At 38.3% G+C, this 117,857-nt stretch overlaps 3 protein-coding genes and 1 non-coding gene across 14 annotated transcripts; 3 read left to right on the top strand and 1 right to left on the bottom strand.

Annotated features, from left to right (window-relative positions):
• Nucleotides 1-6,409: 6,409 nt before the first annotated feature.
• Nucleotides 6,410-72,399, bottom strand: KNTC1 (kinetochore associated 1). The gene is made up of 63 exons (XM_061169124.1): nucleotides 72,271-72,399; nucleotides 67,653-67,773; nucleotides 65,521-65,636; nucleotides 64,553-64,631; nucleotides 63,888-63,965; nucleotides 62,966-63,000; nucleotides 62,611-62,721; nucleotides 61,706-61,799; nucleotides 61,300-61,352; nucleotides 60,971-61,086; nucleotides 60,566-60,620; nucleotides 59,937-60,035; nucleotides 58,123-58,166; nucleotides 57,961-58,026; nucleotides 57,477-57,552; nucleotides 53,281-53,406; nucleotides 53,101-53,190; nucleotides 52,637-52,690; nucleotides 51,133-51,194; nucleotides 49,009-49,120; nucleotides 47,774-47,921; nucleotides 47,537-47,589; nucleotides 47,342-47,443; nucleotides 45,753-45,869; nucleotides 45,517-45,660; nucleotides 44,986-45,084; nucleotides 44,251-44,354; nucleotides 43,998-44,097; nucleotides 43,416-43,550; nucleotides 42,748-42,867; nucleotides 41,293-41,365; nucleotides 40,382-40,449; nucleotides 37,517-37,797; nucleotides 36,581-36,753; nucleotides 36,035-36,132; nucleotides 35,330-35,468; nucleotides 34,799-34,855; nucleotides 34,129-34,292; nucleotides 32,481-32,585; nucleotides 31,975-32,103; nucleotides 31,236-31,352; nucleotides 30,300-30,409; nucleotides 28,034-28,241; nucleotides 25,853-25,942; nucleotides 24,647-24,818; nucleotides 24,502-24,560; nucleotides 24,144-24,360; nucleotides 23,269-23,342; nucleotides 22,219-22,429; nucleotides 21,990-22,099; nucleotides 19,192-19,238; nucleotides 17,739-17,817; nucleotides 16,395-16,513; nucleotides 15,541-15,676; nucleotides 14,788-14,883; nucleotides 14,364-14,420; nucleotides 11,589-11,643; nucleotides 11,436-11,499; nucleotides 10,738-10,867; nucleotides 9,289-9,378; nucleotides 8,677-8,822; nucleotides 7,774-7,864; nucleotides 6,410-6,495 (listed from the first exon to the last, which is right to left on the bottom strand). The coding sequence occupies exons 1-63, from the start codon at nucleotides 72,397-72,399 to the stop codon at nucleotides 6,475-6,477; spliced, it is 6,624 nt and encodes a 2,207-aa protein (XP_061025107.1). The 3' UTR covers nucleotides 6,410-6,474.
• Nucleotides 72,400-74,901: 2,502 nt separating this feature from the next.
• On the top strand, nucleotides 74,902-91,856 carry RSRC2 (arginine and serine rich coiled-coil 2). 5 transcript variants are annotated; one of them, XM_061169126.1, is made up of 10 exons: nucleotides 74,902-75,066; nucleotides 79,189-79,345; nucleotides 80,479-80,522; nucleotides 82,993-83,183; nucleotides 83,746-83,949; nucleotides 85,102-85,224; nucleotides 87,576-87,655; nucleotides 88,598-88,827; nucleotides 89,218-89,307; nucleotides 91,207-91,856. In XM_061169126.1, exons 1-10 carry the CDS (start codon nucleotides 75,061-75,063, stop codon nucleotides 91,384-91,386), a joined length of 1,305 nt encoding a protein of 434 aa, XP_061025109.1. In that variant the 5' UTR covers nucleotides 74,902-75,060; the 3' UTR covers nucleotides 91,387-91,856. The 5 variants fall into 5 exon arrangements, with proteins under 5 accessions (XP_061025109.1, XP_061025110.1, XP_061025111.1 ...); XM_061169127.1 differs by having other exon boundaries at nucleotides 82,971-83,183; nucleotides 88,595-88,827; XM_061169125.1 differs by having other exon boundaries at nucleotides 74,903-75,066; nucleotides 88,595-88,827.
• Nucleotides 91,857-95,245: 3,389 nt separating this feature from the next.
• ZCCHC8 (zinc finger CCHC-type containing 8) lies at nucleotides 95,246-117,596 on the top strand. Of its 7 annotated transcripts, XM_061168898.1 has the most exons (14): nucleotides 95,246-95,573; nucleotides 96,758-96,798; nucleotides 99,097-99,171; nucleotides 100,744-100,849; nucleotides 102,069-102,143; nucleotides 104,402-104,505; nucleotides 104,625-104,690; nucleotides 105,266-105,326; nucleotides 105,803-105,945; nucleotides 106,235-106,377; nucleotides 109,057-109,178; nucleotides 110,501-110,587; nucleotides 110,856-110,973; nucleotides 116,099-117,596. In XM_061168898.1, the coding sequence occupies exons 1-14, from the start codon at nucleotides 95,373-95,375 to the stop codon at nucleotides 116,875-116,877; spliced, it is 2,121 nt and encodes a 706-aa protein (XP_061024881.1). In that variant the 5' UTR covers nucleotides 95,246-95,372; the 3' UTR covers nucleotides 116,878-117,596. The 7 variants fall into 7 exon arrangements, with proteins under 7 accessions (XP_061024881.1, XP_061024882.1, XP_061024885.1 ...); XM_061168899.1 differs by lacking the exon at nucleotides 95,246-95,573 and having other exon boundaries at nucleotides 96,766-96,798; nucleotides 99,143-99,171; XM_061168901.1 differs by lacking the exons at nucleotides 95,246-95,573; nucleotides 100,744-100,849 and having other exon boundaries at nucleotides 96,784-96,798; nucleotides 99,143-99,171.
• On the top strand, nucleotides 99,635-99,769 carry LOC133076078 (small nucleolar RNA SNORA9). The gene has a single exon (XR_009697486.1). It is a non-coding gene; the product is annotated as a small nucleolar RNA SNORA9 (small nucleolar RNA).
• Nucleotides 117,597-117,857: the final 261 nt, after the last annotated feature.

The following is a 117,857-nucleotide window of genomic DNA, read 5'->3' as shown; positions in this document are numbered from 1 at the left end:
GCCTTTTTCGGGTAGATGTACCAAGAGGAGAACACTTTTATAGAAAATCTTCCTAGAGAGTGTTGACAAAAAAAATTAATCAATAGTCAATCTAAAAAAGAAATGAAAAACTTTACTTGAGCCAACCTGAGGATTATAAGTTGGGAGAGTGTCTCAGAGAGCTCTGAGGACTGCTCCCAAGAGGTAAGGGGGGAAGTGAGTATAGATGTGATTTTGGTGAAGGGGTACGTGCAATCAAGCACACATCTTGATAGAAGGTTGCTGCTAGTCACCAGGGAGAGACAGCTTAGTGGTTTTAGTGCTTTTCTAAACATGGGAAGATGCAAGAAACTGAGTTCACAAAATCCTCTCCTGAAAATATCTATTTGGGGACCAGTTCTGCCAGTTTTCCCAGAGCACAAGGTGACTCATCCCCATCCTTTCAGGGGGTATTGTAGGTCAGTGACTACAGCAGCTAATGACTAGATTCCCGTAGAACCAGATGGTGGGCACCATTCTTTATTTTACAACCCCTTCCTTTCAGTCTTAATTGCAACCAAGGTTTGGGAGGCATTTCGTGACCAATTTGCTTCATGGCACTAGGAATGTGCATTCCCAGGTCAGGTGGGGATTTTGTTGATGGGCCACTCAGTGTGCTATTACTGGACTAGGCCCCTGTTAACAGTAACCAAAGGCCTCTGGACCACCTGTCTTACTGGTCTGCTATGGTCCAGGAAATGGTTCCTTCTTGTTGCTTCTTCCCATATCTAGAGCTACACTATTACAATCATTGATCTTATAGAAGTATATTTTTTATCATTTCAAGTCATCTAGTCATTAATTTTTTTATAATTTAATTATTTTTTATTTATTTTTGGCACGTTGGGTCTTCGTTGCTGTGTGCAGGCTTCTCATTGTGGTGGCTTCTCTTGTTGCGGAACACGGGCTCTAGGCGCGCGAGCTTCAGTAGTTGTGGCATGTGGGTTTCAGTATTTGTGGCTCTCGGGCTCCAGAGCGCAGGCTCAGTAGTTGTGGCACACGGGCTTAGTTGCTCCCTGGCGTGTGGGGTCTTCCCGGACCAGGGCTCGAACCCGTGTCCCCGGCATTGGCAGGCAGATTCTTAACCACTGTGCCACCAGGGAAGCCCTGGTCATCATTAATTTTATCTGAGGCCCAGTCACATATTTGGTAATGCAAGAAACAATAATCTTGTAAAATAGGCAGAATACAAGAAATATAGCTAGGGCTTCCCTGGTGGCGCAGTGGTTAAGAACCCGCCTGCCAATGCAGGGGACACGGGTTCGAGCCCTGGTCTGGGAAGATCCCCCATGCTGCGGAGCAACTAAGCCCGTGTGCCACAACTACTGAGCCTGTGCTCTAGAGTCCGTGAGCCACAACTACTGAGCCCATGTGCCGCAACTACTGCGCCCACGTGCCGCAACTACTGAAGCCCGTGCGCCTAGAGCCTGTGCTCTGCAACAAGAGAAGCCACCACAATGAGAAGCCCTCGCACCGCAATGAAGAGCAGACCCCACTCGCCACAACTAGAGAAAGCCCACGCACAGCAATGAAGACCCAGCACAGCCAATCAATCAATCAATCAATAAAAGATTAAGGGAAAAAAAAGAAAGAAATATAGCTAGTAACGTTAGTAGTCATAAGTATTTAAGCTAAGAACTTTCATTACGTGCAGCCCAGTATCTCCCCAGGTTGTCTGACCAGTCTGTTCTGCACCAACCTTTTTTTTTTCTTTTTAAAAAATATTTAATTTATTTATTTGGCTGCATCAAGTCTTAGTTGCAGCACGAGGGATCTCTAGTTGCAGCACACAAGGCCTGAGGCATGTGGAATTTTAGTTCCCCTACCAGGGATCAAACCCGTGTCCCCTGCATCGGAAGGTAGATTCTTAACCACTGGACCACCAGGGAAGTCCCTGCACCAATATTTATAAGGGAACCAATATATTGGTATTTTACATAGTGCTCACCAAAGATGTCTGCACATGCAAGGCGAGTGGTAGGTCATTGTGACCCATGATAGGATTGCGAAAGGAATGGCATCTTCTAAGGCAGAGGTCCCCAACCTTTGTGACACCAAGGACCGGTTTTGTGGAAGACAATTTTTCTATGGACGGGGGAGGGGATGGTTCAGGCGGTAATGCGAGCGATGGGGGAGCCGCAGATGAAGCTTCACTCGCTCGCCTGCCACTCACCTCCTGCTGTGCGGCCCGGCTCCTAACAGGCTGTGGACCGCTATTGGTCCACGGCCCAGGGGTTGGGGACCCCGGTTCTAAAGAGTTACATGGCTGGTGCTAGAAGAAGAAAAATTGAGCTTTATGGTTGAGCAGGTATTTCTGCCATAGGGGAGGTCTGGTTATGCATAATGCAGATGCACAATGCACACTAGAGAGGAGGCCAAAACAAGTAGAGAAAAAGTTTTAAGTTTTTCTTGTCTTAAAATGCGAAATTGTCGGGCTTCCCTGGTGGCGCAGTGGTTGAGAATCTGCCTGCCAATGCAGGGGACATGGGTTCGAGCCCTGGTCTGGGAAGATCCCACATGCCGCGGAGCAACTAGGCCCATGCGCCACAACTACTGAGCCTGCGCGTCTGGAGCCTGTGCTCCGCAACAAGAGAGGCCGAGATAGTGAGAGGCCCGCGCATCGCGATGAAGAGTGGCCCCCACTTGCTGCAACTAGAGAAAGCCCTCGCACAGAAACGAAGACCCAACACGCCATAAATAAATAAATAAATAAAATAAATTTTAAAAATCTCTTTAAAAAAAAAAATGCGAAATTTTCTTTTTTTTGGCCATGCCACGCTGCATGCGGGATCTTAGTTCCCCAACCAGGAATCGAACCTGCGCCCCATGCAGTGGAAGCGCAGAGTCTTAAGCACTGGACTGCCAGGGAAGTCCCATAATGTGAATTTTTATTTCATCAAGATCTTTGTTTCTAATTTAAGCAAAGGTGCCAGTGTGCCTCAGTTGGCGACTTGGATTTTATGTTAAGTGACAATGGTGAGCCAGTAAAAAGTGTGAAGCAGGACAAGATGAGATCGGGCTTATGTTTTAAGAATATACTTAGGGAAGGGGACGGAGAATGGCTGTATGGAGACAAGAGTGGAAAGATAAAAACGATCATGGCTGGGCTTCTCTGGTGGCGCAGTGGTTGAGAATCCGCCTGCCAATGCAGGGGACACGGGTTTGAGCCCTCATCCGGGAAGATCCCACATGCCGTGGAGCAACTAAGCCCGTGCACCACAGCTACAGAGCCTGTGCTCTAGAGCCCGTGAGTCACATCTACTGAGCCCACGTGCTGCAACTACTGAAGCCCACGCACCTAGAGCCCGTGCTCTGCAACAAGAGAAGCCATTGCAATGAGAAGCCCGCGCACTCCAACGAAGAGTAAGCCCCCGCTCATCGCAACTAGAAAAAGCCCACGCGCAGCAACGAAGACCCAACACAGCCAAAAATAAATAAATAAAATAAATAAATTTAAAAAAAAACCGATCATGGCTAATAAAAATATAATAAATATAACAACAAAAAGTATCCTGGCTAATTATGTATTTGAACTTAAATTCAAATATATTTATACTCCATAAAGCTACTTCTTTGGCGTATCAAAAGCTAACCCATTACCTATCAGAACTGTGCATGTCTGTTAATCTTCCGCCAATTTATTTGATAAATTTTCCTAATCTAAAATTATTTTATTTTGAGGGATAATTGACATATAACATTAGTTTCAGGTGTACCACATAATCAGTCAATATTTGTATATACAATGAAATGATCACCACAATAAATCTACTTAACATCCAGAGTTTTATTCTGAACAATGAAACCAGTGTTAAGACTGGGAAAGAACTCCTTTTTCAGCGCAGCTTGAGTCCATGAAGCCAGAACGTTCATTTCCATTTGTTACGTTCTAGTGCCACCACTTGACCCTTTCATTCCTTGCACATTTATGCCCAAGAATACAATCACAGGCTCTACTTGTGATCTCAGGCTTATAATTACAGTTTTCTTAAGGTTCAATAACATAGATATTAAAGAAATACAAATGTAAATACTGAGACACTATTTTCACCTATCAAATTAGCAAAAAGTTTTAAAAAGTATGATTGCCAGGACTTCCCTGGTGATGCAGTGGTTAAGAAGAATCCACCTGCCAATGCAGGGGACACGGGTTCGATCCCTGGTCCGGGAAGATCCCACGTGCCGCGGAGCAACTAAGCCCATGTGCCACAACTGCTGAAGCCCGTGTGCCTAGAGCCTGTGCTCTGCAACAAGAGAAACCACCGCAATGCGAAGCCCGTGCACCGCAACGAAGAGTAGCCCCTGCTCGCTGCAACTAGAGAAAGCCTGCGCGCAGCAACGAAGACCCAATGCAGCCAAAAGTAAATAAATTAAATTAATTAAAAAAAAAAAGTATGATCACCCAACGTTGGGGAGGATACAGTAAAGCAGACGTTCATGTTTCTGGTAGGAATAGGCTTTTGTGAAGAAGACCTTTTGAAATGCATGCAGTTTGGCAATTTGCATCCAGTCTTTAAAATGTCCTTCTGAGAGTTCTCTGGCAGTCCAGTGGTTAGGGCTCTGAGCTTCCACTGCAAGGGGCACGGGTTCAATCACAGGTTAGGGAACTAAGAGCCCACAAGCCACTCGGCATGGTCAAAAAAAAAAGAAAAAACCTTTATTCCCTTTGATCTGGTGAATCTGTTCCTGGGAATGTATCTTAAGGAAATAACTCCAAATAAGGAAAAAGCTTTGTGGAAAATATTGGTGTAAATTTCCAGAAGAGAGCAAGCAGATGACCATCTAAACCTCCTGCAAGTAGGAGGTTTACAAACAAGGGGATTAAGGCTTTGAGACGTTATATAACTTGTCCAGGATCACACAGCTAGTAGGTGATAGAGCCAGAGGTCAAACCCAGACTTGTTTTTTATCCAAAACCCATGTTTTTAGTCATATTACGTTGTTTCCTGTACAGAAATAATATTTTTCTCAACAGGCAAAGCAAAGGCAAACAAATTCTAGTATTATCAAATTCAGTTTATTCACAAGTAGAGCAAAAGACTACACAGGCAGGATAGAGGTGTGAGTGACATTTCTGTGTGCTGGGTCCTGGCTGCAGGCTCTCAACTCCACGCCGCCCTTGCAGGCCAGCTTCCATCCTGCCCTGTCCTGCCAGGGGCTTACAGCCTGCAGACTGCGTCTCCCAGACCCCTTGCCAGATGGCTTCTGTTCATTCCTGCTATTTCTTGGCACTGGCATGAGAATCAGGAGGCTGGAGAAAGCAAAACGCTGCCTCTTTTCCCTTCTGCAGGTGGCAGCACTAGCCGAGGGTGACCAAGCGCCGCGTGGGCAGCAGTGCCGGGGGGAGGAGGTTCAGCCTCTGGAACAGCAGCGCCCGAGCTCCGAGGCAAAGCAGCTTCCTTTTCTCTTTTTTAAATCAATTAATTGTTTATTTAATTTTATTTTTATTTTTGGCCGTGTTGGGTCTTAGTTGCGGCACACAGGATCTTTGTTGAGGCATGCAGGATCTTTTCGTTGCGGTGCACTGGCTCTTTGCTGCAGCTCGCGGGCTTCTAATTGTGGCGTGCGGGTTTTCTCTTCTCTAGTTGTGTCGTGCAGGCTCTAGGGCACATGGGCTCTCTAGTTGTGGCACGCAGACTTCTCTCTAGTTGTGGCGTGCAGGTTTTCTCTTCTCTAGTTGTGGCACACAGGCTCCAGGGCACGTGGGCTCTGTAGTTGTGGCACTCAGGCTCTCTAGTTGAGGCACACAAGCTCAGTAGTTGCGGCACGCAGCCTTAGTTGCCCTGCGGCATGTGGGATCTTAGTCCCCTGACCAGGGATTGAACCTGTGTCCCCTGCATTGGAAGGCGGATTCTTTACCACTGAACCACCAGGGAAGTCTCAAAGCAGCTTCTGATGTTAAGCGAACAGCCCCTTCCCTTTAGTTTCTCCAGCGCCCCCTCTTCATCTCCCTTTTGCCTTTCAGTCCTCTTGACAGCTTTGTAACCAATTCCTGACACTCAGTCCTTCTCTGCTTCAACTAGCTAGAGTGGTTTCTGTATTTCTGGCTGGCCACTAACGGATACGCTCTGCAGTAAAGATTATATACATATTTACTAGAATGACGTTAAAAAGACTGATATTCTTATTTATATAGATGGAAGAAACAGGATATAAGTAGTTGCTTTTCTTATGGGGGGAGCAAAAAACTTTCCTTCATACAGAGTGCAAAAAAACTAATAGTCTTTACAAGTTATACATGTAACTGGCAAAGAAAACATTTATTAATTTGTGACATGAGTTCTTTATGAGACAGTTATGCTATTATTAAGCACCTTAGTTATTACTTCTCGAGGAACATCTGACAATAGCTACTGTACACAGATTGCACAATTTAAAAACTGTAATAAATAGGGTCAGTTGATAACAGATTCCAAACATCCTCTTATTCTTCTTGAAAAAAGTTTTGATGATCTACTATGATCCATTAAGAAACACCTAAATGGGAAGAAACACAGAAGCATTTTTATGAGTGTCACTTAGTTTTTTAAATAGAAAATGGTTTGATAAACTATAGAACTTAAGCCCTTAACTATATTGCTAAAAATCTACATATGAGATTATTTTGCATTTTAGACAGATATGATTGGAGAAAAACAGATACATTTTAAGGGCCACAAATCTGTCTCCTGAATCAATATTCTCCCTTTTTGAAAAAAGTAATCTTAAGCCATTGAGCACAACAGACTGGAAATGGAGAAGAGAAGTTATTAATGGATGTTAACAAAATGCAGGCTTATTTTAATGTGACTGATCTGGACCAAGGGAAGAAAAAAACCACTAATAACTTAATTACGTCCACTAAAACTACCAAAACGTGATCAAAATTAAAAATTTTACCTTATATTTAAGTTCAGAACAGGAATAAAAGTGATTTACATGCATATTTTATACACAAAAACATTTGGAAGAATGTAAACCAAATTGTTAACAATGATCTTCTCTCTGGTTTCTGAGATTCAAAGTTATCAGTTTTCTTGTTATTATTACTTTTGCTCTTCCAGATTTCTTTTTTAAAAAGAATTATCTATCTATCTATTTATTTATTTGGCTGCATTGGGCCTTAGTTGTGGCATGCAGGATCTTTCGTCATGGCGCACAGGCTTCTCTCTAGTTGTGGCACGCGAGCTGCGGAGCACACGGGCTCCGTAGCTGTGGTGTGGCCTTAGTTGCCCCGCGGCATGTGGGATCTTAGTTCCCCGACCAGGGATCCAACTGGCGTCCCCTGCATTGGAAGGCGGATTCTCAACCGCTGGACCACCAGGGAAGTTCTGCTCTTCCAGATTTCCTTTTGTTTTTCTATAGTGAACGTATATGTCTTAGCTAATTAAAGAAGAAGTAATAAAAGCAATGGATACTCCAGCACAACATTAATCAATGCCCTTTAAAATTTAGTTTGTCGGGGAGCCCCTGGCGGTCCAGTGGTTAGGACTCGGCCCTCTCACTGCCGTGGGCCAGGGTTCAATCCCTGGTTGGGGAACTAAGATCCCTCAAGCCGCACGGTGTGGCCAAAAAATTAAATAAATAAAGCTGAGAGTGGAACCTAGGCCTCTTGATTCCTGGTCTGGGACTCTCTCATACAAAAAGTGAAATATAAAAATACATGCAGTCACGCATAAAAATACATTTATCTCCAGAACAGCTTGGCTCAATTTTAAGACCCTAGAAATAAAAATCATGTCAGGTTAGAACCCAGTAACTCTGGGCCAGATTTACCTTCAGAGTTTCACAGGGAGTGGCTTCTGGTGCCACAGGTTTCCCACAATGCTTGTAATATTCAGTTATAAAGATTGAAGCTTCATCTAGGCTATGAAATCAGAAAGAAGAAGAGGGGCATGAGGAAAACGTGGGAGTGATAAATACGTTTACCCTTTCCACTGTGGTGATGGCTTCATAGGTGTATACACATATCAAAATTTATCAAGTGGCATACTTGAGGTATGTGCAGTTGATTATATTTATCAATTTTACCTCAGAAAATACTACTTGTTCATAAATGACAACCTGTAATTATGGTTGGATCACAAGTGGTAAACAACCAGAAAGAAATCCATGGCGTGGCCCTGAGAAAGTGACACCTTCCAGGGATCAGCACAGTTAGATCAAATGTAGGGACGGACCCAGAAGTATTTCAATCCTGACTAAGCTTTCCCTTTCTTCTGTGCCAGCCCATTTCTCCCTTCTTTTTACTTTCCAAATCCCCTCCGAGCCCTATCCCAAGAAGCTTACTGTTTCTAAACTTGTGGGTGCTGGAAAATTAGATAACCAAGCTTAGCAAAAATTATGTTACATATAGCTATTGATTCTTTGGTCAAGTGTCTAAGGAGTAAAGTTGTAACGTAGGGTTTTAGAGCAGGACTATTTTGGGAAGTCAGGCAGCTTGATTAATTGTCTGATTCCAAGTTCATGTGCCAAGAGATCGGATTACAAGACAACTAACCTCTTAGTATGTGTTAGTAGCAAGGTATGTGTAACGTAGTGATGCTACAGCTTAATTATTTGGAGCCTTTAATTACAATCAAATAGCTTTACGATTATTTGATATTTTCCTCCAAAATAAAGATAAATTTTAAGGAAATTCTACATTAAGTTGTTTTTTAAACAATTTTATTAACTTACCTTAACTCATTTGCCAAATAGTTTACTAGTTCAGTGACGTTGTGGGTATTCATTGTGTGTGATTTCAACACTGGGAAGTATTTTGTCTTTGCCAAAATCCCAAACTCCTTCTTATCTATGATATTATTCAGCACCAGACTTCTAACCTGTAGAATGACAGGTATCATCATACGCAAATGTGTTAGATGCTATGTCATTCTATTCAATACCAAAACATTTCTGACAATTAGAAGTTAAATTATCATCGCATCGTGACTAAGCCTCCTCTTTGAGGGGGTGGGCAGGGGGGACTGCTTTGGTCCATTTCAGTATACAGTGAATAAATAAAAAGTTGTTGTTAAGCACTTTGGGACTTTTTGCAAGGAAAACTGTTCACAATGACAAGTAGTGAAGGCTACAGATTTTCCACTGAGTAGAGCACTAAATAAACAAGACAGCCAGGGTCCCTGCCTTTTAAAAATTTAACGAGGCTTTAATGAAAGCAAAATAATTGTATATATTAACAAACAGATCGAGATGGTAAGTTTTCAGCTTAATCTTGGTTTGGGGAAAATTTATTACCTTCTAATATCAAGTTTTTCATAACAAAAGGGAGAGGAAATTGCCTCTTACTTGATGTGAAAACCCTGCCAGCTGGCCAGTATTCATATGTTCCTCTAACTGCTGTAAAATGATCTGAGGGTCACACGAGCCCAGAAAATTCTAGAGAAAAAAATCAAAACATAATTAATGGAAAAGTATAATTACTACTAATTTCTGTCAAACCTGGAAGGTTTTCATTTTTAAATTTGAAATATCATAAAGCATATCTACTATAGTAAAAAAACCACCTCTATCAACATCAACAACAAAATTATTGAAATAAGGAAAAAAAGCATTTTACAAATAACTATTCCAACAGCAAAGAGTTGTTTAATAAGCATTTTGTCATTCTAAGTGCCAAAAGGAATCTATTTAAATACTAAAACTCTGAAAAGCATCAATGGATGAGTTTAAGAAGAGTCAAAAAGGAACAAAGTCAAAGACAGGCACAGATGGCTCTGAAAAAATGCAACGAATAGAACAAGTGAGAAATAAAAATTATGTGTGCTCATTTATATAGATCTCTATGTACTGGCTTCTCTACCCGTGGGGAAATAATTGTAAAACATTTCCAAATGCTTTGTTCTATTTATTCTATAGTATAAAGGGGATGGGAGTTATTTTTAAAAGTTCTATCCTCAGAATGCTCCTGGTGCCTTTGTTAGACACCCACACACAACCTGACTCTTCTCTCTTTTATCTCCCACATCTAATCACCAAGTAAAGCAGCATCTTTCCCACCTAGCTCATTTTCGTTGCCACCACCCTACTTTATTAATTAATCTTATTTTTGGCTGTGTTGGGTCTTCGCCTCTGTGCGAGGGCTCTCTCCAGTTGCGGCAAGCGGGGGCCACTCTTCATCGCGGTGCGCGGGCCCCTCACTATCGTGGCCTCTCCCATTGCGGAGCACAGGCTCCAGACGCGCAGGCTCAGTAGCTGTGGCTCACGGGCCTAGCTGCTCCGCGGCACGTGGGATCTTCCCAGACCAGGGCTCGAACCCGTGTCCCCTGCATTGGCAGGCAGACTCTCAACCACTGCACCACCAGGGAAGCCCGCCACCACCCTACTTTAGGTACTTATCCCCTCAGGTTTCCCCTGCCTAGCCACAAGACTGTTGGATAATTCCTATTCAAATGCAATGATTCCCAAGAGTTTCACTTCTCGCCCCCTCTCTCCTCTGATCAGGCCCACGTGGATTATTCCTTCAGAAATACTGCCTGATCATTTCACTTTATTCTGGCAGGAAAATTCACCGTTCCCCACTGATACAGAACAAGGTGCAAACTCCTCTTCGGGCATCCCTCAGACAAACCTTCATCTGTCTCTCAGTCTTGCCTCCCACCAGACCCCCACACAAACCTTCCACCCCACTCACGCTTTACAGGTTTGGTGAAAAGAGAGTGGAACCTTTTGCAGGGGACATGCAGCATGAGACCTTCCACACCCTTGGCAGTCCCGGAGGAACAATTTCCAAGATACCTTTATTTCCTGGTGCCTTCTTTCCGAGTGGGGCATGAGCATTAGACAGGCTAATGCAAAAGCCGGAAGCTCTAACTGGACATATTGCCTGGCCACTCTGATCAGGTCAAGATCATCTGAAACTGGACATCTTCAAGAGAGCACGTTAATTAGTTAATAACCTGTCATATTCACTAGATTATACTGGCCTTCCTAGTTTTCCACAGTGGTTACCTGTCTATGGTTTCAATAATTTTAAACATTAAAGTGCTGGTGCATAACGTATGCCTAGTAATGAGTAGCCTGAGCCTTTTATGACATCCTTCGTGGAATAAAAGACTTGATCTACAGGAACACAGACTCCTGACTGCAGCTATAATTGTGTCTGAAAGTCTATACATGGCTAAAGACGAATACTTAGAAGACTCAAAATCTATGAGACAACACTGTATGATTTACGGTAGTCACAAAAGGTGCTCTATACTCACATTAAAACTGGGTACAAAGTTTAGGGAATGCAGGTTGAATATAAGTTTACTAGTTGCACTGCATGTGGAAAGTAGACATTGTAAAAATAATAGAGATATTTTATTTTCAAATCAAGTGGTATGCTTAACTTTGCCCCAAAAAGGAATTACTCATAGGAACGTTTATTAGAAAGGAATTTTATAAGCAACAAATCTGATTTTGGGGGGTAGGAAAACAAATATTTTACTTACTCTAGGACAGCGATGAGACTCTCACAACAATCTGACAGCTGACTGGGGCTTAAAGGACAAGAGGCTGAAAATAAAAAGCAACAATAATGTGTCTATACACATAACTATAAAATGCTACTGTCAGTGTGTCGGGGAGAGGGGAGACAAAGATACCTGAAAGTAGCGGTATCTGAACCACGCGCTGCCAGGCTCTGCTGAAGTAGGGAACCTGCGGAAACAAGTATATTAAAGAATTCATGTCTGGGATCTTATGAACCTCTCTTTATTTTGCAGTCACAGAACTATATACACTTAGAGCTTATATTCTTGATGTTAAGACCAAAATTGTAAGTTGATATCTCCCAGTTCTAGATCATTAAGATTCTAGGAGAATTTTCTTCATAACTGTATATTTCAGGATATTAACATATAATCCTGGCTGATTCATTATTATTAATTTTGCTCTGCAAAATACCCTCTTATTTATTTATATTTGAAAAAATTGAAGTATAGTTGATTTACAATATTATATGCATAGTGATTCAGTATTTTTACAGATTATACTCCACTAAAAGTTATTATAAGATAATGGCTATAATTCCTTGTGCTATATACTATATCCTTGTTGCTTATCTGTTTCATATGTAGTAGTTTGTATCTCTTCATCCCATATCCCTAATTTGCCACTCCCCACTTCCCTCTTCCCTCTGGTAACCACTTGTTTGTTTTCTCTGTGAGTCTGTTTCTGTTTTACATACACACTCATTTGTATTATTTTTTTAGATTCCGCATATAAGTGATATCTTACAGTATTTGTCTTTCTCTATCTGACTTAATTCATTAAGCATGTTACTGCAAATGGCAAAATTGTATTCTTTTTTTTATGGCTGGGTAGTATTCCATTGTATCTATCTATCTACACCACATCTTCTTTATCCACTCATCTGTTGATGGGCATTTAGATTGCTTCTGTATCTTTGCTACTGTAAATAGTGTTGCTATGAACAATGGGGTCCATGTATCTTTCCACGATTCATTATTGTTGCATTTGGGAAAAAAGTGTCAGAACTCAGTTCAGAAAACAAAATTTATACTAAGTCTATGTATGTGCCAGACATTGTGCTAGGACCATAGGAAAGGCGGAAGGAGAGAAAGAATTTCAAAAAATGAATAAGACAACACATAAATTTCCATCAATAGGAGGAGTGGTTAAATAACTTATGATACATTTTATTCCACATTTTGGAGAACAATTAAGAATTTAAAATAATGAAATACCTCAAAAGATTAAATATAGTTATTGTAAGACCCAATAATTCCACTCCTAGGTACACACTCAAGAGAAACAAAAACATATGTTCACTTATACGCAAATGTTCACAGAGCAGCATTATTCATAATAACCAAAAAGTGGAACCAACCCAAATATCCATCAACTGATGAATGGATAAATAAAATGTGGTCTATCCATATGATGAAACATTATTCAGCAATAAAAAGGAAAGATATGGGACTTCCCTGGTGGCTCAGTGGTTGAGAATCTGCCTGCCAATTCAGGGGACATGGGTTCGAGCCCTGGTCCGGGAAGATCCCACATGCTGCGGAGCACCTAAGCCTGTGCGCCACAACTACTGAGCCCGTGCTCTAGAGCCCGCGCTCTAGAGCCCGCGAGCCACAACTACTGAGCCAGTGTGCCACAACTACTGAAGCTCGCGTGCCTAGAGCCCGTGCTCTGCAGCAAGAGAAGCCACTGCAATGAGAAGCCCACGCACCGCAACAAAGAGTAGCCTCCACTCGCCGCAACTAGAGAAAGCCCGTGTGAAGCAACGAAGACCCAATGCAGCCAAAAATAAATAAATAAATAAATTTATTAAAAAAAAAAAACGGTATGATACACTGATACATGCGATAATGTAGCTGAACCTTGAAAACTTTATGGTAAGTGAAAGAAGCACAAGGGCCACATACTGTATGACTCCATTGATATGAAATTTCCAGAATAGATAAATCCATAGAGACAGAAAGTAGATTAGTGGTTACCAGGGGCTGGAGGGAGGGGGGAAGAAGTAATGAATGATCCGTGATGGATATGCGGTATAGTTTCAGGGTGAAGAAAGTGTTCTAAAATTAGATAGTGGTGTTGGTAACACACTTTGTGAATATACTAAAAGCCAACTAACTGTACACTTTAAAAGGGTAAATTTTACGTGTGAATTATATCTCAAAAAAAAAAAAAAGATCTATATGTGCTGATGTGAAACAATCTCCAAGATACCATTGTTATGTGGAAAAAACACTTTGTCTAGAATGTGATTGCATTTATATGTACCAAAATGAATACATACACACACAACACCCACACCCACACATATACGCGCCCACACCCTTGCTTATATGATAACAGGAAAGCTCTAGAAGAAAACATAAGAAATTGTCAACAGTAGTCACTTCTGGGGAGATAATTATGAAGGGAAATGGTAAAGAAAAATTTTCATGTTTTACTCAGCATATGTTCTAATTTATTAAACTAAGAATAAATTATATATTTCTATTATATATATATTATATATATATTATGTGTGTGAACAACACATGAAATTTAGAAAAGATGAATAAGACATGGTCTTTGACTTTAAGGATCCTCAAAGTTCAAGAGGGGCAGTCGAATGTGTGATTTAAATAAATTATACCGTGACCAGTGTTATAGTTGAGCCAAAGTGTTTTGAAGGCGTAAATGAAGACGTGATTCCTGAGGCCTGCAGAACTGGGAGAAGTGATGTCTTGGATGAGACAACGTCCAAGCTGAGCATTCTGGGTCCAGGCGCCACTTCAATGGAACAGCACCCTGCAGCTTCGCTGAGGAGCTGACTACTTAATCGAGTGCACCCAGCACTAGCCGGTGAGTGGAAAGATTAAATTCTGTAAAATTTACTTTAGAAAACTACATACCTGCCATAGAGAATAGATGCTAGAAATGGCTGTTAAAACCTTCCTTAGATAAGGAATCTGAAAAAATAAAACACAAAAGTTCTGAAGACCACCCAAACAGAAAATTCCAGTGTGAAAATTAAACTTTCACAAGAATATCAGTAAAATTTATCTTCCATGAGGACCACCAGAGAAGGTCACTTACAAATTCACAAACATCAAAAGAGGCCAGGGAAACTTCCATTTGTTTCCAATGAAATTTATGTCAGTTTTGAGTTTGCACTTTCTCTGGCCTAACGCCAAGTTCTTTAAGTTGGGCATGAAGCCAGTGAGAGTGAATGTTTTCAGCATCCATCTGTTCAATAACAAGTATCAGTGCAAAATGTTTAGGAGATGCTGTGCAAAATCTTTAAAATATACTGCAGTCTAGGGCACCGAGTCTTACCATTTTGAAGCCAAGAAGCTTTTGCAAGAGTCCATTCCAAAGCTGCAGGTCATAGATTTTGTATTCTAAACAAAGCTCAGTCACCAACCTTACGGCCTGAAGCAGACAAAAAAAAAAAAATCATACTGTCTCAAGACACCAGTAAATCAGACCACCTTTGGAAAAGGTAGGGCAGCTAAAGACAAAACATGCTTATAGTCAAAGTGTGTCTATTGCCTAATTTCAGTGAAGGCCCTCATCTCTCTAGGGAAAGAAAAAAAAATTATTCTTTTTCTTTCTTGCTGTTATGGATTCACAAACAGCATCTCAGACTCCCCTTCCTCCCCACTTTGTTTCTTCTGTTCTAGAACAGTTTGCCTGTTGGCCTCATACCCTTCTCGCCCTGGGCTCCAACTGCCTCAGAGACTACATTCCCACCAGTAACTCGAAGGAAGAGAAACAACGCTCCCTACACAGGGACAGTCTGTCTAGATGAGCACAGGCAGGACTTGGGGAGGGATTATAAAAGTGTTCCCTCGGGTAGGTAGGGATGGCTTCAGGCTTTCAGGGAGACGGGTAAGGGGACTTCCAAGTTGCCTTGTCACCTGCCAGGATAGGAAAGTCGGGAAGCCCTCAGAGCAGTAGACCTGTTCAGGAACCAAGAGTTTCTCTGGTTCTGTCTTTCAGAACTCTGAGTGGTGGCAGGCAGCTGAGTGAACACAAGAGCATCTGAGAAGACGGAGGCCCCACTGCCGGAAGACTCAGTGTACATACCATGGATTCGTGGCTGTGGTTTTTCCATAGACCCTTAATCATTCCTTCTTTAGGACTGTTGCAAAATAATTCATATGTGATGGGGATATTCAGAGCCTCAAATGATGCCAGAAAAGTTATACATTTCAAATAAGATCTGGAAAACAGAGGCATGTATAGGAGCCATCCTCACCGACCATATTTACATTTAAAATAAAAGCCAACCCTTGGAAATATCGGACAGTTTGTTGTTAAATGTCTATTTTAGGCTTCTAAATATAGTCATGGAATATTAGAAAGAAATCAATTTGAGGGGCTTCCCTGGTGGCGCAGTGGTTAAGAATCCGCCTGCCAATCCAGGGCACACAGGTTTGAGCCCTGATCTGGGAAGATTCCATATGCCGCAGAGCAACTAAGCCTATGTGCCACAACTACTGAGCCTGTGAGCCACAACTACTGAAGCCCACGCACCTAGAGCCCGTGCTCCACAATAAGAGAAGCCACTGCAATGAGAAGCCTGCGCACCGCAACGAAGAGTAGCCCCCGCTCGCCGCAACTATAGAAAGCCCACGCGCAGCAACAAAGACCCAACGCAGCCAAAAATAAATAAATAAAATAAATTTATATATATATAAAAAGAAATCAATCTGAGCAAGATGAAGAAAACACTCAGTTTCTAAATGTCTCAAAGCCTCGAGGGAAACAAGATGTTCTTAAAGGCCTGTTTCCCCTTTGCCAGAACGTCAAGGACACTCGAGGCAACAGGACCACGTTGACACGGCCCCTCTAACGCGCTCTTCTGAACTATGGGGCTTAAAAGTTATGCTTCCAAAGAATCTGTTTTCTATTAATACGATTTTTAAACTTCCACTTACTTCACTTCTTCAATGGGTTTTTTGAAGAGAGATTCTACAGTTTCCTTGTCAGCCAAATAGAGGAGACACTGCAGGGCTCGCGTCCTGTGGGCGAAAGTGAGCTGGTGCACACCTAACGTCTGTAAGACCAAAAGAGGTTTGTAGAGCTGTGCCGCGTGTTGTAGTTGGATAACTGAGTTTCCATCTAGGTAACATGAGCCACGTCAGTTTTTAAAAGATTAAAGTCTATGTCTGCCCTTAGGGGAGTCAGTGGTTCTTAAAGTGTGTTCCACGGACCCCTGCATGGGGGCTGGAGGGTTTCTTACACTCTTTGAGAAGGAAAACAGTTAGAACCACTTTTGTAATAATACTATAATGGTATACCTGCCTATTACACTGTGTTAATATTTGCACTGATGGTGCAAAAGCAGTGGTGGGTGAACGGTAGGAACACCCAACTGCTGTGGCAGCCACCACATTCTTCACATTTGCAGCATTGAAAACAAGAGACGTCCGCTTAAGAAGGTTCTTGAAGCAATAAGAATTAATTTTATTAAACCTCAACTCCTGAATATAGTACTATGAGTTCACACTTGAATACGTGTTACTATTAATTAATCAAAACATATTCATTAATGTTCTACATGACTAAACAGGAAGTACTGGTAAAGCACACCGCGATGCGATGGGTTTTTTCAGGGAAAAGCCCTTGTTATGACTGAGCTGTGAGCTGAGCCAGGCACTTTTCATGGAACACCATTTTTACCTGAAAGAATGACTATCAGATAAACTAATATGCAAGAAGGGATATTCCCCCCCCCCCCCACTTGCTGTCAAGGACATACAATCAGCATCTCAGCCTTTTCCCCTTTCTTCCTTCTATCTACATCTGTACTCTCCCTCTGCTCCAGCTGCCTCAGAGAGCATTTCTATATGCAAAAGCCTGAAGGCCGGAGATCGAGTTGCCTTTAGGGATAAGGGAAAGTTATCCCTAGAGTTTAGTGGGGAGGGGGTGTGACAGCTCAGGCAGGGCCTGGAGACCAGGGTGGAGACTTCTCTCAGGCTGGCTCGTTGGGGCCTCTGGTATTAGGGATGCAGCTGGACCAGGGCGTTACAACAGTGAATGTGGATAACCCGTGGGAATTGTCAACAGCTGCACCACTCAGCTTGCCAAGCAGGATGTCTCAGAAGCCAGCACTAAACGGAGCTCGGCAGACACTACAATCCTCATCTGTAGAGTAAGACGTACTTTGAGGAAGTACAGAAGTGAGCATTATCTCAATCATTTGTAAATGGTAAATATGCAGGGAAAAAATGTTAAGCTTAGATGCAAAGATGAGCTTTGACTAAGTCTGTAGAGCTTACAGTTGTAGCTGATGTTGCAAAAATGAACAGCATTCTTGAACTATAATCAACCGGACGAGACAGAAGGAGATACAGGACTCTGAAAAAAAAATTGTTAATTATATTTAGACTTTAATTTAGTGAGAGATTAGCAAAACAAGAGACCTGTTTTACTGTCCATAGAAAAAGTCATTAGACATCCCAAACACAGGCCTGAAGGGCTATCTCCTTTAAAGGGTGCTTAATCTTTTCTTGAGTTCCTTCACAGCTAAAGAAGATAATAAAGACAATAAATGTCAAGCCTCAGTCCTCTCATCTATGAAATGGCTAGTCAACCTCCCAAAATTTATATTCTTTCTAGTTAAGGAATTAATACAAACCATAGTTGCAAAGTACATTGAACACTACACATGGAAACTTCAGGTTTAGTTCACAGGACCTTGTTAGTGGCACATTTTAACCTCTGGACTCAGGGCTGACTGGTCCCCTCCAGAGAAGGGCAAGACAATCAGATGTACTGGAAGGGGAGGGGTGGAGATTCCAGTGGGAAAAGGCAGGAAGTTATGAAATTGGCATGAAGTACCCTTTGGGATCTCCTTCTTGGGGTTCTCTCTCTCTCTCTCTCTCTCTCTCTCTGAACTGTTTCCCTCTAAGCCTGCCCAGGTGGCTGGTTCAGTCAGATGCTCCAGGAGCTACCTCTTGCTTAGACAAAGGTGTCCCTGCCCTTAAAGGACTAAGCAAGGACGAAGGGGTGCCCAGAGGAAAGAAGGGCATGGAGGGGATACTAGGCCAGTTCTCCCCAAACCAGGAAAAATTCTTTTCCAGTGTTTATCTTTCCACATCCTCTCTCACTATCAGATCTCCAGGGCCAATGTAGGGTGTAGGGCTTCATGAGTGAGCTGACCTACTTTGGTCCAGACCAGAATGGCAAAAAGCTGGGATGCATGCTACCACTCCCTTTCCCATGCCTATGCCAAGCATCATTAATAGATGACCACATTTTCTGATTTGAGCACAGATATAGTCTTCTCAAGAGAGCAAGCTACGACCAATCAGACTTAGCACAGTACATAACACCAATGTGCCTTTCTAGGTCTCAGTCTTAGGTTAGAAGGGAAAAAGAAATCCTGGCGGCCTATATCTGAACCAGCCTAGCTCCCCAGGGAGAGAGAACACACAGAGGTCTGGGGCCAGAGTCCTAGCTACAGAAGAGTTTTCCTTTGTTCGATGTACATTCTCTGCTAAAGGTGTTCTAGTAGGAACTCACTGAGGGTTCAGAAACTTCGGATCTTGGTTGTTTTTTATTTATTCCACTGGAGATACTTAACACACTCACAGCCATATATCAATGAACTGATTCTTCTCAGAGGTTCTGATCCAAGTTATACCAAGCAAGTCCAATGTCTAACCCATTCATTGGTAAGATTCCTACTAGGCAACAGGATGTAGACAAACGTAAGTACAGGAAGAATACCTTCGTAGTGCTTCATCTTCCTGAAGTTCAAATAATTCTGATGGTGTCTTTGAAAAAGTGAAAAAAAAAAAAAGTTAAAAATTGAAGAAAGTTGGTTGACTGTATAAGCTTATGAAAGTCTATTAGATGAAAAAACCTAATATACAAAATTATATTTACAGGAGGAGGTGTAGCTCAGTGGCAGAGTGCACGCTGAGCATACGTGAGGCTCTGGGTTCAACTCCCAGCACCTCCATGTTTGATGACAGCAAAAAAAAAAAAGATTTATAAAAAAATTTTTATTACAGACAGGGAATTACAGTGTAATTCATTACTTTATGAGAAGATTCTTGCTTTAAAAAATGGGTTTACTCACATTCATTCAGTGAACAAATATGTACTGAGCACTTACCATGCACCAGGCATTTGCCTGAGTGAATAAAACAAATATTCCTGTCCTCCTGGAGCTTACATTCATTGGGTAATTTTTAAAAGGAAAGGACTCCATGAATTTTATGAGTTATCCATTAATTCAGTATGTATTTATGGGGACTTACAAAGAAATGCATTAGGTGCTATATGTATAAACACAGTTCCTGGTCTCAAGGGGCTTTCAGTTTAGTGCTCCAGATTTATGTGTAAGTTAAAACATGTGGGTTTGAGTCAAACACAGATTCTACGTGGCCTGGATATGCTTCTAAGTCCTCTGTTTCCACTGATACACAGTCCTTGCTCTTGGTAAATACTCAAAAAGTACTTGTTAAAGTGAATGCCAAGTAATATAAAAACCAGTAGTTGAAAATCTAATGTCATGTTAGTTATACCATTTGTTTAAAAAATGGATTTTTTTTTCCAAGGATATCTGCCTAGGTGGATAGAGGAATTATAGAATCTCCCTCATTAAATTCTGCCTGAAAACTCAGAAGAAACAATTCAGAAAATTCTGCATTTGGATTGCCGAATTCCATCATAAATTTAGATGTTAATATTATTTCTAAAAAACTGATGCTGTGTTCTCATATCTGAAGAGAACACATCACCTATAGAGTATTGCTGCTAAGAATCCATAACCTGAATCTAATCATGATTAACATCAGTAAACCCAGAACAAGACATTTTATAAACCAAATGGCTTGCACCCTTCAAAAATGTCCAGGTCCCATCACAGATAAAACAGATTCAGGTAAGAATCATCAGTAGAGTCTAAATCAGGGCACATGTGTGGTGCAGGGGGGAACCTGAAGAACAGAATATTTCACTGTCTCAGAACATCTCCCCTAATAATTATAAAAGGAAACGTAGTAACTATGTGGTACAGAAATGGACAACAGCATAACCAAGTTAGCTAAATTAACATCCCTATTAGGGCAAAGAGACATCGTGTGCCCCCAGATGTCAGACCCTGGGAAAGACATACCATCACTCAGGTAATATTCTATCCAAAATGCATAACTCCAATCTTTTTTTTTTTTTAACTCCGATCTTATCATGAGGACACAGACAAGCCCAAGTTGAAGGGCAAAATAACGGACTTAAACTGTTCAAAAATGTCAGTGTCATGAAAGAAAAGTTATGGAGCTGTTCTAGAGTAAAAGAGATTAGAGACATGACAAATAAATGCAACACATAATCCTGGATTAGATTCTGGTCCCAGAGGAGAAAACTGCTATAAGGAACATTATTGGCACAACTGGTTAAATTGTAACATGGACCATAAATTCAGGTATACATACATATATATATATATATATATATATATATATGTGTATTTTATCAATATTGTATCAAAATTGTATCAATATTAAATTATCTGATTTTGATAATTATACTGTGGTTAAGTAAGAGAAAATCCTTGTTCTTTGAACTACAAACTTAATTCTTAAGGGGTAAAGGGGCATGACACATGTAATTTACTCTCAAATGGTTCAGAAAAATGTTATGGGTAAATACATTACAGGGAGAGTGCTGAAGCAGATGTGGCAAAATGTTAAAAACTGATAGATCGGGGGCTTCCCTGGTGGCGCAGTGGTTGGGAATCCACCTGCCAATGCAGGGGACACGGGTTCAAGCCCTGGTCTGGGAAGATCCCGCGTGCCACGGAGCAACTAGGCCCGTGAGCCACAATTACTGAGCCTGCGCGTCTGGAGCCTGTGCTCCACAACAAGAGAGGCTGTGACAGTGAGAGGCCCGCGCACCGCGATGAAGAGTGGCCCCCACTTGCCACAACTAGAGAAAAAGCCCTCGCACAGAAACAAAGACCCAACACAGCCAAAAATAAAAAATAAATTAATTAATTTTTTAAAAAAAAGGTATCTCTAAAAAAAAAAAATTAAAAAAAAACCCAAAAACTGATAGATCTGGGCAAAGGATATACAGGGAATTCTTTTATACTATTCTTGCAACTTTTCTGTACCTTTAAAATTATTTCAAAATAAAAAAATAAAATAATCACATGAATCTGAGTCTAAGAATAGGCCACTTCTTTTATACAAGAATTCATCTGAAATTCATCTGAAATTGATTTAATTCATCAATTAAAAGGTAGAATGTATCAACTATACTTCAATTAAAAAAAATATTGGCAAGTTAAAAAAAAGAGGTAGAATAGCGGCAAAACAATATTTAAAGGAAAAGAAAATGTAAACAACCCCACTAAAACCCATCAGATAACAGAAGGTATTAAAATGCTCGAATGTTCCTTCTCCTAACATTCCGTGCTCCTAATTAGAAGTCGCATCATTGCAAGACAAATAATTAGCCTTTGCGAAGAAGCCATCAGCTCATACTCAACAAGAGACACTCTCAGAACCAGCACTTACTTCACCAGGTCTGGCAGACGGGCACAGCCATTTTTCCAGCAACATGTCCCAGACTTTCTCCAAATTAATTTCATTGACTTCAGCTATTTCTTTGGCAGCCGCGTGAATATCTAAGATATTAAAGGTAAAGAAGTAAAGAAAGAAAACCTCAGGTTTGCAAGGCAAGATACCTGGGAATCAAAAGGATAGGTCTCCTTGGACAAAAAGATAAAAAGGGTGTTGCCCTCACCAGGATAATCTTTGCCAGATGAATTCTGAATTCTTTGATTTATGCTGGGATGTTCGTACAGACTGACAATGAGATGTGCTGGTTTTCCGATCACTCTTAAATACTCTGCAGTGTTCAGCCTGTGGGCTATGAGCACAGCTTCCGTGCCCGATCGCCGGTACTGAATATGAAGCTTCTTCAACAGAGCTTCAGCTTTTTCACGTGTTTCATCCTTTTAAAAAATTCCAAGCAAAAAGAAACTCTTGTTTTCTAAATCGCAAGTGAGCCTAAGAATCCAGCTTTATCAGTCAAGGTCCCTCTCTGCCTTAGTTACACCCTTAAGTATCTACATCAAGCCTCATCTTCTTTTTCCATTTTAGGCATCCAACCCTTGAAAACACCTATCACCAGGGCAGGATGAGAAGGGATGCTAGGAGAGCACAATTCAAATTAAAAAGAAAGCGGAGCCTGTACCCCAATGTTCATAGCTGCACTACTTACAGTAGCCAAGATATGGAAGCAACCTAAGTGTCCATCGACAGATGAATGGAAAAAGAAGATACGGTATATACATATATATATAAAGGAATATTACTCAGTCATGAGAAAGAATGAAATTTTGCCATTTGCAACAACATGGATAGACCTGTAGGGTATTATGCTTCGTGAAATAAGTCAGACAGAGAAAGACAAATACTGTATGTTACCACTTACATGTGGAATCTAAAAAATAAAACAAACGGATGTATATAACAAAACAGAAACAGACTCACAGATAGAGAAGAAACTAGTGGTTACCAGTGGGGAGAGGGAAGGAGAGAGGGGCAACATAGGGGTAGGGGAATAAGAAGTACAAACTACTATGTATAAAATAAACAAGCTGCAAGGATATATTGTACAGCACACGGAGTAGAGCCAATATTTTATAATAACTATAAATGAAGTATAATCTATAAAAATTTTGAATCACTATGTTGTACACCTGGAACTAATATAATATTGTAAATCAGCTACCCTTTCATTTAAAAAAAAAAAAAAAGAGGAGCCTTCAATCTTACAGTTCAGACACACCTGAGATGGGATATTCTGAAGCCACCTCTCAGCTAAATACAGGCAGAATTTCAAACTGGACATCTTGAAGGAACCTAGAGAGACAAAAGATTTATAAGCAAATCGTAGTCCTTTCAAGACAATGTATTTCAGTCAAATTAGCCAGTTTTTTAAAACAATGACAGGAAGCATACTCATAGTAAAAAAACAATTTAAACAGGCCAGAGGATACAAAGTAGGAAGTACAAGTCCACAGAGGCCCATCTCTTCAGCTTCTATTCCTATTCCCTAGATCCTTGCATTCCTCCAGAAGTTTTCTGTGTGTATGTGTGTGTTTGTGTGTGTGTGCACGCACACGTGCTCAAGCACGTTAACCCAAATGGCATAAGATCATACATGTAGTACAGTTTGCTGTTCTCACTTAATATGTATCTTGGATATTTTTCCAAATCAACTACATAGAATTCCATTCTATGAATACACTATTTTTTTAACCAGTTCCTGACAAATGAGCATTTAAAAAAATTAGTTATTTTCAACTTTTGTTACAACCAGAAACATGGCAATAAGTGCCCGTGTTTGTGTATTTTTTTGATCATGCAACAATGTCTAAGGATTCATTATTGAAAGTATGTATGATTGGATATGAGGAAGTATTAATCTATATTCAAGCTGAGCAATGCCTATGTCTCTGCGCCCTGGGCAAGCAGCATGGCGTCTTGCTTGGTTCCTCTTTAATGTACAGCAGTGCCGCAAGTGAGGAGAGGGGGCACATACATTTCTAAGCTATCATACCGTTTCTCCTTAAAGATAAGAAAGGAGTACATTTTTTTACTACAAGTTCCAAAAACAACACAGCCGACCATTTTAAGCCCAATTAAAGGAAGGATCCATACCTTCTGGGACATCCTGGGCTAGACTGATGGCAATGGCTACAGCCCACTCCGGGTTAACGATAGATAACAAGTAGGATTCGATGGTTTGAGTGATCTTAGTTATCTCCTTGTTAATCAGTGTTGAGGATTTAGCTTGTGTTAACTGCAGGAGCTTAGGCTTCAGTTTTTTTTCAAAAACGTGTTTGGCTGTAGACACGTACAGAGTGTCCAAAGAGAACTTCAAAGAAAGGAAAAGTTAAGGCTGACTTACGTGCTCACCTTTAAAGGCTTTACATGAAAACAGCATAAAATCTTTCTACACAGGGTCTGAATGAATTACAGAATAAACATACGACTTTTACGAGTTTTAACCCATTACCTTCATTAACTTAGAAATTAAGAGCAATGTTGGGAAGGATTCTTCACTGAGTTCTGTAGCTAGAAAGGAAACAAAGATAGTATGATTTACCTAAGAAAAGGGTTTTGGCTATTCGGTACAATTCATAAGAAGTTAATGAACATACAGAGAATTTTCCAGAAGCTCTGTGCTGTGCCGAAGAATATTAGGTGAAAAGGCAGTCTAGTTTGGGCAGCTGATGGCAAAGTTATTACGTGCTCCAACATATACTGATATTCTAGGTCCACTGGAGGAGAAATTCTTCTGTATGACTTCAAATGTTTCAGAAGACTCAATGCCTACATTAAAATAAAAAAGTATTTTCCTGTGAGATCAAACCAATCATTGAGAGTTTTAAAATCATCTAATTCTATACTATCATAGGGTTCCATTCCTGGGACAGTCTCATATTCATAAAGATGATCAAAACCTTTCATAGTTTTACCTTCAAAACTATTACGCTATTCTTCTAAACCATAACTTTTGTGATCATTAAAGAAATTATACTAGGAGAAACCAGCGGAACCCGGTTGTTGGTGGGATGTTTTATAAACCAGAGTTTGGAAGTTCTCTACTCTTCAAATAGTTTTTGATATATCTCAAAAATACTTGATTTCACTTTAAATACATAGGCAGTAGATCTAAAATTAATCCTCTATATTCTCTCTTAAGTTTACATCTTATATTTTGGGGGCTTGTACAACTTTTTTTTTTTTGGTCGTGCCACACGACTTGCACGTGGGCAATCTTAATTCCCTGATCAGGGATTGAACCCAGGCCCTCGGCAATGAAAGAGACACATCCTAACCACTGGACCGCCAGGGAAGTCCCTGGGGCTTATATAACTTTTTGAATCAACCCATTTTCTTTTAATTTTTAAAATCCAATTAAAAAATATATGTAAGCTCCTATGACCATATTTGTAAAACACTAGGAAGTTACTGAGTACTGAAATAGAATTTAGTCCAGGACCTAGCTACTAATATAGAAAGCTAAATCTGACTCTGGGTCTTATATGCTTTGATTTTTTTTTTTTTTTGCCAGATGACAAATATTTTTGCCTTAATTCTTCTAAATCAGTCTTTTAGTGACTTTTGTACTCTTGGCCAGATTTAAATTGCCTCAGTAGAGCAAAAACTGGATTAAGATAAAACATGGAGAGCACAAAAACTCTTTTTACTTCTGTATCCCTTTTAAAGAAAAGGAAATAGAGTAAAAACTACAGTTTAAAGGGAGCTCAGAGGACAGTCCAGAAAGACACTAGATAACAGTAATTTTTTTAAATGGTCCAAATAAAAACATAATTTAAAAATCTATAATATATTTGTTATACCTGATTAATATTAATGTTGGTTATCTTTTCATCAGCTCTTTCTATGACTTTCAGGACGACTTCAATCATCTCGTAGTCATAGGGATCCAACTGTATAAAAACAAAAATAAGTCAAAACTGGAGAAGACATTGCCAGGCTGGTTGATGGTTTTATGCAGTTATGTTCATCAGCAGAGATTACAAATATAACAGCTCAGTGCACTACAATATTAAGTTAGATTATTCTTTAAAAAATGAACTAACATTTTCTCATCTCTAAAATTAACTATTAGAATAAACATACGTCTTTAGAATGTCTCAAAAGCTGTTTTTTAAGAAACCTGTACGAGGCAATGTCATTTCAATAAAGAGAAATGTTCTTAAGGTACTAAAAACCTAGAAAGATAAACATATTAAAATTTTATAAGATTTTTAAAAATTTTTATTTATTTATTTATTTTTGGCTGTGTTGGGTCTTCATTGCTGTGCGCGGGCTTTCTCTAGTTGTGGCGAGCGGGGGCTACTCTTCGTTGCGGTGCGGGGGCTTCTCATCGTGGTGGTTTCGCTTGTTGCAGAGCACGGGCTCTAGGCGCGCAGGCTTCAGTAGTTGTGGCATGCGGGCTCAGAAGTTGTGGCTTGTGGGCTCTAGAGCACAGGCTCAGTAGTTGTGGTGCACGGGCTTAGTTGCTCTGCGGCATGTGGGATCTTCCCAGACCAGGGCTCGAACACGTGTCTCCAGCACTGGCAGGCGGATTCTTAACCACTGCGCCACCAGGGAAGTCCAAATAATTTTATAAGGTTTTTAAATTAAAATTCTTTCTTCCATTTATGATGGGAAAATTAGAATAGGAGAAATTTGACCTTTTCTTGGAAAATGACATAACTAAAAGTGTGGGCCTCCAAGCAAAACCTTTTCAAAGGATTTCATTCCAGCTATAACCATACACTAAGATACAAGAACTAGCTGGGTGGCATCTATATATGCTTATAAAAAGAAAGGAAATATTCTCTTTGTTCTGTTTCTGCCCACACACCATTACTTTTTAAAAAAAATTTTAAATGCCAACTAAATTCACGTGAATAATAACATTGAACAGAGTGGGAAGATGATCTCTTTAGTAACTAGAAATTTTGAGCAAGTCTATATAATTTTTGGCTGAATTACAAGCAAAACATAAAACCGAAGTATTATAATTTTAGTCTTATAATTTTATTTCCCCTTCTATCCACCTTCACTCCCCCATCAAACTACCCCTTGACCTAAAAGTTCCAATTCTCAGAAGATCTCCTAAAAAAATAATCAGACAAGAGGGCAAATGTGTGTATGAAGATATTCATTTTAACAACTTATAATAACGAAATTTACAAACAATTTAAATGTCCTTTCATAAAGACCTGGTTAAATACAGGATGTTTCATCCACATAGTGGAATAATAAATATGTATCTGTCAAAAATGAGAAAGACGTCTATGCATTGACATGTAACGACAATATGTTAAAAGAAAAAAGAGAGTGACAGGATAGTATATTTAGTCTAAGATATTTACCAAATTATTAACATTTTTATCTGTGGGAGTGGGGTTGTAGGGAAATTTCACTTTTTGATTCATACCTTTCTCTCTAGTTTGATCTTTTTCAAAGAATGTGTGCTATTTTTAAAAATCTGGGGAAAAAGGGCTATTTTTATTTTGGAGGAAAAAAAGACAGGAAATGTGCTGTATTAAAGTATAATAAAGGGGCTTCCCTGGTGGCGCAGTGGTTGAGAATCTGCCTGCCAATGCAGGGGACACGGGTTCGAGCCCTGGTCTGGGAAGATCCCACATGCCTCGGAGCAACTGGGCCCATGAGCCACAACTACTGAGCCTGCGCGTCTGGAGCCTGTTCTCCGCAACAAGAGAGGCCGCGACAGTGACAGGCCCGCGCACCGCGATGAAGAGTGGCCCCCACTAGCCGCAACTAGAGAAAGCCCTCGCACAGAAACGAAGACCCAACACAGCCGTAAATAAATAAATAAATAAATTTAAAAAAAAAAAAAAAAAAAAGTATAATAAAAATACAGAAATCTAAAATTTTTTGAAAATTAATAGTTTACAAAAAATATAGGACTTACATTTTCAATTTGTTACTATAGATATCTGATTAATTAAGGGTAGGAGGGATGCTTGAAACGACCCAGTGCATTCATTTCACCATTCATCTACCTTATGCAGTATTCCACTAAGACTGATGACCAAATCTTTTGTGCTTGTCAGTAAAGGAACCATTTCGATGGCTTTGGCCAGGAGTTTGGAACGCTGCTGCTTTGTGGATTCCGTGCTTGCGTCTCCCTGGCTCTGGCTGGCATTAGTGTTGTGGAGGAGTGTTTCAATGAACAGCTGAAGAGCTGCATCAGAGTCCAACTGAAATGTGCTGAAATAAGTATTCAATTACACATGAATGTCCCAAAATGCATGCATTTCTACACAGAGTTTCTCACAGAAAACTTAGGCATGAGCTCCCACCACTGAAATCTAACCCTTCCATTGTCAAGTGTCATAACCAGACCATCTACTTGTTTTCAAAGTTAATTCTTGCTTTTAAAAACATCAGATATTCTTGGTGGGCATATAAACTGGCACAATCTTGGAGGGAAATTTGTAATAAAGTTGAAAATATATATTTATGTCCTTTAATAGAGAAATTCCACTTTCATACACTTCACGAAAGTAGCAAAGACACACATATAGGATGTCCTGTAACAACTGCTTGTAATATTTAAAAATTGGAAACAAATACTCATCAATAGGGGGCTGGTTAAATAACTTATTCAAAGGAATACCATAGGATTCAACAGATATGAGGAAGAGCTATATGTCCTAATCTGAGAAGACATTATTTTGTTAAGTGAAGGATACACGCTACAAGATAATGTACAATTCTGTTTTTCATAAACTTTTAAAAATGCATGTTAGTAAATACATAAGGAAAAAGAAAAAAGAACAATATAGGCCAAACTCTTTTAACAGTGATTATCCCTGACGGGTGGAATTATGTGGGACTTTGATTTTAATATGTGCCATCTGAATTAGAAAAAGTAGTACATTTAAAAATTAAGAATCAGCTTAGTATAGACAAATCGACAACTGAAATGCCTTCTAAGCCCTATTAATAAGATAGGGATAGTTTAATCTGCTATACAGAATAACTGAAATGTCAAGAAGAGCTTTACATACGATAATTTTAAAGTCATTCCTTGAAATTGTAAAGGTCATCTAAATTTATTCAGTGGGACTGCCTGAGGCAAGACAGTCACTATCACACAAGTAAAAATCAGCAATGCCATGTAAGCACAACGATTGTGAAATGAGCCTGACATAATTATAGCTATTTAAATTTCAGAAAAGGGGTCACGCCATAAAACAACAGACAAAAATCTACCAGGAGTTCAAATTAATAAAGAAGAGGGAGTGTGCGTACCTCATTCTGGATTTGTAGCACTCCAAACTGAAGAATGGCATAGTTTTGTTATATCAGAGTGCAGGTAAGTCACAGCTAGTTAGAGCTATGAGCACCCTATGGTCCTTGACTTGCAGGTTCAGGATGGTGACAGCCAGGGGCATTACTCCCCACCATCCACAAGGACAAAGAACTAGATCCCTGTCTGGTGAGGAAATGCACTAAGCAGCCTCATTATCAAGAACTGAGATTCCACCCATCTGTCACAAATTGGATAAGGATTACAGCACCCTTGGTATTTTAGAAGCAGTACTTATTATCTACCTTGAGCAGGGCACCTAATATGGGTTTGTTTTCTCATACATAAATTGGTTATAATATACAATAAAAAGTAAATGTGATGATGTGTGGGAAACCACTTTGAAACTAATAATGGGCCAGCAAATTTAATATCTAAATTTATCAGATAAAAACAACAGAGATATAAATTACAAATCATTTGATCCTCCTCATCACAGTAAGCTGTATCTATAAATAACACTTAGTCTTAGTTTTTTAAAGTTATTTAAAAAAAATTCTCCCTAAATCATACTTTTCACCAATTTTTAATTTAAGATCAACTTGCCCCTAACTTGACCTGATTTAGAAGTTTACTTGCTCAGAATATTCCCAAACTTCCCTTATCATGTGAATCGTCTGGAGCTCCTATTAAGACCAGTTTCCTGGGCCTCAGCCCAGACCTGCCGAGTCAGAACCAATACAGAGGGACCCAGGAATCTGTATTTTAAATCAAGTGCCCCACGTGATGCTTATCATGAGGCAAGTTGAGGAAACACCAAAGAGTGAATTAAAAAGGTGATATCGTGAGAGAATTTAATCTGGTTCGGACTTACTCAGTTTGTGGTTGAGCAAAAGAAAACATCAGAGGTCATGGGCCACATGTAATAATCACTGTTATCACTGTGTTCTCACATTAGCATTACCAGTTTGTTAAGCTAACAGCAAAAATACCAATGAAATTTAAAGAATTACCTGCAATATTCCAGAATGAGGCTTGTATCCATATCTATATTCTCCACAAGAGCTTTAATGAGATCTTTCTTGGTGAGAAAATGTTGCCTAAAAACTGGCTGGAAAGAAATCTAGAAATAAAAAGAGCAAAACAAAAACCCTGCTAAACTGAAATGTATAAGACTAAGGGCACTGTTGTGACCTGCCCTTTTACTATCCATTTTTTTAGAGAAACATTTTTCTATAGCTCCTTCAACTTTTATTTTTATCATACTACCCAACTCAACCATCACTCTGAAATTTCAGGTATATTTGGCTAGAGGTCCAAAATCTCTCTTAGTCACACTAACCCCTAGTTCTTCAGTAAAGTTTGGTAGTTAGCAACAAACGGTCCCATTACTGCATAGGAAGGAGGCTTCAAAACATATACCATTTCTACAATGGTTACATTCCCGATAAGTCAACTATTTGCAAATAAAATAAAATGTTTTACATTCATAGTAAAGAAAACAGGATTTTGTTGGTTTGTTTTTGCAAAGTGAAAAATAAGGGCCACTTACTTCTCCCTGGTAGGAGTTGTTGAAGCATAGTACAATGTAGATACATTTTAATATTATCTTTAAACAAATAGCACACAAAAAAGTATGAGGCTAAAGGGTAGGCCTGGAATACCTTAAATGTTAATTAATACTAGATACATTCCTATAATGAGACGGCTAAGCAGATGAAATGTCAAGCCTCTTCTAATTTCTTTAAAAATATAGCAAAAAGAAAATGAGGCCAAAGGTCCTTATTTCTTTGAAAGCACCAATGCGTGTAATAACTAACTAAAACTTACAAGTCGGTTTATTTATAACCTCTCCAAAAGTAAAGGATAATGAGTTCTTTGTTTTTAAATTTTCCAACTGGGTAATTATCAGAATGGATGAAACTCCATGGCACTTGAAGAATACTCACACCAAGTTTCCTAAGACGAATACCCCACCGGGAATCAGTACTGAGTTCACAGAACTTAAGCTCCATTTCTATTTCCTGATAGAGACTGGCCAGCTGAGAGCCCACCAGAGATATTGCCTGAAAAATTAAAATCGAATTAAAATTGAATTGCAAATAGAAAATGTTCTAATACCTTTTAAAAGAAACCCAACAATAAAAACCAGAATCTTTCTTTATGATAACAGCTGGAATGTTACGTGTTGCTTCATACACCGTCATTACTTATATAATACTTAGGTAATTCGGCTTTTAGTGTGATGCCATAAATTTAGTCTGGATTTCTTTCATAAGAAAGGCCGAATCTGAGCTATCCTGCACGTAAAATGCCCACAAAGGGCAAATTTTGAAACAAACAATATCAAAGACAAGTTTTGCATCCGTTAAACTTGTCCTACAAAGAAGAACTGGCTCGTGGGTCTAAGGTTTCCCGTACACTAGAGTAAGCATAAGCAGTGAGGTTCTCTGGCTGAACACAGATTTAAGAAATAAAAAATGTAACCCTGTGGGTTGAGCAATGCTTAGGACCTGCATATGCATTCGCCGGTGTGTCGCCAGTTAAGGAAAAGCTGGTAGAAACCATGTGTGTTAGCTTGACGTTTCTTCTGCTAAATCTTTAAGCTCTGGTGGCAAAGCCAATTTTACTTCTTCCCCTAAATCTTCAATATTTCAAGAACTGAAGGTGTGCTTCCTTAGGTCATACCAATATTTTGTCGTAATTCTGCCATGCTTTATCTATGAGCTTCCATATATTTTCAAAGACTTCTTTTTGTGGTAAGAGAGTGCAGTACCCCAATGCCAAGTTGAGATCCACCAGGCGACAATTAAATACCTGTGGGAAGAAAGCATCCAGAGAAGCAAATTCCTCACAATCAAAACAGAATTCGGTCTCTAAAGGCTGATTTGTCACTAAATTTAGTTTTAGGCCCCACGAAAGAATAAGCATTTCATGAAAAGTTATTTATAGTAAAATAGTTCCAACTTGTTTGCTTAGTTTTAATGCCTTTTATCACTATTATAAATTTAAGGAAAGAAACTCTAACAAGTTCTATATGACATAGAACACTTACCTTCTCTGTATTACTTCTTTTCAAGTCCCTAACATCCCCTCCCCCTCCTCACTCTTATCCTCACTGAAAAATCAGAAGCAAGCAGGAGAGAGAGAGAGAGAGAGAGAGAGAAAAGAGCTTACCACAAACGAATACTCACTTTGTACAAAAGTGTTGCCGCATTTCCCCTGATAAACATAACGGCTTTCTCTTTCAATTCCATAACAACATGCTTGGATTTAACTAATGTGGCCTCTCCACACAACTTTTAGAAAAGAACAAAAGAATCCTCAGGTCCACGTCTATGCACAGTTTTGAAAACTTTTCTTAAATATTAAGGAACTTTGAAAATTCAGCATTATATGCAAAAAGTATTGTCATTTAATCTATAATGACAGAAAGCTGGGGCTTGCAGGGAAATTGACTGGGAAAGGGCAAAAAGGAACCTTATAAAATACTCTGTACCTTGATTATGGTGTTGGTGACAAGGTGAATACATTGGTTGATATACTTAAAATATGTGTTTGTTTGTTTTTTTATAAATTTATTTATTTTATTTATTTTTGGCTGGGTTGGGTCTTCGTTGCTGCGCACAGGTTTTCTCTAGCTGTGGAGAGCAGGGGCTACTATTCGTTGTGGTGCGCGGGCTTCTCATTGCAGTGGCTTCTCTTGTTGCGGAGCACAGGCCCTAGGCACGCAGGCTTCAGTAGTTGCAGCACGCGGGCTCAGTAGTTGTGGCGCACGGGCTTATTTGCTCCGCGGCATGTGGGATCTTCCCGCACCAGGGCTCGAACCCGGGTCCCCTGCATTGGCAGGCAGATTCTTAACCACTGCGCCACCAGGGAAGCCCAAAATACGTGCATTTTAATTTTGAAAGCTATACTTCAATAAAGCTGATTTTTAAAAAAACTGGCATTTAGTAAATATGAATAGAGTAGTAGAAATGAATACAAGACCAGCTTCATCAGCAAGTTATCAACAGATAGTTTGTCTTCTAGAATCTTTTTAATGATGCCGTCAGGTAATAATTATAATTTGGGCCACAGTAAAACAAATAGCAGATCGATAGTTTTGACCCAATGTGGTCACTGAGCTTGGAGTAAGAGGACTTACCACTGTAACCAAAAGCCTCAGATTATTTACTTTACCTCCCTGAATCTGAGTTTCTTTGTTTGCAAAGTGGAGTCTCTGAGGTTTGTCATAAAGATTAGGTATGAAAATGTGTGCAAGGGCTTCCCTGGTGGCGCAGTGGTTAAAAGAATCTGCCTGCCAATGCAGGGGACGTGGGTTCGAGCCCTGGTCCGGGAAGATCCCACATGCCGCGGAGCAACTAAGCCCGTGTGCCACAACTACTGAGCCTGCGATCTAGAGCTCGCGTGCCACAACTACTGAAGACCGCGCGCCTAGAGCCTATGCTCCACAACAAGAGAAGCCACCGCGATGAGAAGCCCGCGCACTGCAACAAAGAGTAGCCCCCGCTCGCCGCAACCAGAGAAAGCCCACACACAGCAACGAAGACCCAACACAGCCAAAAATAAATAAATAAATAAATAAAAATTAAAAAAAAAAAGAAATAAAATAAAATAAAAAATAAATAAAAATTTTTTTAAAAAAAGAAAATGTGTGCAAGCACCTTGAACTATACCTGACTTTGTACATGTTCAACAGACGTTTCCTAAATCTGACAAATTATCAATTTCCTTACTACAAAGCCAAATAGGAAAATGTGGGTTCCAAATTCCTTTGTTTGGCAGTGCTTTTGTATCTGTATTTGCGCAAAGTCAAAGTAGTTGTTCTCGAAACTGTACCTTGTCGCTCAAACTGGCATTCATGAAGTTTGACACGGAGTGCTGAAGACAGGTACCAAATGAACCAACTACAAATTTTAGGGCCAGTTCCCATTGGCTAGATTCCTGAAGGTTCTGAAGCAAGGCAGAGATGGAATTGATAATAGGTAACATAAGGCTGTCTCCTGTGAAATGATAAAAGTATTTTACTCGAGTACAAGTATTTTAATATTTAGATTTTTTTTAAACAAAGAAAGACCATATTTGGAAATTGTTTTCAGGGACGATCTACTTCTTCAATGCAGGTAATGATCATAGAATTGATTCTCAAAGTTAGTAAATAAAAGAGTTAACACGAGGCTTGATCTAAACCAGAAAATAGCTAGGTACATGGATACTGAGGTACTTTGATTGTAACTTGCCTATTTTGAGATGCTTAAATCATTAGCTGAAGAAAACCATTTCTCTACTTGGAAGACCAAAATTTATGAACAGATTCATAAAAGTTAACACTATAAGCCAAATGACCCATTTTCCTGACAGTTTGGATGAGTAACAATGTGACAGTAATAATTAAGAAACTATATTAAGGACATTACATCAGATTCATATTCAGGATTTCAAGAAATTTCTATGTTGGCCTATTTACAAAATCGTAATTCAATGGTTATACGTTTCTGATGTCAAATACCTTCACTGATGGAGCAGTATGGTAAACTTGTAGAATCGAAGGGATATCTCTTGCTTTCTACAAAAGAGAATAAATTCAATAACAATAAGTAAAATAACTCTCTTTTAGAGCACATAGTCCCAGAGAGACTTTAATATTGTGCTCTTATCAAATAATGTTCTAAAGCAACCTGTTACTTAAAAAAAACCAAAACCTTTACAGGTCTGGATGTACAGATAAGTGTACATCCAGACCAAGACGCAGAACACTACTAGCATCCAGAAGCCATCCCCTTGCCCGCTTCCAGTCTACCCTCCGAGGGTAAACACTACCCTGATTTCCAATAGCATGGCCTCCTTATAGCCCGTCCTTGTACTTTACATAAATGAAATCATACAATACATATTCTTTTGTTCCTCACTTCATTTGTTCAGCATTATGCCTACAAGATTCATCCATGTTACTATGTGTAGTTCCAGTTCCAAACCTCTACCATTTAAACTTGCATGAAGCAGAAATACACAGAAAAGAGATGACACAAATGAGATTTACCAGCCAGAGGCACAAGTGATGAAATCAATTCATAGATGACAGGGAGCACCATCTGTGACTCGAGAACTATCCCATCTTCACTGAAGAAGTCACAGTAAGACCACTCCTCATATGGATCTTTATGAGTTCCAAAAGAAGTCTAAATATCAAATCATACAGAAAAGACACAGGTAAGGACACTCCGGAACACAGATTCCTTCTTCACCAAGCAGAATCCAGAATCAGGTCTATCAGAGCCAAACACAACGTTGATGGTCAAATACAACCATGTAGTCTGTTTCTTCTGGTCTATGGCTTAAAATAGTGCTGCTTTAAATTAAATTGTTACTCAGGGAATTCCCTGGTGGTCCACTGGTTAGGATTTGGCACTTTCACTGAGGGGGCCAGGTTCGATCCCTGGTAGGGGAAGATCCTGCAAGCCACATGGCCAAAAAAAAAAAAAAAGCAACAAACTGTTACTCTGGACAATGTCCAGAGATGCCTTGTTTGAGGCCCAATGTTTCAAAAGATAGTGCAAATTAAAGCCAATAAATGTGACTAGAAAAGAGAAGTGGTCTCATGCCCTTAAGTAGTTCTCTGGTCTAGAGTAAGAAAATATGAGAGGTAGATTCAGTATTTTTATAAACTATGCAAGTGATTTAAAAGTGGTGTGTAATGGATTGGGGAGGGGATTTGTTTAAGGAAAAGAAATTCAAAGCAATTTACTTTCATGAGAATTCCGCAGTCATCCATTTGGCACTGTCTGGAAAGCTCTACTGCCATTAAAGTATATTTACAGAGTTCTAAGGCATCTAGCAAAAAATCTGAAAGAAAATGGAGAAAAAATCATTAAACTAGTATTTCATGTGTTTAGAACAACAAAAACAACCTTTGAATAATTACCATTCAAAATTCTAAGGTAGGCCACAAAGCAGAGAGAAAGGTTTCCACATAGCTTTGACTACCCTAAATAATACAGGTCAACATTTTTCTTAAGCTTGACTGGAAAGTAAGATCAGATATGGGGAGGCAAGGAATTTCACAATCTTCTGAAAGCGAATACTGTCAATAGTCAGAAATGACATTGTTAATTTTGGAAATACTTTAAAATCATAACCCCCATAGAGGTTCAATTATAAGTGTCCCCTTTGTGAAAGAGGGATAATGATCGCTTCTCTCTCTACCTCAGTGTCCAACTGTAAGGAGACAGCATTAGACAAGTACGAAATGAAGCAGAGAATATAAAACCATGTAGATTATAAATCTTGTCACCTGGACTGCAGATGGTGGCAGCCTGGCATGCTAGATCATGTATCTCAGAAGGAAGATTTAGTCCCGCAGGGATTGTCATGGGAACGCCATTAGCCAACATCTGACAAAGCTTCTGACACGTCAGGAACAGCAATTTCCCAGTGTTGGTGTTGCAGTGATACTTAAACAAGTCTCTTTGGAAGAAAGGAAGTGTCGGAAGTTAGAGCACTCGTATGGAAAGCAGATGTATTTGCCTTTCTTGGATTAATATATAACCACTAACAACATTTACAATGTCTTTAAATGTTTTCATGGTATACAGTGTGCTTCGTTTTTCAACTTGCTTGGGATACCACTAATTGTTGCACTGCAAGGTGACCTAAACTCAATGGTTTGGTTACCTAACTACACTGGGTTAGTCACTCCTCTTCTACGCCACCACTTTCTTTCTTTCTTTCTTTCTTTTAAATAAATTTATTTATTTTATTTATTTATTTTTGGCTGTGTTGGGTCTTCGTTGCTGCGTGCAGTCTTTCTCTAGTTGCGGCGAGCGGGGGCTACTCTTTGTTGCGGTGCACGGGCTTCTCATCGCGGTGGCTTCTCTTGTTGCCAAGCACGGGCTCTAGGCGCACAGGCTTCAGTAGTTGTGGCACATGGGCTCTAGAGCACAGGCTCAGTAGTCGTGGCGCACGGGCTTAGTCGCTCCCCGGCATGTGGGATCCTCCCGGACCAGGGCTCGAACCTGTGGCCCCTGCGTTGGCAGGCAGTTTCTTAACCACAAGTCCCTACGCCACCACTTTCTGACCCAGGCATCCAAAACAGGCTCTCAGGGCGAGAAACCAAGAATCACGTCTGTGGAAGTGAAAGGGTCACCATCCCTATCCTCGTCACCGAAGAAATAAACGAAACCAGTGTTCCTTTCTGATGAGCTGTGTGATTTGGGGACCCGGAACTCACCTGCATTTTCTCAGCACCACTTCCACGTTCCCGTCGTTCAAGGCCCTCAAGATCATCTTGGCCTCCAGCTCTTGCCGGGACACCTGCAGGGCCAGCACCTGTCGGTGCAGCTTGGACTCGGCGCTCAGCCTCTCCTCCTCAGCAGCCGCAGGCTCTGCTGGCCTCCAGGGTTTGTGTTTAGCCTGTGCGACTTGCTGAGCTTTAATGTGCTGTTCCCGGAGCTCTGCTACCAGGGAACTATCGCTGTAATCTTCAAACGAAAGAAAAACCTCAAAGTTCTCCTGTAGCAAGGCAAGCAAGACAAAGCCCCACGTCTGTTCAGTTCATCTGCGGTTGAAAATCATCGGTGTGTCTCGAACCTCTATTTCACCTCTCTCTCTCCCTTGTAAATTAAGAATTTAAGACTCTATATTTCAAAAGTAACTTATTATATAAAGGTTGGAAAAGGGGAAAGTATCACTTAACCCAGGGCTTTCTCAACTTTGGCACTGCTGACGTTTTTGGGTCTGGTAATTCTGTTGTGGCAATTCTGCCCTAATCCTAATCCTAACCCTAACCCTGAACAGAAGGAGGGAGGGATTAAGTATTAGGTTTGTGCGATTCTACCCTGGTGGCTTGAAGAAGCCAGTTTTGCTCTTTTCTGTAATAACTTCTGGTTAGCTGCTAACTCCAGACCTAGAATTAATTTTTCCAACCCCATAAAAGGATCCTGCTGAAGCCCAGGGAAGGACACCAAGAGGTAGTGGGAGTGAGTGAGACCTTCTTCTTTGACACCACACTTTAGAACAGGGTTTCTCAATCTGCCAGATGATTCTTTGCCGCAAGGGCTGCCTTTGAACAGGAGGACGTTTAGCAGCATTCCTGCCTCTCCCACTAGACCTGGCACAAGGATTGTTCCATAAATGGTAGCACGATAACTAAACATGACCTTGCTTAGATCTAAACCATTGCTTTAAAGTACCTGTAATTTTCAAATTTAAGAAGACCGTGGAGAAGTTAACTTATGCTGACTCCTGGGTGCTTCACACAAAGACATCTACTGTTTAATACAGAAGATCGCAAACTTTTGGGTTGTAGCACCTCTTTACACTCTTAAAAATTATTGAGGACCCCAAAAAACTTTTTAAGGAGATATCTATCAAGATTTACCATATCAGAAATTAAACAGAAAAGTTTAAAATACAAGAGCATATAAAAGTGCACATACCATCAGCCTTTAGAGCGATGATATTACCACGTCATGAAGCCTCTGAAAACCCAGTATACTCTCATGAGAGAATACGGATGGAAAGAACAATTTCTTATTTTTGCTATAAATAGAGTTTTAATCTCATGGACTCCCTGAAAGGGTCTCAAGAGACCCTTGGGAGTCCATGGGCCATACTTTGAGAAAAAGCAGTACAATAAACCATGATAAATTATTTCTTCTTTACACTCTTTGAGATACTACAGTTGAGAGTTAAATCTGCCGGTGTGTTAATTTCAAGTTTTCACAAAGAGATCCTCACATCTACCCAATTTCCTATTTGATGAAACTTATCAGTTAACCCTGACAGCCCTTCTATTTACAAAATCTTTTCACGTTAGGAAGGCCTTAGAGCCAAAATAAAATAATTAATTTCAAATTTCAAATCTGAAGACAGTTAATCAGTTCAAAGTTAACAGAAATTAATTTTCAAGAAAAAGTGAACTACCTAGAATGAAACTATATAGAAAAAAAAATTAAGACATTATGAAGTAGACAGTAATCTTTTAGGCCAGTTTCTATAGACAATTTGCTGTCTTTCGCAATATTTTGAGAAACTGTGGTGCCTCAGTTTCCTCATCTGTAAAGGAGAATTATAACAGTACCCTCCCTGGGGATCTACTGTGACAAATAACACATGCAAAGCCCCATGTCTAGTACATGGTAAGTACTGAGTAAATGACAGCTACTGTTAGCCATCATTCCGGGCCACCAGAGTTAAATAAATAATCTATAAAGATACCGTAAACCAAAATGGTTTTTTAAAAAGGCATAAACTAGAATACAATTAAAAAAGAGAGAACAGTTCCTTAAAAAGTTAAACATAGAATTACCATATGACTCAGCAATTCCTCTCCTGGGTATATACCCAAAGGAACTGAAAGCAGGAAGTTAACAGATATTTGTACATCCATGTTCAATGCAGCATTATTCACAGTAGCCCCAAAGTGGAAACAACCCAAGTGTCCATCAAGAGATAAATAAACAAAAATGTGGTAGAGCCATGCAGTGGAATATTATTCAGCCAGAGACAGGAAGGAAGTTCTATACATCCTACAACATGGATGAACATTATACTAAGTAAAAAAAGCTAGACACAAAAGGACAAATGTTTTATGATTCCACTTTATATGAAATTTATGAAATAGGAAAATTCATAGAGATGAAAAGTAGATTAGAGGTTACAAGCGGCTGCGGGGAGAGAGGAATGGGGCGTTATTGCTTAACAGGTGCAAAGTTTCTGCTTGAGGGGATGAAAAGTAGATACTGGTGATGGTGATGGTTGTACCGCACTGTGAATGGAGCCAATACCACTGAATTGTAAACAGAAAAATGGTTAAAATGGCAAATTTTACATTGTATGTACTTTACCACGATTTAAACAATCAATAATGCGATACACCCAAAACCACTGAATTATACACTTCAAACAGATGAAATGTACGGTATGTGAATTACATTACATTAAAGCTGCTTTAAAAAAGAGAGACAGAAAGAGGAAAAACCAGTATATCTGAAGTCTCTGAAGGCTAGTGCAGAAGGTTTTAAGGAGGAACTGATCTATGTCAAATGCACTGATGAGTCAAGTAATAACGTTCAACATGGCTTAACATCTTTACCTGTAAGCTAGCAACAGTTTTAAATTGTTTCAAGCTTTCTTCCCATTCATCCTTCTTCTGCAGATTGTCTGTAATTAAATTTTTAAAAGTTATAGCATACATCCAAATTCTGATATTATCAGAATTTTTAAAAGCTAAAATTTTAATTCGCTTTGGTTTTCTCATCTCAAGTCTGCAGTAGTTCTTTTCAGATTCTGATAGAAGACAATTTAAGTACAAAAAGAAATCTAATTATTCTTTCTGAAGGTAGAAAAGAGAAGTTTGTTGGTTACAAGACAAATGGCAATTTTTCTGAAATAAATTCCAGATTTTTTGTTCCCCAAGAGAATTACTTTGTTAATTGTTTTAAATTCAAGGTTAAATGGTTTTTTTCCCAATCATAACCAAGTGATAAGTGAGCAATGTGAGTAAAAAGTGCAAGGCACCAAAGAAATCTAGTCCAGCATTAAACAGTCACTGAAGCATATACTCAAATGATGAGTTGATCTTACATGCTTCTGCTCTTACACTACTAATCAAAAGAATAAGGCAAGCATAGCACAGGGAGATCAGCTCTGTGCTTTGTGACCACCTAGAGGGGTGGGATAGGGAGGGTGGGAGGGAGGGAGATGCAAGAGGGAAGAGATATGGCAACATATGTATATGTGTAACTGATTCACTTTGTTGTAAAGCAGAAGCTAGCACACCATTGTAAAGCAATTATACTTCAATAAAGATGTTTAAAAAAAAAAAAAAAAAAAAAAAAGAATAAGGCAAGAAAGCCTTTTCATGAAGAAAAGTGTGTGGGATCAAAAAAGACAATCAGAGGCAGGAAAACTGTGGGTCAGGATGGGAGATGTCACTGATGCCCTCTTCTGAAAAGGATCAGCTTTAGAACTAAACCAAGAGGAGCGAACAGAGATGGAAACTACCTTTCTGAATGTCACACAGTAATTTAAGAACGTCTACTGATGTCTTCGCTACAGACAGTCTCCAGGCCTTGTCCTAAAAACAAAAATGCAAAATGAAGTCTCTTTCTTGTATTTGCCATTGTATATGTAGTGCATATATAGACAAATAAATAAAAAGCACAGAATCAGAATAAACAATAGATATGGCTTAAGAGTTGAGAGGTCTGTGTTACAGGGAGTTGGGCAGCCAAAGAATGGATCATAATTGAATAATACATAAGCTAAACATGAAAAATACCCATATGGACTCTTGGATATATGATATAGAAATACTATAGAATATGCAAATCTCCCAAATCACCTTTCAGATACACTATAATTAACAGGCATTTGGGTTTTGTTTTTTTAACAGCTTTTACTTATTATTTGAGAAAAAACCTGGAAAGGATCTCTGGAAAAGTTAAAGAGAACTGAACTTGTTTAGTATAGAAATCAGAAGTCAAAGAAAGAATCATCCTCAAGACTAAAAAAAAAAAAAATCTTTTTTTTTTAAAGATAAGAAAAACCAAAGAGGGAAAAGCTTTAATTGAAAGACATGGTATGTGTAAAATGCTTAGCAAGGGCCAGGTCCATACAAAGTACTCAAACGTTTTGACTACGGGCTGCAGTTGAAGCTGGTGGTTGAGAACACAGACAGTTTGAAATGAGACTCTGCCACTTTCCAACTACCCTTGGGAAAGCCACTAATTTTAAAATTTTAGTTTCTAAACTCAATCAAAAGGAGCTAACAATAGGGCCTCCTTCACAACTTTGTTCACAGTTTTATTGTGAGGAAGAAGTGGACAATCCATTTGAAGTATTTAACCTAATGCCTAGTGGACAATAAGAGGATAATAAATTTTAGATGTTAAAAAAAAAATCATTTCCCTAAAGGTAAGAAATGATTGAAGTGCACCACTGAGAGAGGCTGGGAGGTAAGTATCTTCAAAGGTTTAAAAAACTCAACTACCCTGGATAAATTAGGTTTTCGGTCCCTTATCTCTCTACTGTGAATTGGCTCTCTGGAAACCGTTTCTAAGTTTCAACGTTCTGTTCTCAGATTAGATTTACGTTGGTTCTGTGGCTGACGTTACTTGAGAGTAATGACTATGTTCCATACAATGCAAAACACTGTCTACATTTCAAGGCATTACGGAAAATTCTTTATGTATAACAGATACTTCAGTTAATCCTTTTGATCTGCAGATCCTAGATTATTCACTGTGGGCTCAAAGCCACTGCTACAAAGCAGCTGTATTTGTTTGTTTGTTTTTCTATATGGTAAATTTTCTATATAGTAAATGGGAATTTTAATATTAGGCCATTCTAGCAGTGAGAAGAGCAAATACGCACATTTGTAAGTCTGTCTTTTCTATCCTGTTGATAAATATCCATAAAAATTGGATTTATCTACATTTTATTTAGTGAAAATCTCACCTCATTAGAATTATCTGGTTCTTCCTGTAATGCCAGTCGTGCCCATATGATTACTCTTCCTGCAGTTTTCTGAGCTTCAGCAGGAGGCAAAGACCTCAACAGAAGGATACAGTCTTCACCCTGTAAACAGAGTTTGAAAGGAAGAAAAAACAGCTGCTACCTGCAAAGGATGATTTGGATTTACCTCTTACTTTTCTATTTAAAGATGAAAAGACATCATTTTGAAAAAGACATTATGGTTCCATGGTTTAAAAATCTGAAAATTCTGTTTTGGATGACAGCAAACAGAAAAAGTAAATTAAAATACTACCCTTTGTATTTTGTAATTCTTAGGTATGCCTGTAGTTTTAGAATTATATAAAAATAAAGACACTTAAAAACACAAAAAGAAAACCCACCTCCTATTCTGGAAACAAAGGGTCCTACGCATATGTAAAACATGAGTTTGAGTTTTGTTAACTACCAAAGACTATGAAAGCTCATCAGGTATTCACAAAATACTTAAAACAAAAAAAACAAAACTATATACATATATAGGCCAATCTAATGTCCAATGTTGGTATAACTTTATTTTGTGCTTGTCTATTTGGATAATTTGATAGTTAAATCTTTAAAAACTCAAAACAAACAAACCAACCATATAAAAGTACGATATAAAACTTTCACACCTTTTCTCTATCAATCAGGTCAATAATCCTTAGACTGTAGATTTCGTCTTTAGGCAACATATATGCTTCGGCCACCTTTAAAGCATCTTCTAAAGAAGATGGGACATCTTGTTTGAGAATGTATCTTACCACCCTCTGAAATAGAGACAATACACATTTCTTTGTTATGAAATCTCACAGAGAGCCCAAAAATCATTTGTTCATATAATTAAAACAATGCAGCAAACTCTAAACTGTATGAAAAATTAAAACATGATTTGCATTCTGAATTTAATGACAGTCCTTTCACCCTTCTTTTTTTCCCCTTAGCTTTACTGAGGTTTAATTGACAAATAAAAATTACATATATTTAAGGCGTACAACATGATGGTATAATATATTCCTTCAGCTTCTTAATTTACTGTCTGTTGTCTTTACTACTCTAACAACCAATCAAACACTCTCTTAACATTCTATCTAACAAAAGGGAAGCGGCGAAGAACCTAGCTCTATTAATCTTAAAGAATATAAAATCCGGTTAAATTTCCCATGTGGCTCTGGAAGTGGAGCAAAGGCGTTAAAACATTCAATTATTGTACTTACCATTATTTCCTTGCTTAAGAGATTCACCTCCCTTATTCCATAGCCTCGTAAAAGTTTTTTCATCTCCATTAGTTTGTAACTCTCCTGTAATAACTTGACTCTGAAAGTAAATTTATTGATATTAACATAGACTGTCTTTTTTTATGAAATACTAAGGGACACAGTAAAGGATAGAAAAACATATATGAATTTCAACTCAAAACATGAAGTTTATCCAACACCAAAAAAGCTGTTTGGTACGCTGTAATCTTACTTGGGATGGTCCATCTCTAAGTGCTGTTTCACTAGCTGCTCCACAGCTGCACTCCAGGGGACCACTGCTGCATACATTATCTTGAGCACAGCATCAAATATGAGCTATAAAGACAGACACACTGACAGTGAGTAGCCCTCGGATGTACTTTTCATGCAAATTAATGATGCAGCCTAATCTACAGCAGGGATCTTGCATCTACTGGATGGAAGCTTGAGAATATTTCATCTTCTGACTGCAAAAGCATATATGTCTTCCAATATTCACCCATAAAGGGCAATTTTATTATTTAGAAAAATTCAGAAGAGTATTTTCTCTGCTGTAAGTTAAATCATATAGCTCTATTAACTTTCTATAGACTCTGTGCTTAAAAAAATATTCTCCATGATTTTATTCCCATTTTATAATGGTGACTAATAACAGTGTGAAGTCAAAATAAAGGCATATGATAAACATATTTTAAAATGTCTCTATGTTTGTAAGACCATAGAAATGCCTGAAAATATATGCATCCAACCGTCCATGTGGGTTTTTCTGGGGGTGGGAATGAGAAGACTTTCACTTTTTATTTTCATAAGAAAAAAGGATTGAGTGGTTTTTATTTTCTTTTTATTCTTTTTTCCTATTACACAAATTCTCCCTAACAAATATATGTTGCTTTTGTGACCAGAAAAAAAGTTTTAAGAAAGGATGCAATGCTCAAAAGGAAAATCTATATGATCACTATTTACTTACATCTGTGTCAGATAAACATCCTATTACTGCCATAGCTTTTGCTTCCCATGCTGTATCAAAGAGTGAGGTGAACTTTGAGCTACATCTCTTCAATAAATCCTAAAATGGGATAAACATTTTTTTAAATTTAAAACTCTCACTAAAACACCCACACACACATATATAAACATAGATAAATAGCTTTTATGGATGCGTAAAAAACCAAAAACTTCTACTTAGCCATGAATGCTGAACAATGGTCAACAAGTGCAAAATTGCCAAAACCTTGGCCTTCAGTTTTACATGGTACAGAAAACTTTGTTCATGCTCTATTATTTCACAACAACCATTTGGAGAAAGTCCTATTATTATCTCATTGTGCTCAAGGTGACCAGTCAGTTAGTAGCAGAGTTAACCCACATTCTTAACCAATACAATACGCTGCGTCAATCCTAATGGTAAAGCATGACATTCCGTAAAGAGTTAAACACTTAATACAATGACGCACTGCACAGATACAGAAAAAAAGACTAGAGCTAAAGAAGAAGTTACCTCTATGTACAGAAGAAGAAGTTCCTCCTCCTGTAAGTCATGTTCCCTCATGTAAACTCTGATAAACTTCTCGAAGACAGAAGGAATAAGCTCGGGGGCCAGCACTTTATCAAACATTCGGAATACAATGGTGGTTGTATCCTCCTGGATGTCGAAATAAAGACGGCATAAATGCAAACTCTAGCTGTGTTGGCTATGATAAAATAGTAATAATTCTGATAAATCTAGACTTCTACCTTCTCAAAATCAGAGAGGGCCAATTTGCAGTTGTATTTCCTATGCAGTGTGATTAACTCTCTCAGGTTATTTACCAAAGTCCTTAACTGACAAACTTCCTCCATGTTTTGATGATCCTTATAAAACAAAAGTGTTTAAGTCGTTAAGGATATGAAATAAAAGTGTGAGAGGCAAATACAAATAAGAGGAAACTGCAACTTATGCCTTTAAATTTTGTAGACGTTTAAGCAAAATTAACTAGTACTAATTAACAGATCAGAATCCAATAGAAATCTAAAAGAAATTTTCTTTCTTAAAAAAATAGAAAAAACTATTAATATTAGTGTAATATTTTTTCAGAACCCCAATATATTTAGCTACACAAACATCATTTAGATAATCCTCAATGTTCCATCCATATAGACCATGAACAGATACAAAGCGATGACATTTCCTAAAGTTATATACAAGGAACAGAATTTTCAATTGATAAAAGGCAATTAGGGAAAAGACAAAGTAGTGTTTTATAGCAAGAGGAAAAGCTCATCTGTGGAAAAACATATAAAATGATCAATATACATTGTACATTATAACATGTATTGATTATATAACATCAATATACTGCTTGAAACTTACAGAAAAAATTCCTGTCTTATTCTTAACAGCACATAATCAGTAAGTATAATTAATAACAAGAATCTGCTATATCAGAAAGTAGGAGGAAATTTATTATTTATTTTTGGGCTCTAGAAACTTAAGGAATAAATGTAATTTCATAATGTATGTATGATGTTACAAAAGGTCATACCTTCCGGTCCTTAAGTACTTTAAACTTCAGAGTTGAGGTTATACTGAGATGTCTCAACATGCTAGTTTGTAAACTAAATTATGGTACCCCAACAAACTTTTTTAAAATATAAGAATGCATTTTTTTTTTCAATATAATGAATGCTTTCTAGTTTTTAGAAATCTGAAGGGAAAAATAAATGAACTTAAGAAATTTAGAAGCCAAATAATAAATTCAGTTCATTAACCTCAAATTAACATCATATGTAACATCAATATTCCTGATTTTAGTTCTCTTTCTAGCATTGCTATTTTATTCGTCAGTCAGAAAGTCCCAGATTTTTTTCAATTTGATCTTTTAAAAAATTCTTTGGTACTTAAGCCATTATGACTACTGGAATGCCTAAGAAATGCAATCAAAACTAGAAGTAGTTTACTACTTTAAATAAAAGAAGTGAACCTGATTGATACAGCCTTTGAAAACTAATCCTAATATGTTATTAAGTTTTGCCCTTTTAAAGGACTGTGAAATGTTACTAATGCATAAAATCCCAATTAGACTACTTAGGAGTATGTTTATATATTGTTTCCCTTTTGGTTGGCTCAATAGAGAAAAACAGTGCATTAAGACAGGTTCAAGTTTTAACAGAAACATAAGGAAGAAAAAAACCTAATTTTCCTTTTTGTGGATTTTAAAAGTACACAACAAAAGAACATACAAAAAGAATATTTAAGAAGTGAATATGTGTCTAAATACACACAGACAAACCCTTCAATATAAATTAAATGTTTTATTACTAAAAATTTGTTTTTCATATCATACCAAGGAACTCCAATGCCAAGAGGACGCCAATCCTAACTCATCTGGTTTTTCTGCTGTAAAAAATACCTCTGCCAGTTGAAGTCCATTTTCTGGCCAGTTTGCCTTTAAAAAAATATTAGAGACCATTAAAAATAACGTTTTATGCCATGGGGAGTACTGGAAATGCCTTTTCAGTGCTAATTATACTGGTATTACCTTATCAGTTAGTTCAAGGTTCCTGGCTGCTTGTTCCAACCATTTTGCAAGAACTTTCTGAAATAGATATATCATAAAAAGTATTGATACGAACAAATAATCACTGAAATAATTTAAAACCTCCATCGTAGTCTTTCAAGAGACACTAAAATGAACTAACTGGTGTTAGCACGACTTAATCTTCAACGATATAATGTAAAAAATAGAATCATCAAGAGTGAAAACACTGAAGGCAACTTACCTGTCCTTCAGGTACAGTCCTTCTCACAAATGGGATCACATCATTTTTAAGCCATGGACAAAGCTTTTGCAAAGAGACTGGTGTAGAAATTGAGTTGAGCAAGTTCTCAAGCATTTTCACATCAAATCTGCTTTCAAAGTTTGCCTAAATCGTACAGAGTGAGAAACTAAGATTTATCCAACAAATTTAAACTGATAGCCTCCCAAGAGGGAAAGACCTATTAGAAAGTCATTTCAAGAAATATTTTACTGTGTTTCCCTGGTGGTGCAGTGGTTAAGAATCCACCTGCCAATGCAGGAGACACGGGTTCGAGCCCTGGTCCGGGAAGATCCCACATGCCGCGGAGCAACTAAGCCCGTGTGCCACAACTACTGAGCCTGCACTCTAGAGTCCACGAGCCACAACTACTGAGCTCACACACCGCATCTACTGAAGCCCGTGCGTTCCAGAGCCCGTGCTTCGCAACAAGAGAAGCCCGCGCACCGCGACGAAGAGTAGCTCCGGCTCACCGCAACTAGAGAAAGCCTGCGCGCAGCGACAAAGACCCAACATAGCCAAAAATAATAAATAAATAAATATAAAATAAATATATTAAAAAAAAAATTTTACTGATGTAACTACCCTTAAAGGTGATTTACTCTGTGCAAATGATTCAAGTTGGTAGCCACAAATTCCATGAAACCTCATGGCAGCGAGTACTAGTTAATAAATTAGAGGCAGAGGAACAGGCAGAGATGGCATTCTAGGGAAAACTCAACTGGAGGTGACAGTACAAACCCTAACAAGCATGTGTCTTTAATAGCATCACTCCCAGATACTGAGCTTTGGACCTAATATTCTATATCAACATTAAGGAGATTCGGAGCAGCAATTATAATGGGCAATCCTTTTCCACAATCTGAGCTGCAACAGGACTACCCTCTCCACCATTCCTACATAAGAAAGCCCATCAACAAACTGCTTAATAAAATGTTACCTCTTGACCTAAGTTTAGGAGCTAACTAGACTCTGAATGATGAGATAACATAAGTTTATATTTTATGTATAATATTTCCTCTGAGTTAATATCATCAGAGGATAGTTTTCTCTGGGACAGGTCATATTTTATCAAACTGTCTGAAAACACCCCATTGCCCAGTCACTCCTGCCACCCTATTAGTTTCCAACACTGATTCAATCACCTCTCACAGGAGCTATAAAGCCATTAAGAAAAAAATGCAAAACAAATTACCCGATGTCTCAGCCAAAGGTACTGTGCACAAACAAGGTTTCCTTCTCTTAGCTGTAAAAAAATATCCTTAAGGTCATCTTCATTATTCAGAAACTCAATCCAAGAACTACCCCTGCAAAGTCAAAGAGAGGAAAGAAGTTAGTAGTCAAAAAATATATATTAAGGTTATATGTTACAATTAGATATCATTATGCATTTTAACTAGGTTTTCTTTTTCCTCAGAGTTAAAAAAAGAATCAAAGATTATACAGTGAAAAGTAAGTTTCCTTCTTATCCCAGACCTATAGAACTCCTGTATCTCCCCCAGAAGTTATAGCTCTCCTTGTAGGTCCTTCCTGAGATAATCATTACATATACAAGCAACCATTTTTAACTTTAAAATGAATGAGGGTTTTTTATGTATACTATTTGTACTTAAAAAAATTCATTTTATATTATCTTGGCAGCTTGTACCAAATGAGCACATATAGATATTATTCTTTTTAAGGACTACATATTATTCCATGGCATGGATATACTATAATTTAACTAGACACCCACAGTTGAACATTAGGGTTACTTCCAGTCTTTTGCTATAACCAACAAAGCTGTAGTGACTACCCAGTCCTAATTAAAGATCAGAAATAGATGATGAATACTTCCTTAAAATGACAAAAAGACAAAACCCTATAAGCCTGTATCATGCTTAAATGATAAAACAAAATAAGCATTTTCACTAATATCAGGAACAAGTGAAAGATGCCTATTTACCACCATTATTTAATAATGTTCTACATGGGACTTCCCTGGCGGTCCAGTGGTTAAGACTTCACCTTCCAATGCAGGGGGGTGTGGGTTCGATCCCTGGTCTGGGAGCTAAGATCCCACATGCCTCATGGCCAAAAAACCAAAACATAAAATGGAAGCAATATTGTAACAAATTCAATAAAGACTTAAAAAAAAAAAAAGGCCCACATCAAAAAAAAACAAAAACAAAAACGTTCTACAAGTACCAGTCAAAATTAGGCAAGGAAAAAAAATGAGGAAAAAAATGAAGCAAAATTATCATTATTTGCATATATAATTATATACTTGGAAAAAACAAGACCAACTGAAATATTACTACAAGTGAAAAAGGAATTCAATAAGGTAGTTGGTTTAAAAGTAATTTTAAAAAATCAATAGCTTCTATATCCTTTTGAAAATACAATGGAGAAAAGTCCCATTTATAAAAGTAGGAAGAAAGATAAAATTAACAAAAAAATGTAAAAAATCTATATGAAGACAACTGAGTAGATACCACTCAGGAACATAAAAAAAGATAGAATGAGTAGGAAGACACATACTGCCCTTAAATATTGATATGAAGACTTGATATTGTAAAGATACTGATTCTCCCCAAATTGATTTTAGGTTCAGCACATTCCCAATAAAAATAAATAATAAAAAATCCAATAAAAATAAGATTTTTAAAAAACCGGATAAGCTGATTCTGACTCCAAGTGTCATACAGAAAAGAGTAGCTGCCCAAATTCCGAAAAATAAGAAAAGTATAGTAGGACTAGTCTACCAGTTAATAGGACACTTTAAAGCTACATTAATTAAAACTATTTGATACTGGTGAATGAATAGAGAGATGAGATCAAGTGAATACAATTATATTGCAGAAACTTAAATACACGTGAGAATTTTAGCATGTGATTAAGGTAACATTTCAATGAGCAGTGAAAAGGTAGAATGTTTTATGATAGTATCGGGATAACTGTATAGCCATAAGGAGAAAAAATAAAGCTTCCTTCATTGTTAGTTTATCATGATAAATAAATTTGCCTTAGCTTTAAGGTAACTAGATCTCATATTTGTCAATAACGATATTCTTGGTGCACATGTTAGTATATCTAACAGGATTAATTTCCAGAAGTGGATTGTTAAGGCAAAAGGTACGTTTATTTAAATCTGCCTTCCAAATGTATCAATTCCAATGGATGATGTAGAAGTGCCTAAAGCTTAGCAGGAAAGATAACATTTTCCATCATTGGACCCCCCAGAAACACAAATTCACTCAAAGCAATGCTATATCTTTTATAACATTCCAAACTTAAATCTAATTCATAATCCAGAGTTCAAAATGGGGAATGCACATACCTGAATTTTTCTGGTCCAAATGCTCCATAAAAAGTAGTCAACTTTGCATGAGCCCTTAGTACCTAAAAAGAAATAACTTGACAGTCTGAATGTTGTGTGCAATAATATTAAAATAAAAAACACCAAAAATTAGGCATTCTGTTTCAGAAGTCTTGTACATATTCTCATTTTATCCCATATTACAGGTCAATTTCCATAAATATGAATGCCTTTACTTAGCACAAAACAAAAAAACTTGAAATAACGGAAATATTTCCAATCACACTCAATGCAATAAACCCGCAAAGAAGAGGAAGGTATTTGTACATTAATTGTAGGTGCCTTTCAAAATCAATTAGTTTCCCCACTGATTTATAAATATGCCCTTATGGTAAAACCTAGCTGGATTATACTAAACATTTACTTTGAGATAAGAGTTAAAAAATATATAGATGAAAACAATATATATATATAGATGGTCCCTGACATGCAACGGTTCAACTTTAGATTTTTCGACTTTATGATGGTGGAAAGGCAAAACGCATTCAGTAGAAACCATACTTAGAATTTTGATCTTTTCCTGGGTTAGCAATAATATATAGGACGATTCTCCCTCGTGATGCTGGCAGCAGCAAGGAGCCGCAGCTCCCAGTCAGCCACATAATCACAAACAACCGATATACTTACTACAACCATTTTGTTTTTTCACTTTCAGTACAGTATTCAATACATTACATGAGCTATTTGACAGTTTATTATAAAACAGGCTTTGAGTCAGATGACTTGCACAACTCTAGGCTAATATAATTGCTCTGAGGACATTTAAGGTAGGTGAGGCCAAGCTATCATGTTCAGTAGGTTAGGTGTATTAAGTGCATTTTTTTTTTGAAAAACATTTTTTATTGAAGTATAGTTGATGTACAATATAGTGAGTCACAATTTTTAGAGGTTATACTCCAATTATGCTTACTATAAGATATTGGCTATATTCCCTGTGTTGTACAATATATCCTTGTAGCTTATTTTTTTAATTTTATTTTTAAAATTTAATTTTATTTATTTTTTATATAGCAGGTTCTTATCAGTTATCTATTTTATACATATTAGAGTATACATGTCAATCCCAGTCTCCCAATTCATCCCACCGGAACCACCCCCCCTTAAGTGAATTTTTGACTTGCGGTATTTTCAACTTAACAATGGGTTGGTCAGGATGTAACCCCATCATAAGCTGAGGAAGATCTGTACGTACATGTGCACGCACATATATTTTTGGCACCATCATAGCTATCATCACAGTTTACAATTATTTGAAATAGCAGGCACTATGCAAAATGATTTATAGGAAATATTTCATTTGACCTCAATATAACCCATAAGTACTATTATTATTCCCATTTTGCAATAAGGAAAAAATGTATTAATATACCTTGCTCTTGAAAAAATACAGACCTATCTTGAATTCAAAAATATATTGTAACAGTATATTCATTCCCAAATTAACCTATAAACCCAATGTAATTACCTCTTTTAAGCCATCAGAATAGATAGGAACAGCTTTATCTTCTTTCTTCAAAAGCTAAGATAAATAAGAAACACGGTTAGAATATCGGCTATACTAGGTTTTTCATGAAAGAAGATGGATTTCCTGTGAATTAAAGGAAAAAATCATCTTTAAAAATTAAATTGCACTGAACTCTGAGATGAACAATGAACAATAAAGAAGTTACATATCTTAAAAATAATGCATTTTATGAAAACAGCTCACATTTTGCCCATCTGTTACACCTTGATTTTAAGGTTTATAACTAGCAATGGTACTCATTTACAGGTGAGTGAGGGGAACGATCTATAGCAAAAATGGCATCATTTGGAACAGCAAAATAAATGCACTTTAAAAAAGGTCTATGGGAAAAATCCTTCAGTTTTTTGCAAATTACTTCTTTTGCATAAGACAAACTAACACGCACAGAGGTCAGAAACACTTACCCTGGTTTTGGCATAATTCAGCATTTCCTGGGTCGTTTCATAGGTTATCCACTGAGCCTCCAAGCAGTAATTCACCACAAATTCATCGTCCTGTTTCATAAATGCCAGACATGGTAAGGCAACGTAATGTTGATCAATCCATCGATCTGAATACTCTAGCATACGACAGGGAAAACATACCTGGATTTTATGCAGATTTTCCTTAGCTTCATCTACAAGTTTTTGCCATTCAGTCTGCTCACTGGTGTCCAGAGAACTCAAAGCTAGTTTCTCCAATATATCATTTGATTTTACTTTGTAAACAAGCTGTAATATAAAAATGCCACATCAAGAAACTTGAAGCAAAATAATGTCTGTGGATGAAATCTTACGCTGTAGGTTAAAAAAAAAATGTGAATATTCATGTGGTTCAAGAATAAGCATTAAAGAAGGTAACACTTAGATAACTGAAAGGTAACCCAGATTACAAAGTGTTATGGAAACCATTTCTACTGGGTCCTCACTAAATGCGACCAGCAGTGTACTAAGAGCTTTATGTGAATTATCTCAGTTAATGCTCATAAAAACCTAAGTAAGCATTTGCACCTCATCATAACCCTATGGGGTAAATACTAAGATCCCTATTTTACAATCAAGAAAACTGAAGCTCAAGAGAGGGTAAGTAATGTGTCCGAAATTTTGCTGTTCAGAAGTGAATGGAGGGCTTCCCTGGTGGCGCAGTGGTTAAGAATCCCCCTGCCAATGCAGGGGACATGGATTTGATCCCTGGCCCGGGAAGATCCCACATGCCGCGAAGCAACAAAGCCCGTGCGCCACAACTACTGAGCCTGCGCTCTACAGCCCATGAGCCACAACTACTGAGCCCGCGCGCCTAGAGCCCGTGCTCCGGCACAAGAGAAGCCACCGCAATGAGAAGCCCACGCACCGCAACGAAGAGTAGCCCCCACTCACCGCAACTAGAGAAAGCCTGCACGCAGCAACGAAGACCCAATGCAGCCAAAAATAGAAACAATTAATTTTTTTAAAAAACAGGAAATTAATACTGATATATTAAAAAAAAAGTGAATGGAGCTGGTTTTTAGAAGAATACCACACAATTATGTTTCACGTCTACTTTTCAAAGTTTATCAAAGGTTCTTTTTTCTAAATTTTATTAATTAATTAATTTATTTATGGCTGCATTGGGTCTTCGCTGCTGCGCACGGGCTTTCTCTAGTTGCGGCGAACGGGGGCTACTCTTCATTGCGGTGTGAGGGCTTCTCATTGTGGTGGCTTCTCCTGTTGCAGAGCACAGGCTCTAGGTGCGCGGGCTTCAGTAGGTGTGGCGCACGGGCTTTGTTGCTCCACGGCATGTGGGATCTTCCCGGACCAGGGGTCGAACCTGTGTCCCCTGCATTGGCAGGAAGATTCTTTTTTTTTTTTCTGTACCTTTATTAGCCACTGAAGATGTCTTCCACTAGACTTTAAGCTGAGAGAAAGAGGGGGGTGTTCCCACAATCCCTATACTTAGCAAGGTTCTCACTACTTATTTGTTAATTGATTTGCTAAATTGATATAGTTTAACTCAGGTTAGTGAAGCATACCATTTTATTTTATTTTATTTTAATTTATTTTTTAAACATCTTTATTGGAGTATAATTGCTCCACGATGGCGTGTTAGTTTCTGCTTTATAACAAGGTGAATCAGCTATATGTATACATATATCCCCATATCTCCTCCCTCTTGCGTCTCCCTCCCACCCTCCCTATCCCACCCCTCTAGGTGGTCACAAAGCACCGAGCTGATCTCCCTGAGGCAGGCAGATTCTTAACCACTGTGCCACCAGGGAATTCCCAGTCTATCAAAGGTTCTTTAGCAGCTAGAAACAGCTTGTGTTAGACAATGTCAAAATTTCAGGTTCCTTTTTTATAAACAAAATACCAACTTTAACATGGGCTCTCTGGTTCCGAAAGCTAAAAATGATACGAAAGAGCAGTTTCTCTAGTTCTGTGTCTCCACTCCCTGAAAACATCTTTCACTGGTTTTGATTTTTTTGCTTCATTTGCTCTGTTTAAAAATTAGTTATTATGAAACTTTCAGATGTTCAAAAAGGTAATAATACAACAAATAGTCGTGTACTTATCACCTAAATTAAAAAAAAAAAAGCACATTACTAATATAGTTTAATATTACTTTCTCTTCTTCCAAATAAATCATCCTCCTTCCCTGAACCAGAAGTATCCATTATTCTGATTTTGGTGCTTGTTATCCCATTAATTTATATACTGCTTTACTCATATACATTTCTAAACAATATACAAAATTGTTTTGCATGTTTTAAAATGCTACTTTCTTTAAACTTTTTATTTTACATTGGAGTATAGTTGATTAACAATGTTGTCTTACCTTCAGGTGTATAGCAAAGTGATTCAGTTATACATATACAGGTACCTATTCTTTTTCAAATTCTTTTCCCATTTAGGTTGTTACATAATATAAAATGCTACATTTTTAAAACAACAAACACATGGGTACCCACCACCCACTTAGCAAATGTTAGTTCCTCACTACCATCAGGCTTCATCCTTCATTACTTCCCAGGACTTTTCAAGGGATATCAATGAATTCCTAATCACCAAATCCAACAGACAACTTTCAGTTTTTATACCTGATTTTATTGGTAGTATTTGCAACTGCTGATCACTCCCCACTCAACTGTTTGTTTGTTTGTTTTTTGGCCACACCTCACGCCTTGTGGGATCTTAGTTCCCCAACTAGGGATCGAACCTGTGCCCTCTGCAGTGAAAGCAAGGAGTCCTAACCACTGGACCGCCAGGGAAGTCCCCCTTGGCTTCTTTAATTGTACATTTGTGTGGTTTTCTTCCCAAATATGTTTATAGCCCTTCTTCCTCTATCCCCCGTGTGCTGGTGCCCCTGTATCTCATCCTCAGATCTCTTCTTACTCCACACGTTCTCCTTGAGTGGTCTGAGCCATTCCTCCGGTGTTACCTATGCCTAGATTCAGCTCAGATCACTCTCCAACTTCCTATCAGACAGCCTCATTTTATAAGATGCCTTACATGCAATTTTTATAAAGCAGAACCCTTCATATTTTACCCCTAACCTGTTCTTCCACACATATTCCTCATTTTAAGTAATGCCATCACATTCCAACTACAGTAAGTCCCCTACATACGAATCTTCAAGTTGCAAACTTTCCAAGACGCGAACGTGCGTTCACATGTCCAATCACGTAAGTTAGTTCACGTGTCTGGCGTACACTGTCACATGCGTGCATCCTCTACAAGTGGTTGTGCTTTTGTGTACTTTACTGTACAGTACTGTATAGAGTACAGTAGTACAGTATCTTTATTTCAAGCCCAGGATGTCCAGAAGCAAGCGTAAAAGCAGTGGTGATGTACCTGGTACTGCTAAGAAGCACCAGCTATTGTACGGTACTACTGTATTTTTCAAGGTACGGTACTGTAAGATTAAAAATGTTTTATTTCTTGTGTGTTTGTTTTTTATGTATTATTTGTGTGAAAATTATTATAAACCTATCACAGTAGAGCACTATGTAGCCGATTGTGTTAGTTGGCTACTTAGGCTAACTTTGTTGGACTTCTGAACAAACTGGATTTATGAATGTGCTCTTGGAATGGAACTCGTTTATATGTAAGGGACTTACTTGTAGTACGCTGAGCCAGAGTCCTGCTAGTCTGCTCCTGACATTTGTACCCCCCACTATGTTTGATCGCTGAGCCCCACTGCTTCTACCTCCTATACACCTCTCTCATCAGACCTTCCCTCCTGTGTGTCTCCACCTCACTGCATCGGGTCAGTTTTTCAACTGGTCTTTGCACCTCTAGATTTACCCTTTTCCAAACAATTTCCCATGTTTACAAAATGACAACCTAATCAAGACATTCTCCAGCTTAAAAATCTCAGTAGCTCCCCATCACCTGCAGAATAAGATCTAAATCCTTTGCAGTGCATACAAAGCCCTGCAGGCTCTGACCCTCTCCTCCTCAATCATCTCCTTTCCCTTCTATGCACATATAACCTACACCCTAGTCCTATGTAATTACTAGGAGTTCCTGGAAGCACCATAAGCCTCCCTCACTTTCTTCATGTGTCTTAACACCTAGAATTCCCTTCCTCTCCCAGGACTATCTGGAACATCTTCAAGATCTGACATAAAATCACCTCCTCCATGAAGTCTTCCCACCCTACTATAAGGGTCAATATCTCCTTTGAATCCCTACTCTACTTTGGTCATATCTTAATTATAGGCCTGATCACACTAAATTCCCATTATGTTTTACATATTTCTCTCTACAGCCTCTAGCACATGAAGAAATGCTTTCAATGAATGAATGAATACAGGAATAATTACCTCAACATCTAGTCCAAACTGAATGGCAAAGCTCTCGGCTTCAGCAAATCTGTGTTTATGAAGTAACCGACTCAATCTGATAAATTGAAAGAAATTTCAGTAAAATTTTTATTAATCAGGGAATTCAAGCTTTTCATCAAGGAGTAAGGCTTAGAAGAACACAAGAGGGCTTCCTTGGTGGCGCAGTGGTCAAGAATCCGCCTGCCAATGCAGGGGACACGGGTTCGAGCCCTGGTGCAGGAAGATCCCACATGCCACGGAGCAACTAAGCCCGTGCGCCACAACTACTGAGCCTGCACTCTAGAGCCCATGCTCCACAACAAGAGAAGCCACCGCAATGAGAAGCCTGCGCACCTCAATGAAGAGTAGCCCCCGTTCTCCGCAACTAGAGAAAGCCCGCGCACAGCAACAAAAACCCAGTGCAGCCAAAAATAAATAAATAAAATAAATTATAAAAAAAGCAAAACAAAACACAAGAAGTTACCTGTTTTCTGGCAAAGCTTCTGTAAGACATCTGAGTACTAAAACAGAGACTGAGTCTTCAGATAGTCTGAAAAAAGTTTTAATATTGACATTTGTCATCAGTAAGTAAATTTTAACTTTGCTATTATTTAACAACTTATCTGATAAACAAAACAGGACTTACTTTGGATCATTTTTGCAAATTCCTTCCAGAAGGTATATGGTATCCTACAATAGCAAAAACATGTTTAAAATTGAAATATAGAATTAATTCACTTTATAGTTACTAGAGTAACAATAATTTCTGGTTTAGGCAGAAATTATCCATCAATGGATTCTAAAATTACTGGGAAAAACTGGTGAGGAAAAGGATAGTCCCGTAGTCTCAAAATAACACCACGGAAATTACTTACTAATTATACAGGGGAAAATGTACCTTTACAATGGAGAAATCTGGCAGAACTGCTTTAACCAAGTGATCAGATTTAACAGCACCAATAACAAGACAAGTGGACATGAGTCCTTTAATGTGATGCAGTTAGGACACAGTATCACTTATGCAGGATGCTTGCCAAAAATCTTAGCACGTATCTAATCATGATGAGACACAGATCCAAATAGAGGGACATTCTACCAACAACCGGCTAGGACTCGAAAAATGTCAATGTCCGAAAAGACAAAAACAGACTAGGGAAGTTTTAGAGATTAAAGTAGACTACCATGTGACCACGACAATTCAATTCGTGATGTCTGATTGAATCCTGGGTCAGGAACAAAAAAACGTTCTCAAGTAATTCGCACAATTGGTAAAATTTGAATTTGGATGGCATATTTCATAATAGTATTGCATTAATGTTAAATTTTGTGGGCCTTATTCTTAGGAGATACCCGCTGAAATTAGGAGTGAGAGGTCATGATGTCTGCAAGTAATTTCCAAATGGTTTGGAAAAATACAATGTGTGTCTATAAAAAGAGATAAAACGGGCTTCCCTGGTGGCGCAGTGGTTGAGAATCCGCCTACAAATGCAGGGGACACGGGTTCAAGCCCTGGTCCGGGAAGATCCCACATGCCGCGGAGCAACTAAGCCTGTGCACCACAACTACTGAGCCTGCGCTCTAGAGCCCGTGAGCCACAACTACTGAGTCTGTGAGCCACAACTACTGAAGCCCATGCGCCTAGAGCCCGAGCTCTGCAACAAGAGAAGCCACCGCAAGGAGAAGCCCGCGCACCGCAGCAAGGAGTAGCCCCCACTCGCCGCAACTGGAGAAAGCCCACGCGCAGCAATGAAGACCCAACGCAGCCAAAAATAAATAAATAAATCCAAAAAAAAAAAAAATATCCGCCTGCCAATGCAGGGGACAGGGGGTCAATCCCTGGTCTGTAAAGATCTGCAGAGCAACTTAGCCTGTGCGCCACAACTACTGAGCCTGTGCTCTAGAGCCCACGAGCCACAACTACTGAAGCCCGTATGCCCTAGAGCCCACGCTGCAACTACTGAAGCCTGTGCGCTCTAGAGCCTGTGTGCTGCAACTACTGAGCCTGAGTGCTGCAACTACCAAAGCCCATGTGCCTAGAGCCCGTGCTCTGCAACAAGACAAGCCACCGCAACGAGAAGCCCGCGCACCGCAACAAAGAGTAGCCCCCGCTCGTCGCAACTAGAGAAAGCCCGCGCGCAGCAACGAAGACCCAAAGCGGCCAAAAAAAAAAAAAAAAAGCAAGCAATAACCTCCCCCAAATTAACAATCATCTGTATTTCCTGTGGAGAGACAAGAAAATTGAATGTGCAATTGACTGATGTTTTATTTGATTAATTTCCTTCTTTTTAAATGAAGACTGACCTCCTGTAAATATATTTGAGGACCTCTGATAACAATAAATATGGTTTACCTGAGATCTGTCCAGGTATTCCACTAGGTTCCACTCATGCTTAGCTTAGTTATTCTTATTTTTTTTCAATTATAAAAAAATATATTAGTTCAAAATACACATCAACTTACTGTGCTAATTCCTGTTTGGACCAGAGAAGAAACACTAGATACTTCCAAAGAATATAGTATTTCCATCATAGGTAATGAATAGACCATGAGGTTTCTCATCTAAGAAAAACAGGACAGCAATTAATGTCTTAGGTCAATATAAACCTATGAGCACAAGACAGCACTTCACAATCCAGGGCATAGATTAAAACACTTGATACGAAGTTAAGTGCAAAAGATAAGTAAATCTGTTACTGTATTATTTAAATGTTACATAGAAAATTATGTTCTATCTTACCTTTTAAATCTGTTAAATGAAAATCCACATACCTGGAGTCCATTCTACAATTTGTTTTTAAGGCAAATGTAATTCCTCAGTGCCAGAACTACATAAGTATCACTATAATAAACATTTTCTTATAGACATTTTTATTCCTGAAATGCTCCAATTAAAATGTGGAGCTGAGATTTATACCTTTTTTTTTTTTTTCATGAGAAAAAAGAGCTCTGCAGGGTTATTTCTGATCTGTCAAGTACCTGTGTGAACTAAGAGCTAATATGCTGTGAGTACTACTTAACAACTAGTACTTTTATATTAATGCTATTTCTAACACATAATATGGACGAATGTGATATAAATTTTCCAATACCTTCTTATTAGTAGTAGTTGTCAGAGCTACTAACTTGAGATTTGTAATCCCTTGCCTGAAAGAGAAAAGAAGGTTTAAGTGAATCAAAGAAGCCAACTGCTAGACATAAGCTAAGTCAAAGTGATATCCTTGCATAAAAGTTAAAATTAATTCACACAGAAGATACTGAACTTGACTTCTGAATGTTTATGGCCCAGACTCACACTCTTTCTAACACATTCACTTGGAGGTTTTTGTGTTGCCTATTTGTTCTCAATGAATTTGGCTAACAATGAAATGGTCTTTACCCTGTCAGTCTGTTCACAGTGTTATCTGGAATGTAACACATAAGAAATGATCTGAACAGAACGAGGCAAGAAACCTGGTTCTAAGAGAAGGGAAATCAATATGAGCGTCATAATGTACCACGTGACTGATGAAGGCGAATCTGCTTCTGTGGTGAGAAGAAAGTCTTCTATGTGAAGGGAGGGCCAGTTCCATATGGGAGTTAGGGTGTAAATATCCCATAAGCTCAGCACGTTCTGCAAAAGAGACATTTCATTGATACGTCCTCTTAATGACTAAAAATGTACATTTTGGAATCTATCTTTTGATATGTAACTGAAATAAAGCACATTACACAAGATAGTAATCTACCCTGGCTAAAGTCCTTGTCTTTGTTAAGTTCAACAAAATTTCTGTTGTTAAACATAACATCAAGTGAAAATACTTAAGGGGAAGTATCAGAAACATACACTGGTATCAAGAACAAAAAGTAGATTGTCTATCAGCTGGAACTTCTTTGCACCTACAAAAGAGAAAACAAGGTGTGTAAGGACTATGTTTCTGGGTTACATATAGCCATATTTAAAATAGTAAACTAACATATTTATGGAAAGGCAGAACTACACTTAAAAAAGAAGTTCCCATTCCCATTTATTCCCGTTTCTCTACTTTTTTGGAGGATCACTAAAACGTAAAACCTCCCAAAATGAAGAGTAACAACTGCAACATGCTAAGAAGCCAAATACATGGACGATCATCAGACTAAACTGGCTTGTTTCCAAGGTTGGGTAAAACGGCTCATATGCCAGACTTAGTGTACTGACATGAAAACGACAACTCACAAGTACCAAAAGTAGTTTCATTAACTGATTTTACCTTCAATAATCTCTGCATCAATAACACTCTTAACGGTCATCCCTTTCCTAGAAGAATCTGGTTCCCATTTTGAGAATGCACAATTACCAGTTCCCTACAGAAATGAAAATAGTATGTCAATACAAACTTGGGTCTAGATCTGAATTCTCCTCCAAGTAGAAACATCTAAGTTGTACATGTGACTAATTTCAAAATATATTTATATATTCAAGCCCAGCTAGCTCTTATCATCTAGTTCCCCTCTTAGTTTGTTTTCAACAGAACAGAATGGAAAAAACAGCGAACTCCTGCTGTACACTGTTATCACATGAACATTTAATAAGGAGGAGGCATATTCAGGCAACTCACTCTAGAGACATCAGGTAAGCTTCAAGACCTCCTCCAGTATTACAAGGTAAAGATAACCTTTGATGAAGTATTTTCATTAAAATAACTACTAATATTTGAAAATAATTCATAAATATTCGCTTCAAATTATTTGAAACCCTGATGAAATACTGAACTAGATACACAAAACGGGGATAAGTGACTGATTCTTAACATATTATATAAATTTGGCAAGTAAAAATGTTGTAAATGCTGTAATAATATAATTCAATATAGAATTTTTGCCTACTCCTTGAACATAATATTAGATGTTTTGTTTGCTGCAGTTGTTTTTGCCTACACTCATAATTGAAAGACATGCTAAATGTCAGGTAGAGATTAGTGAAAATAAAGATGCAATATTTTTTCCCACACAGAGACTTAGTTTTACTTGTTGAGTTAATTTTATGACCTTCATTTTATAATTTCCGTCTTTCTGTTATACACTACAAATTAATTCGTAATTTTACCAAAACTATGTTTTAAAGAAGAAACATTTCAGAAAAAAAGCCCAAAATTTTATTTAAAAAAAGAATTACCCCAATTATCACAGGGATTTCGCTTGCTAAATCACCAGCCACAAGATTGAGACAACCAAGGGTATGACAATTTTCAGTAGAAATAAAACTGGACTTGATTTGTCCTTGTAACTGCAAGATTTAAAAAATAAGAATGTTATATATATGCTCCATAGTCCAAATTCCTTGGAAAGACTGATAAAAAATCAGTTTAAATCAATAGCTATAAATGTATTTTTAAAAATAGGAATGTTATTAAAATGTTTTATCATGCTAATTCCCAAAATATCAACCATTAGACAATCATGCAGAAACACTTTCCTAAACTGACATTAAATCTAAGTTTCAAGAAGACAATGTGGTTTTGTGTTCTTACCTTTTTTGCCGTATGGAAGTCTACCTTTTCAATCGCTGCATGAAAAAGAGAAAGTAGGCTAAATTTACACTATAACCTATAAAATATATATGAATCTCCCCTTTTGTGTCAAGGTTAAATTACATACAATCTAGGGAGAGGAACACTGGTCAGAAATTCATAAGGTGCTGGTGACTTTTCAGTTTTGCCCTTGACCAATGAAAAATAAACATGTCGTACTCGGGGCACCAGCCAGGCTGCCTTACGGTCCCTACAGTGTCTCTCCACACCTTCCCTTAAAAGGTTCTTCCTACTAAGATGGTCTTCTCCCTGCTCCAACTCTCCTATTCAAGCTCTGAAGTCCTACCTGTGAAGTCTTCATCACTCTGCACTCCCTTTTGGAAGAGCTGTTTCACTTGTGTGGCTCCTTCATTAAACTATAGAGAACCTTGTATCTTAAATCTCGTTGTATCCCCAGAACTTGGCACATTCTTAGCACAGAGTAGATCTTTAAAAAATATTTGTTGAATACATGCCCGGAATCAATTTCTCAATCTCAGCCAGCTCAGAGGGATGAATGGTCCACACCACTCACTTAGCACACACTCTAGATTATTGCCCTGTATTGTTAACACTTACAAAATCATTTCAGTTTCCAGGTTCATTCATTCCATCAAAAAGCATTTATTACTGTGCTAGCGTAACTCCTGTCTCCCCAACTAAGTTGTAAAGTCCTTGAAGGCTATAAATAAATATTTCTTCAGATTCTGTTGTAGCCCTAACTGTGGAGAATAAGTATATTACGAATACTTTAAAGTATACCCAATATCATAGAATGTAGTTAAACTAAAATATTCTTAAAGAGTCTATTTTAAAATTTACCTGGAAAACTAATAAGAAATATTGCTGCAAATCAGTAATAAGAAAATAATACATTACTTACCTTGTTGAATTTTTACAAGCTGAAGGTTTGTAATACAAAAAAATCCATTGTTTGTAAGAAGCAGCATATAATAGGTACCTGTTAAAATAAAATCAAGCCAGCTTCTTTAAAAGGCACATGATATAAAATTTAAACCAGGGTCTGGATCTAGCTTAAAAGTATGTCCATTTGCTCCTTTAAAGTCTAATAATAAAATAACACAGTAACAATACAAAGCTTATTTACAAAGAATTGGTAAGTTATTTGCAAAAACAATGTTAACTTCTTTGAAACTTCTATAAACCAAATTTCATTTGCCAGAAAAAAAGAAACTCAGATACATCAAAATAAATTAAGGTCCAGTTAACATTTGTTAAAAAGAAATATGATAAATACACTGAAACCCATAAGAACATATTAAAAGAATATTATGTCTCCCTGATAATCTATAGAACTCTCAAAACTGTAAAAAGTTTAGGATATTATACTTAAGAAGAGTACATTTAAGCCTCTGAAAAGAGCTAAAATCAAAAACTTGTTTTTTAAAATAATATTAATTGCATCCCTAGAAAGTTTAACATTGTGTAGGTAGCACCAATTAATTTACATAATATATTAACTATAAATCTGATTTTTTGACTGGGTATTAATAAGAAGACATTAAAAAAGAAATTAAAAACACTCACCTTCATTTGAACTATCTTTCTCAATAACAAGATTCCGGTAAGTACACTGATTTTCATCATTAGCTTTCTCAACAAAAGCCTAATTGCAAATTAATTTCAAATGATAAGATTAAACCCAGAAAATTACAGTCAAGGATTATATTCTTTAAACTCTAGGGATATCAATTATCATTAGCAATAATTCTGCCTATATTCCAAACATTTTAGTTTTCAAATGGAAAACTATTTACAAGCTTCCTCCAAAAATGTTTATTTTCAATACAAAACTGTTTTGGACAAGTATACTATCTTCAAACCATACTTTCTCAATTTTGCATTTATTTCATATGTTTTGTGGATGAAAAATGTTGCCTGCCATATTAGCAAACAAAGGATGCTGCGACCATCAAGCCAAGAGGGAACTCAGGATGGAGATAAACAGGCTGCCCACTGTCAAGCCATCAGCCATTGCAGCAACCCCCAACTGTGCATCCTGAGGGGACTCAGGATGGAAAAGTACAGGATACTGGCCCTAGACAGCAAAGGTGTATATCAAAGGAATAATTTCAATGAGCCCAGACTCTTGCATCTTCCATACATAGAAAACGCTAAATTTATTAACCCGATATACCTGGTTTTCTTTAACAGTAATCTTTTGATGTTCCGACTACTTGGTCTACCTTGCAAAACTCTTATGTATCCTGGCTCCTCCCTCACCTCTTCAGAGCCGTCACTCAGAGCATCTGAGAGGCTGCCTCCCAGGCTTGAAGTTCTCAGAAAGTCCGCCCAATAAAACATAATTCTCAACTTTTAGGTTGTTCACTTTTTTTTCAGACAGTCTCTAAGGTATGATTCTTAAATTCAATGTAAAGAAACATTATTCTTTTAATTTAGGCCACAAATCAAGTAATGCTTTGCTAGAGCTTTAGCTATCTAAAAGATAATTTAGAATTTAGATAATGAAGATGAAAAACATAACAGGGTCTTACATTGGTGAGTAATGTTTGCTTTGATGTTACATGAATAAGATGTAAGTTGCCACTTCTCTCCCCAACCAGAAGAAACTTTCCTTCTTGACATAGGCCAACCACATCCACTTCAGTATCTGAAAATTTCAAGTCAAAGTTACAAGCTTCCTCTGAAAATGTTTATTTTCAACACAAAATATTGCATATTTTGTTATTAAAAGTCAACTCTTTAAGCTTCTTTTAAATATTTCATGAAAGTAGTGACTAATGTAAAAATGAATGCTACTGACTCTTTGTCAACAAATATTTGCTGAGCACTTAGTATATGCTAAGCATTGTTCTAGGTCTTTTGCATATATCTGAGAATAATAACAAGAGTCCCACCTTCATACAGCTCAAATTCTAAGGCAGAAATAGATGATAAACAGTCAGCATGGTAATCAAATTGTATGACATACACAAAGGTGATAAATTCTCTGGAAAAAAGAAAAAGTAGAGCAGGGAAAGAGAACTCAGAAGAGCCATGCAGTATTAACTGGAGTGCTCAGGAGAGCCACCTTTGATAAGGTGAGATTTGAACAAAGACTTGAAGGAGGTGAGGAAGTTATTGCTTGCATACAGCAAGAAGGCCAGGGGGAATGACACGGAGACCGAGAGGGGAAGACTAAGAGATAAAAGCAGTAACATATAAATTGCTTATAACTAAAATTATTCAGCAGCAATATCTTTATACAAAAGTATTATATGTAGGGACTTCCCTGGTGGCACAGCGGTTAAGAATCCGCCTGCCAATGCAGGGGACAACGGGTTTGATCCCTGCTCTGGGAAGATCCCACATGCCGTGAAGTAACTATGCCCATGTGCCACAACTACTGAGACCGCGTGCCACAACTACTGAAGCTCACGTGCCTAGAGCCCATGCTCCACCACAAGAGAAGCCACTGCAATGAGAAGCCTGCGCACCGTAACGAAGAGTAGCCCCCGCTCGCCGCAACTAGAGAAAGCCCACACACAGCAACAAAGACCCAACGCAGCCAAAAATAAATAAATAAATAAACAAATTTATTTTAAAAAAAGTATTATATGTAAACACAGCCTCACTTTTCATTGGTGAAACTGTGACTCTTGGGGACCCATTAGGGTAGATGCGTTAAGATTCCACAAAATATGGGTTTCTCTCCTGCAAACTGTGATCAAGATTTTGTTCTGGGGCTTCCCTGGTGGCGCAGTGGTTGAGAATCTGCCTGCCAATGCAGGGGACACAGGTTCGAGCCCTGGTCTGGGAAGATCCCACATGCCGCGGAGCGACTAGGCCCGTGAGCCACAATTACTGAGCCTGCGCGTCTGGAGCCTGTGCTCCGCAACGAGAGAGGCTGCGATAGTGAGAGACCCGCGCACCGCGATGAAGAGTGGCCCCCACTTGCTGCAACTAGAGAAAGCCCTCGCACAGAAACGAAGACCCAACACAGCCATAAATAAATAAATAAATAAATAAAATTAAAAAAAAAAAAAAGTTAAAAAAAAAAGATTTTGTTCTTATGTGCATACCTTCTAATTCCTTTTCATCTACGTTCTTTTAAAAAATAATTAATTAATTTTCAGCTGTTCTTATGCAAACACTTCAATAACCATCTTTCTCTCAAAATTTCAGAAAAAATTTCATAATACTGTCACCTATTTTCCAGCATAATCACTGACTTGTCTGTCCCTTAATTTACTCTGAAGTCCATACTTGCATATACACACTTAAAGCCCTTTAACTCAATAAAGAATTAATTCATGAGTACTTTTTAAAAACTTTTTATAGTGCTAAAAGTATTCAAATATCTGTTGATGGTATTGAAATTATGTACAAGACTCAGGAACTTAAACATAATTGGGCTCAACTGTTTTCTACAGTATTCTAACACAAAAACCACGCAAATAAATTGTTGCTTTCCATGTATGTTTTTCCTTAGACTTATTGAGAGAAGGGATCATCTCAGTACCTGTTCTGTCTGGTACTCAGCACAAGTCACTCAAGATTAATTTCTTGAAATTAGTGTAATTTCGAGTCTTATAAATAATGGAGTAAAGAAAAGGCAATGCTGTAGAAATTGGTAGCAAGATATAGTTGACTTCCAGTTTATTTTACTGCATTACATTAGACTTACCAAATATAAGATGCAACTGAAGCAATCTACAAATACTGTCCAACAGTATCACTGATTGGTCTGCTACAATAATAAACCCATCACTTAAGCTGCATGCTTGTAGTTTTGGATTTAATGAGGCCTGTGGGAGGGAAAAGCAGGAATAAAATAAAACATTTTTATACATGTTTAACAATACCTATCAATAGTATCACCATAGTCGCAAGCACCCAAGTTTAAAACTTCACTTGATAGGTCTTCTTTCTTTAGCCCATATATTTAATTAGTCAAGCTTTTCTTTGTATGATATATATATATATATATCTAATTAGTCAAGCTTTTCTTTGTATGATATATCTTGAATCCGTTATCTTGAGCCTAGAACAGGGAAATAGTCCAGGGTTGCTAGAACAGGGCAAAGGATTCGAAAGTACAAGTCTTTGTTTCCTAAGGGCCGAGCTTACGCCTGGAGAAGCCAGCAGGCATTAACATAAATGAATGAACCAATAGTGGCATAAAGTCTCAGGGTCTGGGAAACAACAGGGAGGGGGACTGTGAACTGGAGGACACGAGGCCCCACGTAAACTAAAGAGAGCAGAGTCAGCCAGATGAATTCCCCGTGGAAATGCGATCCTGGCACGGCCACAGCTTCCAATTTACCAAGAAAATCTGGATCTTTATGTGAAATATTCTAATTTTTAAACATTGGCAACTAAGTCAACATTTTAAAAAACACAATGCAAGCCAAATATCAGTCTCCTGTTTGTAGCTTCTGTTGATTAGAGCTTCCCACACATAATCTTTTTTTTTTTTAATTAATTAATTAATTTATTTTTAGTTGCATTGGGTCTTTGTTGCTGTGCGCAGGCTTTCTCTACTTGTGATGAGCAGGGGCTACTCTTTGTTGTGGTGCATGGGCTTCTCATTGAGGTGGCTTCTCTTGTTGTGAAGCACGGGCTCTAGGTGCGTGGGCTTCAGTAGTTGTGGCACACAGGCTCAGTAGTTGTGGCTCGCGGGCTCCAGAGCACAGGTTCAGCAGTTGTGGTGCACAGGCTTACTTGCTCCTGGACCAGGGCTTGAACCCGTGTCCCCTGCATTGGCAGGTGGGTGCTTAACCACTGCGCCACCAGGGAAGCCCTCCACACATAATCTTGAAGCAGTCGGATAGTTCAGTAGTTGAGAATGCTGTCACTTACTAGTTGAGTAATCTCAAGCAAATGCCTCAACTGACTCTCTGGTAAAGCTGGAATAATAATAATAATAATAATGCCTACAATGCTGGCTGGTATGGAGATTCAATGAATTAATTCATGTAAAGGGATTAGAAGGGAACCTTGCCTGTAGCATATGCTTGGATAAATGTTAATTACTCTTAATCTTCTCTGACAAACTAAGCCAATCAGCTCATTTTATACCTGTTTCAGTGGTCACCTTCTGCAGGTATAACTTTTGAAAACTACATTCTGATCCCTCTTATACTCTTTTTTTTAAAAAAATAAATTTTATTTATTTATTTATTTATTTTTGGCTACATTGGGTCTTCGTTGCTGCGTGCAGGCTTTCTCTAGTTGAGGCAAGCAGGGGCTACTCTTTGTTGTGGTGCGTGGGCTTCTCATTGAGGTGACTTCTCTTGTTGCAGAGCACGGGCTCTAGGCGTGTGGGCTTCCATAGTTGTGGCACGCAGGCTCAGCAGTTGTGGCTCACGGGCTCTAGAGCGCAGGCTCAGTAGTTGTGGTGCATGGGCTTAGTTGCTCCGCAGCATGTGGGATCTTCCCAGACCTGGGCTCGAACTCGTGTCTCCTGCATTGGCAGGAGGATTCTTAACCACTGCGCCACCAGGGAAGTCCCTGATCCCGCTTATACTCTTAACTTGCTTCTTCAACTAGTGAAAAGTTACACCAAAGTGTCGCAAAGCAGAAACTGTGCTACACGTCCTAGTAGGGGTCTACCCAGGCTGTTTTCTCTGCCCGGACTGCTCTTCCCCCTCTTCTTTTTAAGACTTTTTTTGGCCGTGCCGGGAGGCTTGTGGGATTTTAATTTCCCAACCGAGGATTGAACCCGGGCCCTTGGCAGTGAGAGTGCGGAGTCCTCACCACTGGACTGCCAGGGAGTTCCCTAGACTTTAATTTTTAAGAGCAGTTTTACGTTCATAGCAAAATTGAAAGGGAACTATAGAGATGTCCCACATAGCCCGTGTTCCACACATGCATAGCCTCCCACATTGTCAACATTCCTCACCAGATGATACATTTGTTGCAATTGATGAACCTACATTGACACATTATAATCACCCAAAGTCCACGGTTTACATTATAGTTCACTCTTGGTGTTTTACATTCTGTGGTACACACATCTAGCATTATGGTCTCATACAGAATATTTTCTCTACCCGAAAATCCTCTGTGCTCTGCCTAGTCAACCTTCCCTCCAACCCCCAAACCCTGGCAACCGCTGATCTTTTTTTCACTGTCTTTTCATTTTCCAAAATGTCATAGAGTTGGAATCAAACAGTATGTCACCTTTTCACGTTGCTTACTCCTTGTGTGAGTTTTAGCAGATTGTGTTTTTCAAGGACTTGGTCCAGTTCCTTAGGTTATAAAATCTGTGGGCATAGAGATGTTCATAATATTCCTTGATTATCCTTTTAATGTCCACAGAATCTGTGGTGATGCCCCCTCTTTCATTCCTGATATTAGTAATTTGTGTCTTCCCTCTTTTTTCTTAGTTATCCTGGCTGGTGGCTTATAGATTTTATTCATGTTTTCAAAGAACCAGCTTTTGGTTTCATTGATTTTCTCTATTAATTTCCTATTTTCAATTTCATTAATTTTTGCTCTCTTGTTATTTCTTTCTTTTCAAAAATATTTAATTAATTTATTTATTTGGCTGCACTGGGTCTTAGTTGCGGCATGTTGGATCTAGTTCCCTGACCAGGGATCAAACCCGTGGCCCCTGAATTGGAAGCATGGAGTCTTAACCACTGGACCACCAGGGAAGTCCATCTTCTTTTTCTAGTTTCCTAACTTGAAACTTAGATTATTGATTTTAGATCTTTCTTTTTTTCTAATATATGCATTCAATTTCCCTCTAAGCACTACTTTTGCTGCATTCTACATATTTTGGTAAGCTGTGCTTTCATTTTCCTTTTTTTTTCTTAATGCCCAAGTCAGGTGCTAGTTTATGAAATGCTCCTTAAATTGTCCCAACCCACAGTGAGCTCTCCATTCTCTGAATTCCTACTGCATTTACTGTCTGCACCATTCATTTGGTATTTCTCATATACTGACTTGCACATCTAGATAGATATCTTTCATTGCTTGTGTCCTGTCTGCCTAACTTTAAGGAAAGATCCTAAAAAGAAGAGATAATGTTACCTTACCAAGGGCCTAGCATGGGTTGTGAACATAGCATTTGCTACAAGTAATGCCCCAAGCTAATAACAAATGGAACTTTAGTTGTTAACTGAATTCAAAGCTCAATACACACTATTATTTTTCAACAGGAAGGAGCCCTCAGAGATCAAGTGGCCTGGGCCACTTCCATCTTTTAAGGCTGCTGGTAATATTAAAAAAATAAAGAAATACCACTTTGTCATTACAGAACTTATGGTATTCTTTACACTTTTGCCTTAACAAATAAACAATTTAATGCCAAAGAACACAATTTATCAAAATTATTTATTATACAAAAATTTTATGTATTACTCATAAAATTTATAAATTCTGTGACTTTTAAATGCCACAAAGCAGTATAGGCTGACAACAGGATACAAGCTGAATAAAGAATGATTTTTAAAAAAAATCCCTATTGGCCAGGGTCTCTGAATGCTCATTTGAAGAAAAGTCAAAAGCCTACACTTGAGGCCATTTGTGAATAAGGTTCCCCAGAGGAGACCCTGCCTTTCTAGCCCTAGAAAATGAAAATCTTGTCTGGTCTCTTCTCCTTTCTTTTACACTTTTTTTTCTTAATTAGAGAATTAAACATTACATTAACTTACTATGGGAAGTAGAGGAATCCTGGGCTATAATACTGTGACAGAAGATCATTTGCACTTTCTCTAAAAGAAACTTTTGTTTACCACGATCATCAAAATTTTATCAAAAGCAAATTACTGAGAAAGGAAATCAAAGATAAAAAACTAAGAGCAATATTTTCCATAAAAGGCAGAGAATAAGGTTTCAAGCCTGGTGTGAGAATGGTGGAATAGTTATTAAAAGAAGAAAGTTAAAATATAGAAAGAAATTCATGGAAAGGATAATCTCAACCTCAGTAGAGTGTTTAACTCAGGGCTGGAGTATGAGAAGAGCCTGGGGTCAGGAGCGGGCTCCAGGGGCTTGCTTCAATTCTATTGGTAATGTTTTACTTCCTAAGCTGGTGGTGGATATTCTTTGTATCATTTTATATACATCTGTATGTCTAAAATGTCAAGAGGAGCTATGAAAAATTCAGGTTTGGAATACTAACCATAAGATGATTCAGGGGGAATTCAGATGGAAATTTCCAGTAATCTGATACTGAACTTTGATTCCCTGAGAAAGGACTATACTCATTTATAAAACATTTACCACGTGGCTACTAGTCTTACTAAACACTCAGTAAAAATTTTGTGAATGAATACAGTCAGCGTCATAACCATTACCTTTTCGGAGGAGATCTTCGCTAGTAAATCTACTTGATATAAAGCAGTTCCATGTTCTTTTCTTGAACCAACACTTAGGTACCCACTTCCTGTATCATCATTTGTTAGCAGCTCAATATCATTCCACATGTTTCTGAGATTGTTTTCCTGAGACAGGAACCACTGCCTTCCCTGTGACAACATGTAAAATTAGGCCAAATTATATTGTTGCACAGACTCCAGTTCCTTGGGAAATGAAAATGCTTTATCCGCCCCCCCCAAAATATACATATATACACACACACATCAATAAGTAAAGACTTCTCTGTCTTTGTGTTATTTCTGTGGTCCCTAGACACTTTGGATCAATAAGATACATGGAACTAGAGCTATGATTATCACTAGAGAACATATTGGTTTAGGGACACAAGGAAACAATTCCAATCTTACCAATCTGTCCTAGAGCTTCTAGTATTTTGTGTGCCTAGTTGAAATTATAACAAGTTTTCATTTGGAAAAAAACCTTTAACCAATATAGCAATAAATAGTGAAGGCTCTGAAGTCAGACTGTATGGGATATCTTAGAATGGTAAGGTTCCAGATGAACTTAAAAAAAAAAATGTCCATTCATGTTTCCAGTATTGTTATACAATAAATGAAAATGTTAAGGAGAGGAAGAAAAAACTGCATTAGGTTTCTGACTGGACCAAAGAGTATATTTGTAACCTTTCGAGTCACTTAACTATCTCATCAGCAAGGACTTATATAACTCATTTCATTGGATATGGGTGGGCATAGAATACTAAAATGAAAAACAATCCTTGGATCAAGACTAGTGGGGAACAATAACCAAATAATTACAGTTGTTTTGGTAAGTGCTCGCAGAAATATGTTTTTAAATCTTTGGAAGGTACAGTACAGGGAAGAAATGATTTTTGACTTCGTGTTCTTTCACATCTACTAAGCTGCTGTCCTTAAGCAAGTAACTTAACCTTTCTGCTCCTCAATTCTCATCTATAAAATAGGAATACAGTTGTATGTAGCCGGAAAGGTCACTATGAGTTTCAAACATTCACAAAACAATGTTTCGTTCATGGCAAGCACTCAATTTAAGTGTTATCTAATTCACTATTGTTATTCGTGGAAGCAGGTAACATTTGGGTTAGAAATTTAAGGTCACAGGAGCTTTTCAAATATAGGAAAAGAGTTCTTACTAGGAGTGTAAGCAAGGGCACAAAAACAAAGTATGCTAGAATACACGATTTTAGTGGCTGTGTTTGGGTGGGAGTTGGGAGGAGATTAAGACAGGTTGGAGTGAATACTTTTATGGGTCTCAGAGTCCCACATCTGTACAAATAGTGAAATATCATCAGCCTCCCAGGTCTGTCACACTCACTCATTTGACAAATGTTTATTGAATGCCTACTACGTCACAGGCACTGTTCTAGGAGCTGGGAATACAGCTGTGAAGAAGACAGAAAAGGTCTTTGTCATTATGAAATTTATATTCTCGTACGAAGGATAGACAAAAATAAAATAAAGATGGTATTAAGTAGGCAAGATAGTTTGAATGCATCACTCATTAAATCTGCCCAACAATCCATTTTACAGCTGAGAAACATGAGTCAGGGACTAAGTAAACGGCCAAGGTCACCTAAAGCGAGTTAATGATGTAGCTAGACAAGACTCAAATTCATGCCAGTTATTAACTGCCTCCCCACGAAAAAATAAGTAAACGCACAATTACAAATAGTGCTCAAATGAATGGGGGGAAGGGGCGCATAAGAGAGACCTGTTTGGGAAGGGAAAGATATGACATCTGAGCTGAGACCCGAATATGAAGAAGCCGACTATGTAAAGCTCGGGGGGACAAAGATGCAGGCCGAGCATCAAAGGCTCAGAGGGTGGAATGAGTTTGGGGCGGCTGCCGGGCCACAGCAAGAATGGAAAAGTGCGGGCGCTAAACGAACAGGTGGAGCCAATGAATCCTTGATTACAAGATTGGGTTTCATCCTCAATGCTAGGGAGGGAAAGATACTAAGCAGACCAGTGACATGATGTGATTAACGATTTGAGATTCCTCTGGGTGCCGGGTGAACAGATTAACGAATTAAGCGAAATGAAACAGTTTCATTTAGGCCTCCACGCGTAAATGCTCTCAGCTGGACACCGGGGCCAGCAAGAACTGACTCCAACCTCTCTCCCGCGAGCGTCTTGAGGGGAAAACACATCGAACTGAGCTGAGGCCTCTGCTACTTCGACCTGAATCCACCCGCAGCTCCCTACAGCAGCGCGGCTCACCCTCCTCACCTGCAATTGAAGAAACTAAAGAGGAGCACTCAAGTTTATCGTCCCCGCCCTTCCGAGCTCCAACAGACGTTCCCAGTCTCTTTAGGGTCCATGCCACAAATTTAAATTGGCGGGAGAACACCAAGCCCAACCCCTTTTACGGCGGCCAGCGGAGGCCAAGATTGCTTTAGAATCGAAATAGGAAGTCGCCCCACCCTAAATTCCACCCATTCCGATATCCAGGCTGCGCATTCTAGGGTGTGTTCTAGGCCCCGCCCCCCTCCCCAGCCTCACAACCCCCCTTCAAAAGAACAACCAATCACCGTCGAACCGCGTTGCTACAGAAACTCTTATCACCACCCCTTTTCCTCCCAGCAAGCTGTGCGACGCACCGGTTGTTAGCCTCTTTGTGCCATCCGGGTCTCTCGCGCGAGCGTTTTCAGTCTGGCGAAGCGTTTAGGCGGCCGGTACTGTGGAGAGCGGCAAGTGGAGGTGCCGCCGTAGCGGCCAGGACTCTGCACTATGGCGGTAGGTGCCGAATCTGAGTTTAAAGTCAGGCGTATTTTTCTGCTGCTCTGCAAAGAAGGGATGAACGGCTCCCAGAGCTGTTGTCGGGGCTAGTGTGTGGACAAGATGGCGCCGCGGCCTTCTTCTGCGCCCGCCATCATGGCTGGCTGCTGTAGGGAGGGGGAAAGAAGGCGGTGTCGATGGGGGTGGGGAGCCGCAGGGAGTGTCTTTTCTTCCAGAACTTTCCTCGTGTCTTTCCCAGTTTTATGTTCCTTTTGTTCCACAGAACTGACTCCAGTTTTGCTTACTCACTCTGGTTGGTGATTAATATTGAGTTTCGTTAGGGCTTGGGCATTTATGTTCGCGGTGGGAAAGGGCTGGGGAAGAGAGAAAAGGGATCAGGGGTCGTCTCTGAAAAGTATGGGGTCAAAAAGGCGGTGCCTGTAAGAGGTAGAACGTGAGAAGAGAGCAAGCGGTCTTATAGCGATTATTCTGCCTACGCTCAATGAGATGATTTTAGCTGCATGATTTCGGTTAGGGTGAACGTCTGTGTAAACCTTAGTTTATTCCTTAGTAAGCATCTAGGGAACGTGTTTCTCCAAGGGAGTAAAAATTCGACTTAATGAGAAGTCTTTGGAGCTGCGAATTCTGACGCTCCGTTTCCGAAGCGGCTCCTGATGTAATCATTTTGAAGTCTTCGAGAAACATAATCAAAGCCCTAACGTGGGCATTGTTACTTTAAATTAGGGAGTCCTTCATAGGCCCGTTTAATTTTAAATGAAAGCTACAGTTCTTAAATTACCTTTTCTGAGAAATTAAGCCTGCTTTGGGTATAGGATGCCCAATCCTGATGGATCGCATTATTGTGTGATTACTTCATTTTACTTACCCGGTTACAAGAAAAATGCAAACATTTTGCATTCTTTTCCATTGACTAAAAAGTTGTGTTTTCTCGTTTTCGAAGATAAATAGGACTATTAAGCATAACGAAAAACTCGTAGATTACTCATCCTGATCATTGGGGTATCTGGAAGTAGAAATCGTTGTCTGCCCCTCCCCCGCGCGCCCCCATACTTAATTGATTTCATTTAGAACCCAGTTTCTGATAACCGATTTAGAACCCCTGTTCGAACAGTTGGGCACATAATCGATTTAAATATTTTTTTGTTTAACTAGTGTTTTGGGCCTCTTAATCTACTTGAAAGAACAGTATTATTTTACTTGGGCTCAAATATTTAAACAACAACAATTCAGACATTCGTTTCTGCAGCGCCTTGTTCAATAAAAAGACACGATCCCCTCGAGATGTGGCCTAGTATTAAGTCCAATGTGCCGTCTTTGCACTGGAAAAAGATTCCTATACTATGTCTTGAGTGCCATTGGGGTTTTAAAGATGATGTGAATTTTAAGAAACCGTGGTGTTTTTCTAATAGAGCAAATGGTAGAGTGAAGGGCATTTTTGCAGTTAGCATTTAAGATTTACACATAGGTCCATACTAAATTGAAATCTTAGATATTTTCAGAGAAGTTTTAATACTCAATTTTATTTGGATACTTTTGTTATGCTACTATAATATATTCTCAAGGAAATAAAAGCTTCGGGTGAGCTAAGCGGCCCCCTATTATTCATATATGTTTAGTGATACGATGGTTTTTGTTTCTGTCCTGTAGTGTGTTTTACAGATGAAAATGGCTGTTTGGTGTAGGTTATTAGCCCGTTTTACAGAGTGCCTTCCCTTAAGGGCATCTTACTGAGTGTAACTTTACCAACACAGCACATCATAGACCTGTCAGAAATAATCCTTAAGAATAGTGATGCGGGGATTGACATATATACACTAAGATGTATAAAATGGATAACTAATAATAACCTGCTGTATAAAAAAATAAATAAAATTTAAAAATTAAAAAAAAAGAATAGTGATGAGAGGACTTCCCTGGTGGTCCGGTGGTTAAGACTCCATGCTTCCATTGCAGGGGCCACGGGCTACATCCATGGTCGGGGAACTAAGATCCACGTGCCACACGGCGAGGCCCAAAAAGAAAAAAGAATAGTGATGAGAACAAGACTAAAAGAAAATGACCAATGTTAGTTGTGAAAATCAGAATCATCTTTAGTTGTGTGATAGAGTAGTGTCATGTATTACTATTAGACAGCAAAGAGAGTACCATCTTACGTGAGTCAGCTAATGTTGCTGGATCTCATCTGTGAAATGGGAAAGTTGAGCTTGATTCTAAGAGATGAGAGCCTTTCTGCACAAAAATTTTATGATTCCAGAAATCATCCATACATAGAGAAACGTGTGTGCTGGAATGGGCCTCCCCAGTAATTAGGTGTTTCGTCCTATTTGTTACTGGGTTTTTTGGTAACATTGTTAGAGGCGTAACACATAATATGTCTTTCGTCCTAACTAACCTGTAAATCCTTCCCTTTTAATTTATTATTTTATTCCTGAAGTCTAACATCGAGTTAGGTGTATTTTTGACCGTCAGAAAATAGTTAAAATAATGTGACCTCTCACACTTCATTTGTTAAAGTACTCCCCATTTAGTTTACTTGGTGTTTGTTTTCTGGACTAATCTTCCTAAAGGAAGAAGTGCATTATCATGTGATTATTCCTCCTGCTGAAAATGTATAGTATATTCACTATTTACCCAATCCAGATCTTTTTTCTGTAAAGAGCAAGTTAGTAGATACTTTAGGCATTGTGGACCACGTGCAGCATACAGTCTCTGTCACATTCCTTGCTTGCTTGTTTTAACAACCCTTTTAAAAATGTAAAAGTCATTCTTAGCTCAAGGGCGATACTTTGCTAACTCATGTGCTAAGTAATAAACTCCCCAGGCATATTGACTGTTTTCTTATTTCCTCTCTGGTTAGATGGGTCACCAACGTCCACCTTCCACATATTACGGAAACTGTTTTCCCTGCCTTTTATCAGAATCTCACTCAGGAGAACATTTAGGTTCTAGTTTCTCCTTGAAGCTTTTTTTCTATGACTTTTTTTTTTTTTAATAAACTTATTGATTGATTGACGCTTTGGGTCTTTGGTGCTGCGCACGGGCTTTCTCTGGTTGCGGAGAGCGAGGGCTACTCTTCGTTGCAGTGCGCAGGCTTCTCATTGCGGTGGCTTCTCTTGTTCTGGAGCACCAGCTCTAGGCACGCGGGCTCAGTAGTTGTGACTCACGGGCTGTAGAGCACAGGCTTAGTAGTTGTGGTGCACGGGTTTAGTTGCTCCGTTGCATGTTTGATCTTCCTGGACCAGGGCTCGAATCCGTGTCCCCTGCATTGGCAGGCGGATCTTAACCACTGCGTCACCAGGTAAGTCCCTCTATGACTCATTTAAATCAGTTTCATGAAGGAACCTACTCTCCTAGGTAAATCAGGTCTTTGGGAAAGAGTGTGTACTCTTGACTATTTAAATTTTTTTTTTAATTTATATTGTGATAACTTATAAAATGCTTTAAAGCAGAAACAACTTAATGTTTCCATAGCCCAGAGCATATGTGAGGAGAGGCAGACCATATTTTGCAGCAGCACTGTGCCAAGGGGCTTTCATTAAAGAGGGTTAATGAAATTAAGATTGGGTTCTCAGATAAGTAAGTTAATTTTCTGTTTGTTTGTTTTTTTTAATAACATTCTAGAACCATTCTCTTTGCTTTTTAAGATTTTACAGTCCTCGGTCTTTTTAACCTTTAACAATTCATTTTTAAATGCCTCTTTATGCTAATTTAAAATACAAGTATTGGTAAAGTCAACTAAATGAATTCACAGATCTGAAATGGACTCTATTTTCTCTGCTTGAATACTTATTGGAAATACTTGGAGCCCTATTTTCCCCTTCCCCCAATGTTTTGAAAGTTATAAAAATAATGATTAAAAAAAATAAAGATATATCCATTCAGTTACATGTGTCTCTTTGGTATTGGGTTAGTCATTTCAATTTATTCAGGCCTACTTAGCAAGTACAAAGCATATTTTGCTACTTGGAAATAAGTTCTTCTGATTTCTTGATTTTCTTTATTTTTTAGTTTTGTAAAACTCAAGGATAACTATCTTTCCTGCCTTCTCACTCTTTTAAGTAATTGGAAACATTTTAAATGCAGTTAAGAATTTATAACCATTTTTCTCTAAACTTTTAGGCTAGTGATACAGAACGAGATGGACTAGCCCCAGAAAAGACATCCCCAGATAGAGATAAGAAAAAAGAGCAGTCCGATGTATCTGTTTCTCCCAGAGCCTCAAAACATCATTATTCAAGATCACGATCAAGGTCAAGAGAAAGAAAACGAAAGTCAGGTATGTATAAGACATAAGTTTACTGATATAATTAACGTGTTCTTCCCATTGAGAAATGGATAGTGAAAAGTGCATTGGGAATTTTCTGGAGAATTTTTCAATTATGAGGAATACGAATGTCCTAATACAGGAATTTTATAACTTGTCAAAGACAAAATGTATGCTTAAATTTGTGTCACAATAACTATTATCCCTCAGATGTTCAAATTTTGTCCTTTCAACATAGGCAAAACAGTATTTTGAAAGATGTAGTCTGGGCAGTGATATATTCTGAACTTATTTAACATCTGTGACATGAGTTACAAGAATATTTTTAGCCTTGGTTTTCTTTTTAACTTAATGTTAAAATATTTCTGAAAGCGAGAGTTTTTAGTGTTTTGAAGTGCTCCTTATTTGGAGCATTTTTTTAACTAGACTGATGTGGCATAGAAAGCATGATGTATTGCTAATGAATCAATACTTAAGTAGTTAAAAGAGAAGTAGAATAGAAATGAGTTTAAAAGTTTCAGGACCTGGGCTCTGGTTATTTATCCTTTGCACCCACAGATAGTCCATCTACAAAATGGTTCAAATGTAATTTTTATTTGTATATGTTTGAAATTGTACAGTATCATCATAACTACTTTTTAATGGGAATTTTTCTAAACTGTAACATCCTTTTGACTACTTACAAGACACCGAGTATAATTCAACCTGTTTGTTTTCTCTTGCATTCTTTGTTCCTTTTGTTCTTAATTGTTTTCCTCTAATAAGACCCTTTATAATTTTGCTATGTAATAGGAAGCAAGATGAACTGGACAGAATGTTTTGTAAAATATAAAGAATCTGTGACCACCTAAAAGACAAAGTCTGTTTGTCATGTGTCATGGAACATGGACTTGTTGTGGAACTTTTTTTGCTTACTTATTTGATTATATTCTGGTTTGCTCAGATTGCTTGATTTATTTCAGATACATGAAGTATTACTGTAGTAGAATAATCCCACCCCTGCCATAAAAAAATAGGCTTTAGAGGATGACTAGTAAATAGATTAGTTAGGCAGGTGGCCAGAAATGTCCTTTGTATGAGTTTTGGAGTTTGTGTTTGAGATGTTTCTGTACCATTATTTATGGTGAATTTTTGTGTGTTCACAGATAATGAAGGAAGAAAACACAGGAGCCGGAGCAGAAGCAAAGAGGTAATTAACACTTTGTAGTGAATAGGCACTTTAGAATACTTGTAAAGTATCTGGTAGAAATGTTTGTGTGAATATATGATATTGTCAAGGTAAGTACCAAAACTTGAAATTTAAAAGGTTTAATTCAGTTATAAAATAAGCATGATTTGGATTCATCATTTTTCAAGAAGATAGTTGTTTATATGAAAAGTTCATTCAAAAACTATTAATATTATGTTGTGAAAATATTCACAATAAAAATTTCATATGAAGAATATAACTGGTTTTTTAGGCCTGTCACACAGAGCTTCCATTAATCTGAGGTCCCGAGTCTCTTTATGCCTGACGACTGCTCAGGACTTTTAAATAGCAATCATCTTTAAGTAGCAATACTCTAGATATCTATGGGCTACTTTTTCTTTATGGAAGATAATGAGAGTCCTTTTCATTAGTAAACTAGTTTGATTCCCTAAGAATAGTATTGAATTTTGAAATAAAAGTGTCAGTGAGGGACTGCTGGAAAGATGGCGGTGACACAAAACTTGAGGATAAAGAAAGACAGCAACTGTATTGCAGAGGAGTTAACTTGCCCACCTGAGAAGACAAGGAGTGAGCCAACAAAGGAAGAGCAGAAGTAGAAGCCAAAAAGGGAGAAGAGTCTCATGGGGGCTGGGCAAGGGACTCCTTAAACAACTGTGGGCAGGGACTTCACCTCTTTCCCTAATGGAAGCTCTGTTGAATTTTAATTTAGGAGAGTTTTTGTGAAAATGACTATTTTGTTTAGCTCACATGATAACATTTCTATAATAAATCATACTCAGCGTGCTAATGCGCGAAGAGACTGAACTGAAGACGCTGCAGACTCAGATAGCAAAATAATAAGCCTACTTCATGATAAGGTAACTATTAGTCATTCAAACTCCTATTTCCCTTAAGTATATCTTAAATCAGTTAAGGGTTTTAATGGTTTTTTTAAAAAATAATAATAGTAATGTTATGTTTGGAAAACTGGTTTGAAGTAAACTAAAACTTTTGCAAGCTTAACCACTTAAAGCTTTTCCAGTTTGCCACCATATGGCAAAATCAAGGAAATAGTCTTTTTTATAAGCTCATATGGAGAACTGGCATTGAAACTAAAATTTAGCTGTGTCTCCAGGTCTCTTATTTTTCTGCAAAATATAAATTACAGACTATGATCCTTTTCTGATGTATCACCATGCATGTTCTAAAATGTTTGACTAAGTTTTTTGTTTTTAAGAAAAGTTAATCTTGAGTGGAAGGAAATATGCTAAGGTCTATTCTGGGAACTATGAGATAAGTGTCCTGTTGTGGTGGAAAACGGTGGCCTGGGTGTCAGAAGAATATGGGGTCTGGGTTCAACTCTCCTAATATGTAGCTTTGTGACTTTAGATCTTAATTTAGTCATATATAAAGTAAGGGGAATTAGAAGATCTGAGTTTCCTTCCAGCTTTAAAATTGTGATTCTGAAATGTCCAGGATTTTAAGCTTTAGCTACAAGATGGATTTGACAAATCTTAATGTGGGGAAATCGAATGTTTAGCACTTCCTAATTCAGTATGTGAGTGTAGGATGGAGACTTGATCATACAATTAATTTAGCTCGGTCTCTGAATGCATATGTTGTGAAAGCAAAAGCCTTGGTTTTTATAATCATTCAGAATATGGGGGAAGTATGTATTATATAATGGTATAGGGATTAATTGTGTTACACCTAGTTTGATTTCATAAAAATTAAAACAGATATGGTTGCCATTTTCTACCCTAGGTACATGAAATGTAATAGAACTCCAAGCCTGTTGGGATATTGCAAGATGAAAAGTGATTGCTTCACAGTTTAGGATTGGGAGAAAAATCAAGAGCCGTCTTTAAGAAAGGATGTGGCAGTATAGCTATAAAAAGGACACTTAACTTTGCGTAAAGTAATTTGAAGTTGCAGAAGATATTAATACTTAGGTTAATTTTACTTAGTTACCTAATTGGAAATGCATTTTTCTGGTGCATTTCTTTGTGTCCTTATCTTCGTTATTGTTAACTTTTAAAACTTAATATTATGTACTCTGGATTTAGAAGTTGTTGTATATACATGTCTGTTTCTCTAAAAGGTTTGTTGGAAAATTGAAAAAATTTTGATACATGTGTACTTCCCTCTTAGATAAAAGAAACATCAGGGATTCCTCTTTTTCTGAAATAGTGGTTTTTCGATATTATTAACATTGAAAGTTATTGTTTTGATTGTGGTATTGAAAGTATTTGGGGGTGGAAACTGCATTTGGGGGGGTTTATAAAGAAAAAGTAAAATTAGTAATATACATCTGCAACATTTGGGTGATGTGAAACTAGATCTTTTTTTAAATTTGCCACACACTCCTAAGGTTACTAATGTTGCATCACAACATTTTTGCTACTGATACCCATACTAACTCTCTTTGTTGCACTATTTTCCTGAAAGAACCAACTTCTTCTTAAAACAGGCAAGAAGACATGAATCCAAAGATAAATCCTCTAAGAAACACAAGTCTGAGGAACATAATGACAAAGAGCATTCTTCTGATAAAGGAAGAGAGCGGCTAAATTCATCTGAAAATGGTGAGGACAGACACAAACGCAAAGAAAGAAAGTCATCAAGAGGCAGAAGTCATTCAAGGTCTAGGTCTCGTGAAAGGTAAGTAGTTTTTCCTAAGTTAATGCCTTCTGAAGAACTCCTGAATTACATAAAGGTTTGCATTAATGGAGCAACACCCAAAAAAATCTTAGTTAGAAAATTGGTATTTTTAACTTTCTGAGTTGTCTGTCACAGTGAAAAAATTTTTGCTGAACTATGTTTATATAGTTTGCCAATATCATAATCCTTTTACATTGCTGGTGCAGGATTCGTTTGCTGCTGAACGCTAATCTAGGTTTTATTTAGGTATGGGTTAAAAGATTTTTGAGAAACTGGGTCATGGTTCAAATTTTTGTGGCTTTTTCGTTGTGTTTTAAGAAACCAGTGTCCGCAACATATTTTGCGGATTTCTGTGGGGAATTTGTGTGTGGTATCAGATTCGGTCAAAAATTTTCAGTAGTAGAATAACTTGATTGTTACTCTTAGAAATAGTTTGGTACGGCAATAGACTTCAAGCTATTAAACAGAATCTTAAATTGGGGTAGGAAACATTGCTTTTTTGACGTTATCAGTTTATTGTGTTCCCTCTAAGTAACTACAAATTTATGTACTTGAATTTCAGGCGTCATCGTAGTAGGAGCAGAGAGCGGAAGAAGTCAAGATCCAGGAGTAGGGAGCGGAAAAAGTCAAGATCCAGAAGCAGAGAGAGGAAGAAATCACGATCCAGAAGCAGGGAGAGAAAACGTCGGATCCGATCTCGTTCCCGCTCAAGATCAAGACACAGACATAGGAGTAGAAGCAGGAGTAGGACAAGGAGTAGAAGTCGGTAGGTATTCATCATCTTGAATAAAATCAAATAGGCCCCTCACAGGGTCTGTTAAGTCAGGCTTAGAAAGGTTAAGTAACTTGCTCAAGAAGCCCAATATCATACAGTTCTTAAATGGTAAAGCTAGGACCTGGTCCCAGATGCATCTGAAAGCAAAGTCCGTATGTGTGCTTAATCCACCGTACTGGTTATACTCTCTCAGATACTCAAAAAGATGAGCTTATAAATCCACACTTGTCTTGATTGGAAGGAAATTTTAATTTGTTTATGCAAGAAATACAATAAAGAGCATTTAATTATAAATATTCAGAGAATATGTTTAGTCTCTATTAATATTATTAATAGTGTATTATATCTATATTTACAGATACTGGTAATAAAGTTAATTTGACAGCTTCTTTGTTCATTGTTCATTAAGTCAAACAGTCTATAAAAGAATGAAATATGGGTAAAAGTGTACTTTGGTTTATAATAACTTGGTTTGTCACTTGTTTGATCATTTTTTCAGTTTTTAATCAGTGGTTTTAGTATGTAATAGTTGCCTAAATTGAACTTTACCAGTTAGGAGATTTAGTCAATCTAAAGTAAGTGGTAATTTCACCATTAATTACCATTGTTTTTTTTTTTTTTAAATCACCATTTGGGCAATTCGGGTCATTATGGCATTTCTAGTTTTAACCACTGATACCTTTGATCCTAATCAATGACTATTTTTAATTTTTCTCATTTTGTTTTAGTGATTTATATTTTTGAAAACATTTACAAGTTAATTCATTGTACATTAGAATACTAGGACCATTTACTTATCAATCCCACTAGTAGGAATTTATCCTACCTATTGACCTGCACAAGTGTAAAATGACTAATGTACAAGTCTAGCCTTTGCAACATTGGGTATAATAGCAAAAGATTGGAAACAAATGTCCATCTGAAACAGGGATGGTTAAGTGAATTTATAGAAACTAGTCTTTTACACAAGGAACTTGGGGTGCCTATGGAAGGTGTACAACAGAGGTGGAAAGGAAAGGGTTCAAAATATATTTCCTAGACCAGTTTAATTTTTATTGAACTATGTAACTATAATTTATTTTGATTCAATAAAATAATTATTACTTGGCCATACTGAGACATGTAAAATATGATTTATTAAAGAGATAGAAAGAAGAGAATTGAAAAACCGAGAAGATTTAGCAGAAGTTTAAGCCGAACTCCTAGCCCACCTCCCTTCCGAGGCAGAAACACAGCAATGGATGCACAAGAAGCTTTAGCTAGGAGGTGCGTGTATTTTTTATTCGATACATTTTTTTCTCCTTTTCATCTTGAGGTAGATATTCAATTGTGTGGACCAAATGAATGCTTTCAGAGGATAATTCAAATAATTAAATCTAGCCATAACTACTGTGGCAGTTTTGTGATACAGAACTGCATTAAGTGGTTTGTTAATTCTCATCTTTAATTTGCTTATTTGCACAACTGGAAAGAGTATTTCTTCAACAGTTTCTCTTTTTTCTTCATGATTAACTAGTTCATTTTTCTCAAGTCTAGACTCGTAAATATTTTCAGTTGGCCATTGGAACTTTTTAAAAAATCTTAAATGTGATCTAAGAACTCTGTTAATTTTGCATCTAAAACTGCTTTGTCTTTACTTTCTTTGTTCTTCCTTAAGAAAAGTCTCTGAAACAATAAGTAGAATTCTGTCAATAGTTTTCTTATTTTGAAGGTGGCGAATAATAAGCCAGTTCATTTGATCTTAAAGTTTTTACTGCTGTGATAACATAGGAAGATCATTGTATTTTAAAATTTTCTAATGTTTCAAAGATGGGTGATTGTGGGACCACACACAGCAGGGCTGTCTAACCAAAATCTGCAAAACCATTGAAAGAACTGCCTCATAGAGGCAAGAAGTAAAGTAGAATCCAAGCCCTTGTTTGCAGGTTTTCCCATATTCTGAAAACTAAAATCTTTTGATTTTGATTTTTTTTTTTCTTTATGAAATTGAGTTTGTATTTTTTTTTTTATTACAAAAATGCAGTTATCACAATGTAACCTGATGGGCTGCTGCCCTGTGAACCCAGCCTGGCAGAAACTCCAGCTGAACAGCAGCAGCAGCAAAGGTGTGAGCTCACCCCTTCTTCATTCCATTCACCTTAGTGAATGGTATTGATTCCAAACCTGCAGTGGCCATTTAAAATATACAGCCAGTAGCTGTCAATCACTTTCTGACTGAAACTAAAATCAACAGAATTAGGAAATAATTTTCTACAATATCTGAACTAATTTATAAAGAATGGTCCGTTAACTTTGATCATGAATTTTTTTAAGCCCTAAAGTTTATTCTTGTTTACTCTTAAGTTTATTGTATTTTAATTTTTGGATTATACTAAAGTTGAATCTATAACTAGCATCTAAAACTTTAACTTAGTCTACTTAGTGATTTTCAGATGACAATTTTTAAAACTGCTTTGGAAATATTTTTATTTATGAACCTGTTTTAACATTAATCCTAATCAGAAACTTGTTTCCAAGGACAAATTCAAGGCTGTACTACTTGTCTTTCTTTCATGTGTGCTCAATAGAAGGGAACAAAATTATAGATTGTTATCCTCCTTTTATGTAAATTACAGCAATTGTTAAATGTCAGTTTTCTACTACTGTATTTTACTTGTAGTGCCCACTGCTCCCCTCCCCCAAAAGACTTTTTCCGCAATCCTTGCCCCTTTATACCACTTTAAAGGAGGGAGAGGGTGGTGTTTAACTTATGATTGGTAAATCAAGGAATCTTTGGAAGAAAAGGGCTTTCTCTTTCAGGAACTCATTGTGAAGATAACATTACTTACGATTTGCTATATACCAGATAGATACCTACTTGACAGCACATTTTGTTTAGTGTGTGTATTCAGTGGTGAATTTAGTGTGAATCAGAATTCGTTTTTGTTTGGGGATGAATTTGTGTTTCACGTTTCCAGTTCCTTTGCTAATAATTTCTTTACCTCCTAAAAGTAATTTTCTAATATTTAGTTTTTTTCCCCCCATTTTATTAGATTATAGAGAATGGCAGGGTTTGCTTGCCCTTTTTTAAATTTTATTTTTGGCTTTTTAATTTTCACTGATTTAGAGACTAATAAAATCTGTTTAGATATAAAAATCATCTGCATGTTTTGATTGGCCTTAATCCTGTATCAGCCTCCCTTAAGAAGCATTTAGGTAATTCTATAAATTATTGCATGTACCCTAAGATTTACTCAGTTTTCAGTATGTTTTCTCAATGCCTCAATTTGCAAGATTTAATTTTATCCTTAATCCTATAACCAGCACTGATGAAGATTGAATAATTTTTATCTCTTAACCATTTTAATGATTCTCTGTGGGAACTATATATAAAAGCTACTAGAGTTGTTGGCTATTCAGTGAAATTAAAAATGTTTAAAACCAGTAGTGAAATATTATTTAATTGTGACTGATACCATCTTAAGAATGATTGCTTTTTTTCCCACATGCAGATATCAATTTGGGGAAGGTATTAAATTTATTTAAAATTCTATATAAAGTGTTTTATGCCTACATATGTATACATAGAGATAAATGTTGGCTTTATATTGATATTTTTATTAAATTGTCTTTGACAGGTTGGAAAGGGCAAAGAAATTACAAGAACAGCGAGAAAAGGAAATGGTTGAAAAACAAAAACAACAGGAAATAGCTGCAGGTAATTTTTGTTTTCTTTATTATGTAAGTATGACATTTTTTGGTAAAACATTTGAAAAGTTCAGGAAAAGTAATAGGAAGAGAATCACGTATGATCCCTTCTACCCATCAGTATGCTGTAGATCAGTATGCTGTAAATTATTAATTGAATTGTGAGCATGTTATTTTTAGTGTTAACTTTTGTACCTCATAAAACTTTTTTTGCACTGTATTTCTGATTTGGTCAATGTAGATAATTTTGAAAAGTGAATAGTGACTATTCTTGTTCATGTAGCAGTTTAGCCGTCACTGCATATGTCTTTTAGTTATGATTTTAGAAATACAGTTTATTAAAGATGATGAACTGGAGTATGTATTATGTCTTACTATTAAGGAAATCAAGTTTTTAGACAACACAGACACACTGCCTGTGGATGATTAAAAGGTGATCAGAGAGAGCCTGTATGAAATGTAATCTGGAGGGTGGAAGTAACAGACCTGGCACTTTTATAGGACTTGGGCCTAGTATGTTAAGTGTGTATAATACCTGTTTAATAGTTTTAAACGTTTCTTGTGAGTTTCAAATTAGATGTTGTGAGATCATTTTGTGAGCTATAAAGAACCATACAAATAAAAGTCAATTTATTAAAAGTTTAGCTACAATCACTATAGTTCATTTCCATTGAAATCATACACCTTTATGTTATTCGCAGGATTCTCTTTATCCTTAGAAGTGGTTTAAGTATATATAAGGGATCATATACAGAAATGTCTAGTGATGAATACATTAAATAAATGTTTGCTAAAATGTTATTGCTTTATAAGCTTAACACTCAGTCATTTTTTATTTGGTGAAAATATTCCGCCTTTTTGCAGATTAGTAGCTCTTATATATAAATAATGTATTACTGTAAATTAGGAGGTTTGTTTTGGTTAAAATCCATACTTATTTCCTTTTCAGCAGCTGCAGCTACCGGAGGTTCTGTTCTCAATGTTGCTGCCCTATTGGCATCAGGAACACAAGTAACTCCTCAGATAGCTATGGCAGCTCAAATGGCAGCCTTGCAGGCTAAAGCTTTGGCAGAGACTGGAATAGCTGTACCTAGCTATTACAACCCAGCAGCTGTGAATCCAATGAAATTTGCTGAACAAGAGAAAAAAAGGAAAATGCTTTGGCAAGGCAAGAAAGAAGGAGTAAGTTCTCTTATTCTCCTTTTTTGTCATTGATTCCTCAGCTTAGAAAAACAAATTTGGATTGGAAAAGATTAGTTTGGGTTTATCTTTCTTCTGAGAGCCTAACTGGAATAATTTAATTTGCTACAGTTATTAATTCTGGGGGGGAAAATGCATGATCTAAGTCAGGCTTTCAAAGAAAACCAATATTGCCCTACATTTATTAAGGGGAAAGTGTTGGTTCCTTAGCTTAGATTTTTTTCATATTATTAAGATAATTATAAATTCCATTGGTGGAATGCCATAAATGCTGTTGTTTTTCTACTAAGACTATATTATGGAAAGATCTAGTATCATAATAAAAGGTATTTAAATTTTACATATGCTAAAAATTCATTGTTTTTTTAACAGGACAAATCCCAGTCTGCTGAAATATGGGAGAAATTGAATTTTGGAAACAAGGACCAAAATGTCAAATTTAGGAAATTAATGGGTATTAAGGTGAGTTATACACTTTGTAATAAAGTTCATGTCATTTTATATTTTTAGGGTAACATTGGTTCTCAACTTAAACATTATTTCAGTGATGTGTCATCTCTGGGTACTTTCTAGTGCTCTTTCATTTGTGTTCTCTAGATTAACTTCACAGAATTAACCAATAAATTATCATCACTAGTCAACGATACAAATTGTTAAATTTGATTAAAACATTTGTTGAGGGACTTTCCTGAAGGTCCAGTGGTTAAGACTCCACAATTCCATTGCAGGGGACGTGGGTTCAATCCTTGGTTGGGGAACTAAGATCCCACATGCTGTGCGGCACGGCCAAAACATAAGAAATAAAACAGTTATTGATTGTTACTGCATGTTTATGCCTTAAGCAAACCTTGTTCAAAATCATAAGCTTCTCTTAGTAAATTTTTTTTAAAAATTTGTAAAAAGGAATTAATTTGCTTTTAAAAATTCCCATTTAAATGGAATATTATTCAGCCATAAAAAGGAATGAAACAGTTATTTGTAGTGAGGTGGATGGAACTAGAGTCTGTCATACAGAATGAAGTAAGTCAGAAAAAGAAAAACAAATACCATATGCTAACGCATATATATGAAATCTAGAAAATTGGTACTGATGAACCTAGTGGTAGGGCAGGAATAAAGATGCAGACATTGCGAACGGACTTGAGGACACGGGGTGGGTGGGGGAAGGGGAGGCTGGGACGTAGTGAGAGAGTAGCATGGACATATATACACTACCAAATGTAAAATGGATGGCTAGTGGGAAGCTGCTGCAAAGCACAGGGAGATCAGCTCGGTGCTTTGTGATGACCTAGAGGAGTGGGCTAGAGGGAGGGTGGGAGGGAGGCTCAGGAAGGAGGGGATATGGGGATACATGTATGCATATAGCTGATTCACTTTGTTATACAGCAGAAACTAACACAACATCGTAAAGCAGTTATACTCCAATAAAGATGTATAAAAAGAAAAAATGCCCATTTAAGGCTAACTGTACTTGGTGTGGGGTCGGACTTTCTTAATTTTTTTCAAGGAAGCTTTTTGTTTGAGTTTTTGTGGTTTTTTAAAATTAATTAATTAATTAATTTGGCTGTGCCGGGTCTTAGTTGCAGCAAGCGGGATCTTTTAGTTGCGGCATGCGAACTCTTAGTTGCGGCACGTGGGATTAGTTCCCTGACCAGGGGCTGAACCCAGGTCCCCTGCATTGGAAGCACAGTGTCTTAGCCACTGGGCTACCAGGGAAGTCCCAAGGAAGGTTTTAGGTTTTACACAACAACCTGGTAAGGTCGACAAATGTTCAGATATTGGTTATTACTAAGGGAGTTGGTTTTTCATTGAAGGGATATTTGGTTTAAACTCCATCCCCATTTTCTATTTACTTTTCCCTAGACACTTTATTTTTGGCTGCATTGGGTCTTCATTGCCGCGCGTGGGCTCTCTCTAGTTGCAAAGAGCGGGGGCTACTCTTTGTTGAGGTGTGCAGGCTTCTCGTTGTGGAGCACGGGCTCCAGGCATGTGGACTTCAGTAGTTGTGGCGCACGGGCTCAGTTGCTCCATGGCATGTGGGATCTTCCCGGACCAGGGCTTGAACCCGTGTCCCCTGCATTGGCAGGCAGATTCTTAACCACTGCGCCACCAGGGAAGTCCCTGGCATGTTCTACATGTTCTTCCTTGGGCCCACTGAATGATTTTGTTATGTCCTGCTCTATCCCAGTACCTAGAATGAACATTGCCTTGAATTCCATAGGTGCTGAATGAATGAATGGAAGCTAAGTGAGGTCAAATATGTACTGCAAAAATGTGATCTGCTAGTACTTTTTAAGTGAGAAGCACTTTTTATTCCTAGGTGGATTCATTTTAATAGTATATTTTGTATCTGTTATTTAGAGTGAAGATGAAGCTGGATGTAGCTCCGTTGATGAAGAAAGTTACAAGACCTTGAAACAGCAGGAAGAAGTATTCAGAAATCTAGATGCTCAGTATGAAATGGCAAGATCACAAACCCACACACAAAGAGGAATGGGATTGGGTTTCACATCATCAATGCGAGGAATGGACACAGTTTGAAGAAAATCACACTTTATACTTGGGACTTTTATAGACTTCTGGTTCTGATGTCAGGTCCTTGTTCACCAAACAGCTGGCATTCTAGCTTGCATGGGTGTTGCATTGACTTTAATTTATTGAAAAATACGATTTTTTGTAAATATCAGATCAGTGATAATGGTGTTAGTGTTGTAATCAGGTTAAACCCGCTTCCATTAAACTTGACAGGACTATAGAAGGACAATATTTTTTAGTTAATGAATTCTACTTTTCAAATATATAAAAGCTGCAGATGGGATAAAATCTCATACATGGATTTTTGGTGTCCACTGTCTTGTGTACTTTTGTACTTAACCTTGTACAGTTATTTTCATCTCTTGAAACATGAAAGAAATGTTATGTAGATGTTCTTTAGAAGATCTGGCCATTTGGTACATAATCCAGCACAAATAGGCTGGGTGGTGATGATAATAAAAATGGTTTTCTCAAAACTCGTGTTAATTTAAGTTACCTGGAATTCTTATTTGAATTTGTCTTATGGTTTCTGTAGCATTTTGCAATTTCTAGTAGAAGACACTGGCTAGAAATTCCTTTTTTTTTTTTAAAGAATTATGCTATAGGCAATACCATGGTGAGCAAAAATGTAAAAGGAAGTTGGGAGGAGTGAAAAAACTTAGTAAAATAAATCTGTTTTCCTACTATTATAAGGGACAGAACTGGTGTACAGTATTTGTTAAATATTCCATATGTTATTCAGGAAATAGATTAATACATTAAAGGGATGTAAGCACTTTTATTTTAATAAAGTGCCTTATAACAAGTTCTTTGTATGCCCTTTCCTCATTATTCCTTTTGAATTGTCTAACCTGAAGTACTAAAACAGAAAACAACTTTGTCACTAAATTGAGTAAATTTAGGGCATAGTTTTGGTGGAAGGAGGGGACTACAGAACTTGTACTTCATTTGCTTTCATTACAACAAATTCATAATTTTTAGCTTTCCCTGGAAAAATCCTTTGAAAAACATCTCCACAATGTAGTAGCACAAGGGAAGACTGTTTAATGTGTTTTGGTAAATGTTTGGTTTTCCCAGAGCACGATTATTTTAGGGAGAGATGGCTCTTCATGCTTCAGTGACAAAGTCAAGTTTCTAGGGAAATAACACCATGGTTTTTCATTTTGGAGTCATCCCAAATTCACATTTTCCTGGTGAGCTGTACCTTCTGAAATCTGTTTCATTAAGAATGTTTGTGGCAGGGGTGGGGGGGGAAGAATGTTTGTGGGCCTGTAATGCAGTGTGGATATGAAAAGCACACATTAAACTGCTTCCTGTGTTTTTCTATGGTATTTTAGGAACTGGCCATACACGATGAATGATATGGTCCATCCTGTACTCATTTAGTAATTTAAAGAATTTTTGTAGCCAATTTTAAACAGGAAACTAATTTTGATTCATTTAGTATGTCTAAAATAATTGAGTTAGGTAATCAGTATTCTTAGTAGAGATTTTGCATTCTTACTTGCATGCTTGTTTTTGAAATCCAGGGGGTATTTTATATTTTAACATCCCAATTGGGACTAGTCATATGTAAAGTTATTAACAGCTACATACAGCCAGGGGAAACCATCCTGCACAGTGCAGATTTAGAGGGAGGCATATAGGTAATTGCAATTTGCATAATTAAATTTTACAAAACAGTTATTGGAGTCCTGGGGGTGGGGGACAGTTAACTGCTTGGCTCAATTTGAAATGAGTTTGTAGGGAAGCTTTTATATGCTTAAACTTTGTTTCCCCTTTTTCCTGGCTGTTACTGTGCTTTCCATGTCAAAGCCTGGTACTCCATGATGGATGTTTTGGGCTTTACTCTTGAATGCGACGGGAACATAAGTTGCTGTCCAGGAGATTCTTTAAAGACATGGTAGTAAGACAAGAAGACCACACTATTTGAGGCAAGGTTTTGATAAGCTGTGTGAGAGCAACTGGCTTGGAGGATAAGAAAATTCAAAGATGATGTTTCCAATTTGGGTGATCATTCATTGTGATTAAATTAGAAAACTTAAATACTATAGTAGGTTGGTGGAAGGAGATAGAAGCAGAAATTAAGTTGTGTTATCATTCCAAGTTAATTTCATGGCCAAAAGATGATTTAAGAATATACTTAAATATAATTTCTCTGGGACCCTCTCCTAGTTCTCCCACTGGCTGTGCATCAATTTCTGTAGTTGTCTCATCCTTAATCCCAGCCCTCTAGGGCTCAGTCCTAGACTTCTTTCCCACTCTGTTCTTCACTATGAAGTCTCATTCTCTATCATCTTTGTATTTACTTTCCATAAAAATTTGAACCAGCCAAATGCTAATCTTTAGTTCAGTCCTCTTTGGAGCTTAGCCAAATATCTGTGTAATATACACTTCCACTAAGCCCGAAAATTTTACCTTCAATGTACTAGTGCTTCAAAAATTTCTTCCACTAGTTTAGTTACTTACCTAACTAGAGTTATATAAGGATAAAATTGTTTATAAGGATTAAATTGCCTCAAGGTACCACACAGCCAAAATGGAACTCACCCTTTACTCCCAAACCTGGTCAACATCAAATGAGTTTTTTCTCTATCTCAAATGATCACTTATTTAACCAGTTTCTTAAGTCAGAATCCTGGCAAATAATTCACCACCCTTTTCTCTCATTCCTATATACAACCCTTCAGTTATCTCTGTTGCTTTAATTTTATCTTTTAAATATCCTCTATTAAATATCAACTCTTCAGCACTATTGCCACTACCGTAATCCAAGCTAACATTTGTAATCTTATTACAAAAATCTATCAGTCTACTAGATTTGGAATTTTACGTTTGCTCCATCGCCAGTCCTTTTCCTATCATGCCATCAGGACCATCTTACCAAAATGAAAATTTGTGGGTCATAGACCCACCACTTGTTTAAAATGTTGAAATGACTTCCCAATTTTGGGGTGGAAACAATGTCCCTAATGTGGTGAGTACTTGCCTAATGTTCCAGCCTCATCTTGCTCCACTCTGCCTTTTCGTTCTACATGCCATTTCTTCAGACTAGGACTCTCTTAATTCCATCCCCCATACTCACCACCAACTTCGCGCTCCTAACACTTTATAATTCAGTTCAAACCTCAGTTCTTCGATCCACTGACTCACACAGAAATGTCAAATTTGTTACATATCCATTCCTGTTTTTATTTCACATATTTATTTCTTAATATGATGAATACCCATCAACATCCACTTTGACCCAAGAGCGGGAACATGTATGTTTATTTTTTGTTTCTTTCTTTTGCTAGACTGTACCCTCTATGAAAGCAGGAACTTCTCTAGTTTGCTCACTCTTACACCCTCAGCTCCTAGAACAGTGCCTGGCACATTGAACTCGGTAAATAAATGTTATTGAATGAATGAGTGATTGAAGGAGAGAAATCACCAAAAGCTGCAACAGACAAATCTAAAATAATCTAAGATCAAGCTAGTTCTTCATGAAAAAGTGAAACAAGCCCAGTAAACTGAAGTAGCTTCTCCAAGATCACAAAGGTAGTCTGTGACAAAACTGGAGTTCCTTATTCACCAGAATCTGTGATAAGCCGTACATCGTGCTCTGATTTTTGCAGCCTTAAATGCATAAGAGACAACTCATACTGTTGTAACACATTCTGATCTAGTTGGGCTTTCTTCACGTTAAAAAGGACCAATCCCAGTATGCAATGCAAACGATGAGTTAACAGTCGCTTAGAAACCCATATCCCAGCATGCCTTGCTCCCGAGCGACCTCAGAAGTGGGTATGAGAGACGCCATTGCATTCTGGGAGTTGTAGTCTCACAGGACTGCCCCGCCCATTATGCAGCTTCGGCGGCCTACGTTTGGAGGAAACCGTACTGGGTGGCTTAGGGCGGCCGGAGCCCTAGAGAGCGGTGCCGCCCAACAACCTTTGCCTTCGGCAGGGGGGCCAGCTCCGCCTCTTCTCGTATCTTTCCCATAGCCCAAAATGGCGGCGGAGGTGGATTTCGGCGACCTAGAGCTGTTCGAGGCGTTTGACCACCTAGAGGAGTCGACTCCGAAGCCAGTTCACACCCTCTTCAAGGACGACGACGGCGACGAGGAGGACGAGAATGGGGTCGGCGACGCGGAGCTGCGGGAGCGGCTTCGGCAGTACGAGGAAACCATCGAGCAGCTCCGCGCCGAGAATATCCTTCCCGCTCGCTGGGCCCTGTCACTGGGGAGTGTGGTGTGTGCCGTGCCCGGGAGGGTGCGGGCGGAAATTCCACGAGGCTGAGAATCGCGGGTTCGGGTTGCGTAAGCTGTCCCCGAGGCCTCGGCGCAGACATCTCCCCTTCTGGGATCCGTATCCTGGACCTTATTCGCTCCTCCCGCCCCCCAATCTGGGGCCGGTTTTTAGCGTTATTCCGGACTCTTCCAACTGTTCAGTTGTAGACTCTTCACCACTTCTCTTCCCCTCTTTGGAGCGTTATCCGAACTCCTTTTTTGGAGCCAAGCTAAAGTTGTTGCAGTCACGCTGTAGTTGTATGTTAGGAGATACCGGATGCTTAGACCTAGGCGCAGATGTGTCCTTAGGGCGGGGCAAAAGTTAGTGGTGCTAGGATGTGCAGTTGGGGGCGTTAAGGAGTCGAGGCATGCAGAGATAAATGGTTAATTGCTTGATGAACTTCGGGGATTCATTTTAAAGTTCTTCCACTTTGAAATAGCTTCCGTGGTTAAGGTCCATTGCAAACCCCTAGGGAAAACGCGCCAAATAAGTTTCCGTTTGCCTTTCGTCACATGTTTACAGCCTTTCTAGCAAGATGTGTTAATATGTTTATTTCCATTCTTAGAGAATTTTTGGTGTTTTTTTGTTTGTAATACACATGCAGGTAATTTTGGCTCAGGTAGTTTTTCTAGTGTAAAGACCCCTGAAAGTGGTTGGTAAATCATCTTTTAAGGTTTTCGAAGTCATTTTTTCATAATGCCTTTTTCCTCGACATTTAATTATGAAAAATTTCAAAATACAGAAAAGTTGAAAGGATTTTACAGTGAACATTCATAGATTCCATCCTAGATTCTTCAGTTCTTAACAGTCTGTTATGCTGCATAACATTTTTGGTTTAGTCTGTTAGTCTCTTTGAACTACGTGACCCTGCCTTAGAAATACCATGTTGGAAGGGATGAAAACTGTATTTTAGTTTTTAGATCCACATACCTAGCCCTGCAACAAAACAGGAGGTCAGTAAGTGTGTCATCCTCAAAATATTTGTCTTTTAACGTTTATAACATATGTTTATAACATTGACACCAAAAGTGAGGTTAGTAGTTGAATTTTATGATCTTCATATTTCTATTTAATGAGGGCTTATACTCCTTAACAAGTAATAACATCAAGAACTTAAAAGAAAATTGAACATTCTGACTCGACCAAGGTATGAGATCTTGAATTTGAATATTTAATCACAGTTGTTTTTTTTTGCAAAAAGGGTGTTTAGGATTTTTGTACCATTTTGTACTCAAGAAATCATAATAATGATCCTTTAATTTGTGAGGGTAAAATTTGAATTCTCACAACCGTATTAAACTTTGAAACTGACTTATTGGGTGAAAATACGTGTGAAACACAATTCAGAAGTTTTTGACTTAATGTTCAGAACAGGCAAGTTATCAGCCTAGCTGTTGCTATTCAGCAAACATTTCTGGGAAGTTAGAATTCAGATTACAGTATTAATCTGGCTGAAGATTTATTTATACAATTGAAATGTGCTCATAAATAGAAATAATGCAAGATGCAGCATTTTAGAAGAAGAGAAAGTAGTTGCTTTTGAAAAAAGTACAGTGAGTAAATTTGCATTCAGGCATCTGATTTTAATAGAAGATTAAATGTTGATATTTTGTAATATAAATTTATTTAGTAGTCACTAAATTAAAATATTTCTTAAAGTACAAATTTATTACACAGAATGGTATGTTAAGGCTTTCAGAATATGGGGTACCCTGATGCAGTTTCACATGGAATTTTTTGTCCCTGGTACCAGCTGAATTAACTGGCTACACTGGTGACTAAAACTTTAAAATTTTAGAATTTAACATATTTAGAATTTAGACATATTTCAGAATATGTCTAAAGAATAACTTCTCTATGCCCTACTTTCCTTCCTCTATGTGAGCACACTTTGTAGACCTACACTTATTTTTGGTTAGGTAGTAAACATATTGAATGTAACTAGGATTCTTAAAAAAATCACAATTTTTATATATGTAAAGATATTTTATTTAGACAAGCATATGCTTTGTAATAGAGTTGTTCATTTAAACATTAAATATTTATTTATAAGGGGGTTATAATCACCTGAATTCAAATGATTACAGCATCATAGGCTTTGCCAATTTATAAGAAGCAAGCATTGGTATCCAGAAAAAGGAATATATATATACATATATATTTTAAATTGGTGTCCTCCACATTGTCAGACTGACAAAGCTTTCTACAGAACACCGAGGAAGAAAAAAATAAAATTATTTAGATAAAATTGTACCCTACATCTCTTGATTTAACCCTTATTTTTGGAACTTTCATGATCAGAAGTGTCTCTTCTTTTTATCCAGTAAACATTGTGGGGTGTTTTTTTTTTTTGTTTTTCTGTTTTTTCTTATATATGATGAAAATTTTCAAACGTACAGAAAGTGGAAAGAATAGTACAGTTAATACCCATATTTTCACACTTAGATTTAACAATATTTTGCCATATTTCCTTCTTCTAATTCCATATACATATTTTACCCCAGATATTTCAGCATGTATTTTTTTTTCTAAAGACTTTCATGTTACCACAACACCATGATCACACCTAATAACTGGCACGATTTCCTTAATAACATTCCCAACCAGATTCAGATTTCCCCAATTGAATGTCTTTATTGCTGATTTCTCAAACTGAACTCCAGTCAAGGGTCATGCAATTGCATGTAGTTTTTAAAAACATGATGTATTTTTTAAAACTGAAGTTTGTGCAAATTGAAGCAAGTTTCTGGGTGTCTTCATATTTTAATTTTGTTTCTCTACTTGATGTGGGCAATTCCACTTACAGATTGATTTATTTCACGTGCTGTACAGGTAGAAGGATTTGAGGCAGGTGTGGAGGAATCAGAGATTCAGCTGCTCCCAGGTTACCGAAGGGATATATAGCAGATTTCCAGGCTGCAGTCTAGTTCTGTTTTTTGCAGTATTTGAAAGTCAAATTCAGGAATGAGATACTTTTTACATCTCTACTTTAAAATTTTGGATTTGAGCTACTTAGTGCAGTGTGCTCTGCCCTCCAGAAAGAGTCTACCCATTTATTTATAAAGTGTTTCAATTTCCCATATATTTCCAAGCCAATTTCACTGATTCTTTGAGAAATATATTCTTGTAACCTGCTGGTTTATTCAATTCCTCCCTCCCCTCAATTTGTAAACAAACAGCCATTGGGTAAAGAAGCTTTTTGGTTGGAAGATTAACTGTAGTTTTTAATTTTTTTATGAAATATTTTTTAAAATATGTAATGTAAAAGATACCCCTAAAAACTGTTAAAGTGGGTAACACTGGAGTTCTTTGTGGTTCTTGATCTTATTTGTAAAATATTATATGATCTTTGGTACTTAAGAATTATAAAGATTCAGTGTTTATATATACATATGCAAGTTTTACTTTAATGTCTTCTAAGAATATGTTTTAACTTCTGTTTTAGTGGAATATTGGTGAACAATACTAAATTAGATGGACCTTTATTTCAGATTCTATTTATGAACAATGTTATTTCAAAGTAAGTAATTTTCCCTTTCCTAAATATTATGAGCTGATGTATTTATGATACAATGTCTTCTATAAATACGCTGTTTTCATTTTTACTTTATATACCATCTTTATTCTTTTACTTAAAATTTATGGAATCATGATAAGAGTGAGGACATTAGAGTCATATAAACCTGAATTTGAAGCTGGACTCCTCTACGTTCTATATCTGTGAACCTGGACAGGTCACTGACCCTCTCTGCATATCAGTTTCATCACTGGAAAACAGGACACTAATAGTAACTACCTCTTAAGTAGCTAAATGAGCACCTGTAAGAGCCCAATAAATAGCCTCAAATAAAAGTCACCGCTACCGCCATAAATAATCTTAACCATTTCTCTACCACAATCAGGGAAGTAAGTTTTCCCTGTTGGCTATCTTCAAAGCTTACCCACATGATTTTTTTTTTCTTTTTAATAGCAAAACTAGACCTTTGCAAGCCTTCCAGCATGCTTGGGTCTAGGATGACTCAGTGCATTCCTGCAGTGCTTGCTAGAATGTTCTGACATGGTTTGAGGCCTTGACCTGTCCCTTCCTCAGAGCAGGGTCATAGACATTTCAGACACTTGCTTGCCCCCTTCGGCGTCACTTAATCATATTGTTATCTTAGGCGCCGGGCAAGGTAAAGGGACCACACATAGGGTGTCACCTGGGTGGCAGGTCCATTGGCTACTTCGTCGCAGCAGCAGCAGAACCTGAGGCTCTGGGAGGGGGGAGCAGCCTGTGGTGAGCACAGGAGCAGCGCGGGGCTGGGCACGCGGGGCTCCAGCGCCGCTGTCACCGTCAGAATCGGCCTCTAACTCAAGCTCCTGGCAGTCTTCATGTCTGCACCGCTCACCTGGTGTTGTGCCTGCAGAAATCTTAGAATGTCAAAGCTAACGAGACCTGACAGATCACGTCTGTAAAGAGGAAGTTGGCTCTTTTGGCCCCTCCTGAACTGAGCACTGAAGAATGTATGATGAACGTGGTTCTTGACCTGGAAAGCTGGGCAAAATAGACCTCAGTCATTTTTCTTGCATTGCATTTTGGTCTTTTTTTCTCCAGTGTAATATTTACATAGGTGTTTCCTTATATGTGCAGAGAGGGTGTCTGGGAGGAGGATGTGGAAGAGCTGAATGCATTGATTATCTTTGTGTTGCAGAAATAAGGGGCTGAGAGACAGGGTAGGAAGGGAGCTTTTCGTTATGTAACTCACCCTTTTAGTTCTTTTGAATTTTGAACCATTTACATGTATTATAGATTCAAAAATTAAGTATGTAAAATTTATAAATAAAATCCATGTAGTCTTTGCATAAGTATCTGCCAGCTGTTACATCCTAGGCACTGTATTAGTTTATCATAATCATTTTATTAACTTGACAACAATGTATATATTTTTCCTAAGGAATAGATTCCTGAGTGTTACAAAGAGTCAGCGATTTGATAAACTCTGAAAAACAAAATAACAAAATTTACACATGACATCTTCTAAAAATGCATAAAACTCAATCAAGTCAATGTTTTACTCTGTCTGGGTTCTGACCATTTTGTCCTCTTACGCAGGCAATATCATCAAGAAATAGAGGAATTTGTATCAAATTTAGTAAAAAGATTTGAGGAACAGCAGAAAAATGATGTGGAAAAGACTTCCTTTAATCTTTTGCCCCAGGTATTTCAAACTTAAGAGATTTTAAGATTAGTAGGTTATGCTTTTCACTGCCAATTGTTAGGCTCCGGGGATCCTCTTGAATCAAAACCAGAATGACTGTTGAGATTGACTGTTCACCTCCCATCCTGCAGCCGGGCTTCCTTCTCCACAGTCTGACCAGCGCAGCCACAGGGCTTTCTTTTGGATCACTCGTGCTTTTCTCAGGGAGTCATAGTCACACCTGGCTACACTCAAAACTGAAACCTTTTTATTTTCTATTCCCTGACTTGGACACGTGGTTTGGGGCAGACAATTAATTTTAGGTCAGAAAAAAAAAATCTCTGTTTCTGGGGTTTATAAAAGATGGATTCTTTTTATGTAAAATGAACAGGTTCATATGCCATCCTTTCTTTCCCTTCTACTTGTTTTAAAAATCAACAGCATGCCCAAAGAAATCTGAGAGATTCCACTCTGAATATTAGGGCATGAGTTTACCTTAAGAAAATCAGAATTATGATTTCTGGGCTTTTTTTTTTAATAAAAAATTAAGGTAAGTAGAGTCTCTCAAATAAGGATCTTTAGCTGTTTATCCTCAGAGGTTGGAGAATGGAGTATTCTAATTAATTAAATTTTTTGTTTATCACCTTTAGTTTTCACCTATCAGATATAATTTTTAAAGATTCATGGAACAAAATACATTTAACAATAAAAACCATACTGAAAAAAAGAAAAAAACCATACTGAATATTATTTAATATTTGATTCAAGAAACACTTCAGAATTTTGTAGTGGCTTGAGGTCTGTAAGGGTTATAATATCAGTATTGACCAGTAATACCAAGTTATATATTATTTTAATCTTTGATTATCTGATTTCAAGGTAAAGTCTGTCTTGTCAGTTTAAGTGTTGAAAGTTCCATAATTAATATTTGTTAACACAAAAGTCATAGTGTAAAAATAATTTAAAAAAAAAAAGTCATAGTGTATGCTAATGTTCCAGAAGATACTATCTTTTATATATCTTTTTAACTTTCCCACTTGGGAGATTTCTTTCATAAGCATTCCTACCTAGCTTAACTACTCAACTCACCCTAATTATGACAACAATGAATTCAAAATTTTATATACCTTAATGGTATGTATTAGAAAATAAAGTGAGTGTGTTCAGATTGCTAATATTTGAAATTTAAAGTTGTTAAAAATTGGTTACCTTTTGTAACGTGTGTTTCTCTTTGTGTTAGCCTTCCAGTGTTATGCTAGAAGAGGACCATAAAGTAGAAGAATCCAGTGCTGTTAACAATAAGGAAGCTTTTAGTGTAAGTTTGGACATTTAAGTTTTGAATTCTGCAGATATGTTTCCTATCCTATGTCCATTGGGTGGCATTTAAATGATAAAGTGGTATAGTCATATGTCATCAGATGATCACATATTCTTTCATTAAATTTGTTGTAAACAACAGTGTAGGCTTCAGCCTCTAAATACCATAGTTTGCTTTTTAATAACTATTTCATTGTGGCCTGGGGGCACAATAGATATACTTTGGAGGACTTTATTTTTCTCTTGACTATCCTCTCTGTTCATCTTCTTTCCTTTCTTTCTTTTTCTTTTTTTAATAGATTTTTTTTTTTTTTAGAGCAGTTTTATGTTCACTGAAAAATGGAGTGGAAGGTACAGAGATTTGCCATGTATCCTCTGCCCCCAGACATTCATAGCCTCCCCCACTATCCACAGTCCCTACCAGGTGGTACATTTGTTACAATTGATGAACCTACGTTGACACATCATTATCACCCAGAGTCCATGGTTTACGTTAAGGTTCATTCTTGGTGGTGTACATTCTGTGGGTTTGCACAAATTTATAATGATATGCATCTACCATGAGACTATCATACAGAGTAGTTTCACTGCCCTAAAGATTCTCTTTACTCCACCTATTCATCCCTCTCTCCCACCTCTATTCATTTTTAAGAACTTGGATGAAGATATAGAAAGCATGCTTGTGGAACTTAGAGATGGGTGAAGCTGAGAGGGATATATAGCTAATATAACAGGTGGCAGATAGGAAATTTTAAATGTTCACAGACTCCAATGGTGGGTGAAAAACAGAAGACGATTTACAGAGATGAACCTACATTTAGCCCTTTCAGTACCTATGCAAAATTCAGCAGTGTCAGTGCAGTGTAGTGGTGTGATTTTGCAACTTAAAATTTTTTAAAGAAGGTGATGTAATCCTGGATTCCATTAAAGGAAGACTAGTTTTCATGTTCATGGAGTATTGTGTCCCATTGATGTACCACAATTTAGACTAAATTAATAAGTGCAGAATCCCCCATTTCCAGGCAGGTGCCACTTTAAATCCCAGAACCTTAGAGTTTAAAAGGGAAATGGAGTTATCTAATTCAAATTCAGGAATCTTTCTTTAAAGTGCCCTTAGAGCATCTTGGTCTTTTTTTGAGTCTTTCCAGTAACTTGGAATTCACTTTTTTAAAAGATGAGACAAACCACTTCATTCTTCACACCTGTGACAGAAACTTCCACTCTCTAAAAGTTGAGCTGAAACGTGCTTCTTGTACTCAGTCCGATCACTGGTCCTAGTTCTTCCACTTGGCATTTATAGGGTGATCTAAAACGATACCTTTGCAAATATCAGCCTTTATCACATTTGCAGAGATGTGTACATACCTTGTGAATCTTTTCAGTAAGATCTGTGGGCTCTTCATCATCCCAGCACCCCCATGTCTTTAAAATTGTGGAAAACTGAAAATAGATTGGATATAGATGATTTTAAGGTGTTAGTAATTTTCTTAAGCATGACAGTGGTATTGTGATTTGTAGAATGTTCTTATTCTTAGAAGGCTCATACTGAAGTATTTAGGGGTGCAGTGTCATGAATAGAGTCTGTAGCTGGTTATGTGTGGAAGCTAGAACCCGGGTAGGAAGTTATTGTATTAATCTCAAGCTGGAGAAAATAGTGACTTAGACTAAGATGATAGTGGTGTCGACTTACTTTTTAAAAATGGCTCAGTAAAAAGTGTGTGTGTGTGTGTGTAGAGATGTACACACAAAAATGTCAGTTAACAATTGTCGAATCTAGATGGAGGGTACATGGGTGTTCCTTGTACCATTTTTTTCAACTTTTCTGTAGGAAATTGTTCCCAAAAATTGGAAAGAAAGGAAAAGAGTGATTGGGAGGAAAGGAAGTGGAAACAGTGACTATATAGATATAGACAACTGTCTGAGGATCTTGCTGCAAAAGGAAGCAAAGAAATGGGGAATTGGAGGGAATGTAAGAGTTGTTGACAAGTTTTAGTTTTTTAAGTCTGGAGAAAGTGCAGCTGATAGTAGTGATCCAACAGGAAAAATTCAGTGAATCTAGGCAACAGAGGGGAATTCAGTGATGGAGATCTTACTTACACGTCAGAATGTGGCTCCTTTAACTAGGGAGTTGATTATTATTTCTAATAATTTCATCCAGAAATAAATTGTTAAAACAATTAATCATAGTCTTACATTATTTAATGTCTTTTTTTTTTTCTGCTTAAATAGCAATATTTTTTGACTTGTTTTCTGCAGGTTGTAGGAAGTGTCCTGTATTTTACTAATTTTTGCCTTGATAAATTGGGGCAACCGCTACTAAATGAAAACCCTCAGCTTACGGAAGGATGGGAAATACCCAAGTATCCTACATAGTGAATGAAGATCTTTATGCATCTTGCCATTAAGTTCACCTTTAAAAAAAAAAAAAAACCAAATTTTGCAGACTATGATAACTATTCCTTAATAAAACTCACTAAAGGTACCAGCAAGTCTTCAGCCACATTGTTTCTCTAGAAGGGCAAGAAATACAAGTAAAGGCAAAAAGGTTTGTGTGGGGAGTTGCTTTTGTTTTCTTCTTCTTCTTCTTTTTTAACCAAAACCATGAACTCTTTTAGCTTGAAAAGTTAATATTCGTTATTGCTAGCTTACGATAAATAAACAGATTAAACTAGAATTTCAATATATAGACGTGTTAAATGTTTAAGTCAGTCATATTGGAATTCATTGGTTCACGCCTGATGTGCCTGGGTGGGTGGAAAGGTATAATTACTGCTGTCAGTTTGATTGCTGTCTTATAACCATCTACCCCTTTCCAAGTTACCTAAAGGAAAATATGATAATCTGTTTGCCTTGGTTCTTCTGTTATTAGCCACTGAGAAAACTCAGAGGTAACAGATCAGTCGGGAACACAAGGGTTCTTGGTTAAAAGACTTGGTCAAAAGTACTGTTTGTTTAAATCACTAAGCACAAGAGGTGAAAGTGTACTCATTTTTGCAGATAATAATTGGCGATCTACATGCTTTCTTGTCTCTGATACACGTTGCTGTCATACAGAATTTTGTTGATTTGCTTTTATATTTCTATTTACATTATGAAAATCTTTGTTTTTTGACCAAATAGGCCAAAGCCTCACTGTTTCAATTGTGGTTCTGAAGAGCATCAAATGAAAGATTGCCCAATGGTAAATTTTTCTCATATAAAAAAAAATCTTTGAACCAGAGCTTTCTAATGTTTTCAATACATCTATGGCATTGTGTGATGTGAAGAAACTTCCTGTCTTACTTTCCCGTAGTCCTTGATTTTGAAATCTTTCCAAATTTATACATAAGTTTTAAAGACATTAGATTTTTAAAAAAATAATTTATTACAGTACTCTGTATTTGAGATGAATAAAACATTATGAGAGTTCATTTTTAGACAACTTATTTTCAAAACTTTATTTTATGTTATGATCGTACCAAGGTAATAAGAAATTAAAGGACTGCTTTTCTTCTTTGCTTATTTTTCTAAAGTATCCACTCTTTTATACCTGTCCCTTATGCATTAAAACTGAAATAATCTGTGTGCTTGACCTAGAAAAAGTGCTTATATATATTTAATTTCTGAAATATTTCTAAACTGCTCGATACCATTCTTTCCAAACACATTATGATTTAGCCTCGGAATGCTGCTCGAATAAGTGAGAAGAGAAAAGAGTATATGGATGCCTGTGGTGAGACGAGCAATCAGAATTTTCAGCAGCGATACCATGCAGAAGAAGTAGAAGAAAGATTTGGAAGATTCAAGCCAGGAGTTATTAGGTACCTCTGTCATTTTACCATAGAATGTCATTTCTACTTCCCCACTATTTGGAACGTTCTGTGGACCTTCAGGGTAATAATCAAGATATAAGTGTTCTCTAGCAAGGCTCTACATAATGTACAGCAATTAATCCAAAAACATTTATTGGAATTTTAACTATGTGTTTGATAGGCACCGTGCCATAGGTGTGTAATATAAGACATAGAAGAGTTTTAAAATATCAGACCAGTATGTATTTTCATCCAAACAAGAATACAGTATTTTTCTTACTCTTTTATTTTTACTCAGTGAGGAACTTCAGGATGCACTGGGTGTGACGGACAAGAGTCTTCCACCTTTTATATATCGAATGCGCCAGCTAGGATACCCACCAGGCTGGCTCAAAGAGGCCGAACTAGAGACCTCAGGGCTTGCACTCTATGATGGAAAAGGTATAGTATGTTCAGTTAGATAAGTCAGCTTAAGTGTTCTTTTTTTTTTTTTTTTTTTTAATTAAAGAATCACAGTAAAATGGGGTGGGAATGGCTGGCTTATTTAGTGTGTGCTGAGTTAACTAAAAAATATCTTGATGGTGTTTCCCTTGTTTTACAAGGAATGAACTAAAACTTCATTGAGAGTTATCAGATGATTATCTGGACTTGCTCAGTGACTACCTAGCAAGGTATTAGCTCTGCAGCTAGACCTCATAAGCTCTTGCCTTTCTCAGTAATGGTAACAGAAATATATCCATCTCTGCCAGGAGACCTATAAAAGTTAGAATAAATAAACCCTCCTATAATCTAGAACTTCTCTTAGGTACCTCCTCTAGAAAAATATTCACACGTGCGCACAAGGAAATGTATGTATATAAAGATACTTTTTAACATTGACCATGATAGTGAAAAGTTAAAAACAACATTAAGGCCCTAAAGGAGAATGGCTAAGTAAACCGTGGTAGATCTGGGGGGGTGGAATCCCTGCAGTATTTTTAAAAATGGAGTAAATCCATGGAGCTAACGTGGCAAAATCCCTATGCAGTACTGAGTTTAAAAGGCAAGTTTCTGGATGACTTACATATTATGATACCATTGATCTTAAATTAAAAAAAAAAAACCCACACGGATGAAACAATGCTCTATATTTTCTACGAGGAGTTATGTTTGTAAAAGATATTTTTGAAAGATCTTAACCAAGGACCACCTAGATTTCAGGGTTTGGACTCATAGAGGCCTTCCCTGACCACTTTATTTAAAGGTGTCTCTCCCATGTTTACCCACCTGTTCTGCCAGTCTTTATCACTTCACCCTGTTTGTTTTCTTCATGCCCTGTCACAATTTGTATCTATTTATTTATCATGTAGCACAGTGCCTGGCATCTGGTAGATAGTAAATAACTTTTTATATAAAAATTTTTAAAGTCCTAACCAGTATACAGCAAACTCAACAGTGGTTATCCCTGAGAAGGAAAACAGGATTGGGCTTAAGATTTTAGTATTATCTCTAATGCTCTACATTTTTAAAAAATGAAAGTGTTTCTAGATATTACTTAGGTAATTAAAAATAAAAATAAAAAATTTAGGAACTTCCCTGGCAGTCCAGTGGTTAAGACTCTGCACTTCCACTGCAGCGGGTGCAGGTTTGATCCCTGGTCAGGGAACTAAGATCCCACATGCCGCGCAGCACAGCCAAAATAAATAAATTAATTAATTAAATAAAAACTAAATAAAAAATTTACCACCCCCCCACCTCAAGTAGTACCAAAGAATATTTAGCACAGCCTTTTTTTTTTAATTTTATTTAAATTTTATTTTTTTATTTTTGGCTGCATTGGGTCTTCGTTGCTGTGTGCAGGCTTTCTCTAGTTGTGGCGAGCGGGGGCTACTCTTCGTTGCGGTGCGCGGGCTTCTCATTGCAGTGGCTTCTCTTGTTGCGGAGCACAGGCTCTAGGCGTGCGGGCTCAGCAGTTGTGGCTCGCGGGCTCTAGAGCACAGGCTCAGTAGTTGTGGCGCACGGGCTTAGTTGCTCTGCGGCATGTGGGATCTTCCCGGACCAGGGCTCGAACCCTTGTCCCCTGCATTGGCAGGTGGATTCTTAACCACTGTGCCACCAGGAAAGCCCCAGCACAGCCTTTTAATATATCCCCAAGTCATGCTGACATTCAGATTATCATTGCTCATGCCACTCTGTAGGTGCTTGCATTTCTGTGTTTTCTCTCTCTCTCTCTCTCTCTCTCTCTCTCTCTAAGTTATTTGTTTGAATAGGGATTCTTTGGACAAAAGATTGTAGATCATTGAGAGCCTCTTAAATCTCTTTTAATCTGTAAGTTCCCTTTCTTGTTTTTAACAAAACTCTGTATTTTGTCCTTTTGAGTTTTCGAGATTTTGCTGATGCATCCCCATGGTGTTATTTTAGCATGTTTCTCTGTCCCTCTGTTTCCTGTGAATTGTGGTGGAATCAGTCATTGGTGATCACTGCCTATATCTATCTGTTAATGATGGGTGACACACTGGTTATATTCTTATTCTTTCATTACTTGGCTTCTTATCCTGAAAACTTATATAAAGAGAAACTTCTCATCAACTATTTGTTTTCCTTAGGTATATAGACATGGGACTAGCAAAATAAATGTTTGATTTATTTAGTACTTTTCAAAATAATGAAGTGGTTCCCAAGTATCCTTCAAAGACTATTCTCATCTGTAAAGTGGTTTTAATAGTATGTACCTCTTAGGGTTGTTATGAAGATTAAGCGAATGAATACTTGTAAACTGTTTAAAGCACTATCTGAAAAGAAAACACTAGCTCATACACAGTAACCATTATATAAATGTTTATTAAATAAAGAATTGGAATAGAGGATTAGGCAAATCATAAGACCAGTGCAAAACAGACTTTTCAAATAACTCATGGAAGAACTAAAGTTTCCAAGATTTTAAATGTTTATTTTTATCAAAATAATATGTCCATGTTGTTTAAAAATTATAATCTAATGGTTCAGACAAATTATAATTAAAGCTATTCTCGGAATAATTCTGTGGTCATGAATCTAAGCGCTTTCCAGGTCTACTTTTGGTCTGGAGAGGGATTTATATGGGCATCTAGCAATATTAAGCTTTTTGATGGTCTGTAATAGATGGTGCTGATGGAGAAACAGAAGCTGGAGAAGTACAACAAAATAAAAGTGTCACTTACGATCTCTCGAAATTGGTAAACTATCCAGGTTTTAATATATCTACTCCCAGAGGAATTCCAGATGTAAGTGTGTTGGTTTTTTATTCTTCTGGGATGTGACATTATTTATGTAGATTGTTCAAAATGTTAGCTTATGTAGCAATTACTGTTCCATAAAGAAGTAAATGTGTTACTTTTGTGTTTACTTTTTAATTTCCTTTATGTTGATTAGAATATTAAGTGAAATCTTGAATTCATCAAAAAGAAAAAAACCCCACAGTTTTTTCCAATTTTATGCCCTAAGAAAAGGAGCTAAAATAGAATGGTGAGATTCTATAAATCTAAAACTATTCTAAAATTAAAAGATGATTTTTTAAAATATGGGATGGTTTGAAGCAGTATTATAAGTTTTACAGAATTAATTGGGAAGTAAATTTCTACCTTTAATAAATCTAAGTATACTATAACTTTTTCCTACTCTTCCCTCTTCCCCCTCTCCCCAAAGTAAAGTTTCTCCTATACAAGAAAGGTTTGCTACACTTAATCTTTTCCAACTTTCATCTTACGTTTCAGGCTTTAACAACTAACTATAGTAGTGGTGATGGTGGTGGTGGTATTTTAATAAAAATGCATTCTAGGTGTTCTTAGGGACTGGGCTTTAGAGAAACAGCCAAAGGTCTGAACTTACAGTCTAGTGAACAGATACGAAGACGTGTGTAATTAATCAAGGGCTGAGTTGCATGTACAGACCATCAGTGCCTCTGGAAGTGGGTCCAAGTACCAGCCTACATCAGAGTCTCCTTGGGGTGTGCATTAGAAATGCACGTTCTTGAGCACCGCCCCTGACTTAACTGACTTAGTCCCTGGAATCTGTAGGTTTCACAAGAGCCCAAAGTGATTTCTATTGAGAACCACTGTTGAATGTGTTACTGGCGATAAGAGAGAAACGAGTGATGTTGAACCTTAAAGATTATTGCTCAGTTTGGAAACGGAAAGAACAGAAGATAGAAAAATCAGCATGAGTGAGCGAGTTAGGAGAAGGGAACAGTTAACAGTCACGTGAACAGCGCTGGTGCGTCAGGAGGGGGCGGGAGCCAGCCAGGCCGGATGAGAGTCTGTGTCATTACTGCCTGTAACTTCTTCTTGTAGTAGGTGGAACCTTTTTGGGCCAAGCGATTTTGTCAAGTAGTCTTTTAGTGTTCAGTCCTGAGCATTCTGCAGGCAGAGTTGGGGGTTTTTTCCCCTTCATTGCTCCATTTTTTTCATTAATTTCCCCAAAAAGGAAAAGTCACATATGAAGCGGAAATGTAATTTGAGACCTCCACCTTACCTCCTGTCAGCAGACTATTCAAAGCATGACGTTTTCCAAATACATACTTATTTTTCTCTTCTCCTTTCATCATTAGGAATGGAGGATGTTTGGTTCCATACCAATGCAGGCATGTCAGCAGAAAGACGTGTTTGCCAATTACCTAACTTCTAACTTCCAAGCGGTAAATAGATTTTCAGAGTGTGGTTTATAAAGATGTATCGCGTCTGTCTGAGGAATTTTGTAACTCATTAGGCATCTTATTGCCTTTTCTCGCTTTGGATATAAAGCACTCTGTGTTTTCTGATGAATCCAAAGGAAAAAGATAACTGCATTCACCAGTTACCTGGACTTAGCTCCAGATTGGTTTTCTACATCATATTTAAGTGAAGGGATGGAGTTCAGTTCTTTGTGGACCCACCTAACTTGTGTTCGGTTTGGTTCTCCGTTAGCCGAGTGTGAGGTCCAGCAGCAAGAGGTCTTCGTCTCTGCCCAGCCCTAGTAGTCCAAAGAAGCAGAAGAAGGAAGGCAGCTCGGCAGCCTCGCCCGCCGACATGGAGCTTGACTCGGGTAGGTTTCATCCCGTGGTTTCGATTTCTTTAGAAAGTAGGGCGAATTGGTACACTCCTGAGTTCCATAAGAAAGAGGAAGCTCTTTATGAGCAGTAACTAAAGAGTAAATCTTTTCTTTTATCCTTGGATATCAGAGCATCTCCACTATTATTGATCGAAGCTCAGTTGGAAGACTCATAGCTTGGTGTGAGAGCCAGCTTGGCAGCCGACTGGATACCTGAGTCAGACAGACCTACCCACCCGGTCCCAGTGGTTCTGGACCTGGACCGGCCCCTCTGGTGGGCAGCGCTTTGAGACAAGCAGTGGGACATGCTCCCTTTGGCAGCTTGCTCCCGAGAGGAAGAAGGGCAGAGCTAAGTCAGGCTTTCACAGTTACTCTTCCCAAGTGTATAAATCCACTAAGTCCCTCCTCCCCCCAGGAAAGAGAGACCAGGAGGAAAGTCCATCCTCTCAGAAACCCAGAAGGGAACAAAGGCCTTGCCCTCTGATACTCCCCCAGCCTTTTGTTCTCTGAACCCTCTGGGTTTACCGTGGAACCTGTGGTCAAGCAGGGTTGTGACGGTCCTTTTCAGCAGCTCAGTAGTTATCAGGACAGTCACGCTCCCACCTTTTTGAGTCCTCGCCCCACTACCAACCACCACTCCTTTGGGTTTCCCCTTGGGACTACTGATGAGTAGTTTAGATTTTGCCCCCAGAAGGCTCTGGAATGGATCAGAATTTTGTGTTAATTGGAAAAACTCCAAGTTCACTCTGAACCTAATGAAAACTCACCCCTTGTTCTGTTTCCCGTCACAAACCATGCCCCTCTACTCTGGTCCCATGTAGCATGTCGGATGTTCTGAAAGCGAAATGAAATGGCAACATTAGGGTAAAATGCATACAGATGCTCTAGTAATAAGATGCCAGCAATGTAAATTGCCTCAAATTTGAATGGAGACCTCCCCACCCCGAGTACCCATTTTCAGATTCCCAGGGAGAATTTATTTTACTTTATTGTTTTGGCCGTGCCGCACGGCACGCGGGATCTTAGTTCCCCGACCAGAGGTTGAACATGTGCCCCCTGCAGTGGAAGCACGGAGTCCTAACCACTGGACTGCCGGGAAGCCCCACCCAGGGAGAATTTAAAGGTTGCAGATTAAATCACCTTAAAGCCCAAAATTGAATTATTTTGCACTAGCAACTTCAAAGTCCAAAATTAAAGCCTCCAAACCATTTTCCCAAATTTTTTATTCTGCTTATTCTTACCACAGGAGTCTTGATGCCTTAGTAAAGTTCACAACCTGGACGTTTAGCACCGACAGCCTTACTTCAATATCTAGTCTCACTTTTAACACGGCCAAAGAGTTCATAGGAAACAGAATTACAGCCTTTGCCACATACCTATGAAATTTTGAAAGCAAGCAATTCCCCAGAACCCAAAAGCAGTTGTCCCAGACAGAATTACATTCCCAGAGCCCAGCACTTCCCAGTGTTATCAAAGGCCACAGCCAAGATTTCTGAGTAAGGGCAAAAATCTTGGTTTCTGTCTCTCAAGGATGTTAGTTAGTGCCAGTCATCTGACTCCACCACCTGGGAACTTAAATTAGGTTGGAAGAAATTTCCCCATAAGAAGAGAATTTTGGTCTTAGGCACTTAGAGTAGTAGCTCTGAGGAGAAGACACCCGAGCTTGGTATTTTGGACCACTTGGGTTGTAGTTGCTTTCTCTCGAGGTTTGGGATTTGCGGCGGTGGCGCTCCGTAACGAGGTCCACACGCTACCTGCAGGCGCTTTCAGCCCTCTGCTGGGAGCTGCTGCTTCTCTATCTTGTGAGGGGACTTCTGAGGCCTAGGAAACCTTCCTCTTAAGGGAAGTTTCTCTCTGTTTGTCTGTCTGTCTCTTTCTTTCTCCTTCGTGTATAATTAACCAATCAAGAGCCAGGCTGAGCCCACGTGATGAAGTGAGACTCAAGAATCCAAGTTTAGCGCCTCCACATTCCTTCCGTGGTTCTCGGTCCACAGTGGAATTTGGGGCAGAAGATCTAGTGCTAGTGCTTGCCTAACTCACCCTGGGATAAACAGTTTAATGAGAACCTCTTTAGTTCTCTGTAAGACAGACAGAACCTTTGCAGAACAAAGATTATTTCCCCCGGGTGCCTAAAAGGCCTGAAATGCCTTCTTTCCACACTATATATCTGGTCTCTGCCTCCGCCGCACTTCCTGAGGACTCAGCTGGGCCCCTACCCCGAAGCCTGTGCCTTAGTTCGCTAGATCTCCCTAGCCCTGCAGTCTGTAAGTGAATTATTTCGTCAGTTGTGCCTGCTTCCGAGCCTCTGCTGCCATCCGCTGAGGCTTCTGCCTGCCCGCACACATTTGTTACATGTAGTTCAAGGTCCCAGACCACCTGCTAAAGGCCCCTCTGGTCGCAGCCATCAGCAGAGGCAACTGGTTTTGTTTACAAGCGCCTGCCTCTGTGCAGGAGCTTAAGTAAGCCTCTGCCTTTTTAGAAACAGCCGCACCTCTAAAAGAAGCCACCATAACATGCAGTCACCTGCTGAGGACAAAGAACCCCGTGACAAGAGCTTTCTTGCCCAAGCCACAGACTTAAAAGATGGGCCAGTGCCAGGATCAGAACACTCTGACCACATGTAAAGCTCAAGGCCTCAAGCCACATATCTTGACCTCCATGTGTCTTCCCACCCCCAGGCCATCCTTCTGTTGTTAAAACATGTTGTTTTCCGTGTTCCCTCTCAGCACAATGAATGTCAGGGTCTTTGAGGGGGTGAATAGCAACCCCTTTCCCTACCCTGGTTCTGAACAACTTAAGTGATCATTCAGTGAGTAGTAACAGATCAAATTATCAAGGCCAGTTACAGGGCTGCTTCATGAAAGGGCCGAGAGGGTCTGCTAACTGGACTGGGTTGGCTTATGAACACCCTGGTAAATGGTCCTAAAGGCAGGCCCTTCCCACCCCAGAACCACCGCAAGCCCCCCCCACCAACCCCGTCCCCAGCTTCTTCCTGCCCTGCAGGGATGAAACTCTGTAAGGCGTAGCAATTCGAGTGCCTTTTGTGGGCAGCTCATTCCCAAGAAGAAGAAACAGTGAGTCAGTCTAATTGCCATTTTCCTGTGGAAAATTTTATTAGCAAATAATGTGTTATAAGTGAAATGGATTCCATATTGCAAAGCTGTGGGTACAGTGATTCAGCTTGGAACTTTGAACTATAAGTACCTGAACATCCTTTTCCCATTTAGCATTCTTATGTTAATAGTGTTCATTGTGATATTTTGTGCAAAATGAAACTTGGGTTAAACTGTTTAGTTATGTTTTATTCTTAAAAGCATAAAGTACATATATTGTCAAATAGCTCACTAGCTTCGCCATCCCTTCTCCCTGCCAGCTGCCCCTCCCTCCTCTGTGCTCTCTGCTGTAGTTGGCAGCACCCGTGTTCTCGTAGCTCCCGAGACTGAGAGATGCCATTCGTCTGCAGCCGCATCCCCCTGTGATCGTGGCTTTCCGTTTCTAGCCAGTTACCGAAATCTTAACACTGTCTCAGAAATTGCCTCTTTGTTCAGGCTTTTCTCTCTCACCTGAATGCTCTTGGCGCCCTTATAACTGATTTTTTTTTTTTAATCCTTCCTTTCAGCTTTTTTATCCATTCTTTGCTCTTCTGATTGAGTTAACGTCTTAAAATCTGAGTGACAGTGTATTACCCTCCTCACAGATCTTATTGCCTATACAATAAAGTTCAGACTGGCTTTGCATAGGCTTTATGATTCTGTGTTACGCAGTTGAATTTTCCAAAGTTTTTACATATATAGTGTGTTTCAGACTCCTCTGCTAGACCCTGAGGGCAGGAAGATTAATAAGACACAACTGCTACCCTTAGTTACGGCTCTCTGTCGCCTAGGATTGCAGATGTGTAAACATTTTAATATAAATGTGGTGGCCTGTAGTGATACATACAGGGGTTAGTATCACAGAGCTGGTTACCAACTGTAATACTGGCACCAAGGAAAAACTGAGCAGCCGTGCTGGATAAAGTCATAGCCTCTTCCCAAGAATGACTTCAAGCTGCATCTTGAGGGATGAATTCAGAGATTTACCAGGGCCATGAGAAGGGTTAGGGCATTTGAGACAGTGAGAAATGCAAATACAGAAGCACGAAGCATCACGGCACATTGGTCCAACAACAGTGTGACAGCTGGAGTCTTTTAAACCAGGCAGTAAGAAATGACATGGTGGAAATAGGCAAATTCTTGGTTGTGAGAGCCTCATAAGGCACAGAGGAGATCGGACTTCTTCCTGTAGGTGATGGGAAGGCACTAAAGAGTTTCTCATGAGATGGAAAGGTTATTAGGACCAGATTTATGTTTTAGGAAGACTGATAGTTTGGAGGATGGATATAAGGAAGAAGAGTCCAGAGGCAGGAAGGACTCATATTCCTGACAAACAGTAGTGGGCCCAAAATAACGCAGCACCTATGACAGGCTGCAGGAAAGGGTGGACCCCAGAGAGCCAAGGACCTGCTGTGGGCAGAAGGAAAGGGGGAGGACTCTCTGATGACGCGCAGGTTTCAGTTTGGGAGACTTCAGCCAGATGCCACCGGTGGTGCTATTAGCGAGCTTAGCAAATGGGGGAAGAGTGTGAATTTTAGGAAAAGCTCCTCTGTTTTGGACAGGTCGGATCTGTCGTGTCTGTGGTACATACAGGTAGTGATGACCAGTGACCAGTTGGCTGCGTGAACCCACAGTTCAGGCGAGCAGTCTACGCTGAGGGTACAGAATTGGGAGGTAAGCCAGGGACTTCCCCGCGCTGCCTGCTCCACTTCATATCCTTCTGCCTCCACCCACTCTGGAGTCTAGGCAGCTGAATTTCCAGCCCAGTTTCCTACTGTGTTAAAGTTTTCCCTCGGTTAAAGTTCCTGGCGCCAGAGATCCTGACCTTTCCCCCTGCAGATGTTCTTTTCAGGTGGATTGAGGACATTAAGTGATGGTCATGGTATCTGAGGATCCAGTTTTCCCCTCTTGAGCCAGTTATTTTGGCCAGTGAACCTCTGGATTCACCTGAGTTCAAATAATGAGTGTCAGTAAAACCAAATAAATGCTATATGACAACTCAAAGTGTCTCAACGTCCTCATTTCAGATGCAGAGGTCCCGCACGGGCCCCCGAGCAGCGAAGCTTTTCAGTTTCAGCCCCCGCTGCCCCCTGGCACTCCTCCGCTGCCCCGGAGCACCCCTCCACCCATCTTCACGCCTCCGCTCCCCAAGGGCACCCCGCCGCTCACTCCCAGTGACTCACCCCAGACCAGAACTGCATCTGTGACTATGGACGAGGACGCACTGACTCTGGAGGAACTTGAAGAACAGCAGAGGCGGATCTGGGCAGCCCTCGAGCAGGCCGAGAGCGTAAACAGTGATTCTGATATTCCTGTTGACACACCTTTAACCGGGAATTCGGTTGCCTCTTCACCTTGTCCGAATGAGCCTGACCTCCCTGTCCCAGAGGGAAAAACATCTGAAAAGCAGATGTCAGATGAGGCTGAGGTACCAGACACCTGCACAGAGAAATCAGAAGTTGAACAAACCTCGAGTCCAGATTCTGAGGCTGCCTTGCCTGGCCAGAAGGAAGAGGAAGGGCCGGCCGAGGCCGACTCTGAAGGTACTCTTGACAGTGGCAGGGTCGGGTCAGACTGTGAGGTCAAGAATGGAGGCAGCAGCCAGAAGCTCCTTCAAACGGACACCAGTCCTGGAACAGCCACTAAAATCCATACCCCTGTCCCCGACATGAGCAAGTTTGCAACCGGAATAACGCCATTTGAATTCGAGAACATGGCGGAATCTACTGGAATGTACCTCAGGATAAGAAACTTGTTAAAGAACTCGCCCCGAAACCAGCAAAAACACAAGAAGACTTCTGAATAACTGCTTTTGACATAGCACCAAGAGCTATTTAATTATAACTGTGCATTCTGGTAATTAGTACTAAGTGGACAGGTAAAATTATTTTCCTGTTTGTCCCTCCCATGTTAAAAGAAGTCTATCTAAGGCTTAATTGTGGTCTGAAGTCAGGCCTCTTTTAAAGAACAGAAGGACCGAGCTTGCTGGTTTACTGTATTTTATTCTCGCCGATAAAACCTTGCGGGGGGGGGCGGGGGACGTAGGGAGGAGCTGGTTTAGAGGTAGTTTGTTAAGGTTTATACTATTTTTGGATCGTGTCTGTCAAGAGTGATGGTTTTTATCTGTCTTTTGTACATTGTTTTCCCTTTCTACATTTTGCTAATTATCCTGTATGTAAGTTTAATATATCACTTTTTAAAAGAAAAAATTCTAACCATTTAAAATTCATATTTCAACTCTGTCAACCAAATGAGAAAAATCAGGGATGAGCAGCTTTATCCCATTTCGGGTATTTTTGTAAGTGATTTACATGCATCAGTTTTAATAACACTTTTACTTTTTTGTAACTTCATTCTTCATATAAGCTTGCTATACAGGTATGTTCATCTTTGTGTACAAAGGTTTAATAAATTAGTTTTCATATACATAATCTGAGACTTTGAATACAAAAAGATGATTCACAGTTAAATTAGTATATACAACCTTTAAGTTTGGAAGTAAATTATGTGGTTGCAAAAATTAGTAGCAGCAAAGGAAATAAAGAAATTACAAGTTTGGGTATTTTCAGTGGATTTCGGCCTTAAATATAGAAACAGCAGGACCTTTTAAAGTAATCATTTTGAAAAAAATAAATGGAGGGCAGCTAGCCTTTGTACAAAAATAATTTTCTAGATTTGAATCCTATGATAATTGTTAAAAACAAAAAGTAGACATAAACAAATTGCGTTTAATTGTCAGATATATCAGATAGAGCTGAAACTATGTTTTTTGTCTTTATGTGGAAT

Source organism: Eubalaena glacialis, chromosome 15 (assembly GCF_028564815.1).
Source record: "Eubalaena glacialis isolate mEubGla1 chromosome 15, mEubGla1.1.hap2.+ XY, whole genome shotgun sequence".
Classification (NCBI taxonomy): domain Eukaryota; kingdom Metazoa; phylum Chordata; class Mammalia; order Artiodactyla; family Balaenidae; genus Eubalaena; species Eubalaena glacialis.
The sequence above is the reverse complement of the archived record's forward strand: the minus strand, read 5'-3'. Positions and strand labels throughout refer to the sequence as shown.

What these genes read in the sequence shown, in the direction of transcription:
- KNTC1 (XM_061169124.1), bottom strand. Translation starts at nt 72,399, where the DNA reads ATGTGGAATGATATTGAGCTGCTAACAAATGATGATACAGGAAGTGGG. An exon ending in TTTTTGTTCTTGATACCAGT is followed by an intron (nt 61,087 to 61,299) that starts GTATGTTTCTGA and finishes TCTCTTTTGCAG; the next exon opens with AACGTGCTGAGCTTATGGGA. An exon ending in AAACCCATTGAAGAAGTGAA is followed by an intron (nt 15,677 to 16,394) that starts GTAAGTGGAAGT and finishes TCTGTTTTCCAG; the next exon opens with ATCTTATTTGAAATGTATAA.
- RSRC2 (XM_061169125.1), top strand. An exon ending in AGAAAGAAAACGAAAGTCAG is followed by an intron (nt 79,346 to 80,478) that starts GTATGTATAAGA and finishes GTGTGTTCACAG; the next exon opens with ATAATGAAGGAAGAAAACAC. An exon ending in GCCGGAGCAGAAGCAAAGAG is followed by an intron (nt 80,523 to 82,992) that starts GTAATTAACACT and finishes TTCTTAAAACAG; the next exon opens with GCAAGAAGACATGAATCCAA.
- ZCCHC8 (XM_061168898.1), top strand. Translation starts at nt 95,373, where the DNA reads ATGGCGGCGGAGGTGGATTTCGGCGACCTAGAGCTGTTCGAGGCGTTT. An exon ending in TTCAAGCCAGGAGTTATTAG is followed by an intron (nt 105,946 to 106,234) that starts GTACCTCTGTCA and finishes ATTTTTACTCAG; the next exon opens with TGAGGAACTTCAGGATGCAC. An exon ending in TAACTTCTAACTTCCAAGCG is followed by an intron (nt 110,588 to 110,855) that starts GTAAATAGATTT and finishes GTTCTCCGTTAG; the next exon opens with CCGAGTGTGAGGTCCAGCAG.